General features: G+C 45.1%; 1 protein-coding gene across 3 annotated transcripts; it reads right to left on the bottom strand.

The window, feature by feature from the left end:
• Positions 1-52,213: 52,213 nt before the first annotated feature.
• MAP2K6 (mitogen-activated protein kinase kinase 6) lies at positions 52,214-104,778 on the bottom strand. Of its 3 annotated transcripts, none has more exons than XM_044296794.1 (13): positions 104,390-104,778; positions 93,494-93,559; positions 85,461-85,521; positions 84,114-84,162; positions 81,077-81,190; positions 71,738-71,857; positions 69,789-69,905; positions 69,351-69,402; positions 62,545-62,672; positions 62,163-62,240; positions 57,669-57,808; positions 55,662-55,707; positions 52,214-54,671 (listed from the first exon to the last, which is right to left on the bottom strand). In XM_044296794.1, exons 1-13 carry the CDS (start codon positions 104,412-104,414, stop codon positions 54,594-54,596), a joined length of 1,074 nt encoding a protein of 357 aa, XP_044152729.1. In that variant the 5' UTR covers positions 104,415-104,778; the 3' UTR covers positions 52,214-54,593. The 3 variants fall into 3 exon arrangements, with proteins under 3 accessions (XP_044152729.1, XP_044152731.1, XP_044152732.1); XM_044296796.1 differs by having other exon boundaries at positions 93,494-93,535; XM_044296797.1 differs by lacking the exon at positions 93,494-93,559.
• Between the last annotated feature and the right edge of the window lie 39,401 nt (positions 104,779-144,179).

Here is a 144,179-nt window from a genome sequence, read left to right as displayed (position 1 = left end):
TCTAGATGCCATGATCCTATCAAAGGTGTCAAGACAGCCTATACATCTAAAGTCAACATATGCTTGGGAACCCTTGGCTACACATGTAACCCTTTCTTGGTACTTCAAAATGAGGACTTGCCCACACCGCGCTCAGACCGCATTGGTATCAAAACTTCTCTCTGTCATGAGTAGCCTTTGTCCTAGTAAAACCCTGAGTTATTTTTACGTTGCCTCGGCTCCCATCCTACCAAAGCTGGGTGTGACCTCTTGTCCTCATTCTCTTCCTAATGGAACTCCTACTCAATCTTATATCCATGTCCGATGATTTTCACAATTTTTCAGCAAATAAGAACGTGGTCCATGTTCCTTCTCCATGGAACGAAATGCAGCTTCTTTCCATGAAATGTGGTCCTGTGTGGTTTACTTCACATGTGAAAGGTTCCAACTCTTTGAGAAAATGATCTGTAAAGCAGTGTATAAAACATTTACAGTCCTCAAGAAGTAAGCCACAACGAGTTTATAAAATAATTTGCTCATGAAACACAACATTGACTCAAGGGCTTGAAAGACCGCGTGCTATATACAATCCCCCCCCCCCCCCCCGTCCCCCTCCCTCGTCTTGTCAAACTGTCCCCCTCTCCTGCATATTGTGACTGGAAATATAATTTCATCAAGAGAGAGCGAGAGAAACAAAAAAAGAGCGAACATTTTCCATTTTTACAGTAGAAATTTTATTTTGTGGCGAGAGATGGAAAGTAGAAGATTACTATGTGCAACCATAAGAAAACCTAAGAAGCACAAAGTCGTATGAGGACATTTTAGATGCTAATCTCATAAGATACAAAGGTCACCCACCCAGAAAACAGACTCGTCCTTAAAACAAGAACATTTGTTAGCTAGTTTCCATAACTTGTGGTTATATGACTGCCTGCTCCTGCTGAGATGCCAGGAAGGAAAACAATATTTAAGCGTTTGATGTAATGGAAGGACTTAAATATCCAGAAGAGAAGTCAATAGACAGGGCTGGTTGAAGGCAATGACGAGCAGACAACTGCTGTAGTTTGGCCTTTAAGATCTTTGAACTTTTTCTGCTGGGTGTAGATAATTATAAAACATCTCTAGTCTAAGCTTGCGTCAAATGAAAGGGCTCTGCACAGATCCATTCAGATTTTTCAGCTTAGGCCAACCATGGACCATCAAAGGACAATTAGTTAATCTAGGATAGTGTATTTCCATAAATATCTGCTCTGTGTGACCACCAAAAAAGTCAAGTGAATTAAGTTTAGCCTTTTCTATGCCATTGGGGAGGTATATAGTTCATATAAAAGTTCATTTGGCTCCCGAAATGTGCACCTTCGGTGAACTTTATTATTTTTATGATATGTCTAGGTACTGAAAGTAGGCTGCATTTTGGAACAACCCTATGATATGTAAATTCATAGGATAGATATATAAATAGATAGATAGACAGTTTGTCTTTTAGACAGCACATGCAGGGAGATGAGACATGCAGGGAGATGAGAGATAGATTGAAATGCAGGGAGATTAGAGGCAGACTGAAAATCAGAGGAAATGAGAAGGAGACTGAGAAGCAGTGCCTCAGCATCCACCTTCACATTAGCAGACCCAGGATGAAAAATAACTACAAAATGAAATCTCGTAAAAAACTGGGCCCACCATGCTTGCCGGGGATTCAAGTGCTTGGCCGTATCCAGATAGGTCCAATTTTTGATGGTCCGTAAGCACAGTGACCTGCTACTGAGCCACCTCTAAGAAGAGACGCCACTCCTCGAAGGCCCACTTGATAGACAACAATTCACGGTTGCCAATAACATAGTTTTTCTCGGCGGAGGATAATTTATGGGAGAAAAACGTGCTGGGATTTAGGTTAGTCAGGTAGGACGGCCCATGAGATAGCATGGTACCAACTCCTATCTCAGAGGCCTTCACCTCAATGATAAAAGGTTGAGTAACATCAGGCTGGATGAGCACAGATGCCTGAGTAAAACTACCCTTTAAGATCTCAAAGACAGACAGAGCCCTGGGAGACCAATGGAGATTGGCCCCTTTCCTGGTTAAATCAGCCAACAATTTTTTTAAATACATTTTCTGTAATAATTGACAAAGCCAAGAAACCCTTGAAGGGCCTTGAGAGAAGTTGTCCTGGCCCAATTGACAATGGCACACACTATAGCAGGAAGCATACCGAATTTTTAAGTGAAAGGATGTAACACAAATTTACACTTGCTCAGTTTCGCAAATAGATTATAGTTCCTCAGTTTCTGAAGGTCCTTCCTCACATGCAGGACATGGGATGACCTATCAGGGGAAGACACTGAAATATTGTCTAGATTTACCACAAAATGACTCAGAATCTCCAGAAAGGCGTAATTAACTATGTACGTTCTGAAAAACAGCATTACACAGCCCAAAGGGCATCACTGGGTATTTAAAATGCCATTTCAGAGTGTTGAATGCCATTTTCCATTCATACCCCTTCCTGATTCTAATCAGATTGTAGGCTCCCCTCAAGTCAATCATGGAGAACCACTGGGCCCCGAAAATATGAATGGATAAATCAGGAATAAGAGGAAGGGGGTACTGATTCCGAATGGCAATTTTATTGAGTTTCCTGTAATCAATACAAGGGCGCAAGACCCCATCCTTTTTTCCAACAAAACGCACATGTCCAACTGTTCAATGTTTCAGTACTTTTTCCACAACTTGCTGTTCTCTAACAAAGAGCTTAACGGCAAAATTTACAAAAGGTGTTTGATCCATGAATCGCCCAATAAATTTCCTGGTTCAATTAGAATTGGTATTTAAACATTCCTCCTCATCATGCTGTTCACATTTTGACATCATGAGACCAAGACGACATCTAACAATTCATCAGCAGTACCTCACCATTGCGAGGCTTCAAGCAGGATGTTTTTAAACGGAAGTGGCCACTAAGCTTAGAGAGTCACCAAGTGTCATAAGCAGGTTGCAACAGAAATACAGAAAGACTGCAAGTGTCCCGAAAGGGCATAGAAGTGGATGTCCTCATCCCACACTGATGCCATGCGGAACCGGATGACGAATGCCACATAACTCCAGGCACATTTAAGGGAGGTGAGAGGCACCCAAGTGTCACGTCAGACCATTCAAAACCATTTACATCAACGTGGTCTGTGTGCTAGAGAACCTGCAAGGGTACCTGACCGCACCACCAGGCACAGGCATCATCGTCTTGCATGAGCCAGGGAGCATCTACGCTGGAAGAGGGACCAGTGGGCCTTAGTGCTGTTCACTGGTGAAAGTCGATTCACGCTGAGCAGAAATGATGGCCGCCAACGATGTTGGAGACATCGAGGAGAGCGCTGTGCATCAGCCACTGTTGTCACCAGGTGAGCCTTTGGTGGTGGTGGTGGTACAGTGTGGGCAGGTGTGTCTAGTCAATACAGAACTACCCTAAACTTTGTGAATAGTACAGTGACAAGTCCATACTACTTGAAGAACATCATTAATCCAGTCATTGTGCCTCTGCATGAACAACACAGGTCTAATTTCATCTTCATGGACGACAATGCCCCAGCTCATTGAGGTCACATCATTAGGGAACAGCTGCTGGACCTCAAATGGAGTGGCCTGCACTTTCTGAAGACCTGAATACCATTGAAAACCTATGGGATTAGCTGAGTTGCCGTCAGGGGTGCACCACCAATGAGGCCAGGTGACGCCTCAGGCAGCACCAGGTAGGGGCAAGATGGGGGCAGCGGAAGGGCCATAGGCAATGAGCGCTTTCATTGTGGCAAAAGGGTTAGGTTAAGAAATTGGCTTTGGGGGGGGGGCCCCGTTTCAGTTTTCGCCTCAGGCATCAGAATGGCTAGGTGCACCCCTGGTAACTGTGTAGAGGCTCGTAACTCTGTACCCCAGCACCTCAATGACCTAAGGGCCGCCCTTTAGGAAGAGTGGGATGCCATGCCTCAGCAGACAATAAGTCGACTTGTGAACAGCAAGAGACGTCGTTGTCAAGCTGTAATTGATTCTCAAGACCACATGACAAGTTATTGAGACACTGACATTTTTGTGGGGGTGTACCCACCACTGGGGTTGGCTTTTGTTTCAATAAATTGTTTGAGATGAGGAAATCGCCATTGCCGCTTCTTACGTTTTCCATCAATTTTAAACTTAAACTTTTTACGTTTTCCATAAATTTTACCCGCAAGCCAAATATCCCAAACTTTTTCTGAGTAGTGTATGTGTCATACGGTATATGTATTAGTATACAGCATTATTTTTCTGTTCACTCTTTATCCACAGAGTGAGGCAGATTGCACCACTATTTTCTGGTATATTTTTAGGTTAGGGCTTTAGAGGCACATTGAGTAATTTAAAATGACAAATTCCTCAATACGGCATACACCTTGTTGATCAAATTCATTTGCACTGGCCTTGCAGATTTAAAGGGATTTTCGACTTTATATATATTGGAAACCTATCCTTCAGATACCAGAACCTGGCAGCTCCATGGATCAGCTGTTTTCCGCAGCTGCTGTACTAAAAAGAAAACAGTGAACAGAGGTGAGAGCAGGGGAAGCACTTGTAGTGAATGAGCTGAGATTCATTCACTTGATCTGGAGCTAAGCTGCAGGACCCGCCTGGCATGGCCTCTAAACAGTAGACAGAGCTTTCCGCATTCGGCTGCTGTTCTTGCCACCAGCGGCTGCCTCAAGCAGCTCATCAGCTGATCGGTAGGTGTACCGGGTTTCAGTACCCAAGAGATATGGTATTGTTAACCTACTCCAGAGCTACATCCTGTATTATACTCCAGAGCTGCACTCACTATTCTGCTGGTGGAGTCACTGTGTACATTACATTACTTATCCTGTACTGATCCTGAGTTACATCCTGTATTATTCTCCAGAGCTGCACTCACTATTCTGCTGGTGCAGTCACTGTGTAAATACATTACATTACTTATCCTGTACTGATCCTGAGTTACATCCTGTATTATACTCCAGAGCTGCACTCACTATTCTGCTGGTGGAGTCACTGTGTACGTACATTACTTATCCTGTACTGATCCTGAGTTACATCCTGTATTATACTCCAGAGCTGCACTCACTATTCTGCTGGTACAGTCACTGTGTAAATACATTACATTACTTATCCTGTACTGATCCTGAGTTACATCCTGTATTATACTCCAGAGCTGCACTCACTATTCTGCTGGTGGAGTCACTGTGTACGTACATTACTTATCCTGTACTGATCCTGAGTTACATCCTGTATTATACTCCAGAGCTGCACTCACTATTCTGCTGGTGCAGTCACTGTGTAAATACATTACATTACTTATCCTGTACTGATCCTGAGTAACATCCTGTATTATACTCCAGAGCTGCACTCACTATTCTGCTGGTGGAGTCACTGTGTACATACATTACTATCCTGTACTAATCCTGAGTTACATCCTGTATTATACTCCAGAGCTGCACTCACTATTCTGCTGGTAGAGTCACTGTGTACATACATTACATTACTTATCCTGTACTGATCCTGAGTTACATCCTGTATTATACTCCAGAGCAGCACTCACTATTCTGCTGGTGGAGTCACTGTGTACATACATTACTTATCCTGTACTGATCCTGAGTTCCATCCTGTATTATACCCCAGAGCTGCACTCACTATTCTGCTGGTGCAGTCACTGTGTACATACATTAATTATCATGTACTGATCCTGAGTTACATCCTGTATTATACGCCGGAGCTGCACTCACTATTCTGCTGGTGCAGTCACTGTGTACATACATTACATTACTTATCCTGTACTGATCCTGAGTTACATCCTGTATTATACTCCAGAGCTGCACTCACTATTCTGCTGGTGCAGTCACTGTGTACATACATTATATTACTTATCCTGTACTGATCCTGAGTTACATCCTGTATTATACTCCAGAGCTGCACTCACTATTCTGCTGGTGGAGTCACTGTGTACATACATTACATTACTTATCCTGTACTGATCCTGAGTTACATCCTGTATTATATCCCAGAGCTGCACTCACTATTCTGCTGGTGCAGTCACTGTGTACATACATTACATTACTTATCCTGTACTGATCCTGAGTTACATCATGTATTATACTCCATAGCTGCACTCACTATTCTGCTGGTGCAGTCACTGTGTACATACATTACTTATTCTGTACTGATCCTGAGTTACATCCTGTATTATACTGCAGAGCTGCACTCACTATCCTGCTGGTGCAGTCACTGTGTACATACATTACATTACTTATCCTGTACTGATCCTGAGTTACATCCTGTATTATACTCCAGAGCTGCACTCACTATTCTGCTGGTGCAGTCACTGTGTACATACATTACATTACTTATCCTGTACTGATCCTGAGTTACATCCTGTATTATACTCCAGAGCTGCACTCACTATTCTGCTGGTGCAGTCACTGTGTACATACATTACTTATCCTGTACTGATCCTGAATTACATCCTGTATTATACTCCAGAGCTGCACTCACTATTCTGCTGGTGCAGTCACTGTGTACATACATTACATTACTTATGCTGTACTGATCCTGGGTTACATCCTGTATTATACTCCAGAGCTGCACTCACTATTCTGCTGGTGCAGTCACTGTGTACATACATTACATTACTTATCCTGTACTGATCCTGAGTTACATCCTGTATTATACTCCAGAGCTGCACTCACTATTCTGCTGGTGCAGTCACTGTGTACATACATTACTTATCCTGTACTGATCCTGAGTTACATCCTGTATTATACTCCAGAGCTGCACTCACTATTCTGATGGTAATGTAGCCAATGTGCACAGTTTTGCCTTTCTGTAGATACACAATGGTTTCCCAGGTGTTAGCAGCACTCCATCATATATATGATCACAATATAACACTGACGTTTGGAGCATTCAGAAGATTGTATTTTCCCTTCCCAGACACCTCAGAATTTCCCTTTTTCAACTTTTCATCATTTACAGGGCAAAATCGTAAAAAAAAGGGAACATTCAGGACAGTTGTAATGTTTTTGAAGGGAAGTGGCTCATTTCATAACCGGAGCTGCAATGTCGTATTTTCAGGAAAGTCACGTGACTGGCGGTTTCATAACAGCATGTGATGGGATTGCAGATTTAATGAAAGCAAGAAGTGATAGAGCGGGAGAGAGACAGTCCCAGCTCATAGCCAAGATTACACTGGGAAAGTGTAGAGGAAATCTTACAAGGAAATTGTCGCCCTGGAGTAGCCTCGTGCCACTGACGGGACACACAGCGTCAGATCCGGTGGTCCGGGGGAAGATTGCCCCCATTACTGCTCCATGTAAATTAGGGCTGATGTTGCCATGACCATATAAAACCCTGAGGGCACAGATAATACAGGAGGGTTTAGATTGATTCTGATTGAGGTGTGTATTAGGGGGTTCTGCAGCAGCTGAGGTGTGTATTATTATGTTCTGCAGCAGCTGAGGTGTGTATAATGAGGTTCTGCAGCAGCTGAACTATGTATTACAAGGTTCTGCAGCAGCTAAATTGTAAAAAATTAGGTTCTGCAGCAGCTGAGCTGTGTATTACGAGGTTCTGCAGCTGCTGAGTGTGTATTATGGGGTTCTGCAGCAGCTGAGCTGTGTATTACGAGGTTCTGCAGCTGCTGAGTGTGTATTATGGGGTTCTGCAGCAGCTGAGGTGTGTATTACAAGGTTCTGCAGCAGCTGAGGTGTGTATTAAGAGGTTCTGCAGCAGCTGAACTATGTATTACAAGGTTCTGCAGCAGCTGAATTGTGAATAATGAGGTTCTGCAGCAGCTGAGGTGTGTATTATGAGTCCATCTATATGTGTTCTGCTTTTCATTAATTCAATTGCATAGAAACTGCTAAAAAGTTTGTTAAAAAAAAGTTTCCATTTTTCGTGGAGGCAAAAAACATATCAACCACAGTGGAAAAAAAACAGCGACACCCGTGGACACCACTCGGATCCAGACCGGTCTCAGTTTCTGCCTCCAGAAAACCTGTGAATACAGCTTTAGACTGCAAGCCTTCAAGCATGGCTTCAAGCATTTTTGTTGCCTTCTCAGACAGCTGATCGTCGGTGGTCCCATTTGTCAGACCCCCACCGATCAGATACTCATGATCTATCCTGAGCATAGGAATCTCAGAAAACCCCTTTAAAGGGTATGGCCCTTCTTGCTCTTTGGTGACACATCCTGGGACCCGCATTGATCTCTAGATTGGGGCCCCCAAAACGAAGTAGAACACGGCTGTGAAAAATGGCCGTGTGACGGCCGTCTAAGTAACGGCGTCACACGGCCATTTTTAGCACCAGTGAAGGTCTATGGGGGTATTTACATGGCCGTTCTTTTAACGGCCGGATGGACCCTATTGAAATCAATGGGACCGTTTTTAATGGCCGATTGACAGGAGTGCACTCATCTAACGGCTGTTAAAAACGGGTACACAGGCCATTTAGGGGTTAAAAAAAACTCACCTCATCCACTTGCTTGCGGAGTGGCAGTCTCTTCTCTCTTCATTGAGCAGGACCTGCCGAAGGACATGCGATCTACATAGTGACGTAACCACGTGGGAGCGCGCAGTGACGTCCTCGCTCACCTTCCGCAGGTCCTGTTCTGTATAGAGAGAGGAGACTGCTGCAGCGTGAGCAAGTGGATAAGGTGAGGGGGTTTTTTTTCCGTTTTTTGGGGGCTGCGGGACTCTATGGTGGCATTATATAAACCATGGGGGACATTATAAAGCTGGGGGCCCTAAAAAAAAAAAAAACACACACTATGGGGGACATTATTTAAGATGGGGCCCTACATTGGGGGCATTATTAAAGCTAGGGGCGGTTAAAAAAAATTATATACACTGTGGGGGACATTTATTTAGCTGGGGGACTACATGGGGGACATTATTTTAGCTGGGGGCCTACCAACCTATGGGTGTTCTCAGAAGGGTGGGTCTAGAAATAACTGCCAATCAAAATCATCCCTATTTCATGTCCGTTTTTAAGGGACATGAAAAACTGATCCAAAACGGATGCAAAATGGCCATGAAAAACTGACAGACGTTTTTTTTCACTGTCATGTGCAAGTTTTCGGACTGATGGCGGCCACAGTGCTGTGATAATTCCGTCATGGTATCAATGGCACCTGGCAGACTCCATTAGCTTATAATGGGGTCCGATGATGTTTTTCATTTTGCTGCAGACATTAGAGCTGTGGGCTGCACCATTTTTCCCTGAAATGCGTTGGAGACGCCTCCGACCAAAGATCATCTTTATAAATACAATGGATACAATGTACAAGTCCTATGTATCTGTTATGTTACTCTGTGTGTTATTTCTACATTATATATATGGGTGTTTAGTGTTTCTACTTTTTACTCTAACTGCCCCCTACTGGTAACACAGGAAACTGCATTTAGCCGTCTGTCCCAGTACTAACACATGCAGGCTTTATATCCGCAGTGTTTTTTATGTTACCTTATGTCTTGAATAGCTTAGTGTCCAGGCTTAGGACTCAGGACTCAAGCACATGAACGTATATTCTTTCCGTGTCCATTCCGGAACCATTCATTTCAATGGGTCCTGCGAAAAAAATGGAAGTTACTCCGTGTGCATTCCTTTTCCGTATGTCCATTCTGCAAAAGTATAGAACATGTCCTATTACAAACAAGGATAGGACTGTTCTATTAGGGGCCAGCTGTTCTGTTTTTGCGGACCGAAAAATACATACAGTCGTGTGCATGAGCCCTTATGGTCAATGCCTATTCCATTAGGGTTGTCAACCAGCTTTCCTAGCATCCAGAGAATTGAATAAGTGAGAATCAGATTTTCGAAGACAATAATACATGACAATACCTTTCTAATAAAGCTAGAACCTGCCCTGCACCTCACATGGATCCAGAGATCTCCCCATTCATTGCTCCAATTGTCCTGCTAGCAGCTGGCAGCTCAGGGGCGTGTCCTTTTTGATGCAGCTCTCTTCCTGTAACTGCCACAGCTTCTAACAGAATATATGGCTGATGGCACTTGAAGTTTTAAACTGAGCGCGTTCAACCAGATCAATGGATATAATACATTTTTTATTACATGCAATTACAAAAGTATTCAGATCCAGGAGCTGGTTTTGAATATGTTTATGTTACGCTCGTGTGTCAGAGGAAAACACCACACCGAGCATAGGAGATAAGGGGATACCGGAATAAGGCCTGGAAAATAGGGAAGGAAGATGGACACCTCCTAGAGAAAATCCTAACTCCAGTCCTGACAGACTACCAGTATGAACAGGCCCCGAAGGTAGGCAGGCTCATACACCGGATACCTAGAATCCTATCTCACCCTATAGGACCCTGGAACTAATGTCAGGACTGAGTCTACCTGTTCCTCCAAAGGGAAGGACGAACAGGAGTTTCCCTCAGGCCTAATGACAAACAGCGAAAGGCATCACACACATATATATATAAACAGAATACAAAAGGGAAAGGAAATACTTTTCTTTAATGGAGCTTTGGTAGCACCAGGAACTCAGCCGAGAACCAAACACAAGCTAACCCCAAGTCCAACAGAAGCTTTAAACCTCATAGCATAGGGAAAGAAACAACAATAAATAGAGAAGGTTAAATTACCACAATAGTCACACCTGGGGAAAGGAGGCGTGGAAAGCACTAGAAACAACACAGACGTCATTTGATCCAAAAGAAAAACATGTCAAATCAAACCACGTGTTGCCAGTCTCACAGATCTCTTGCCACCTGTCGCTGGAACGTCCGTGACAGTTTTGAGACACAACCCATTGGCAAATTGGAGATGTGGGGGTTGACACTTACACCACAGTCCAGGGTGGGTCAAGCTCTTCTGGTACCAAAGGCAAAAGTTTTACAATGGTAGCTCCCCATAGCTGAAGTTCTTCATGACCACTGTCAGATGGACCATCATTCATTTAATTGCCTCTTCACCACTAATCCCTATTCATGATCCCCATCCGGTCCATACACAAGCTGGTTGGACTAACGGGCATATATACCATAGAGATAAACCGTGTGGATGTTATAGGGCCCTTGGAAAGAGGGGACCAAGCCCAGGTTGATCCTGACTTCTTTACTACTAGGTGCCAAGTCCAGGTCCAGTCAAGGTCCAATGGGAAATGGATTGAATGGAGGGGAAAACTGACACCGAACCCTTGAGTGGGAACCATAAGCGGGGGCACTGTTTGATCTTTGCCGTAGGACCCCCTCTTCCATGTACGTCAATAGCTAAACATCCTACTACATTGAAGTTACCGGTAACATAAGAAACCAACGTATCTGACCCCGTCCTTTGCTGGAAAATGTAACGCCCGTCATTCAGGGATGATTTGGCTTAAATTTACACAAGAAAGGGAGGAAAACCACACACAGTTTTCGCGTGACAGTTATTCCTCCTGGGTCCCCCTTATTTTCCATTGCATAAACTTCTTAGCACGGCCCCCACCCCAAAACAGAAAAAAAAAAAGAGACCAGAACACCTGCAGACAGCCGCGTGGAAGGTTCCATGACCTGGTGAACTTCTCTTGACGTTTTAATGTGGTGTGTTAGACCCAGACGGAGGGTGAGAGGGAGGGGTGCAGCTCACACCAGGCCCCAGGAATCTGGGAGAGTAGAGGGGGTGCGGGCAGGAAGGAGAACTTAAAAATTGTTCTGGATTCCATTCGCTCTGTAGTTATGTAAGTCACACACCAGGATTTCTGCAGCAACGTGTAGATAGAAGTTTATGCATGTGCACGGTAAGACACATTACCAATAAGAATGAGGTAAATGAATATACAAGACAGGGAAGTTAAGGGACATTCCACCTGAAATCTTTCCTCCCAGTGAGTAGGGTAGTGAGGGATCTGGGCAGTGCACCCTCTGAGCTGGGTGACCCAAAAGAGCATCCGATAAATACAACACACAGCGTCCAGATAAACTATTTTCCTAGAAGTCCTATGGCAACACAGCTTTGTAAGTCCCCTTCATGACTGTGCTGCCTGCGGACTACAGGAGATAAAAATTTCAGGTAACTAAATTTACCTTATATAAAGATAAATATTGCATACAAGACCCAGAAACATTATTATGTACTATGCCCTGCATACAACCTCCAGATAAACCTTTATACTGTACACAGATGGATATTACACACAATGCCTAAGTTATTCTTTACAGGGTCCAGATAAATATTGAATTCAGCATCCAGATAAATGATAGCATTCAGCCAATCATTTCATACAGAGCCCAGATAATTCATTATATACAGATAAATATTGCATGCAGTGTCCATATAAATTATACTATACAGTGTTCAGATAAATACTGCACACCTCATCCAGATAAATCATTATATACAGATAGACACTGCATGCAGCATTCAGATAAGTCATTATATTCCAGTTATATACCGCATACAGAGCCCAGATAAATTATTTTTCTGAACCCAGATAATACAATGTCCAGATAAATCATTATATAAAGATAACTTGTGTAGTATTCCCAATAGCGCTATACTTCCCTCCTCACTACAAAAATGCGGTATCGCAGCAGGACCGCAACGTAACTGCCGCACTATTGTAGTATAAGACTAAGATAACAGTGATACCGCGCTCTAACTCTATAGACATGGGCTGCAATAGCTAATACCCTCACCCCCTAGTTAGAGAGCACCCCACGGACTAAGTGAAATCTGAGTTACCTTGTGGGTGAGCTTCACTTAACACGGGGTCCTCCGTTTACGAGGGGTATTCCTGGGGTACTGCAGGCACAGGTGGGGTGCTATAGAACATAGAGTCGCGCCCCGGCTCTTAAAGGGCTTCTGTCACCCCACTAAAGTCATTTTTTATTTTTTTGGCTAGTTACATTCCTTATACTGCGATATATGAGAATATAATCTTGTCACTTACTTTCATTCGGCCGTTTCTTAAGAAAACAAAGTTTTATAATATTCAAATCAGGTCTCTACCAGCAAGTAGGGCGTCTACTTGCTGGTAGCCGCCGCAAAAAACCGCCCCCTCGTCGTGTTGATTGACAGGGCCAGCCGTGATCTCCTCCTCCGGCCGGCCCTGTCAGCATTTTAAAAATCGCGCGCCTCTGTTCATTCGGCGAAGGCGCTCTGAGATGAGGAGGCTCGTCTCCTCAGAACTCCCTCAGTGCGCCTGCGCCGATGACGTCTTCTCTTTCTGGCGCACCCCGGCAGAGATCCAAGTGTCCGCTTGGTATAATTTTTATTTGGTGAGTTTTGGGATCACACATTGTGTTGTGCACCTCAGCACGTGTTACTGCTTGGGGACGGCCACACGGTCAGATACATCATACATTATACTGGGTGTTGTGGCTTGCTGGAATCTGTCTCTTGGGAAATGCTTGTTGTTGTAGTCCACAGGGCATGCTGAAGAGATGGGATAATCCTTTAAAGGGGTATTCCCATTTCAGGCTTTCCTAATATTTCCAGGAACAAGATTTGAAATCTTGAGACTAGAGATGAGCGAATTTCATAACGGAAATGGGACGGATCAGTTTTGAAGCCCATAGACTTCTATTATGACGGAATGAATAGCGGAATGCCTCTAAAGTCGTTCCGTTATGCATTCCGTCATAGAACTGCGTTATGGTCCGTGGTAACGGAATCCATAACGCAATTCACCTTTTACCAACAAACGAAGTGTGAACGAATCTCTACTTGAGACCATTCCTGGAACTCTGGGCAGTTGGCAGCTAGAGATAAAATAGCTGAAAATACCAAAAACATTTCTTAATCTGCCACTTCCACTTTTAAATTGCTGGGTTTTGGCGTCTATCAAGACTCACCGAGTGTGGAAAAAATCTGAATTAAACTGTGTGTCTGAAAATGCATCAAAGTTGTTCTTGGAAGTGTTGAGCAAGCGATTATTATTATTAGCAGTTCTGTCCAACCTCACCCTAGAAATAAAACCTAAGAAAGTAGGGAAATAATATAAGGATAAACCTGCACACTTAGCAATAAATAATAATCGTAGTAATGACAATCACAGGGGAAAAAATCGTAATAAAAAAAATTCATGCTAAAATGTTTTCTATAAATATAAAATAATACATAGATGAATAATAATAGTGATAAGAAAATTGAGAATGAAGACATATTAAAAGACGAGTAATGATTAGGCTACATTCATCTATGTTCGTCACTCCTATTAGAGGAGAAGAACAGTGAAAATAACGGAAGTGGTGGAGGTGGTGCATAACTGAAATGACTGGAGCTGTACTGTAATGGGGTCCATTTGGTTTCTGTTCAGGTGTCAGCTTTTTTTAATGGAAAAAGTTCTGTATGGAGGACTTTCTTGTCTACGCTTTTTGGCACAATCTGCAACGGAGGTCCTGAACAAAGCCTCCAGATGTGAATAAGTCCTAACAAAAAAATTGTAATAAAAAGTAATTGTGATAAAAGAGTGCAGTCATAAAAAAAAATTAAAATAAAGAATAAATAATATGAATAATAATAGTCATAATAAAATGTAAAAATAATGGACCATGGAAAAAGTAATAAAATATATAATGATAAAATATAAAAGTAAAGCTACTAATAATAATCAGTAAAATCAATAATAGACAAAAAAACAACAATAATAATAATAATAATCAATGAGCTTGTAATAATAAGACTAATAGTAATAATAAAGTATATCAATTGTTAATAGACACATCATTGAGAAATATGTAAGTCGTTCACAATCATGTTCACTTATTTGTTGTATGTTTTTTTTAAGTGAAATAACAAAAAATATATGAAAAATATATATATAATGAACAGAAGCTGAGGTGGATCAGACAGGAAATTAACGCCCAGCCAATCACAAGCTGAGGTGGATCACACAGAAAATGAACACTTGGCCAATCACTGGCTGAGGAGGATCACACAGGAAATGAACACTTGGCCAATCACTGGCTGAGGAGGATCACACAGGAAATGAACACTTGGCCAATCACTGGCTGAGGAGGATCACACAGAAAATGAACACTCAGCCAATCACAGGCCTGGGTGGATCACACAGGAAATAAACACTCTGCCAATCACTGGCTGAGGAGGATGACACAGGAAATGAACACTTGGCCAATCACTGGCTAAGGTAGAGCACACAGGAAATGAACACTCGGCCAATCACTGGCTGAGGAGGATCACACAGGAAATGAACACTCGGACAATCATTGGCTGAGGAGGATCACACAGGAAATGAACACTTGGCCAATCACTGGCTGAGGAGGATCACACAGGAAATGAACACTTGGCCAATCACTGGCTGAGGAGGATCACACAGGAAATGAACACGCAGCCAATCACAGGCCTGAGTGCATCACACAGGAAATGAGCACTCAGCCAATCACAAGCCGAGGTGGATCACACAGGAAATGAACACTCAGCCAATCACAGGCCTGGGTGGATCACAGTTACATATAGTGTAGAGGTCAGTCACTATATGATGCACCTTGCACAGGGTAGACGCGGTACGAGAGGCATACACCTGCAGATCACGCCGTTCTTGGCTCGCGCTCCCATCTTATTCTTAGCGCTAAAACATCGGAAATAACAAATATGTCAAAGTTTCCTGGAGGAAATGCTGCTCAGTACTGACAGGAATTTATATAAAATCTGACCTCCACATCGCTTACCAATCCTCCATGCTGAACTGTAATTAATCCGTAGTAAATAGACAGATGCAGCAGAGCTGGGTTTGTTAAAAGCAGTAGGACAGACTGGTATCCTTGGGGTGAAGAAGAAACAATTGACAAATACAGTTTGACTACAGTTGTAGCAGAGGCGAGCTTGTGATTTATAGGTTTTCCATCAGTGCTCAATGAGTGCCAACCCCATCAGAATTAAGAAAGCCTTTTTATTATTGCTTGCATGGGCAGAGGGCCTATCTATACACTGCCAGGTACTGCAATATTCAAGTCACTGAGCTGCAGTACCAGAATCGGGCACGCTCAGTACAAGGCTGTGCTGGTCCATGCAGGTCCCAAGGGCATTTTGCACCAAAGCTTTACTCTCGACCCACTGAATTCAATGGTCCACCTCTGAAATGGCTATATTTTTAGAGAGAAAAGGAGAGAAGCGGTTCACTAAGCAAGATGACTGATTCAGAAGCTGCTGATTTCGTAGGAACGGTCACAACACTTTCCTAGAAGTCGAACTAAGATCGCTGCTGCCGTTCTACCACTCTGCGCAATGACCTGATCTTAAGAGAAAGGTTGAAAATCAAAGAAAAATTGGGTTGATCAGGGGCGTCACTTTCCAGTAAGGTCAAATCAGTCACAGATATATACGTTTTTTTATTTAAAGTTACAGATGTATAGGCATCAATGCGTTTTGAGCCTATTTGACATCATATGAAAAAATGTTAAAAATCAAGGGAAAACTAGGGAGAGAGAAGAGGCAATGCTGTCAGACAAAATCAGTTATAGCTGAGTCAAAGTTTTATCTGAGGTTTCAGATGTGGGGCGTCAACGCGTTTTGGGGCTGTCTGATATCACAAGAGATTTTTATTTAATTTATTTATTTTTATGCACTCATATATTAGGAAAATTTAAGGAAATGGGGAGAAAGTGAATCAGTCATTGGTGAATGTGATTTACAGATTTTATTTCAAGTGATATCAACGCATTTCAGGAGCAGACCGATCCCTTCTTTAGGATCAAAGATGCCACCATTCTCTAAAAACCTCCTATACCCTCACAAGGCATATAGCAAAGCAAATAACTCTTATATGATCACAGAAAACCACTCATAAACACTTGAAGCAGACCACAAACTCAGCTCTGCTACCTTAGTATCCTAAATATGGCAAGGAGGGGGGGGGGGGCAGGGGGTGTTGTTGAGAAGGAAATTCCTGTTTTCTCCCTGTGGAGTTTCCCAGGTGTTTCTGCCCTGAGCTTCCGGCAGTTTCCTCCTTTGCATCTTGACCCGGCTTCCTGAACTGTATGTGTGAAAAAATGTTTGCTGCCAGAAATTCGAGGCCTAAGCCGAGCAAACGTCAACAACAAGGGCACAGAGAGAAAAAAAAACAATCCAAAAACATTAAGAGTCTTTCTAAAATAAAAAATAAATACATAAAAATTTCCATTCATTGACTGTAAGCCGAGATGGTGACACTATTATATAATATATCTGAAAGTTGCAGAACTTTTCCCTACACAAGGGTTGAGCTTTATTTACACTCCTTTAAGGCAGGGGATCCATAGCTGGGTCCTATCTTGGTGGTTGGGGGACCCCTTTGATTGCCAAACCTTTCCATGTCAAAAAGTCATGAAATATAGCTAGGATATGCCATCGCTTTATGATCGGTGGGACCCCCTCCCGATTTAATGCTACATCTCCTTCACAGTCTTTCCCTGCACAGCCAGGTGGTCCGAGGGCCACTTTCCAAGGAAAAACAGTGGCACTGGTTGAGTCCCTTCAGGGGTCTCACCTATCATACAGCAATTGAGTGCTTGTTGGGGGGAGATCCAGCTCCCGATTCTTGTGAGAAAGCTTTGGGAAAGCCGAGTTCATCCAGGATATTAGGATCTCTACCTTGGACTGTTCTGAACGTGAGGGGTAACAAAATGATTTTCCAAGTAAGTCGTACAGAGCGGGAAATGGTGATTTGATGTTCCCGGTCATGAAGTACCCATGTTTCCTGTAAATAGTGAGGTTATCTGCTTGCAGTCCAGTTGTCACTAAGGTCACGTCTCATGCGTGCAGAATGACACACAAAAATACTTGCCGCATTTCCCATAGACATCTGTGCATTAGCACAACAGAATCTTGTCTTGCCTAATGTGGAACATTTTTAGTTTTGACTATGGGACCCGCACCTACACGAGAACGGAGTGGGGAAGGTGGTGGCCAGAAGACACCAAGCAATGCCCCCGTAGTGGTGAATCGGAGCGCACCGCGCTTGCGCGGCCACGGCTTCCATTTATTTCTGACGGAAGTAGCTGAGCCAGCGCACACCTAATTTCGGAGGCCCCATAGAACTGAATGGAGGGCGACTGCGCATGCGCAGTGTACCCTGCACAACTTTCGTGGCTCCGTTCTCAGTGTAATATGCAATAGGCCCCCATTGTCTGAGAAGGGAAAACCCCTTTAATGAAAGTACATATAGATCTGATTGGCCAGCTAAGGTGACTACAAAGAGGGTAAATCGAGTGTTGGACTGACAAACCTGAGGACCAGGCTCTGATATCATATTGGGCCCCAAAGGTCCAGGAGAACATTGAGTTTCCTTTGGAGCCAATCGCTTGCCACTAGGATCTATTTATTTTCATCAAAGCCTGTTAGACTTTAATGATGATATAGGGGTTGGGCCCCAAAAATTATTTCCTCTGGTGGGCCCATGGAACCTCAGTCTGACACTGGGTAAAGCTATGTCCCTCCAAAAACCGCCTGTCTACAAGAAGGTCACTGGTACATTTTTTTTAAATCATTATTTCTCTTTATTATATTTCACAAGAAAAAGTATAGAAACATAGAAACATAGAATGTGTCGGCAGATAAGAACCATTTGGCCCATCTAGTCTGCCCAATATACTGAATACTATGAATAGTCCCTGGCCCTATCTTATATGAAGGATGGCCTTATGCCTATCCCATGCCTGCTTAAACTCCTTCACTGTATTTGCAGCTGCCACTTCTGCAGGAAGGCTATTCCATGCATCCACTACTCTCTCAGTAAAGTAATACTTCCTGATATTACTTTTAAACCTTTGCCCCTCTAATTTAAAACTATGTCCTCTTGTAGCAGTTTTTCTTCTTTTAAATATTCTCTCCTCTTTTACCGAGTTGATTCCCTTTATGTATTTAAAAGTTTCTATCATATCCCCTCTGTCTCTTCTTTCTTCCAAGCTATACATATTAAGGTCTTTTAACCTTTCCTGGTAAGTTTTATCCTGCAATCCATGTACTAGTTTAGTAGCTCTTCTCTGAACCCTCTCCAGAGTATCTATATCCTTCTGGAGATATGGCCTCCAGTACTGCGCACAATACTCCAAGTGAGGTCTCACCAGTGTTCTGTACAGCGGCATAAGCACTTCACTCTTTCTACTGGTAATGCCTCTCCCTATACATCCAAGCATTCTGCTGGCATTTCCTGCTGCTTTATTACATTGTCTTCCCACCTTTAAGTCTTCTGAAATAATTACTCCTAAATCCCTTTCCTCAGATACTGAGGTCAGGACTGTGTCAAATATTCTATATTCTGCCCTTGGGTTTTTACGCCCCAGGTGCATTATCTTGCACTTATGCACATTAAATTTCAGTTGCCAGAGTTCTGACCATTCTTCTAGTTTTCCTAAATCCTTTTCCATTTGGCGTTTCCCTCCAGGAACATCAACCCTGTTACATATCTTTGTGTCAACAGCAAAAAGACAAACCTTACCATCGAGGCCTTTTGCAATATCACTTATGAAGATATTAAACAAAATTGGTCCCAGTACAGATCCCTGTGGAATCCCACTGGTAACATGACCTTGTTTTGAATGTTCTCCATTGACTACAACCCTCTGCTGTCTGTCCCTCAGCCACTGCCTAATCCACTCAACAATATGGGAGTCCATGCTCAATGACTGCAGTTTATTGATAAGTCTTCTATGTGGGACAGTGTCAAAAGCCTTACTAAAATCTAGATATGCGATGTCTACTGCACCTCCGCCATCTATTATTTTAGTCACCCAGTCAAAAAAATCTATAAGATTTGTTTGACATGATCTCCCTGAAGTAAACCCATGTTGTTTTTCATCTTGCAATACATGGGATTTTAGATGTTCCACAATCCTATCCTTTAATAGGGTTTCCATTAATTTGCCTACTATTGATGTCAGACTCACTGGTCTATAGTTGCTCGATTCCTCCCTACTACCTTTCTTGTGAATGGGCACGACATTTGCCAATTTCCAATCTTCCGGGACGACTCCTGTTACTAATGATTGGTTAAATAAATCTGTTAACGGTTTTGCCAGCTCACCACTAAGCTCTTTTAATAATTTTGGGTGTATCTCATCAGGCCCCTGTGACTTATTTGTCTTCACTTTAGACAGCAAACTTAAAACATCTTCCTCTTCCCGTAGTATAAATACATCTTCCCGTAGTATAAATCCTACGGGAAAAAAATAAATAAATAAATAAAAAAAGTAGACATATTAGGTATCGCCACGTCCATAACAACCTGCTCTATAAAAATACCCCATGACCTAACCCCTCAGATGAACACCGCAAAAAAAAAACACGGTGCCAAAACAGCTATTTTTTGTTAACTTGCCTCACAAAAAGTGTAATATAGAGGAACTAAAAATTATATGTACCCTAAAATAGTACCAAAAAAAAATGGCACCTAATCCTGTAGTTTCCAAAATGGGATTGTTTTGGGAGTTTCTACTCTAGGGGTGCATCAGGGGGTCTTTAAATAGCAGCTTAAAATTATCCCAGTGAAATCTGCCTTCCAAAAACCATATGGCGTTTCTTTCCTTCTGCGCCCTACCGTGTGCCCGTACAGCAATTTATGACCACATATGGGGTGTTTATGTACAGAATCAGGGCAATAAATATTGAGTTTTGTTTGGCTGTTAACCCTTGCTTTGTTAGTGGAATATTTTTTATTAAAATGGAAAATCTGCCCAAAAAGTTAAATTATGAAATGTCATCTCCATTTTCCATTTATTCTTAAGGAACACCTAAATGGTTAACAAAGTTTGTAAAAATCAGTTTTTAATACCTTGAGGGGTGTAGTTTCTAAAATGGGGTCATTTTGAGTGGTTTCTATTATGTAAGCCCCACAAAGTGACTTCAGACCTGAACTGGTCCTTATAAAGTGGTTTTGGAAATTTTCTGAAAAATTAAAAGATTTGCTTCTAAATTTATAAGCCTTCTAATGTCCCCAAAAACTAAAATGACATCACAAAATGATCCAAACATGGAGTAGACATATGGGGAATGTAAAAGAATAACTATTTTTGGAGTTATTACTATCTATTATAAAAGTAGAGAAATTGAAATTTGGAAATTTGCTAATTTTTCGCTTTTTGGGGTAAATTAGGTATTTTTTTATAAATAAAAATGATTTTTTTTTACTCAGTTTTAGCAGTGTCATGAAGTACAATATGTGATGAGAAAACATTCTCAGAATGGCTAGGATAAGTAAAAGCGTTTTAAAGTTATCACCACATAAAGTGACACATGTCAGATTTGCTAAAAATGGCCTGGTCCTTAAAGGGGTTGTCTCATCTCCCTATTTTCAGGCTGCCTCGCTGCTCTCAGGACCTCTCCTCCTTGCTTGGTGGGGGCGGAGCTGAAATCTGAGCTACAAAGCACAGCAGGCCTGGTAGGATGGAAGTAACCCCTCTCCTTGCTTAAGTCTGTCGAAGGCCGGGGCCGGGAGTGAATGCGCATGCGCAAGTCTTAGTGCGCGCTCGCTCCCCTGAAACCCGGCCACTGCAGCAGCTTAAGCATTGATATTTGTGCGTCTGCGCGGCCACCTCTCTGAACGTTACAGTGGTGGCCGAAACCCCTACAAACGAGCATGCAATTTGGGGGTATAATAATGCTAATTACCGGAGTCACAGACATATTTGAAAATTGATGTATATTGAAGATACCTTCACTGGACAACAAGTAAGTGATTTACAGTGGATTCATGAGGTGAGACAACCCCTGTAAGGTGAAAAATGTCTGGGTCCTTAAGGTGTTAAAATAATACCTAAAAAACAAAATAAGTAAAATAAAATAAATAAATATACTGCTATATAAACAATATAAGAAAAAAATTATAAAAAAATATGGGTGATCTTGTAACATTGGCTGCTGTGCGCCGCTGTTCACTGCTTACCGCTGCGGTCCCAGGCGCCGTGTTCAGCAGTGTTCTGCTCCACAGTTTCCTTTCAGCCCTGACCACAGCCTGTTTGTTGCTTCTTTCCCGCCGCATTTCCTTACAGGCTGGCGCTCATCACTTCCTATGGTTTATGGGTTGGATCATGTGACCTCTCCAACCAATCCTAGCCCTCCTGCATATATATAAGTGGCTCAGCCCCCTTCCCAGATGCCTCAGTGTCAAGGTCCTTGTGTCCTGCTAAGGTTCCTGATATCAGCAGGTGTTCCTGACTCGTACTTGTATTCCTGGACTCCACCTGTTTGATCCCTGCCTGCTTGCCTTGACTCTCCTGTTGCCGACCCGGATTGACTGACTTGTACCTGTGCCGCCTGCCCTGACCTATTGACTGTCTGACTTCACCTCTGCCTCATCCTTTGGTCCTGCCCTGTTGCTCCTGGTTACGACTCAGCCTGCTGACAACGCCTGTGCCTCTGGTACCTTTCTCAGGTACCTCCTGGTCTGCCTGGACCAGCTGTTTTATATGCTAATCCACCTCAAGTGGTAGCGACCTGGTGTTCCCCTCGGGAAAGTCTATCCCCACCATCAGGGGTACTGTGAAGATCGAGGGGTTCACTTACACAACGCCCTTAGAGGAGGTAGGACACGTGGCACAGTGGGTTCACACCCGCTGGTTCGTGACAGATCTGTGCTAGGGAAGATCCATCATGCCCAAATACCCAGACTGGTGCTTAGATGGAAGGTATTATGACCACATAGTTCAAAGCACACATGAATGTTAGACATATCAGGTACCTGCTGGAAGTCTCCAGGTGGCAGGACATGGAAGTGATCCAGCACAATATGTGACACAATAAGATATAAAAGGTCTCCAGTAGGGAAAAGCATGAATAAAAGATCATGTTCTGTGCATGATAACATCGCTCACCTTTGCATATACATGTGCTACTGGTGGGGCTGGGAATAATCCCAGAAACAAACAGGCCTGCAGAATATACTGATAGATACACGGATGAGCTCCTCGAGCCCCAGTATACTGCCATATATGTATAAACGTAAATGATCCCATTTAGGTGTAGAACATATGGAATGGTAGCATCAAGTACTTACCTGTCAGAAGCATCTACGGTCCAGTGGTGGGGCGGTGTGTGCCTCTGGGTGCAGCTTTTAAAATGGCTGAAAGAAGGGTGCCACAGCATGTCTAAATTGAATAGTAATCACAATTTAGGCCATTGGGGTGTAGGAGATCAAGTCTAGAAATCCATTCCATGTCACATCTCTTCAGATCTTCAGAACTGCTACTATGTTGCCCCCTCGTCTTGGGGGATCACCCAATGAAAAACATGGAATTTGATTTGGTGAACTCTGTTCCCTTTTTTTTTATAAAGTGGGCTATAATTGGCCTATCAGTCTTGGAACTGTAAATTTGGGTTTCATTCTTGAATCTTAGATGTGGTCTTCTTCACATATCTAAGGCTAAAGGGAAATTCACAAGTAAAAGGGCCCCTGATATTAGTCTCTAACTTGTTCTGGATTTTTTTTAAATAAAAACATCAATTCTACATTTACAATACCCCAATCATGGGAGTGTGCCTGGTTGCTGGATGCTTAGGATGGTTGTCTGCACCTGTTGTCTACAGGGACCTATGTCAGCCAATAGTAGGACATCACTTCCTCTCTCTGTGGTACAAGCTCTTTATAGGTTGATGGATGTCCTTTTTGTAGTATCTGTCCCTCTTTGTGTAATTTGATAGTGAGGCACTGCCTGGTTCTTCACCAAATGTGTCTACAGGACATTTCTGAGATAACCTCTGATAAGGAATTTTCTGGTCACATCTTGGTACCTTTCTGGGCACTTGTCTTCATCCAAAACAATTCTTTTACTCTTATTTATTGTGAGATGGGCAAAGAGTTAATGAGGCCTGGGACATGACATCTGTTATGAAAAGGAATAGTTTTTGTCACTAGGTTTAGTATACAAGTCGAATGATAGTCCATCAGGTGTTACCTCTGCTAGCACATCTAGGAGAGCAATCTGAATGTTGCTTGGATCCAGTGAAACGTGATGGAAGGTAGTCATGAGTTGAGATAACTATGGAATTCAATAAGTGATTCTGGAGAGCCCCACCAGATGAGAAACACATCATCTATGTAACACAACCATTATTTTTACATCTGAGGCAGGTTCTATCTTCTTCTAGGGACTTACAAGTGTGTCTAGAACTCTACCTGGAGTCTGATAGACAATTCCCAATACTATAAGACTTCCACTGGGTTTTATAAGTTTCTCATCAACCTTTGGTAAGATGTATATAACTGGAAACCATGAGGCTGGAAACCCAACCAACTTAGCTGAGATCAGTTATAGTGTGGAGAGCAAGCCCCAATTGTGGAATAAGATGAATGGGTACCATAGTGTCGCCCAATTTAGGCCTTGTAATCACCCATGTTTTGTATAACATTACCCGACCCCAAAGTCTTCCAGCTTCACAGGAAACTCTTAGCATGGTTTTATTGGAATCCAGGGCCCTAGTTCTTGTTTGCTAAGGTTAACCTGGCCTCTGAGTATGATATGTTCAGAAGTTTTCCAAGTCCTCCATGCAAGGAACCATTATAGTCCAAGAAGTCCTTTCTTCTTCCATAAGGACATTGAAGGAAAGTCATCAGAAGAATGCCCATGTTCTGGTCTAGTTCAAATAGTTCAGTGCGGGTGGATAGACAGAAGGAGAGTCCTTTATTCAGAACCATGTTGAACTGGGGATCCTTGGGCCCACCAGAGGAAATTATTCTTGGGCCGCAACTTCTATATTATGAATGAAGACTTTTAAAGAAGTTGAATCAAAGAAATAGACCCTTGTGGCAACTGATTATCTCCAAAGGCAGCTCCAAATGGGGTTTCTTCACTTGCACCTTTGGGACCTATTATTGCATCAGAGTCTGGGTTCACCAGAGGATCCTCTGGTACTCTGAAGGGCTAGTCCAACCCTGTTGAGATCTAAGATAGAGATGTATTGGAAATATTTATTACCAGATTATGTTCCATTGAGTTTGAGATCTGGTGTTTTTGTTTAGCAAGAAGCTGGGGGGAAGCCACGGCCGCCATGTAATACTATATTTCCCCTGCAGTTGCCACTGTAGGATAAATGTAGCAGTACATAGCAACCACTCAAATGCCCCTACAAAGCTGCCCTCTATTCTGGTTTATTGAAAGTTGACTTAAGTGGTATATATAAAACGCATATATATACCTAAAAGGACACAAAAAGCAGATAACTTAAGGAGACAACCCCTTTAAACAGTATATACACCTTTGCCACCAAATATATGTTATCAAGAAAGAGGTGACAGATGGAATGAAGTATGACTGTAGGATCAGACTACACAGTGCGTGTAGTCTGTTACCATGGAGGCACATAGCTAAGCATAAGAGCTGTATAAACCAGATGAAATGAGATTTTTTAATCAAGACTAATTATGAGTGCTTCAGTTTTTATTTTATATGCATTGCAGCTTAACAAATTATAGCATAAATAAGGTTTATATACAAAATGAACTCCCACGTCCCCATCTTTGAAACACTAATCCTCTGTCACTCCCATTCTTCTTAGGTCCCTCTGGTTTCTACTCCCTGGTTCCTGTTAATGCACAGGAACTTTCTGCACAGCCAATCACTGGCCACAGTGGTGACCCGCCTCATCCAGCCATTGGCTGAGCGTTCATTTCCTGTGTGTTGAGTGGAACCAGGAAGCAAAAAAAACGGGAAGAATTGAAATGGGAGCGGTGAAGGATTGGTGAGTATCACTTCTGTTTTTTGTTTTACATGCTATTCTGATCCTTTAAAAAGAAAAAAAATTATGGTCGGACAACCCGACCAATTTGGAGCAATGAAAAAGGCATCTACAGGATGTTCATAGCATTTCAGTATTTCGGTTTGGCAAGTGTTCATGTTCATGGCCTCCTAAACTTCCATTTGGAGCTCCATTCAAAATCATGGCTCATGCTAATTATAGTCTGATTGGCAAAGGGGTATCATATGGGCTCTATGTCACCACAACTAGATGGCTCCTCTTGGCTAATCAAGCTAGGAAAATCTGCAATAACCATACAGCAAGATGTTTTTAGAACTTACTTGTTCTTTTAGGCATTTTTATTCTATTTTACTATTCACCCTTGACTTATAAATCAGCGACCAAAACGATCCGTAAACAGGTGACTCTTCTGTGGAATCTTCTTTTCCACTGTTGTTTGGTTGTGTTGATTGGTGTTTCCTTTTTTAACTTAAATTTGGAAACCACAGAAAACAGAGCAGGGGCGATGTGTAGTTACAGCTTTGGGAGAAGGGGGGGGGGGCGCTGTGGAAGGAGCTTGGAAGTGTTTTGGTTCTCTGAGGTGTGAAAGGAAACAATCTGACGTCTTCAGGCAGGAAGAAAACATAGGTTTGGCCCTGGTTGTGCCTCCCAGGGAGGTCGTTTGAGAAAGCTTGACAGAGAATTAAAAATAGCATTGAAAGACCTGCTCAGAGGATGTCCGGAATGAGAGCAATACGACAAATCATTACTGGGCAAGATTTGTTAAGTTACGCAGTTCTAAATACCAGACAAGGAAACCAAACCTCCACTGGATATCCACCTCTGAAGACCACATAGAATTAGAGACTGATTGCATTACATTACAAAACAGATTACTTTGTATTATTTATACTCTAATTATCGTAAATTACATGATACTCCAGAGCTGAACTCACTATTCTGCTGGTGGAGTCACTGTGTACATACATCACATTTCTTATCCTGTACTGATCCTGATTTATATCCTATATTATACTCCAGAGCTGCACTCATTATTCTGCTGGTGGAGTCACTGTGTACATACATTACATTACTTATCCTGTACTAATCCTGAGTTACATCCTGTATTATATTCCAGAGCTGCACTCACTATTCTGCTGGTGCAGTCACTGTCTACATACATTACATTACTTATCTTGTACTGATCCTGCGTTACATCCTGTATTATACTCCAGAGCTGCACTCACTATTCTGCTGGTGCAGTCACTGTCTACATACATTACATTACTTATCCTGTACTGATCCTGCGTTACATCCTGTATTATACTCCAGAGCTGCACTCACTATTCTGCTGGTGCCGTCACTGTGTACATACATTACATTACTTATCCTGTACTGATCCTGAGTTACATCCTGTATTATACTCCAGATCTGCCCTCACTATTCTGCTGGTGCAGTCACTGTGTACATACATTACATTACTTATCCTGTACTGATCCTGAGTTACATCCTGTATTATACTCCAGAGCTGCACTCACTATTCTGCTGGTGGAGTCACTGTGTACATACATTACATTACTTATCCTGTACTGATCCTGAGTTACATCCTGTATTATACTCCAGAGCTGCACTCACTATTCTGCTGGTGCAGTCACTGTGTATATACATTACATTACTTATCCTGTACTGATCCTGAGTTACATCCTGTATTATACTCCAGAGCTGCACTCACTATTCTGCTGGTGCAGTCACTGTGTACATACATTACTTATCCTGTACTGATCCTGAGTTACATCCTGTATTATACCCCAGAGCTGCACTCACTATTTTGCTGGTGCAGTCACTGTGTACATACATTACATTACTTATCCTGTACTGATCCTGAGTTACATCCTGTCTCATACTCCAGAGCTGCACTCACTATTCTGCTGGTGCAGTCACTGTGTACATACATTACATTACTTATCCTGTACTGATCCTGAGTTACATCCTGTATTATACTCCAGAGCTGCACTCACTATTCTGCTGGTGCAGTCACTGTGTACATACATTACATTACTTATCCTGTACTGATCCTGAGTTACATCATGTATTATTCTCCAGAGCTGCACTCACTATTCTGCTGGTGCAGTCACTGTGTACATACATTACATTACTTATCCTGTACTGATCCTGAGTTACATCATGTATTATTCTCCAGAGCTGCACTCACTATTCTGCTGGTGCAGTCACTGTGTACATACATTACATTACTTATCCTGTACTAATCCTGAGTTACATCCTGTATTATATTCCAGAGCTGCACTCACTATTCTGCTGGTGCAGTCACTGTCTACATACATTACATTACTTATCTTGTACTGATCCTGAGTTACATCCTGTATTATACTCCAGAGCTGCACTCACTATTCTGCTGGTGCAGTCACTGTCTACATACATTACATTACTTATCCTGTACTGATCCTGCGTTACATCCTGTATTATACTCCAGAGCTGCACTCACTATTCTGCTGGTGCCGTCACTGTGTACATACATTACATTACTTATCCTGTACTGATCCTGAGTTACATCCTGTATTATACTCCAGATCTGCCCTCACTATTCTGCTGGTGCAGTCACTGTGTACATACATTACATTACTTATCCTGTACTGATCCTGAGTTACATCCTGTATTATACTCCAGAGCTGCACTCACTATTCTGCTGGTGGAGTCACTGTGTACATACATTACATTACTTATCCTGTACTGATCCTGAGTTACATCCTGTATTATACTCCAGAGCTGCACTCACTATTCTGCTGGTGCAGTCACTGTGTATATACATTACATTACTTATCCTGTACTGATCCTGAGTTACATCCTGTATTATACTCCAGAGCTGCACTCACTATTCTGCTGGTGCAGTCACTGTGTACATACATTACTTATCCTGTACTGATCCTGAGTTACATCCTGTATTATACCCCAGAGCTGCACTCACTATTTTGCTGGTGCAGTCACTGTGTACATACATTACATTACTTATCCTGTACTGATCCTGAGTTACATCCTGTATTATACTCCAGAGCTGCACTCACTATTCTGCTGGTGCAGTCACTGTGTACATACATTACATTACTTATCCTGTACTGATCCTGAGTTACATCATGTATTATTCTCCAGAGCTGCACTCACTATTCTGCTGGTGCAGTCACTGTGTACATACATTACATTACTTATCCTGTACTGATCCTGAGTTACATCCTGTATTATACTCCAGATCTGCCCTCACTATTCTGCTGGTGCAGTCACTGTGTACATACATTACATTACTTATCCTGTACTGATCCTGAGTTACATCCTGTATTATACTCCAGAGCTGCACTCACTATTCTGCTGGTGCAGTCACTGTGTATATACATTACATTACTTATCCTGTACTGATCCTGAGTTACATCCTGTATTATACTCCAGAGCTGCACTCACTATTCTGCTGGTGCAGTCACTGTGTACATACATTACTTATCCTGTACTGATCCTGAGTTACATCCTGTATTATACCCCAGAGCTGCACTCACTATTTTGCTGGTGCAGTCACTGTGTACATACATTACATTACTTATCCTGTACTGATCCTGAGTTACATCCTGTATTATACCCCAGAGCTGCACTCACTATTCTGCTGATGCAGTCACTGTGTACATACATTACATTACTTATCCTGTACTGATCCTGAGTTACATCCTGTATTATACTCCAGAGCTGCACTCACTATTCTGCTGGTGCAGTCACTGTGTACATACATTACATTACTTATCCTGTACTGATCCTGAGTTACATCATGTATTATTCTCCAGAGCTGCACTCACTATTCTGCTGGTGCAGTCACTGTGTACATACATTACATTACTTATCCTGTACTGATCCTGAGTTACATCCTGTATTATACTCCAGAGCTGCACTCACTATTCTGCTGGTGCAGTCACTGTGTACATACATTACATTACTTATCCTGTACTGATCCTGAGTTACATCCTGTATTATACTCCAGAGCTGCACTCACTATTCTGCTGGTGGAGTCACTGTGTATATACATTACATTACTTATCCTGTACTGATCCTGAGTTACATTCTGTATTATACTCCAGAGCTGCACTCACTATTCTGCTGGTGCAGTCACTGTGTACATACATTACATTACTTATCATGTACTGATCCTGAGTTACATCCTGTATTATACTCCAGAGCTGCACTCACTATTCTGCTGGTGGAGTCACTGTGTACATACATTACTTATCCTGTACTGATCCTGAGTTACATCCTGTATTATACTCCAGAGCTGCGCTCAGTGTTCCGCTGGTGGAGTCACTGTGTACATACAATACATTACTTATCATGTACTGATCTTGAGTTACATTCTGTATTATACTCCAGAGCTGCACTCACTATTCTGCTGGTGGAGTCACTGTGTACATACATTACATTAATTATCATGTACTGATCTTGAGTTACATCCTGTATTATACTCCAGAGCTGCACTCACTATTCTGCTGGTGGAGTCACTGTGTATATACATTACATTAATTATCATGTACTGATCTTGAGTTACATCCTGTATTATACTCCAGAGCTGCACTCACTATTCTGCTGGTGCAGTTACTCTGTACATACATTACATTACTTATCCTGTACTGATCCTGAGTTACATCCTGTATTATACTCCAGAGCTGCACTCACTATTCTGCTGGTGGAGTCACTGTGTACATACATTACATTAATTATCATGTACTGATCTTGAGTTACATCCTGTATTATACTCCAGAGCTGCACTCACTATTCTGCTGGTGCAGTCACTGTGTACATACATTACATTACTTATCCTGTACTGATCCTGAGTTACATCCTGTATTATACTCCAGAGCTGCACTCACTATTCTGCTGGTGGAGTCACTGTGTATATACATTACATTAATTATCATGTACTGATCTTGAGTTACATCCTGTATTATACTCCAGAGCTACATTCACAATTATGTAGGGAAATTACATTTTTATCAGAGTTTCCCTGTAATGTATGTGTAATTTCTAATTCTTTACAACCATTAGGAGACTGGATGATGAGGAGTGAAGACATGAAGAACATGTCCAGCTGTCCTCCATCCTTGCTTTCAACTTCTGCTCCTTCAGGCACAGTCAGTCTTGTGCTCCATAGAGATCAACTGTTTGTCTCTTTTTTGTAATCCTGTGGAAATATGGATCATAGGGCAGACAGAAAAGACTGTGTGGGAGGCAGAAGGAACTTAGAGGGATGTAGGGCACAGGCGCCATAGCCAGAGGCTTAGTCCTGCCAGTTGGCCAGAGATGGTCCCCATGCGAAACCTACCAGTCAGAGGAAATCCTTGCCACTGATTCCCAAACTATGTGTCTCTTAGTTGGATTAGAAGAGTTGGTGGCGATAATGTTACCACTGACTGAATTCCTGACAAGTCATATGGATGTACAGTATTAAATATATTCCAGACGTGATCTGCGGCCAAAATATATTCAACCATCAGTAATTGTCTTTGCATTTAAAGCAGATGTGAAAACGGGCCTCTTACATGCTTTGTATACAGGGTGCAGTGCAAAAATGATGTCAGAACTATCATAGGCACTTCTGACCAAGGCACATGGTATACAGTCTTGGGTTAGGTGTATGGTTGACCACCTGTTATGGTCATACTTCACCCTGTTTCAATGCTCTGCGTAGACACATAATGCTAAAATTCAGACTTCCTGCTGTCACCACTAGAGGGAGCTTACGACATCCAGTGCTATTTATACTGAGTTCTGTGAATAAGCTCCTCCTAGTGGTGACAGCAGGAAGAAAAACATATTTTTTTTACTTTGTATCCCCACACAGGATTTGGAACTCTGTGTTGCAAAAATGGAGCTCTGACTAATAGAAAGTTATATTAAGAAATTAGCCGTGTACAGAATTTTGGACCTCTATACCCTAACAGTAAGCAGAGATCTTAAAAATGGCAAACAAAGAAGCAGAATTTTAAATTATTCACTGATCAAACTCTATTTATAGACTGGACAATTCCTTTAAGGAGGAGCTGTCAACTCTCTTGACATGTTTGTTTTAGTAACTAGTAACAACCCTTCTGAAGCATCCTTATGACTGTATTCTTTTATTATTCCATTATTTTATTATTCCTACTAGAAGTTTAGGAATGAAGGTCCAGTTGGTGTTACCAGTTGGGGGTGTGTCACTGTATGACACTATCCAATCAGTATTGCCGGTGCAAGGACACACCCCCAACGGGTAACACCTGGCTGGACCTTTATTTCTGACTGCTAGTAATTCATTCATACACTTCTAGCAGGAATAACAGAGGAATGGAACAACATAAAGTCGTAAGAACCCAAGCTGCAGAATTGTTAACATGTGGGGAATGCAAATAGTTAAAAAAAAAAAACATGTCAGGACAGGTGATGGGTCTGCATGATGACATAATAATGCACACTAGGGGGTGCACAAACTATCGCAGAGGACAAGAACTTTATGGAGTGTGATTGGCCATGTATCATACTACTTACAGTACATCTAATAAAGTTTGACATCATCATACTCTGTCACTAGTGACATCACTGTCACTTTCAAGTGGAGCTCAGTAATTTCATCGCCCCCACCGAACCCTATGTGTATAGAGAATAGGGTGGAAACGTGGACAGGCTGCTCTGCACCCTATACAGGTTTGGATCGGCCGGGGGCTCAGCGGTCCGACCTCCACCGATCAGATACCATGCCCTATCCTGTGGATGGGGGATTAGTTGCTGCAATGGGACAACCCCTTTAAAAAGGTTCCTTGTGGAATACAATCTGTTGGTTGAAAACTACAACTCCTATCAGGTTATGCATGTTTGCAGCTGTTAGGGTATGCTGGAGGTTATAGTTGAAACAAACAGGGGGTTATATGGACCTGCCCGCCCGTGGTTCAGTCCGAGCCTGTAAGGATGTTCTAAGGAGACCTCTGAGCTGCACTAGTATCTGACCAGATTATACGGGGGACACTTACGTTCTCTGTTTACAAAGTTATTATATAGTTATGAAGAATACGGCCCCAGCTTTTCCCTTTGGTGGCGTAGACATGGTTAATGATGAGAATAATCCGCCTTTAAGCAGCAGGAAAACTTGGGATGTAGAAGCTTAGAGTGTCTTCCTCACAGGATATCCAGCCTCGGCCAGTAGCCAAACACCCCCGTTAGATATGACCTCTATTCCATATGAGGGAACAATGCACATCATCTCTGAGAGACTTAACACCTCTCGAGCCCACTCCTAATATCTGCCATCTCAGGCGCTATGGCAATAACAGGTGTGCGGCGGAGACAGCGAGATAGACAGTCGGCCTCCAGGGAGCGGAAGGCAGAGGTGGATGGAGCATCACCATCACTGAGTGGGCTTCACCTATTGCACATGGGTAGAAGGCACTTAATCTGTGTCTGTCTGCTCGGAAGAGCCTGTCTTCATACCAGACACCATTTGCAAAAGCTTTGGCCTTACTACAAGGATACATTTTTATGTTCATGGTGTCTTCTTGCTCAAGAGTCTGGACGATAAGTCTCGGCTCATAGAGATTTACCACCAACGTGCCAAGACACTCTGAAGTTCCCGTCAAATATTTCTACTGCTTCCATTGCGATCAGTCTGTGTGATAATATGGTAGCCACGGCATAGTCGGAGGCCTAGCACTGGTGTTAATGTCTCTTCTATTACCTCTGGCCAGCGGGGTCACCAGATATTTGGTGCATTCTCTTTTCTGCATGCGCCCAATTTATCTATGGTCAGTAGACTGCAGAGGTCCATAGGCCAGCTAAGGATTTCATTATCAGGAGTAGTGAGAATATGAAGTTTTATTCTGCCAGATTCTGCTTCCACAAGTGCCCAGGTGGCAAAGCTTCGCTGCAGACTGCTCTCTGCATTGAGCATCTTCACAGCCCCTCCGCTCTGCTCTGAGTGGAGCAAAGCAGAGGGACAGGGATGTGAGGTGGCTTAATGCAGAAAGTGCTTCATAGTGAAGCTCCACCTGGACACTTGCAGAAGCAGAAACTAGCAGAATAAACCTTTATATTGTCACCACTACTGATGAGAAAAGCTTCACAAAAAATAAGTTTCTGCTGCTCTCCAGAGGACCTACCTAGTGCTGTCAGCAGTTTAGCATGGTCAAAACCGCTGACAGACTCCCTCTAAATACAGTAGGTTCTCCAGTCAAAGAACCGTGATCAGAGAGGCTTGTGAAAAATATGGCTGTTATTATACAGCACTGTTTGTGTGATGTTTACTCTCATTAATCCCTAAAGCTTCTCTTCTACAGCCCATGAAGGACCGCAATGCCCACCTGAATGGACCTGAACAATCCTATAGACCACGTAGACCATTGTGTAGATGTCTAGAACCTGGAGACCAAAAGTTTCATGGACTGAATAAGAACAAACAACCTCAAGAAGAGTGCAAATGTGCAGATGTCCATCAGCTCTGTCAGGGTACATCCTGAGGGGAGTCCTACTTTTGGTGTAGGAAACTCTTCAATGCTCAGTTGGTCAGATCTTCGAAACTGTAAACCTAAAGGCCTTCAGTGTGGAAAAGATAAGTTCTCATTCCAATATGTCGAGAATAAAATAACATGAGCATTCTCTAAAAAAATTAAATAAAGCAGCAAATTCAAAAATATTAGCTAAAATGTGAAGGAGAATACAGTATGAAACTATGGGACAATACCTGAGTAATACAATATGGTTCAGGCGGTAGAGATGACTCATAATGCAAGCTCCGTCAGAACATATCAATGATTATTTGAAATGGAGAACACATTAGGGAATTTTCTTACAGATTACAGAAAACTTTCAACTCCTGGCTGTTTGCTGACGACTTACTGATTAAGACCGCCAGGTCATGTTAGGAGAACGCTGTCCACCATACGTGTATGAACATAAGAACAGGACCATACTAGGTCAATAAAAGGAGTACAGGGTGGGGTGAGACAGAACATGAACACAAAATATGGATAGGATTTTATGGGGTTGCCTGACCAGTTAACATTGTTAGAAAATTCTCAAAATGTAATAAAGTAATAAAATAAGTAATATCTTTCTGCTCACTCACTGTTCCTGTTTTAGAGATTCACAGTGCCCCACCAGTCTCTACTTCACAATGCCTCTCAACACTCAATCATTAGCCACATTGGTGACCCATCTCAGCCAGTGATTGTTTTAGCTGTGATTTCCTTTGTGTCTAGAGAGACCAGTTTCGGAAGCGGAATGGTGGGGCATCAGTACGTTAAGACTTATTAATTTACACCATTCTGAAATTTAATTGACCAGACAAATGTTACATCTTCTCATTGCTGCTCATTCACCAAACGGCATATAATGACCGGACAAAAAGTTGACACTCCAAATATGGACAGTAGTCTGGGTGGAGAGATATGTTGTCCGCCCCATTAAGGGCTTGGGGGCATTCAAACACCCACATTTTTGGTACCTGAAAGCCTTATGACTTTATGTCAAGTGGGGCCACCTAAACAATGGTGGACCACTGCAGCTGCAGGTGATTGAAACCTAGCTCAGAGAGCTGGACACCGCCTAACTATTCAGGATGTTTGGCATTCCACTACATTTGTCCACTGGTTTCTTCTGTTCTGTTTGCCATTACCCCAGTCACCACTCCAGCTATGCTACATAAAGCTCTGCAACATCAGTCATGCCACTGCTTCAGCTCCGCTACTACCAGCTTTGACAGATCGGTCCTATCATTACCCCAGTTACACTTCATCAAGCTCTGCTACATTGCTCCTACCACTACACCAGGTCCATTCCTCCAGTCTGCTAAATCGATCCTGCTACTACTCCAGCCCTATCACATCTAGCTCTGCCACATTGGTCTTTCCTCTACTCCAGTTACACCACATCCAGCTTGGTTACATCAGTCCTGCCACTCCTCCAGCTCTACTACATCCAGTTCTGCTTCTTCTCAGCCTCAGCTTTGCTACAGCACCGCCTCAACACTGCATCACCACTGCATCAACTCTACTTCACCGCAGCATTGACCCTGATACATGAAACATCAATCCAGTATTTCTTTTTACTCTACTGGATCAAGTCTGCTACATCTGTCAGCACCAACTGTCTGTGAGTCTCAAGGCCTACTAGCCTGGACAAGAGGATCGCCCTAACCAGGTGAGACATAACAGCTCGGGTGAGTCCTCCACGAATCCACAACAGAAGTCAAAGAGTCAGCCTTAGATTACTGCCGTGGAAATACTTTTGGATATGTGAACGAAAGCCTAAAAGGTGCCCATAACATTAGATGAAATTCAACAAACCCACTGATTTCAGCTGACTAGTATGAATGTTTCCCAACCCTCCATTGATAGCCTATGACGGGGAATAGGATTCATTTATTGGATTTCAACATGTCTGCTACGAAGGTGACCAAAGCTATACATACCGTTCTTCCCATGGGAATATACATGCACACTTAGCTTGGTTGATAGAGGAGTGGAGAGGAACAGCTGTAAACCAAAGGATGACTACCTTGATGCCTCAGTGTTACTGGAGAGCACAGGAACTCATGAGCACATTGTGAAGACTTCACCAAACAGCTCTCCATATCTCAGCTCCCTGGACCTCGAAGAACCCGAAGGCTTGTCGAAAAGTTGAATCTTGACTCATAGGGAGTCACTTCCAAGAGGGAACACTGGCGAGATGGTTCTCTTTCTTGAGATACACCTCTTTGCATATTGTTTTCCATTGGAGCATTGATAATAAGTCTCCATACCATGGAGTACTTCAAGTAAGTCTCCATATAAGATTGGTCTCTTTAAGGAGATTCAGCACCCTGCCTAAGTGCGCTAACTCCAGATTTCCAGGGTTTTGATTGAATTTAGGTTTCATCGTTATGGTACTTGGATTGTCAAAATGGATGGCCACAAGAGCTTTATTATCTTGAACTTCTAATCACATTGCATAACATAAAAAGCTCATAAACGTAAGATGTTCTAATTTTCTATTCCGTAATCATCGCCACATAAATCCTACAACAGCCTGGCTGGACAAAAGCTTTCATCTGTAATCTCGTTTCTATAGATTTTAGTTTCTTTTAACTGTACTAAAAAAAAGCAATTCTGCCCAAATTCCTCTAAGTCCATTTAAGAATTAAGAAGAAGCCCTTGCAGGTAATTATCTGTTTACTATGGAGCGTGAGGACCATAGACAGAACTTCTTAAGAAACCCACAAAATGCCTAAAGATAAATCCGGCTCCATTCTTTCTACCTGATATAACATTTGCAGCAGCATTGATGACAGATTTGAATTACACTGACCAGAGTATGAAGCCTGGAGGTCAGCCACCATACAGATGGCAAAATGTCACTGTAACGGGCCCTTATAACCCAAATGAGTAGCTCCGTACTGTCCCAAGATCATGCCATTCGGACATCCAGAACCATGCGATCCTAATGTCCCCTTTTTCTCAGAGAAGACACCACACACCTCTGGTTCATGTGAACTCAGAACATAAATGGATTTATTGAGGTAAAACAACAGTTTTCATATCCCCCTCCCCAACCACAACAGTTTCGAATCCCCCCTCTCTCATGGCAGGTCACGTGAAATGATCACATTCCATTGCCCATATAAGGATTTACAGGTAAACAACCTTAAGTACAGCTGTTAATCTGTTGTTGCCGGGCAGAGTCTCCACAGGGGATGGTGGACACAGTTACAGCCCTCATTCTGCATAGGGGAAGAGATGATAGGATTTCTGCACAGTACATGACGCACAACCATGGCACTTGCTCTCCTGATGTAACAATACTCCCCCCCCTTTGTCTAAAGGACCGGCAGACCCGGCCAGATCCTAACGGGTTGGCTAGGGGCTGTCTGGGAAGATCAGCATTGTTCAGTTCTCGAGCTCCAGTTGCCAGGACAGACCATCAGCATTCCCGTTCTGCTTTCCCGGTCGGTACTGAACCCTGAAGTCATAAGGCTGCAGGGCAAGGCTCCATCTCAAGAGTCGGCCATTGTCCCCAGAGACACTGTGAAGCCATACAAGAGGGTTGTGGTCAGTGAGCACCATGAAGGACTGCCCATACAGATAAGGCTGGAACTTTTTGAGGGGCCCAGACCAGAGCCAGACACTCCTTCTCCACGGCTGCATATCCTACCTCCCGAGGTAACAGCTTGTGGCTAATGTACATCACCAGGTGCTCACAGCCATCGTCCCCCACTTGGCTTAGTACTGCTCCAAGTTCAAGAGCAGAGGCATCTGTGTGAACACAAAACCATTTGATGGGGTCAGATGCAGTCAGTATGGGTGCAGTAACAAGAGCGTGTTTGAGTCTGTGGAAGGCAGCTTCACACTCCGGAGACCAAGGGACTTGTTTAGGCAGATTTTTCTTTGTCAGGTCAGTCAGGGGCTTTGCTATGGAGCTGTACTCGGGAAAAAATTTGCGTTAATAGCCAGCGGTACCCAGGAACGCTAAGACCTGGGTCTTGGTGCGGGGGGTGGGCCATCGGGCAACTGCCTCTATCTTTGCCGGCTCTGGACGCTGGTACCCACTACCCACTTTGTGCCCAAGATATGGGACTTCCGCTACCCCAATTACACATTTGTCAGGTGAGCCCCGCTGCCTGCACGCAGTCCAATACAATACCCAAGTGGTCCAAGTGGTCCTCCCAGATATTGCTGTAGATAGCAATGTAGTCCAGGTATGCGCAGGCATACTCCTGGAGGCCATCTAGGAGCCTATCTATCATCCGCTGGAACGTTTCTGGTGCGTTCTTCATCCCAAACAGCATTACCTTAAACTGTAACAGGCCAAAGGGGGTGACAAACGCCAACTTCAGAATAGTCTCTGGGTCCAGACGAATCTGCCAGTACCTCTTGCAGAGATCTAAGGTGGTGAGGAACTTTCCCCGGGCAATGCGGTCTAACAACTCATCGATAAGGGGCATGGGGTAGGTATCAGTCATGGTCCGGTCATTGAGTCTCGCAAAAACGGGTAGTTTCATCGGTATGAGGACTACCGGAGAAGCCCAGGGGCTCCTAGATGTCTCGATGATCCCTAAATCGAGCATCTTTCTAATCTCTTGCCTCATCCCTGCTCTAACGGTCTCTGGTGCCCTATAAGCGGCTTGCTTGAGGGGAGGCTGCCCTGGGGTTTCTACATTGTGCATGGCTAGATCTGTGACTCCTGGGATCATCGAGAACAGGTCCCTACGTCGGGCTATTACTTCTCTGATCTGCCTCTACCGGATATCCCCTAACTGCTTGGATATCTCTATTCCTACTCGGGGTCCCTCTTGTCTGGGGATTTCGGGAAGTGGTAGCTGCTTAGTGTCGTCAGCTTCAGGGGCAGGATGGCAGCTACCCTCTCCTTGTATGCCTTTAACATGTTCACATGAAAGGTTCATTGAATCCTCTCATCTGAACACTTGGCCAGGAGGTACATGATGTCGCAGAGCTGCTTCACCACCCGATAAGGTCCTTGCCATTGGGCTTGGAGCTTATCCGTCCTTACCAGTTTTAGTGCCAGCACTTTCTGCCCTACTGCTAGGATACGGCTCAGAGAGGCAGTTAGCTCCGTCAGCCGATCCCTGAGATTGAGGACATACTGATGTAGTGGGTTCCCTTCCTCCTCCCTGTCTCCCTCCCAGTGGTCTTGAACCAAATCTAAGGGTCCTCTAACTCTTCTCCTGTACAAAAGCTCGAAGGGAGAAAACCCAGTAGACTCCTGCAGCACCTCCCTGTAAGCGAACAGAAGGTGGGGCAGGAACCTCTCCCAGTCCTGGTACTGCAGTGCGAATGTCCGAAGCATTTGCACCAGGGTCCCATTGAAGCGCTCGCAGAGACCATTGGTCTGGGGGTGATAGGGGGATGTATGCAGACTGTGGATCTTACACAGATCCCAGACCTGCCGGGTCAGTTCAGCACAGAACTGAGACCCATTGTCGGAAAACACCTCTCGGCGAAAACCCACCCTGGAGAAAACATTACATCGTTCACTGATTTGGCAGTGATATTATTTAATGGGACAGCCTCGGGGTACCTAGTAGCAAAGTCTACAACTGTGAGGATGAACGTTTTCCCGGTGGGGCTGGGCTTAGCAAGGGACCCGATAATATCGGCTGCTATGCAGCTAAAGGGCTCCTCGATAACGGGTAAGGGGTGCAGGCATCACAAGTTCGCAGGTACATTTTCAAATCCTCGGATAGCCCGGGCCAATAAAAGTTCTGAGTCAGGCAATCCCTAGTACGGTTTATTCAGAGGTGGCCATCCAGGGGAATGTCATGGCTAACTCGCATGAGGTCAATTCGGTACTGCTGGGCCACGACCAGATGCTTCTTAGGTATCTTAGTGGGCTTGGTGCTCTCTGTAAGCTGGTATAACAACCCCTGACGTCATATAATTTTACCATCGCTTGGCTTTGCCGGCTCAGCCCTAGCACGTTCTCGATACCCTGCTAGGGTTGGATCAGCAAGCGTGGCTTTCCGAAACTCTGCTGAGGTGGCCCACAGCCTATCGGGCGGGTCAGGACCGCTATCTGGGGCACTACTTAGGGACTCGTCAGGGTTGCACTTAGGGGCAGTCTCACTCACTGGTTCTTCTCCTTGAGTGCCCCTCTGATCCTCTGGCTCTGCTGGCGTGTTACCACCGTACATGTCTCTGGGGTTACGGTATCCTTCTGATAGTGAGAAGTTAAGTAGCCTAAATCATTGGCCAGAAGCACTTGAGCTGGTAACTCCCATCGGCTCCCATTGCCCCAATCCATTTTAACTTGGGCAAGGGGAATCTGATGTACGTTGCCTCCGGCCACTCGGACAGCTATGAATTTGGACAACTGTCCAGCAGGGGGGACCAGGTGGGGGCTTAGCAAGGGTGATAATAGCCCCTCTATTTCGTAGCCCCTCATATTTCTTGCCATTGAACCACACATCCTGCCGGTGGTGTTCCCTGTTATCTCCAGAGGCAGCTCGGACTGGGTCCACCTCATGCAGGGTTCCAAAGTCCTCCTCGGTTTCTAGGCAGAGAACTGGAGGTTGGGCAGAAGGAGGGTTGTTCTTGGGACCCCAGGTGTTGGTGCAGTGTAGCTGGATATGCCCCGCTTGCCCGCAATGGAAACAGGTTTGCAGGTCTGGACTGGTTGGTCTTGCTAGCACAACTCTGTTCTCAGTAGACGGTGCCCGGTAAGGGTTTCGGGAAGCTGAGAGAGAGTAGGATGGTCTGGCAGCTGTGGGAGCAAGGGTTGCTGGACTGGGTCGGGGCTGGAACGGGGTTCGGGTTGGAGTAGGCGCATTCAGTACTTGCCTATTATTGTCAAGGTGCCAGTTGCATCAGGATTCCAGATACTCGACCCCAAGAACTGCTGGTTCGTCTGCAGTTTTGGGTTTATGGTCTTTTGCCCACTCGGTGACCGCAGGGGAGCGAACTCATAAAATTGCTCCAGCAGTACTAACTGGATAATGTCCGAAACAGTCTCTGCCCCGTTGCCCAAGATCCAGCCTTCCGCAGACCGCTTTATACAGTGGGTCCACTCCACCAAGGACTGCTGTACCTTCCTTCTGAGGCTACGGAATTTCACTCGGTGAGCCTCAGGGGTTTTTCCATAGCGGGCGAGCAGCCGCTCCTTTACTCGTTCATAGTCCTGGCAGTCCTCAGCAGGCATGCTCTCATAGGCAATCCGTGCTTGGCCGGTAAGCTTACTTACTAGCACAGGGACCCACTCATCCGGCTCCAGACATAAGTTCCCACACTGCCGCTCAAATACCTCAAGAAAATCGTCAATGTCTTCCGATTCCTCTTTAAATGCTTGGAATGCCCCATAGGGTAGCTTGTTCCCCCCTATCCTCAGGGCCGGGGCTACTGCTTCCTGCTGGGTCCAGCACCTGGTTCACCTGCTCGACCATGGCGTGATCTTCATAAAGGGCAAGTCGCCACTCCACCTGCTTATTTGTGTCCCATATGACAGGACTCTCAACTCGGACCGCTCCTTGTTGCTGGTCTAACTCACACAACTCCTTGATCATCACGGCTTTGGTCTTATTACCAGACGTCCTTCCTCGAGTCTCCAGCAGATATTTCAGGGTCTCCCTCTTTAGAGTCTCATAGTAACGCTCATTACAAAGGGGGGTCCCAGTTGGTGGTTTGAACGTCACCCTAGTGGGGGGATCGATCCCACCGCTGCCACCAAATTGTAACGGGGCCCTTATAACCCAAATGAGTAGCTCCGTACTGTCCCAAGATCATGCCATTTGGACATCCAGAACCATGCGATCCTAATGTCCCCTTTTTCTCAGAGAAGACACCACACACCTCTAGTTCATGTGAACTCAGAACATAAACAGATTTATTGAGGTAAAACTACAGTTTTCATATCCCCCTCCCCAAGATGTGAGGGATAACAACAGTTTCGAATCCTCCCTCTCTCATGGCAGGTCACATGACATTATCACATTCCATTTCCCTTATAAGGCTTTACAGGTAAACAACCTTAAGTACAGCTGTTAATCTGTTGTTGCCGGGCAGAGTCTCCACAGGGGATGGTGGACACAGTTACAGCCCTCATTCTGCATAGGGGAAGAGATGATAGGATTTCTGCACAGTTCATGACACACAACCATGGAACTCGCTCTCCTGATGTAACAGTCACCTCTCAAGGTGACCCTGCACACAGACCACTCAAGGGATTTTCTGGGGAATTCTTCAGGTCAACAAACCATTTACCATGTGGACAATTTACACAATATGTGTCGAAAGCCCTTCTAACATGTTGGTATGTTAAACAATAGAGGTTCCCAACTTTGAGTGATGCTTAGGAGTCGCATTCAACGTAAAAATGGGGAATAAAAACGGGTAAACAAGAAGTAAAAAAAACATTTGCTGATGCATTTCATTGTGAAATTTCATATGGTATTGCACCATCCACATTGACTCTTGGTATGAGGGCTAGAACGTATGTGCAATAATGTCAGTTGCATGAGCATATGGTCATAAGGCAGGAGTCCTATGGCATGCCATAGCGGTGCACCACTATCCAACTTTTGGAGAGACAGTTTCACAGGCATACAGTTAGGAAGGAGCAAGATCCAAAGGGGCTAATTTCAATTGCCAGAGATTTATTTTTTGGATATATCTTTTTGCTCTCTTTCTTAATTATCAGGTACTATTTCTCCTTGTGGAGAGCACCACTAGCAAAGGGAGCCTTGCAGTGATCCCTGGAAAAATTATTTGCATATTGGCTCTCATCAATGCCTGACCATTTAAAGGGGTTCTTCACTTTCATTTAACTGATGATCTATCCTCTGGATAGATCATCAGCTTCTGATCGGCGGGGGTCCGACACCCGGGACCCCCGCCGATCAGCTGTTTGAGAAGGCAGCGGCGCTCCAGCAGTGCCGCGGCCTTCTCACTGTTTACCGCCGAGCCGCCCGCCCACTGACGTCACGACTTGTATCAACTAGAGTGGGCGCGGCTAAGCTCTGTTCACTTGAATGGAGCTTAGCCGCGCCGACTCTAGTTGATACAAGTCGTGACGTCAGTGGGCGGGCGGCCCGGCGGTAAACAGGGAGAAGGCCGCGTCACTGCTGGAGCGCCGCTGCCTTCTCAAACAGCTGATCGGCGCAGGTCCCGGGTGTCGGACTCCCGCCGATCAGAAGCTGATGATCTATCCAGAGGATAGATCATCAGTTCAATGAAAGTGAAGAACCCCTTTAACAGGCCTTTCGAGATAACTAAGGCCAAACCAAGAGCCTTCTCTAAAAAGAAAAAGAGACATGTCTCCAGGCAGTTGTTTTGGTGTTCTTAGAGAAAAGCTATTCTGCATATCCTTTTTCCCAGAGAGCATTGTATTGCTTCTAAGATATCCTACACCATTTCTTGCCTTCTCCACAATGAGAAACAGTACCCATTGAGACCTACATCAAAGGCCTCTCACCTAGCAATCTAAGTACCTTACTCAATACTGATGAGGTGAAGACTCTACACTCTACTCCAAATTGGTCGCCTCTTGGAGAAGGCTTTTGGTTTGGCTAATTTCTTTAGTCAAGTTCAGGGGTAGGCAACCTCCAGCTCCCAGCTGTTGTGAAACAAACCATTGTTATTGTTTTGAATAGTTTATGACTAGAAAACTCCAATAAAAATACAATTATAAAAAATAAAAGATCCACATGTTGGTAAAGAATTTAAAAAGTGTTTTCTGTCCCAAGTGGATTTATTGAGATTTATGAGAGGTGACATCACCTTGTCATGGCAACACATTTTGCATGCCAGAATGTCTACATTAAGATGATCTTCTATTACAATTAAAACCAACCTAGTTGAGGGATGGTTCTGGAAAACATTAACCTAATGGTCACAGGATATGTCTCGATTCAAGCTCAATTCAACCGTGTTTGAACATCCTTGTAAACAGGAAAACTGGCAGATCCAAATTATTTTTTTTTAACTACGTTTCATCTTAATATTCGGACGACTGAGGTCGTATCCAAAATGTGTACTCGACTTTGTCTCGTCAAATCTCGGTAGGTTCAGCCAGTTTAGCCATTTAGTTTGATTGTGTTCCAAAATGAGCAGAGGCAGAAAGAGTAACAGACGAGGATCATAGGATTCTTTGAGATATAGGAAATCTAACAATGTATGACAGATAAGTCATGCTCTGGAGAAGGTCTTCAAATATTCCATACAATGACCACATAGGAAGTCCAAACACATTGAAGCATGTACGTCACATAATGACAACAGGTCCAGACACAATATTTTTGGATGCTCTGGAAAGTGATTCATATCATTTCCCTTTATCAGTTAGATCACCGTGAAGCAGCTAGGATGAGATTTTCCAGGTTATTTCAGTTTTTTTGGATGTGGTCAGGGTGATTGATGCTGCCTTCCCACTTCACGCTAATTGTGAGCAAACAAAAACACAATGGAACTCATAGAAATTGGAAAACAATGAAGTCACAACATGTAAGTTTTTATTGAGAACCAAAGGTACCATCACTTCCCACTACATTTATAGATTTCTGATGCCAGGAATATAAAATTAATTGCAAACAGGTTCCAGACAATTGTGTAGAATACTATTCAATTTGGTGGAAAATAACACCCTTGCCAACAGTGACCTTGAGAGCAGGATGCAGATCAAAATATCATGGAAAATGCAAAAAATAAAAAAATACAGCATGTAGGACTGCAATTTCACGGATGATCGGTTGGTCTGACATTCATCGCTGCTCCCAGTCAGCTACCCAAGGTCGTAGATGGAAGGTCTGCTAGCTAGATCCTTTAACTGTATGCAAGTTAACAAACCCAAGATCCCCGTACCAATTTTTTCTTAACGGTTTTTATCCATTGAGGTCCCTTTAGCAAATACCAACATGGAATTCTGACCTTGGTGGACTTTCTTGGTCAACACCTTTTCAAACTTCAGGTTCTCTAGTGCCAAGCTGATTTTGTTTTGGGCCACTTTCCCAAATGGATGCCAACAGTTGGCAAGACTTGAAAGATCTAGTTCTTACACCTAGCTCAAAGAGTAGTGTCCTGATCATTGTACTCTAATCAAAATTGAACAAGAGCTTGCTGGAAGGATGGTTTCATAGGGCCATATTATGGTCACAACACCCATTGCCTCCCGGCATTTGTAGATCACCATAGGTATCGTTCAGTGCAACTCTGGGAGGTCCAAATGTTTCTGTCATAATATGAACACCAAAATGCACATGTTGAACAACCTGGGACTCAAAACGTATTTTACTATAAGGGCCATAGCAGATATCCGAGACTTGCACTCAGACTTCTGCTTCAGATCTGCACGAGGATTAGCCCCACTCTATGAGGCTAAGCCACATCAGGCTGATCTGCTGTCTTTTCCATGCAGAATCCATGCACCTTATTTCAGATAATATTTTTTCAGTGCAGGAATTGTCCATAGCACATTAGCAGGTTGCCGAAATCCCAGTCACATGCATTCGACAGGCTAAAATTTGACGTGAAGTTAGCCTTAGACTATCGACGCCTTCCGATGTGCTGACATGTGAAGTTAGCCTTAGACTACCAATGCCTTACGATATTCTGACATGTGAAGTTGGCCTTAGACTACCGGTGTCTTCCACTGATCTGACATTTTGGCCTTAGTCTACTGATGCCTGCTGATGATCTGACATGTGAAGGTATTAAATTACTATTGTCATCTGATGATCCAACGTGAAGTTGGCCTTAGAATACCGATGCCTTCCAATGATCTGGCATGTAAAGTTAGTGTTAAACTACCATTGTCTTCCGATAATCCAACATGTCAAGTTAGCCTTAGACTACCGATGCCTTCCTATGGCCGGACATGAAGTTAGCCTTAAACTACAACTGTCTTCCAATGGCAGTTAGACTTAGACCAGTGGCATAACTAGAAATAACTGGGCCCCTCAGATGAGGCCTGGAAGTCGCTCCATCTGTTTCCTACAGTGTCACTGCATATAATGTAATTGTATAATACTGTTCAGGGGGCCCTGACAGTAACATCTTTTAGACCTCCTCCTGGGTGGACCCCTTCTGAGTTTGGGCCCCAAAGCAACTGCTTCCCATGCTTCCCCTATAGCTACGTTCCTTCCCTCCGTTCATGCAACCCCCACTACTGCGGCTAGTAAAGATCGCTCTCTCAGACCTGGCCTGGTAACTGCTCCATCCGTTTCCTACACTTCATATACTGTCATTGTATACTACTATTGAGGGGGCCCTGACAAAATCTTTTAGTCCTTCTTCTGAGTGGGCCCCTTCTAAGTCTAGGCCCCTCAGCAGAAGCTTCCCCTATAGCTACGCCCCTGACTTAGACTACCAGTGTATTTCTATGAGCGGACACGTGAAGTTGGCCTTAGAATACCGATGCCTTCTGATCATCTGACGTGCAAAGTTAGTCTTAGACCACTGATGTCTTACGATGATATAATGTGATGTTATCCTCAGACTACCGATATCTTCCAAAGATGTGACAAGTGAACTTAGCCTTAGACTACTAGTACCTACTGACCGGACAGCTGAAGTTGGCCTTAAACTACTACTGTTTTCCGAAGATCTGACGTGATGTGAGCCTCATATCACCGATACCTTCCAATGATCTGACAAGTGAACTTAGCCTTAGACTACCAGTGCCTTCCGATGATCTGACATGTGGTTAGCCTTAGACTACCAGTGCCTTCTGATGATCTGACATGTGGTTAGCCTTAGACTACCAGTGCCATCCGATGATCTGACATGTGGTTAGTCTTAGACTACCAGTGCCATCCGATGATCTGACATGAGGTTAGCCTTAGACTACCAGTGCCATCCGATGATCCGACATGAGGTTAGCCTTAGACTATGACATGTGAAGTTGGCCTTACACTACTACTGTCTTCCCATTATCCGACATGATGTTAGCCTCAGACTAACGATACCTTCCAATGATTTGCCATGTGTATCTACCGGTGTCTCCCGATGATCTGACATGAATGTAGCCATAGACTACAGCGGCCTAGTGAAATCAGCATAAAAGGACAAAATTGCAATTGAGGAAAAGTAAGTGGGAAAAATGTAGTATTTTTGGAGAACCCCTTAAAACAATATAAGAATTAGGTATTTCAGGTAGATTTTCTTTTTAGTGAATTCTTGGTAACGACAACCTGCATGCTTTACAGAAAACAGGTTAGCAGCGGTTTATTTGGCAAACCAGGAACAAAGATATCAAAAGCCAAACCATTGCCAAAAGATCCTGATAAACTGCAGACGTCTGACCAGAAAACCGAAATCCAGACTAGAAAAATAAATATTTACTCATTTAAAGAAGTCTTTGTAGTCATCAGCGAGAAATGTGCAAACACGTGTTTATTTTCTCTGGACAGAGTGGTCGCTGACATTTCTGGTTGCTCACTCTTGTAAAAAGGTAACAAACACATTTTTGAACAGAGCGGAAACTCAGAAAAGTGCCAGAAAAGGGGGCGCTCCACTTACTCACAGACGAGTCAGAACGGCTTCTATAAATACACAGAATGATTGGATCCCATCGTAAGTTACGCGTCCAGATGTATTATCAGTTTTCCGATAAAATCACTGATAAAACAGTAAGATGTTCCGGATAGTCCGGAAATATGCAATAATCAAAAAAAAATTGAACTTTTAGAGAGGACTTACGAAAGGACAACACATCCACCATGACTCGTGGCTACAATCAGTACAGCAACAAGTACCCAGTATTCAATGTATACTAACTAGGCAGGAGGCCTATAAGAAGTACCTTTATTAAAAACTAGGTTTTATATTAAAAGTATTTAAAATAAAGAACAGTCTTATCACATTGGTAATATAAGGAAGAGGGGCAGAAAGGTTACCAGGAGGGTGGGTTCAGGCAGAGCTGGATCACTGTCCCTATTGTGCCCCTACTTGGCCTGGAATGATCTCCCTGTCCAGTTAGTTGGAGCACCCGCCCCGATAGGGGCAATCCCTCTGGACAAGGAATGACCAACCTGTGGCCCTCCAGCTGTTGCAAAACTACAACTCCCGGCATGCCCGGACAGTCTGCAGCTATCAGCCTACAGCAGGGTATGGTGGGAGTTGTAGTTTTACAACAGCTGGAGGGCCGTAGGTTCCCTGCTCTGGACTATCCCAAACCGCTCACTAGGATACCCTACATACACCCTATTGCAGATGTTACCAGCTCAGCATCAAGTGGTAGTACGTACAAGAGGGTATCTAAAAAGAACATTCCAGGGGTATCCTAATAAATGCTTGGGGACAGTCCAGAGGGATCACACTGGTTGGGGTGAAAGCATCGACTAACTGGACGGGGATATCAGTCCAGGCCAAAGAGCGGTGCACCTAGCCTTCCTGCTGCCTGAGGCAAAAACTGAAACAGCACCGCCCCCCCCCCCCACCCCCGCCATGTCAATTTCCCTTCAGCTCATGGCCCTTTGGCTGCCCCCCCCCCCCCTCGATAACCTTTCCTCCCCTTTCTCAAATTACCAAGAGAAATGTGGTAAGACCGTTCTTCAGTTTGATCTGTGGAACTATACCGATTTATGCCACCTTGTCTTTATTAATGAGCATTTATTTTATATACTTTATATTAGAACTTACGAAAGAAAAAACAAATTGAAGTCAGTGGCCACCAGGGATTAGACTGGCCATAGACACCACAGGGAAACTTCCCGGTGGGCCGATGCCCATGGTGCCACCTGGAACTCCTTATGATCTGACGCTCTCTTCCTGACTTGAACTTAACTGTATTATCATCCTAAGGCAACTGGAGCAGGACAGAACGTGGAAGCTGTCCCTGGCCACCACAGAGGGTCGTTTTTTGGGGAGGTATTTTGTGCTGCTGGGACAGTATTTTGTGTTGCACTATGGTATTAGGCTCTTCTGGGGTGGTATAATGTGCTGCACTATGGCATTGCTGACCCTGCCTTCAGCCAATTTGGGTCCCACTACAAAATAGGGACACTTAGTTTTTTCCAGGGCCACTTTAAGTTCCCAGTTGGCCCCTGGTGGCTACCAATAAAACACTTGCTTTCAGAAAATCATCGGGCTGCCTTTAGAAACATTACTTTGGGTTATACTCCATAGAACATTCACCTACTAAGAACTGATCTCAGGGACCTTGTGAGGCCCATTTATTTTCAATATTGCTTGGCTTCCAGCTTGCCAGACCACACTCGTGATTTTTGTGACTTGACGTTTCCTCCATCAAAGGTGGTACAGCAGCAGCGTGGCCACCATGACACATGAGATCTAAATGAGGCTCTCACGTGGTACCAACTACCCAAACCATCAGTCCAGGTGAGTCCTGGATTCCAAACAGCAACTCTGTCATATTTACAGCTCGACTTGTCTTCTCTAGTGCCGATCTATGACAGAAATTGTCCAACGAAGACATGGCTGTCGGCTTGCTGCTCATCTGTATGGTCTTCTTGGAAGAGTAAGAGCACTGAGGCTTGCACAATGCTTCGGCTGTTGCATTTCATTTTCTAATGCTCTGGAATAGGCTATGTCAAGTTTAGAAAAACAATTCCCATGCACCCTAGTAGAAAAATTAATCATCTCTTGACCAGAGTGGAGAGCAGTTACAAAAAAGCGTCTCTCGCTCTGCTGGACCTGTCCTGTCCTGCATCACACAGACAACCCATTGATGTGAATGGACATTGTGTAATACTTCATTTCACCTTTGGTGGCACTGCAGGGAAAGAGAACACTCATTGGAAAGAGACTTTTCAGATACAGCAGGGATTATCCAATGCAGAGAACACTTTTTAGCTACTTTACGAGTACGGATAGGTGGCCGTCACAAAATAGGTAATTCTGTATGATCGGCACTATGCCAATTCTGTGTTGATATTACTTTGATGCCACCAGTATTTGGCTAGGAGTACAATAATGGCACCAATGTACAACTATTCGTCACATCAGAGCAGTCCTTAGGCCTCTTTCACACGAGCATGACAGATTAGGTCCGGATGCGTTCAGTGAAATTCGCACCATTTTGCACGCAAGTTCCGTCAGTTTTGTCTGCAATTGCGTTCAGTTTTTTTCCGCGCGAGTGCAATGCGTTTTGATGCGTTTTGCACGTGTGTGATAAAAAAAAACTGAAGGATGAAAAACATCTAACGCAGAACTAATGCGTGAAAGAAAATGTACACAGACCCATTGAAATGAATGGGTCAGGATTCAGTGTGTGCGCGCGCTGTGTTCACATCACGCATTGCACCTTGTGTGAAAGGGGCCTTAGGCTAGGTCTACACAACGACATTTATCGCGCGACATACATAGGGCACAACTACACTGCGACATGTGTCGCACGACATTGATGTTGCGCGACAATTTTTATAATGATAGACTATGGTGTTGCACTGCAACATGCTGCGGCGCAACAGTCACAGAAAAATTCATTTCGAAAGTCACTCGACAAATGTCGTTGTGTAGACCTAGCCCAGGCATCCTCAAACTGCGGCCCTCCAGCTGTTGTAAAACTACAACTCTCATAATGCCCTGCTGTAGGCTGTTCGGGCATGCTGGGAGTTGTAGTTTTGCTGCAGTTTGAGGATGGCTGACCTAGCCTTAGTGTTGAGAGCTCTGGGTATTTAGGAGGAGAAAGAAGTTGGTCTTGAGGTTATAACCACAGTTGGTTTTGGTGGAACAGGGGTTAGATGTTGACTTCTATACTTTGGGCTCCTGAATGGCAGCTGGATATTACTCTGGTTCTCAAGAGGGAGAGATCTGGCCACCCCTGCTCCATAGTTGTGAATGTAAATGCTTTACACATTAAAAGGGAACCTGTCACACTGAACAAGCAGCACGGTCTGTGGGCAGAGCAGGAGGAGCTGAGCGGACGGATATAGTTCTATAGGAAACAATTCAAGGTAACTTGTTTTCTTATTCATTTCTATCCTGCTCAATTTAGGCGTCAGTGACAGTCTTCTCTTAATAAGGCCTCTTGCACACGACCGTATGTATTTTGCAGACCGCAAAAAAGAGGGATGACATCCGTGTGCATTCCGTATTTTGGGGAACGGAACAGCTGGCCCTAATAGAACAGTCCTATACTTGTCCGTAATGCGGACAATAATAGGACACGTTCTCTTTGCGGAACAGAAATACGGAAACAAAATGCTCTGTTTTTTTGCAGACCCATTGAAATGAATGGTTCCGTATACGGTCTGTAAAAAAAACAGAATGGAAACGGAATGAAAATACATTCGTGTGTAAGAGTACAGAGATAGCTCTTAAAAGGCTTTTCAGAGGATTTACTAGTTTGGATAGGTCATCAGTATTTGATCATCCGGGACCACCGCCAATAAGCTGTTTGAGAAGGCACGGCGGCCCTCTCTCTGCTCACTAAGCGCAGCGCCATACATTGCATAGTGGCCATGCTTGGTATCGTGGGGCTGAGCTGTGCCTAGGCCATGTCACTGATGAAAGGGAAAGCTAAGAGAAGGCCGGAGAATGGGACTGAGCTGCAATACCAAGCACAGCCACTATACTATGTACGGCGCCGTGCCTGGCGAGCAGAGAGAAGGCCGCGGTGATGCTGCAAGCACCGGTGCCTTATCAAACAGCTAACCAGTGGGGGTCCCCCTCCGATCAGATACTGGTCGGTCATAAATAAAAATAATCCCTTTAATGGGTTATACTTGGCTATTTTAAAAGCTCCCACACAGAGACAGCAGCCACGAGATGGGGGATATATAAGTGGGACCTGCACCTATCGGACATGCCATCATTGTTCAGATGGGAACCTTTTAAAGATTTGACTTTGGCAGAACGAGTCACCCACCTAATGGACATCGACGCTCCCCCTAATGGCAGATGTTACGGTAAAAAAAAAAAAAGGATTGAGCATGTCGGAATTCAACATGCCCAGTCCTTTGATCCCGCAGTAGTTTATTCCGTTCTTCCCACTGGCATGCTCCAGCGAGTGCTGTATCCCAGGAATCCAGGCACAAAAAAATAAAAAAATAAAAATAAAATGTAATCCTACAAGATCCCCAAAAAATAATAACAATCCACATACAAATAAAAAATGCGCAAACACTGACTCGGTTTGACATTAAAAAATATAATTGATATGCAAGACATTTCATTGGATTGGAAATAAAAGGTCATTATTTCCTGTTGTGTATATTGTGGGTTTTTTTTCCCCCCGACATGACACAACCCTGCAGTATTCACCATTAGAAGCCCCCATAGAACATGGCCCAACGAAACAAGCCCTTCAGTAATCGAAAACATTACTAGATGTCATGGATACCATGACCCCCCCGGTTACCCCTTGCAATGCATTGTACAGCGCTCAAATGGAGAAGGTTGGAGGGGGGGTAGCCCAAAAAAATTACAATTGACAGAATATTGGAAATGGGTAGAGCAGAGGAAAAAAAATAATACAATAATTGTAACTTCGAAGGGTTTGTCTCACTTCAGCACATGGCATTTATCCTGTAGAGAAAGACAAGACACCTGCTAATGTACTGTAAGCCGTTGCCTCTCCCGACATGTCTGTCGACCCCCCCACATGTAATAAAAATCCGGGAGCATTTATTCTTAGGACTCTGTGATGGGCCATTCCTCCATTATTCCTTCTAGAAGTTATGAAAAAATTGCCAGCAGTTTGCAATGAAGGTCCAGATAGGGGGCTGTCCCCGTACAGTCTGACACGAGCAGTACTGATTGGATGGCTTCAGACTATGCAGGAACGCACCTCCAACTAGTAACGCCCAGCAGGACCTTCACTGTTGGCAGTTCTTTCCTAACTTCTAGTAGGAATAATCAAGCAATGGAACAACAGAGAGTCATAAGAACAGAGGCTCCACAATTATTATTACAGGCTGGATGCAAGCAGGTGCTACAACAGACACGTCAGGAAAGGGGATGGGTCCTACATGTCAGCGAAGGCGATGGGTCTACTTTAATAAAAAGGGCAAATAACAAAAAAAAACAAAAAAAAAAACACACACCTTTATTGGCTTTTATTAGGAACCATAGAATAAAAAAATGAAAAATTTTTTTTTTTTTTTTTTTCAAAAACGTGGCTACTAGGATATAGTCTCACACGGCAGATTTGTTGCAGAAATCTCGGAGACTGAAACGGGTAAGCACGTTGGGTTTTTACAAACCCCGTTCAGTGGTGGTGGCTGTTCTCCGAAATTTTTGCAACCGATTTTCCCGAACTCACCCTTCATGGCGACCCCAATGCATTGCAAGCCCCTCTGTCGGCAGGAGGGCTCTTTCGGTGACACATGGGCCACTTCTATAGATCCTGAGGAGTACGTTGTACAGAGGGCACACTTGCCAACATTTGAATTGGGACGTTTAAAGTCCTGCCCCCTGCCCTGACCGGGGCCACCCATTTTTGGGCAGGATTTACACAAACTCTTCCCTATCCGTCGTCCGCATTCCTGGGATTGCCCCAGCGAAACCGGAAACCGTTCGCATGTAGGAGAGGGTAATTGGTTAGGTCTTTAGTACCAGTCATATGCCCATACAAAAAAATAAACCTGCCCCAATATGATTCCACGGGACAGATTTTCCTCTGAAGTAGTATATATATATATATATATATATATTTATAGGCAAAAATTCATCTTTAAATTATATCCCAAGACTGTCCTCCATTAACTAGGTTTCTGATGACCTCAGACGGCATTATTCTAGTGTATTTTTTAGTACCCGACCCTTATGGAGACCACGTAGTCTTGGTCAGCAGTGACCCCTCTCGCCGCGGCTCGGCCGGCACAAAATCATCATCATGTCAATCTAACTACTTGGCTTTAAAACGAAAAACATTAGATAAAAAAAAAAAAAAAAAAAAAAAGGAATAATAGGAGGAGGACGCTATTCACACAGTCACTCCAGAATCGCTTAAAAAATAAATGTGGGGGCGAAAAAAAAAAAAATATATTTAAATATTAAAACTTAAACAAAAAAAAAAAATTCACCCCTTCACCAGCAAAACCCTATAAATATTTGCCACCGTACTTTACCCAGATCACGCACTCTTCCTCTCAAACACAGACTGAAATCAGAATATAGAACATAAATATTTTTCAAAAAAATAAAAAAAGGGGACAAAAAAAAAAAAAAAAAAAATCTAGTAGCACCTAAAACCAAAAACCTAAATTTCTATAAACCCATACGGCAGCAAATGGGCAAAAGAAAATATATATTTTTTTTTATCCCACTCCGGTAAGACGCATCGGTGAAACTCCTGCACTACCAGTAGGGGGCAGTGGCAGCGCGGGGGTTAGACGTTTGCATGTAAAAGGCCAACAGAAACAATATGGAGTCCAGTAATCCCAGTCCCGTGATGCGTTTCTATGGGTTATTTAAGCAGCCACATTCAGCTGCCCCATGTCCTGTAGGAAGAGAAGTCCGTGCGTAGGATGAGAGGGGGGGGAGGGGGAGGGGGTCGCTCGCGTCCGATTAGTCTCCCAGAATCATTTTCACGAAGGACGCCACATCAGTGTTCATGGATGCGTGCAGAGTAAAGAACGGGTGTTGCTGCGGGGGAGAAAGAGGAAAATATTAAAAACGTAAATATAATATAGTACATAAAACATCTATTCTTAGAAATCTGTGTTGTGCTGTTCCTCTGTTATCCCTCCTGGAAAAGTAAAGTATAAACTTACCATTTTCCTTCTTAATCAAATCTGACCCCTATAGCACTTTCCAATCAGTGCAGACATACCCTGTTAGAGATCAATGGAACCTACTGATTTGTGTGAACAGGTCCCATGCAGATTCAGGTGTCTCCCTGGCAACAGACTGCAAAATCGGCCTGAAATTGGAGGGACCGTCACAGCAGGGGCTGTACTCTAACTATGAAGACACACTGTTCTGCATAGGAGCTGTAGACACATAATGCCCCCGACATTTATGTAGAGCATTAAGCGCCTGCGCAGCGTCCTTTCCATTCACAGCTATAGGACTTCTGAAGACAGCCAAGCTTGCTTAGCAGTGAATGCAGTGGACACTGTGCATGTGCGACCTCCCTAACAATAACCAAAAATAGGTGAGCCAATAGTGGGTTATTTTCAGAAGCCCCATAGCAGTAATTGGAGAAAGCTGCGCATGCGCTGCTTGCTCTCCATTCAAGGCAGGGCCCGATTCTTGAGATATGAGTGGATCCCAGGGGTGTGGCCCGTGCCTATTAGACATTTATGGCATATCCTATTGGTGTGCTATAAATTTTCACATGGGTAAACCCCTTTAAGTGCAACGAGAACCCACAAGTGCAACAACTCCCATTCAGTTCAAACGGAATGACCATGCATCATCAGTCCTTTCGAGCCATATCCTATTGGTGTGCCATACATTTTCACATGGGTAAACCCCTTTAAGTGCAATGAGAACCCACAAGTGCAACAACTCCCATTCAGTTCAAACGGAATGACCATGCATCATTAATGCTTTCAAGGAAAACAAGGAGTCCCGTGTTCTTAAGACCATGATCTGAAGGGAGAGGGCTAATTAGTTGACATCCACATTTACCATAAGCTCTGCGTAGGGTGGACGCTCTTCCGAATTCTTCTTCAAGCTGCAAACAGAACAAAATGTATATAAGACTCGCATCGGGGGGGGAAAAAAAAAAAGAATCCTCTTCTCACATCTACAAACAAGGGGGCTTGAGGGTTTTGCAATCTTTAAAATGTGCTCGGAAACAAGTGCAAAAGTCTTCACCCCCCCCAATGACAGGACACATCAGCAGCTGGACAGCAACAGGGGTCAGTGTCAGAGCCACATCCGGCACAGCGCAGCCTCGGTACCCATCCTTCGTCAGGAGGTTTCCTGCGATTGCTTCCGGCCCAGTGATCTTAGGGAAACTTTCCAGACAGACAATAGCCAAGACACAACCAGTAAAACGGGAGCGCTCACACTAAGAAAAGCAAGGCCTATAGAATTCCTGAAATCTAAAGGGAAACTGCCGGATACACTTTTCCTGCTCCTGCCTGGTGGTAAACACATTGCTCACATTTACGGAACCGCACTATTAATATTACTATGTTTAGATAACGGGTCCCCTAGTCATGCCGACACCACGGCCAATGCTGCACCCACATCTCGGCCCCTCACCTATTAAGAGGTCTGCCATCTATATATGTTTTATTTTATCTTTATTTTTTTATATAAAATTTTAAAAAAAATCTGAATAATAAAGCTCGGAAAGCCTGCCCTCTGCGATCATGTTGGGATGTCAAACAGCAAGTCCCTATCGCTCTGTCTCTGACTGGAGGAACTGGCAGAAGAAAGCAATACATGGGTACACGGCACTAGACATCACTAATGCTTTATTAATCAGATTTTCACAACCGTAGATGGAGGAGCTCCTGGCAGCCACCTGCCCCAAGCTCAGCATACACACACGGACCGGTACTGGTTTCTATTTGCAGACTGGCCTTTCTCAAAGTCAGGCCTCTTTCACACTACCGTTTTTTTTTCTTTCCATTTTGCGGGTCGTTTTTTGCGTTCCGTATACGGAACCATTCATTTCAATGGTTCCACAAAAAAAAAAAAAAAAAAAAAAAAAAAACTGAATGTACTCCGTATGCATTCAGTTTCCGTATTTCCGTTCCGTTGAAAGATAGAACATGTCCTATTATTGCCCGCAAATCATGTTCCGTGGCTCCATTCGAGTCAATGGGTCCGCAACAAAAACACATACGAAAATGCATCCGTATGTCTTCCGTATCCGTTCCGTTTTTGCGGAACCATCTATTGAAAATGTTATGCCCAGCCCAATTTTTTCTATGTAATTACTGTATATGCCATACAGAAAAATGGAACGGAAACAAAAAAACTGAACAACGGATCCGTGAAAAACGGACCGCAAAACACTGAAATAGCCATACGGTAGTGTGAAAGAGGACGCAATGGAAGTGCAAGCTCTGTCGTCAAGAGGACGCTAGCTTGCTGGCCCCCCCAGACAGCAGCTCTGAAGCCACATTCAGTTTGGAACCACCATCTCTGTGGCGCAGCGATAGCAACCCTGACCATATGACTGACAGCATACAGTCTGGGGGGGGGGGTCTCACTAGGATCCATCATGGTAGCTCAATGACCCATTTCGTGGCCCAGGCTGCGAGGGACATCCTCTATGAATATGACTCCTGACCATTTTAAAGGGACCATGCACGATTAAAAAACATGGCTGCTTTCTTCCACAAACAGCACCACCATAGGCTGTGTGTGTGTGTGGTATCACAGCTCTACTAAAGGGAACAAGGATGAGCTGTAATACCTAACACAACCTGTAAACAGGTGGGGCGCCGTTTCTAATCTTGGACAACCCATATATCATGAGATAGTCTAAAATGCTGCACATGACCACTAGAGGGCAACGCTACAAGCATAATTTATTTTGAAAGCATTTAGACCTCCTTTTTAAAGGCTTTGTGGAGGGTACCTATAATGGCCCCTTTGATTACATCACAGGTCCTAAATCTTGGATCTACTCTACCTTCTTATAAGAAGAGAGCAACGACTCCCATCATCACTCACCACTTTGAGGTAAAGTCGACAAAATCCGCTGAAAACTTGCCCGCGGGCAACTGTGGAGATGGTTCCTCCACCACCTGTTTGAGCTGCTGGAAAGGAGTCCCCCAGGAGTCGTACGGAAACCGCAGGATGGCGAGCTCAATCTAAAGAAGAGACAGGAGGAGGACGTCATGGGTAGGAGAAGTGCTATGTGACTTCTTTTTTTGCAGCTGTTGCCTTATGAAACTATATAAACCATACAATAAACCTGGAGGTAAAATTATCACACTCCACAACATAGACTGCGGTCGTGATATAGCAGTGCTGAACGCGTCCGGAAAACAGACAACCGCGTGACTCTGCTGCCACCGTGTGGTGAGAAGCTGTACGCAATGAAATGCATGTGCAATGGTTTCTAAACCCTCCTGCACCAAAGAAGGAGGGAAATATTTTTTGTACATTAAAGCAAAAATACTAAATGCTAACAGAGAATACATCTAAGGTAATTATTGCACTCTATACTCTTACTCCGCATCACGTGCAACCAGAAAAACATAATAACAATGGTATGTTTAGATCATGGGTCCCCTAGTTGTGCCAAATCGTGGCCAACACTGTCCCCACATCTCAGCCCCTCACCTATTAACCACCTCAGCCCCCCTAGCTGAAACACCCTTAAAGGGAGTCTGTCACCACATTTGAGCATATTACCCTAAGTTCACACCTGAGCGTTTTACAGCGCGTTCAAACGCGCTGTAAAACGCTCAACACGTGAAAACCAATGCTTCCCTATGGCCCTGGCTCACACTTGAGCGTTTTACAGCGCGTTTGAACGCGCTGTAAAACGCCCGACGCATAAACAAGTTCTTGAGCTTTTTTTTTTGGGCGTTTGTCGCGCGTTTTGGCCATAGACTCATTGGACAACACTGCAGTCAATCACACAAACGCGCGTTTACTATTGCAAAAACGCGCATAAAAACGCGCGACAAATACGCGCGTAAAACGCTCGTCTCAGAAACGCTCAGGTGTGAACCCAGGGTTAGACAGATCCAATAGCGTTATATGTGCCACCCAGAAGTTAAAAACGGTACCTTTGTTGCATATACCGGAATCTTGTTTCAGCCAAAAATGAACTTTGTAGATTCTGTAAATGCGCCCTCTCAAGTGCCCAGGGCGGCGTCTCAATCTTCCGAGCCCAAGACCGGACCTCCCCAACGGCTCATAACCCCGCCCTCCGTGTGCCTCTGCCCGCCCCTTTTACGCTCCTCCTCTCTCCTTTTCCACTGCGGCTGCGCGGCCAAATTCGTAGCGGGCGCAGTGGAAAAGGAGAGAGGAGGAGAGTAAACGGGCAGAGGCACACGGAGGGCGGGGTTAAACTTCTCGGTGGCACATATAACTCTATTGGATCTGTCTAATATGCTCAAATGTGGTGACAGACTCCCCTTCATGACCAGGCCACTTTTTACACTTCTGCACTACACTACTTTCACCGTTTATCGCTCGGTCATGCAACTTACCACCCAAATGAATTTTACCTCCTTTTCTTCTCACTAATGGAGCTTTCATTTGGTGGTATTTCATTGCTGCTGACATTTTTACTTTTTTTGTTATTAATCGAAATGTGTGCGAAGTAGTTTGAAATCAAAATGTGTAAAAAATGACCGGTGAAATCCGAAAGATGCACTTTGGAATATGTGCCCCTTTGCCCAGCTAGGCTGCAAAAAAGTGTCACACATCTGGTATCGCCGTACTCAGGAGAAGTTGGGCAATGTGTTTTGGGGTGTCATTTTACATATACCCATGCTGGGTGAGAGAAATATCTTGGTCAAATGCCAACTTTGTATAAAAAAAAAAAAAGTGGGAAAAGTTGTCTTTTGCTGAGATATTTCTCTCACCCAGCATGGGTATATGCAAAATGACACCCCAAAACACATTGCCCAACTTCTCCTGAGTACGGCGATACCAGATGTGACACTTTTTTGCAGCCTAGGTGGGCAAAGGGGCACATATTCCAAAGAGCACCTTTCGGATTTCGCAGGCCATTTTTTACAGATTTTGATTTCAAACTACTTCTCACACATTTGGGCCCCTAGAATGCCAGGACAGTATAACTACGCCACAAGTGACCCCATTTTGGAAAGAAGACACCCCAATGTATTCCGTGAGGGGCATGGCGAGTTCCTAGAATTTTTTTTGTCACAAGTTAGTGGAATATGAGACTTTGTAAGAAAAAAAAAAAAAAATCATAATTTTCCGCTAACTTGTGACAAAAAAAAAAAAATTCTAGGAACTCGCCAGGCCCCTCACGGAATACCTTGGGGTGTCTTCTTTCCGAAATGGGGTCACATGTGGGGTATTTATACTGCCCTGGCATTTAGGGGCCCTAAAGCGTGAGAAGAAGTCTGGAATATAAATGTCTAAAAAATGTTACGCATTTGGATTCCATGAGGGGTATGGTGAGTTCATGGGAGATTTTATTTTTTGACACAAGTTAGTGGAATATGAGACTTTGTAAGAGAAAAAAAAAAAAAAAAAAACAACAATTTCCGCTAACTTGGGCCCAAAAAATTTCTGAATGGAGCCTTACAGGGGGGGGTGATCACCCATATAGACTCCCTGATCACCCCCCTGTCATTGATCACCCCCCTGTAAGGCTTCATTCAGACGTCCGTATGATGATTTTTACGGATCCATGGATCGGATCCGCAAAACACATACGGACGTCTGAATGGAGCCTTACAGGGGGGGTGATCAATGACAGGGGGTGATCAGGGAGTGTACATGAGGTGATCACACCCCTGTCATTGATCACCCCCCTGTAAGGCTCCATTCAGACGTCCGTATGTGTTTTGCGGATCCGATCCATGTATCCGTAAAAATCATACGGACGTCTGAATGGAGCCTTACAGGGGAGTGATCAATGACAGGGGGGTGATCAATGACAGGGGGTGATCAGGGGTTCATAAGGGGTTAATAAGTGACAGGGGGGGGGGGGTGTAGTGTAGTGTAGTTTGGTGCTACTTTACACAGCTGCCTGTGTCCTCTGGTGGTCGATCCAAACAAAAGGGACCACCAGAGGACCAGGTAGCAGGTATATTAGACGCTGTTATCAAAACAGCGTCTAATATACCTGTTAGGGGTTAAAAAAAACACGCATCTCCAGCCTGCCAGCGAACGATCGCCGCTGGCAGGCTGGAGATCCACACTCTTACCTTCCGATCCTGTGAACGCGCGCGCCTGTGTGCGCGCGTTCACAGGAAATCTCGCGTCTCGCGAGATGACGCGTATATGCGTGACTGTGCGCAGCGATGCCGCCTCCGGAACGCGATCCTGCGTTAGGCGGTCCGGAGGCGGTTAAAGAGGTCCACTATCTGTATTTTTTATAGAAAATCTGATTACTAATGCTTGGAGTGGTTAATATACCCCGCCCCTCCCTCTAAGCCATTATGTTGGGATGTCGGCCAGCAAGTCCCTTTCATTAAGCTGAACTAAAACTGCCATGGGCAGGAAAGGGACAAGGAGCTCAGGACATCACCCCTGCATTATTAATCAGATTTTCTTAATCCCTGTAAATGGAGCAGCTGCTATGGGGTCCCAATTCTGGTGGTTTGCATATTGCTAGCATATGCCGACTACGGGGTGCGTCTTCGGGAAAGCGGACTGACAAATATTTAACCCCTAGAAAACTTGCACTAGGTTTCAGGCTACAATCTTAAAGGGTTTATCTGGCTATTTAAATTAATGACCTATCCCCAGGTTAGGTCATCAATATCAGATTGGCGGGGGGGTCTGACATCCGGAACACTCGCTGACCAGCTGTTAGAATAGGCTGGTCTTCCGTGAGCGCCATGGCCTCTTTTAAGGCCACCATACATTGGTTACATGGCCTAGTTGCCGCTCAGCCCGATAGAAGTGAATGGGGCTGGGCTGCAATACCAATCACAGCCACTATACAATGTACAGCGCAGTGCTTGGAAAGCTGCGGGAGCCAGCTGCACTCACCAGAACTCCAGTGAGCGCGGTTCCCTCAGACTGCTGATGGGTGACGGTGTCGGGACTCAGACCCCAGCTGATGTGATAATGATGACCTATCCTCGGGATAGGTCATCATTATCAATACTTGGATAACCCCTTTAAATATTAATATTCCGTTTACAACCTGCTCCTAGTATCAGGATGTGTCCCTCCCAGTAAATACATGCTGGACCTGTGTGTCCCGGATGCTGCTGGCTTCACCATTTCTCATCAGCACTGCTTCATTCCTTGTGAAAATAGAAACTAATAGTGTGCGATTTCCCCTGCTCCGAGTGCCGTTCCTTCTCTCTATACTTCTGCAAAGCAACAGATTCTTCCCCCTGCAAACTGTCTTGTCTGTGTTTTCCTCACTATCGAAAGCGTGTGTGATCTACCTTTCTTGGATGCTTTCCCCCCTCTCCACAATATGATCTACCATGTACAACCTCCTGCCCCTCCCTGCTGCCGACATATTCTGATGTTTCAAGTAAATAGCATTCTTACCATAGTAATCCCCAGGCTCCAAATGTCAGACTTGACACTGTATCCTTTCTGATTCAGCTCCGGGTTTATTCTTTCAGGCTGTACAAAGGGAGAGAACGGGTATTTATGAGACGAGGCCATGCAAATAATCAGCATAATCAGTCCCTCTTCTATCAAGGTGAGAAAACCAGAGCGGGGCTGATCTGCTTTTGGGAAAGTTGGGTGACAATATGGTTATCACTACAGCTACCAGAGAGCTAGACGTCCCTTGTAGAAATACCCTTAGGCAGACCGAAAGAGCAACATGAAACAGCGCTGCCATGTCAGTGTGGCTGTGCCTGGTACTACAGCTCAGCCCGACTGAAAGAAATCCCAGTACTGAACCAGTGAGGGCAGCACTTACAGCCATGTACGGTTTGCATCCGGCATCCATGGTTTTGGCTACAGAGTCGACTAAGTATCCGCTGATCCCGAAATCACACATCTTCACCTGACCCTGCTTGTTGATGAGGACATTGGAGGGCTTCACGTCTGCAAAGGGAAGAAAAATTCCGTAACATGAGAGAAGAGCAGAGTTATACACCGCCTCTCTCATGACAACCCTTCCTGGCAGAGCTCCGGCTTGTGAATCCAAACCACTATCAGTCCTCAAGTTCTGTCTGGAGTAGCATTGGATATATGGAAGTATTCACATTAGTGTGGATCCACAGGCTGAACAGGGCCAAGAAGTGTTGTCATGGGGGCATAGGAGAATGGCACAGATGGGTTTCAGGGCTGTAATTTCAAGCATTAACAACACTACTTGTGGTGCACATAGAGGCACAATTTTCTAACATACTTTGCCTTTCTTTCTTGCTGCACTTGCTGTCAGTGAATAGAAAAATGCAAATGAAAGTTTGCATCCAGAATAAAAAATAAATAAAAAAAACGCAGTCCTGAGAAAATATCTAAAACAGATGCTCAGAATAAATCCACAATTACAGTAGGCCAGATGATTGCTAACAAAGTGTTCATAGGAGTGCTCATTAGTGATGATCTGGCAGTGTAATACTGATTACCCGATCGTTTATTGGGCAATGGCAATTTTTAGGCACGCTCAAAAATCATTTGCCGGCAGGAGGTCGTATTGTCTAACCACGGTCTGCTGCCGGCAAATAACGATTCAGTATGGGAACGAGCGATATCTCCTCTTCATACTGTGGAGGAGATCTCTGCATGTAATAGCAGCGGTCGCCTCTGCTGACGGGAAGGAACGCTGCCTTCCCGACATTCATTTGCCACATTTGCTGGTGCAATACCACCCATAGAAAAATAAATAAAAAATGGCTGCGCCACACCTATCCATGGATTAGTACTGCATAGAGGCTCCACTGAAATATTTGTCGATGTATCCATATGAGGGGTTTTTATTTTATTTTTTTTGCGACACCATTTTAGGGTACATATAACATTGACTTTTATTACCTTTTTTGGGGTAGTAATGAAAAAGAATAACAATTCTGCTATTGTTTTCTGCACTTCAAATTTACGAAGTTCACTGTGTGGCATAACTAGTGCGTTACCGTCATTGTATAGGTCAGTATGATTACGGCAATGCCAAATATGTATAGTTTTATGTGTGCCAGAACTCATTCATTTTGGCGCTGTTGTAGCCGTAGCAGGATTTTTTTATTTTTATTTTTTATTTATTTTTTTGTGGGGCAAAATGTAGTTTTCGTTGGTACCAATTTTTGGGGTACATAGAACTTATTGATAAACATTATTCTTTTTGGGGGGGATAGGAAAAAAAAAAACTATTCTGTATTTTTTACATTTTTTTACTGTTCAAGGGGAGGTTTGAATAACACGTTATCTCTATTATACAGGTTGTGGCTGAGTGATATTATATGAGTACATGGGTGTGTGTTTTAAGCACTTTTAGAAAAAAAAATATAAATACAACAACTTTTGTGTTTTTTTTTTTACTTAACTTTAAAAAAAAAAAAAATGAAAAATGTATCTCACTTGGGAACATGGCTTTTATAATGTAGTGATAAACCGTGTATACAAACGCATTACAGTCTATTAGGGTGTGACTGTGGCACGGTCTAATAGACATACAGTCACGGGGGGGCCTTTCTTAGACGCGCGGCTGCCGTGGGCGATGCTGGCAGAGGGAGCCTTCTCCGGCTGTCTAGATGCTGCAGTCGCCATTGACTGCAGCATCTAGGGAGTCAGGCATCAGTGGATTCTCCGCTGCCAGCAGTTACAGCAGGAGCCTGGCTTCAGTCAGTGCCAGGTTTCCGCTGTGATTTGGAGCGCTATATCGGTTCAAGATTAATGATATGGGCAGCACAAACTAGACGCGGAACGCCGATACGGCGCTCCGGACCAAATAAAGTCTCATGTGTAGAAATACATATGAGGTGCAGGTGAGAAATTACTCCGGATTGGAATTGGACCAAACCCGACTTCCCCATGTCTCGCTTTTTAATTTTGTACATATTGACATGCCATCATCAAAGGGGCATTCCGGCTGTTAAAAGTTGTTACCTATCCACAGGATAGGAGATAACTATTAGATCAGTAGGGGTCCTACCACTGGGGCCCTCATCGATCATGAGAATGGGAGCCCCGTGCCCACTGCAGCCTTCCTGAAAAGAACGGAGCGGCCGGTCGCACATGCGTGCCCCTGTTCCAATCATTTCTATAGGAGTTCCAGAGAGAGTACATTGCTCACCCATCTCCAGAATTCCCATAGAAATGAATGGAGCGGCTACACACCTGTGCGATTGGCCGCTCTGTCCTTTTCAGGGGGGCTGCAGAGGCTACGGGGACCCAGTTCTCGTGATCGGAGGAGGGACAACACCGCCCCCCGATCTAATACCGGAATACCTCTTTAACGTCCACACAGGAGACCTGGCGTAAGATTCAGCAAAAGACACAGTTAAAGGGGTTGTCCACTTTCTGGTCACTTCTGACCATTGTGTAACATAACTCTATGGTACTTACTAATATAGCCTTTGTTAATATTCGATGCAGTTTGTTCATGAGCCATGCCTCCTCGTTAGGCAAATCTGTGTTGTTCACATAGAGGTCCAGTCCATGGCCGATGATTAAGGGTCATGTGACCAGACAACACTCAGTGCACTTGCACTGGACTTCAAAAAGCGCAAGTGAAATTGACAAATACAGTGTATTTGAATGGAGGAGGCGAAGTGATCAGCAGCCATTTTAAGGACGGGACCTCCGTGTGGACAGCACAAAAGACTTGGCCAACAATGAGCATACTCTATAAAATATAGAAATTGGTGCAGATCAACAAAGGCTATATTACTAGAGTATTATACACATTCATCAACGGTGGCCAGAAAGTGTCCAACCCCTTAAAGTCCCACAGACCTTTTACAAGTTACACTTCTAGGCAATCCAGCTTTCCATGATGGCCCCCACCCCCATCCTTTATACCTGGTTCATCACCAAGAACACGCGCCCACTTCCTGATGAGTGGGGACTCAGTGTTTCACCAGGATCTTAGCCTTCTCCAAGATATAAGGGGCAAGTCACATACACTGTACGATAAATTATCGCACCTGCTCCACTGGATCGGTGGCACGGCTCCATGTCTTTCCTGGGTTGGACATCTTCTGGATCGCTCAAACTCCCTCAAAACATTTCCATCAGATATATGGAAATGGATCTACAAGCTTCCCACAAATCATACATTTCACCTATCAGAGATGGCCATCTACCCCTCAGACTCTTGTCTCCGATGTGGTTCTCCACGAGTGGATTCTGCTCATTGTCTTTGGTCTCGTGAAGTCATTCTGCCTTTCTGGCCAAGGGTCCACAACGTTAGGCCTCTAGCACACGAACGTTGTGCATCCGTTCCGTGAGGCGGCCGGGACGGATCGAGACCCATTCAACTTGAATGGGTCTGTGATCCATCCACACCGCAAAAAAAAAAAAAAAAAAAATAGAACAAGGACAGAAACACAATAGAAGCACTCCGTAGAGCTTCCGATCCGTGCTTCCGTTCCGCATCTCCGTGATTGCAGACCCACTCAAGTGAACGGGTCCACATCCGTGATGCGGAGTGCACATGGGCTGGTGCCCGCCTTACCTAAACACACTTAAACAACTTTGTACCTTTCACCTGTGCCCTTAGGAGTTTGTTTGGCTGGGTGTAGGGAGGCCCTGTCCCCCTTCTATCCCCCACCCCAGGAAGCATTTTAAATCATTTGTGAGAACCAAAAAGTTTTTTCAAATATGGAAAAGTTTGATAGTCATTTTTCAGGGCCACATTCAGAATAAAGTCGAAATATATCACTTCAAGTACACTACCTGGTACCAGGCACCAGCTACCTGGACTCATGGGCTCTCCCCCCTTTTCCCTGAGGTGTTGGATCACTGTTCCCGAGTGTTGTCCAGTTACCCGCACCATCTTCTTCTCAAGACCTTGTACCGTCACATTGACATCACTTTCATCCACATCCTAATTTTTACCTCCTTCAACATCTGTCTTTCCCAAGAAAGATTACTTCATATAGGCTAATGGAACCCCAGACGAAGGCGGCAGCTGAAACGCGTGTCCATTCCCTTGGACAACTCATGTATTATGGGTCAGTATATTACTTCATTATGAAGACGGCTGATTTTATTTTTTTATTATTTCACTTCCCTTTTGGGGATTTATTCTACTTTGGCATTTTGCACTTTAAGGCCTTGTTCACGCGTCAGTTACTGTGAGCCAAAACCAGGTGCGGGTCAAAAACACAGACCTGTTGCAGATCTTTTCATTATACCTCATTTCGGCGTAGCCTCCACTCCTGGTTTTGGAAATAACTAATCAAATAACTTAAGCGTGAACAAGGCCTAACCCTTTTGGCATAAGGTTTGTTTGTTTTTTTGCATTTTTTACCCATGTCTATTTATGTATTGATATTAGATACACTATTTGTGATATGCATGTATTGGTCTGCATTTTTCAGGGGGGATGTTGTCCTATCTTTCACAGTGAGACTTTTTACTTATGGTTTTTAATGATATCATCTCAATATATAATTTTTTTATGCTTCAGACGTATGCGCTTTCCCTTAGTAGGGTTTTTGTCGTTATGCGCGTCTTGTCCTGGTTTCCACTCGTCTACTTTATTGACATTGATTGAAAGGCCGCTGTGCTTTCTGGACCGCTGTTTTCATGGATAATCAATTATGGCTAATGGGTTGGAGCCTGGGACTGGTAACCTACTTTTTTTTTTTTTTTTTTTTTATGTTCCTGTTTGGAACCAATTTTTGGAAAACTTGAATAAGAAATACGCACAAGACTTTTTAAAGGAGTAATGTCGCCTGCACAGACATCAATGACACTTGTACATGCATTATTGCGCCCTCTGGTGGTCACATGTGCCATTATCATGGGGCGCTTCGGGACCTCCAATTGAGCATCTAAGGCAGGGGTGGCCAACCTGTGGCTCTTGAGCCACATGCGGCTCTTTGCTTCTTCAAGTGCGGCTCTAGCTGTGGAGTCAGGAAGCAGTCAGGTCGCTCACTCTCCACCCCAGGCTCAGATCTCTTTTCCTGATCGGGCACAGTTACTACTTTGCAGCTCCGCTATGTCCTGATGGATGCAGTGTGAGAACATAGTACGTGGAGACACGGACTATGACCTGATGTTGTGCTCATCAGGTCACAGTGTAGAGCGTGTCAGACCTGCAGAGTGGCAGGAGCCCAGTGCCTGATCAGGAGAGGGAAGACATTTTTTTTTAAATGATCTGAGCATGGGGGGGGGGGGTCAGATCTGAGAAGGTAGAACATCTGAGCATGGGGGGGGGGGGGGGGGGGAGAGATCTGAGCCCTGAGGGTCTGACTCTGGGAGTCTGATTTGTGTTGTCAGATCCGAGCATTGGGGGTCTTATTTTGAGGTGTGATGAGGTTTGGGGATCTTATTTTAGGTTATATGAGGATTGGGGATCCGATTTAGAAGTCTGATGAAAATATACCGTATTTTTCGCCCCATAAGACGCACTTTTTCTTCCCCCAAAACGGGGGAGAAATGCCCCTGCGTCTTATGGGGCGAATGCTTGCCGTTTTACATCGCAAGCTGCGATGTAGATGCGAGCGGGGACTCAGGGAGGGAGAGCTGGGGCCGGCAATAGCGGCGGGGCGGTGCAGTCAGTGTAGTATCCCCGCCCCGCCGCTCCGGTATAGTAATATAAGATGTCAATCATTTATTGGTTATTAAACATGCCCCCTCAGTCGTATTACTACCTTATATCCTAATCGCATCTGTAGAATTCATGCAGGCCGGGCGGGCAGCAGCAAGTCTTGTCATGTGCCTGCGCCGCCTACTTTATGAATGAAGCAGGCGGCGCAGGGAAGTGACGTCACGGAGGGACGCGCCGGCCGCCCGCCTGGCCTGCATGAATTCTACAGATGCGATTTCATCCACAGATCCCCCTGTAACAGTGTCCGTCATCCACAGATCCCCCTGTAACAGTGTCCGTCATCCACAGATCCCCCTGTAACAGTGTCCGTCATCCACAGATCCCCCTGTAACAGTGTCCGTCATCCACAGATCCCCCTGTAACAGTGTCCGTCATCCACAGATCCCCCTGTAACAGTGTCCGTCATCCACAGATCCCCCCCGTAACAGTGTCCGTCATCCACAGATCCCCCCCGTAACAGTGTCCGTCATCCACAGATCCCCCCCGTAACAGTGTCCGTCATCCACAGATCCCCAGTAAGTGCGCCATCCACAGACCACCATTAGTTCCAAACACACAGCACACCTTTTTGGTTAAAAATATATTTTTTCTCATTTTTCCTCCCCAAAAACCCAGGTGCGTCTTATGGGCCGGTGCGTCTTATAGGGCGAAAAATACGGTATATGTTTTATTTTTTCTCTGCTAATGAAAAATAAGAAAAAAATATTTTTATCAGACCTTCGATCAGATTTTTTTTGTTGTTAAAACCTAGGTGCATCTTGTAGGGCGAAAAATACGGTGACTCGTGTGTAAATGTATAGCTCGTGGCTCCTGGTAGTCATACGTTGTTTTTTTGGGCTCTTTGTGTCTGTAAGGTTGGCTACCCCTGATCTAAGGGGTTAACTTGCGTTGATCTGAGTTCCACTTTATTGATGTCTTCTCTTAGATGAAATCTGCGGATTGTGTGCGCAGCCATGAACACGACATACTTGGACACCACACGTACAAGCGCCAGGGTCACTTACCTCTATGGATCACGGAGAGTTTACTATGTAGATGTTCTAATGCTCTAACAATCTGCCGGAACAAACAGAAGAGAAGAAAATAAATCAGAGCAGTTCCCTTTAAATGAGGGCACACATAGTAAGCGCCCCCAGGTGGGCATCATAGGTGACATGCAACACCTCTCACTCCTGGTCATTCAGAAGCACCAAGATGGCTCATGTTTGTGGGGAAGCTATAGGATCAGGGGTTTTCACATCCAAGGTTCCTATAGGTTCCTCTGCTAGGTAAGAGGAGAGTAATATCAAAGGGCAATGAAAAAAATGACATGCCATCACACACAGTGCCAGGGGTGGTAGATTCAAGGATCTGGGCCAAGGATCTTTCCAAAACCAAAGCTCTTGTATAAAGGAGGCAAGCTACAAGGCCCATGCCTGTGGACATAGCATCTAGCCACTTACAGAAACTGCTATCTTGCCAAGGATATCCTCCGGGATTGTCAGGCCTTTGTCGATCACGTACTTGTAGAATTTGTCCAGTGATGTGTCCATGAGCTCCATGCAGATCCAAACGTCTCCCTGTACGTAAAGGAAAAGGAATGAAAAAGCTAAAAAAATCCAACAGGACAGGTACAAGGAAAGATACTGCACGCACAGTGTACTCTGCTGTGGAATAAGGTGGTGCTCAACAGATCAGTCATGTCAAGAAGAACACCGAGCTGAAGGCATCTCCACCTTGGACAATTCCTACCTCTTAGAAGAGTCCCTTAAGGCCTCTTGCACACGACTATGTATTTTGCAGTCCACAAAAAATACGGATAACGTCCGTCTGCATTCCGCATTTTGCGGAACGGAACAGCTGGCCCTTAAAAGAACAGTCCTATCCTTGTCCGTATGTGGACAATAATAGGACATGTTCTATTTTTTGCGGAACGGAAATACAGACATACGGAAACAGAATGCACACGGAGTAACTTCCGTTTTTTCTTTTTTTTTTGGTGGACCCATTGAAATTAATGGTTCTGTATACGGTCTGCATAAAAAACGGAACGGACACGGAAAGAAAATACGTTTGTGTGCATGAGGCCTAACAATGAGATGATCACAGGAACTCCAGCGATCACCTGTGATCGGTGGACATACCTGGTAGTTAGTGATCAGTTTCCCTGCAGCGCCACCACAGGGGGAATGAAGCATTACACAGTGTACATTCATATCAATAGAGTGTCTGTGTAATGCAGGATAGGACAGGTCCTCCACAGCTAGAAACACTCTTTGTATCCTCCAGATCATGAGACTCTCCAAGGATCACAAACAAAGTGCCCCCTCCTCAGTTGGGCCAGGATCCCATAACAGTGTGAATAAAGGCAGTATTATATTAGTTATATTCTTGTACATAGGAGCAGTATTATAGTAGTTATATTCTTGTACATAGGAGGCAGTGTTATAGTAGTTATATTCTTGTACATAGGAGGCAGTATTATAGTAGTTATATTCTTGTATATAGGAGGCAGTATTATAGTAGTTATATTCTTGTACATAGGAGGCAGTATTATAGTAGTTATATTCTTGCACATAGGAGCAGTATTATAGTAGTTATATTCTTGTACATAGGAGCAGTATTATAGTAGTTATATTCTTGTACATAGGAGCAGTATTATAGTAGTTATATTCTTCTACATAGGAGCAGTATTCTAGTAGTTATATTCTTCTACATAGGAGCAGTATTATAGTAGGTATATTCTTGTACATAAGAGGCAGTATTATAGTAGTTATATTCTTGTACATAGGAGGCAGTATTATAGTAGTTATATTCTTGTACATAGGAGCAGTATTATAGTAGTTATATTCTTGCACATAGGAGCAGTATTATAGTAGTTATATTCTTGCACATAGGAGCAGTATTATAGTAGTTATATTCTTGCACATAGGAGCAGTATTATAGTAGTTATATTCTTGTACATAGGAGCAGTATTATAGTAGTTATATTCTTCTACATAGGAGCAGTATTCTAGTAGTTATATTCTTCTACATAGGAGCAGTATTATAGTAGGTATATTCTTGTACATAAGAGGCAGTATTATAGTAGTTATATTCTTGTACATAGGAGGCAGTATTATAGTAGTTATATTCTTGTACATAGGAGCAGTATTATAGTAGTTATATTCTTGTACATAGGAGCAGTATTATATTAGTTATATTCTTGTACATAGGAACAGTATTATAGTAGTTATATTCTTGTACATAGGAGCAGTATTATAGTAGTTATACTCTTGTACATAGGAGCAGTATTATAGTAGTTATATTCTTGTACATAGGAGCAGTATTATAGTAGTTCTACAACTCAACAACAACCACTAAATCATTTATTTCCCACTCACAGTGAGAGGTAATGAAATTCAAAGAAATACCTCTCTAAATAATGCTCCATAAAATGTGACGGTGAAATCGCAGTCCACAGTGCGCATCGATATATCAAGGTCCATCAGAAGTCTTTTTTGTTCCTGGCTGTTCACAGTCGCCCTGATGCGCTGCAGAGGATAGAAAAAAGCTTGATCAGAAAAGTTTAAACAGTCATATCACCTAATGTACAGGGACAGTGAATGTGTAATAGAATATACCTTAACCGCTTGCCGCCACGCTAACGCCGAAAGGCGTCATCGCGGCGGCTCTCCCAGGTCACACTAACGCCAATAGGCGTCATCTCGCGAGACGCGAGATTTCCTGTGAACGCGCGCACACAGGCGCGCGCGCTCACAGGAACGGAAGGTAAGCGAGTGGATCTCCAGCATGCCAGCGGCGATCGTTCGCTGGCAGGCTGGAGATCCGAATTTTTTAACCCCTAACAGGTATATTAGACGCTGTTTTCATAACAGCGTCTAATATACCTCCTACCTGGTCCTCTGGTGGTCCCTTTTGTTAGGATCGACCACCAGAGGACTCAGGTAGGTCAGTACAGTCGCACCAAACACCACACTACACTACACCCCCCCCCCCCGTCACTTATTAACCCCTTATAAACCCCTGATCACCCATGATCACCCCATATAAACTCCCTGATCACCCCCCTGTCATTGATCACCGCCCTGTCATTGATCACCCCCCTGTCAGGCTCCGTTCAGACGTCCGTATGATTTTTACGGATCCACGGATACATGGATCGGATCCGCAAAAAGCATACGGACGTCTGAATGGAGCCTTACAGGGGGGTGATCAATGACAGGCGGGTGATCACCCATATACACTCCCTGATCACCCCCTGTCATTGATCACCCCCCTGTCATTGATCACTCCCCTGTAAGGCTCCATTCAGACGTCCGCATGATTTTTACGGATCCATGGATACATGGATCGGATCCGCAAAACACATGCGGACGTCTGAATGGAGCCTTACAGGGGGTGATCAATGACAGGCGGGTGATCACCCATATACACTCCCTGATCACCCCCCTGTCATTGATCACCCCCCTGTAAGGCTCCATTCAGACATCAGCATGCGTTTTGTGGATCCGATCCATGTATCCATGGATCCGTAAAAAATCATGCGGATGTCTGAATGGAGCCTTACAGGGGGGGTGATCAGTGACAGGGGGGTGATTACCCTGATCACCCCCTGTCATTGATAACCCCCCTGTAAGGCTCCATTCAGACGTCCGCATGCGTTTTGTGGATCCGATCCATGTATCCATGGATCCGTAAAAAATCATGCGGATGTCTGAATGGAGCCTTACAGGGGGGGTGATCAGTGACAGGGGGGTGATCACCCTGATTACCCTGATCACCCCCTGTCATTGATAACCCCCCTGTAAGGCTCCATTCAGACGTCCGCATGCGTTCTGTGGATCCGATCCATGTATCCATGGATCCGTAAAAAATCATGCGGATGTCTGAATGGAGCCTTACAGGGGGGGTGATCAGTGACAGGGGGGTGATCACCCTGATCACCCCCTGTCATTGATAACCCCCCTGTAAGGCTCCATTCAGACATCCGCATGCGTTCTGTGGATCCGATACATGTATCCATGGATCCGTAAAAAATCATGCGGATGTCTGAATGGAGCCTTACAGGGGGGGTGATCAGTGACAGGGGGGTGATCACCCTGATTACCCTGATCACCCCCTGTCATTGATAACCCCCCTGTAAGGCTCCATTCAGACGTCCGCATGCGTTTTGTGGATCCGATCCATGTATCCATGGATCCGTAAAAAATCATGCGGATGTCTGAATGGAGCCTTACAGGGGGGGTGATCAGTGACAGGGGGGTGATTACCCTGATCACCCCCTGTCATTGATAACCCCCCTGTAAGGCTCCATTCAGACGTCCGCATGCGGTCTGTGGATCCGATACATGTATCCATGGATCCGTAAAAAATCATGCGGATGTCTGAATGGAGCCTTACAGGGGGGGTGATCAATGACAGGGGGGTGATCAGGGAGTCTATATGGGTGATCACCCCCCTGTCATTGATCACCCCCCTGTCATTGATCACCCCCCCCCCGGTAAGGCTCCATTCAGACATTTTTTTTGGCACAAGTTAGCGGAAATTTTTTGTTTGTTTTTGTTTTTGTTTTTTCTTACTAAGTCTCATATTCTACTAACTTGTGTCAAAAAATAAAATCTCACATGGACGCACCATACCCCTCACGGAATCCAAATGCGTAAACATTTTTAGACATTTATATTCCAGACTTCTTCTCACGCTTTAGGGCCCCTAAAAAGCCAGGGCAGTATAAATACCCCACATGTGACCCCATTTCGGAAAGAAGACACCCCAAGGTATTCCGTGAGGGGCATGGCGAGTTCCTAGAATTTTTTATTTTTTGTCACAAGTTAGCGGAAAATGATGATTTTTCTTTTTTTTTCTTTTTTCCTTACAAAGTCTCATATTCCACTAACTTGCGACAAAAAATAAAAAATTCTAGGAACTCGCCATGCCCCTCACGGAATACCTTGGGGTGTCTTCTTTCCAAAATGGGGTCACTTGTGGCGTAGTTATACTGCCCTGGCAATTTAGGGGCCCAAATGTGTGAGAAGAACTTTGCAATCAAAATGTGTAAAAAATGCCCTGCAAAATCCGAAAGGTGCACTTTGGAATATGTGCCCCTTTGCCCACCTTGGCAGCAAAAAAGTGTGACACATCTGGTATCGCCGTACTCAGGAGAAGTTGGGGAATGTGTTTTGGGGTGTCATTTTACATATACCCATGCTGGGTGAGAAAAATATCTTGGTCAAATGCCAACTTTGTATAAAAAAATGGGAAAAGTTGTCTTTTGCCAAGATATTTCTCTCACCCAGCATGGGTATATGTAAAATGACACCCCAAAACACATTCCCCAACTTCTCCTGAGTACGGCGATACCAGATGTGTCACACTTTTTTGATGCCAAGGTGGGCAAAGGGGCACATATTCCAAAGTGCACCTTTTGGATTTCACCGGTCATTTTTTTACAGATTTTGATTGCAAAGTACTTCTCACACATTTGGGCCCCTAAATTGCCAGGGCAGTATAACTACGCCACAAGTGATGCAATTTTGGAAAGAAGACACCCCAAGGTATTCCGTGAGGGGCATGGCGAGTTCCTAGAATTTTTTATTTTTTGTCGCAAGTTAGTGGAATATGAGACTTTGTAAGGAAAAAAGAGAAAAAAAAAAAAATCATCATTTTCCGCTAACTTGTGACAAAAAATAAAAAATTCTAGGAACTCGCCATGCCCCTCACGGAATACCTTGGGGTGTCTTCTTTCCAAAATGGGGTCACTTGTGGCGTAGTTATACTGCCCTGGCAATTTAGGGGCCCAAATGTGTGAGAAGTACCTTGCAATCAAAATGTGTAAAAAATGGCCTGCAAAATCTGAAAGGTGCACTTTGGAATATGTGCCCCTTTGCCCACCTTGGCAGCAAAAAAGTGTGACACATCTGGTATCGCCGTACTCAGGAGAAGTTGGGGAATGTGTTTTGGGGTGTCATTTTACATATACCCATGCTGGGTGAGAGAAATATCTTGGCAAAAGACAACTTTTCCAATTTTTTTATACAAAGTTGGCATTTGACCAAGATATTTTTCTCACCCAGCATGGGTATATGTAAAATGACACCCCAAAACACATTCCCCAACTTCTCCTGAGTACGGCGATACCAGATGTGTCACACTTTTTTGCTGCCAAGGTGGGCAAAGGGGCACATATTCCAAAGTGCACCTTTTGGATTTCACCGGTCATTTTTTACACATTTTGATTGCAAAGTTCTTCTCACACATATGGGCCCCTAAATTGCCAGGGCAGTATAACTACCCCACAAGTGACCCCATTTTGGAAAGAAGACACCCCAAGGTATTCCGTGAGGGGCATGGCAAGTTTTTAGAATTTTTTATTTTTTGTCGCAAGTTAGTGGAATATGAGACTTTGTAAGAAAAAATAAAAAAAATAAAATCATCATCATTTTCCGCTAACTTGTGACAAAAAATAAAAAGTTCTATGAACTCACTATGCCCATCAGCGAATACCTTAGGGTGTCTACTTTCCGAAATGGGGTCATTTGTGGGGGTTTTCTACTGTTTGGGCATTGTAGAACCTCAGGAATCATGACAGGTGCTCAGAAAATCAGAGCTGTTTCAAAAAGCGGAAATTCACATTTTTGTACCATAGTTTGTAAATGCTATAACTTTTACCCAAACCATTTTTTTTTTGCCCAAACATTTTTTTTTAATCAAAGACATGTAGAACAATAAATTTGGCGAAAAATGTATATATGGATGTCGTTTTTTTTGCAAAATTTTACAGCTGAAAGTGAAAAATGTCATTTTTTTGCCAAAAAATCGTTAAATTTCGATTAATAACAAAAAAAGTAAAAATGTCAGCGGCAATGAAATACCACCAAATGAAAGCTCTATTAGTGAGAAGAAAAGGAGGTAAAATTCATTTGGGTGGTAAGTTGCATGACCGAGCAATAAACCGCTAAAGTTGTGGAGTGCCGATTTGTAAAAAAGGGCCTGGTCACTAGGGGGGTATAAACCTGTGGTCCTTAAGTGGTTAAAGGGAACCTGTCACCGGGATTTTGTGTATAGAGCTGGGGACATGGGTTGCTAGATGGCCACTAGCACATCCGCAATACCCAGTCCCCATAGCTCTGTGTGCTTTTATTGTATTAAAAAACTGATTTGATACATATGCAAATTAACCTGAGATGAGTCTAGCGTGAAGGAGCCCCGCATCCTCAAAATCTCCTCCTTGCTCCCCGACGTCATAAAGCTAGAGCGCCGTAATCTCGCGATGCACGAGCTAGCACATGCGCAGTTCGTTCCCTGAGGCTGATGCTAGCACAGGGAAGGAATTCTATGATAACACTGCACATGCGCTAGCTAGCACATCGCGAGATTCCCGCTCTCTAGCTTTCTGACGTCGGGGAGCAAGGAGGAGATTCTGAGGATGCGGGGCTCCTTCACGCTAGACTCATCTCACGTACAGGACTCATCTCAGGTTAATTTGCATATGTATCAAATCGTTTTTTGTTTTTTTTTACACAATAAAAGCACACAGAGCTATGGGGACTGGGTATTGTGGATGTGCTAGCGGCCATCTAGCAACTCATGTCCTCAGCTCTAAAATCCCAGTGACAGGTTCCCTTTAATATAGTTTACATATAAACTCTATCCCCTCCTAGCCGCAGCGCCCCTTCATGTGCAATTTGATACCAAAACTCTGAGTTTGCCGTGTCCCTATATATCTGACCTGCTGACTGCTTACTGCAGAACCCCCTCTATTGTCCCAGGGCTAACCAGGGACACACTGGGAACACTGGAGGGCCTCGGTGGTAATGTGTCCCCAGGTGGCACCTGACACCCAAGACCAATAAATGGCTGCAACAGCACACGTGAAGACAAAAAGAACATCACACTTCCAGGCGACCAGAAACTTCAGTGATGGGACTCAGCACTGGAACTGAACGCTAGTGAACAAGTGTCCACTGGTGTTTAATGTGCACGTCAACCTTCTGATGTGGTCGCACATGCTCAGTTCCAACTTCTACCGTTAGACGCTGTGGCCACACAGCACAGTTATTTCATGTGACAACTTGCCTTTTGCAGGAAAAATCTTAATTCATGCTACATTTTAATGACTTTATTCATTTTTGGCATTTTTTTATTTTTTTGGGGGGTTTTTGCTTTGATGGCATTTACCATCAGAATAAATAAGACAGTATTTCCATAGGATGGACTAAAGTTTCTCACGGGCACCTGTTAGCTGGATCAACCATATTCCACAAGGCATGCTGCCTGGAAGGGTTGATCCTGCCGAGTAAAACTGATACTTGTGTCTTATGGAACTAGAGCGTGCCGTTCTTTGCATATTCTTTATACAAATACAGGCTACAGGGCACAAAGCAGAGTGGCCCTAACCAAAGAGCTGAGGAGCCCTAAACTCTGCCCCTCTTCACTGGCGTTAGAATAAAAGTCTTTTTTCCTCTGGAATGCCTTAATTGATTTTCACAAGATCGGTATACTTTTAGTAAGCAGGATCAACCCTATCAGGCAGTATATCTGGTTTGATAGGGTAGATCCTTCTGTCCAGTGCCTTTTAAAGAAACCCATGTATTCTGTCCCGCAGCTCTTGCTACTAAATTAACCAACTCACAATATTCTGGAATTGCTACTTTACTCTTCAGGACCCTGCTATTTTTCACCTTAGGCCTCTTTCACACGGGCGTCATGTTTGCGGGTGCGTCGCGGGAACATGCGTTTTGCACGCGCCTGAGAAAAATCGACATGTTTGGTACCCAGATTGTATTATTTTCCTTTATAACATGGTTATAACGGAAAATAATAGCATTCTGAAAACAGAATGCATAGTACAATAGCGCTGGAGGGGTTAAAATAAATTTAACTCACCTTAATCCACTTGTTCACGCAGCCCGGCTTCTCTTCTTTCTTCAGGACCTGGGTAAAGGACCTTTGATGACATCACTGCGCTCATCACATGATCCATCACCATGGTGATGGATCATGTGATGGACCATGTGATGAGCACAGTGACATCACCACAGGTCCTTTTCCTACTGCACAGCAAAGATGAAGACAGAAGAGATGCCGGCTGCGCGAACAAGTGGATTAAGGTGAGTTAAATTATATTTATTTATTTTTTTAACCCTTCCAGCACTATTATACTAAGCATTCTGTATTCAGAATGCTATTATTTTCCCTTATAACCATGTTATAAGGGGAAATAATAATGATCGGGTCCCCATCCCGATCGTCTCCTAGCAACTGTGCGTGAAAATCGCACCGCATCCGCACTTGCTTGCGGATGCTTGCGATTTTTTACGCAGCCCCATTCACTTCTATGGGGCCTGCGTTGCGTGAAAAACGCACAAAGAGGAGCATGCTGCGATTTTCACGCAACGCACAAGTGATGCGTGAAAATCACCGCTCGTGTGCACAGCCCCATAGAAATGAATGGGTCGGTATTCAGTGCGGGTGCAATGCGTTCACGTCACGCATTGCACCCGCGCGGAAATCTCGCCCGTGTGAAAGGGGCCTAAGGACCAGGCGGTTTATGTGGTAATAACTTTGGAACACTTTTACTTATCCACGTTATTCTGAGACTGTTTTCTCGTGTCACATTGTATTTCATGATACGTCATAAATTTCTGTAAATATTTTTCATTTTTTAAAAATACCAAATTTACAAAAAAATTAAAAAAATGTGCAACTTTCCAAATTTCAATTTCTCTGCTTTTAAAACTGATAGTGATACCTCATATAATTGTTATTACTTTACATTCCCCATATGTCTACTCCATGTCTGGATCATTTTGGGAATGACATTTTATTTTTTGGGGACGTTCAAAGTCTTAGGCCCCTTTCACACGGGCGAGTATTCCGCGCGGATGCGATGCGTGAGTTGAACGCATTGCACCCGCACTGAATACCGACCCATTCATTTCTATGGGGCTGTTCACATGAGCGGTGATTTTCACGCATCACTTATGCGTTGCGTGAAAATCGCAGCAAGCTCTATTTTGTGCGTTGCGGTGCGATAATCCACGCAACGCAGGCCCCATAGAAGTGAATGGGGTTGCGTGAAAATCGCAAGCATCCGCAAGCAAGTGCGGATGCGGTGCAATTTTCACGCACGGTTGCTAGGAGACGATCGGGATGGAGACCCGATCATTATTATTTTCCCTTATAACATTGTTATAAAGGGGAAATAATAGCATTCTGAATACAGATCGCATAGTACAATAGCACTGGAGGGGTTAAAAAAATAATTTAACTCCCCTTAATCCACTTGCTCGCGTAGCCCGGCATCTCCTTCTGTCTTCATCTGAGCTTTGTGCAGTAACACGGACCTTTGGTGACGTCACAGTCATCACATGATCCATCACCATGGTGATGGAACATGTGACGTCTTCACAGGTCCTGTTCATGTAATTAATGCTCACCCCAGGTCCTGTTCAGCAAAGGAGCCAGAAGGAGATGCCGGGCTACGCGACCAAGTGGATTAAGGGGAGTTAAATTATTTTTTATTTTTTTAACCCTTCCAGCGCAATTTTACTATGCATTCTGTATTCAGAATGCTATTATTTTCCATTATAACCATGTTATAAGGGAAAATAATACAATCTACAGAACATCGATCCCAAGCCCGAACTTCTGTGAAGAAGTTCAGGTTTGGGTACCAAACATGCGCGATTTTTCTCACGCGAGTGCAAAACGCATGACAATGTTTTGCACTCGCGCGGAAAAATCGCGGGTGTTCCCGCAACGCACCCGCACATTTTCCCGCAACGCCCGTGTGAAAGGGGCCTTAGAAGCAAATCTTGAAATTTTTCAGCTAATTTTGAAAACTTACTTTTTCAGGACCAGTTCAGGTCTGAAGTCACTTTGTGAGGCTTACATAATAGAAACCACCCAAAAATGACCCCATTTTAGAAACTACACCCCTCAAGGTATTCAAAACTGATTTTACAAACCTTTAGGTGTTCCACAAGAAGTAAAGGAAAATGTAGATGAAATTTCAGAATTTCACTTTTTTGGCAGATTTTCCATTTTAATCAATTTTTTTCCACTAACAAAGCAAGGGTTAACAGCCAAAGAAAACTCAATATTTAAGGCCCTGATTCTGTAGTTTTTCTGTACAGAAACACCCCATATGTGGCCGTAAACTGCTGTACGGGCACACGGCAGGGCGCAGTTTTACATAATAAAGGATTTTTGAAAAATAATACATTTTTAGTGTCTCCATATTCTGAAAGCCATAGTATTTAATAATTTTTGGGCGACTGTCTTATGTAGGGGCTCAATTTTTGCGGGATGAGATGACGGTTTGATTGGTACTAATTTTAGGGTGCATATGACATAAGGGCTGGATCTCACAGGCTTCCGTAGAAGGCGAGCTCCAATGCGTATAAAAGGCATCAGGCTGCCTTCTCTGCCATCGGGTCCCCGCCTCTGCAGCGCGGGGACCCGAATGGGAAGCGGAGAGCAATCGTACCCTCCACGAACAGCTTTGACTGCAGCATACACGGGGTTAATACGCCGGCATCTCTGTATTCACTGATGCCGGCGTGTGCAGCAGAGGCCGGGCTGTCAGTGACTGCCAGGTCCGTGCCGCTGATCGGCCGGGCGACCAATCAGCCCGTTGAACATGTACGGCGCTGGTCCTCCACGGGTTAAGCAATTCCCTAATGTAAGTAATCATTTCAAGGACATTTATTTTTTATTTTTTTATTAAATCATAAAATGCCTCTTACCTTTACTGCCATTATCAGATCACTAGGTACATGGCGCATCTTCTCCACAACTCCGTAGGCTCCCCGGCCCAGCTCTTCGATGGGTAATAAGTCATCTGCTTTCACCTCGTAGTTCTAGGGACAAGACCAGAGGGCGTTATAATAACCGTCTGCCCGTTATACAATGCCATGACTACAGACACAGCGCCGCAGTCACCGTGCCGGCCAAGCAGCAGGCCCGCAGCGCTGGTGTGATTATATAGCCTGGACGGATGCCAAGGGGTCATTCCCATTCGGGTGGCACCTCCTTCCCTTGCAGGCCAGCTGAGAATGTGCTGCGTAATTAAAAAGCTCTTGGCACGCGGCGTCATCGCTTGCAGCTCCTGGAATGGCCTTCATTAACTGCTTAGAGCAGAGCCAGGAGAAAGCGGCGGGCTCGTGCGGTGCCAGGGCAAACGCTTCCTCATATACCAGTCGCGCTGATAGTATAACGCGGTCAGGCTTCTTATGGCACCATGCAGACGGAGTAAGGGGGGGGGGGGGGTCGGGTGGTGGAAGGGGCGCTGAGGATTGGCAGCTTCAGGGATAAAGGCTCTACCGGGAACACAATGTACCATTCTTACGTCCTGGGCATAACTGAAGTGACAGGTACACGGAATCAGACTTAAAATAAAGAACAGCTCATTCACCACCAACTTTGAGAAGTTTCCAACGGGCACGGCCGCCTGCACACTCAGCAGGTTTCCTTCAGTCGACAGGATTAGGAGCGAGCAGCGGGCAAGTTTTTACCGGTTACAGGCCCCTTATTATGTGGAGAAGGTCTGCTCTGAAGCTAGCTTAAAGGGCATCTGTACCTATGACACTGGCACATGTGCGCTTGGCAGCTGAAGGCAACTGTGTTGGTCCCATGTTCATAGGTGTCCACATTGCTTAGAAAAATGAAGTTTGAATATATGCAAATGAGCCTCTAGGAGCAACGGGGGCGTTACCATTACACCTAGAGGCTCTGCTCTCTCTGCAACTGCCGTGCACTCTCCACCTTGATTGACAGGTCCAGGTGTGATCACGTTTTGACTGCCTGGTGGAGCAGTTGCAGAGAGCTGGGCCTCTAGGTGTAATGGTAACGCCCCCGTTGCTCCTAGAGCCTCATTTGCATATATTAAATAATCTTTTTCTCAGCAATGCGGACACATATGAACATGGGACCGACACAGATGTCTTCAGCCGCTTGGTGAGCCCCCTCAGCTATTTTCGGAAGTCCCATAGCTGTGAATGGAGAGCGCACAGTGCAAACGCTACAGCCGGCGCATAGTGAACAGATGGGTCAGCCGGCATACGTGGCTGCTCCCTGTTCCGGAAAGAGAAGAGTGTCCCAGATGTGGGACCATATGACATTTATCCTCACCACAAGCCATCACTTCCTAAGGGCTCATACACACGCACTCACTATTCTGTAATTTACAGTCCACAAAAAAACGGATCCGCAAAGAGAACACTACTATCCTTGTCCGTAATGCGGACAATAATTGGACATGTTCTATTCTTTTGTGGAACGGACTTACAGAGTAACTTCCTTTTCTTTTTTTTTTTTGTGGACCCATTGAAATGAACAGTTCCGCATACAGTCAGCAAAAAAAAAAAAAATTGGACGGACACGGAAAGAACATACGTTTGTGTACATGAGCCCTAAGACATTACCAACCTTTTACTCACTGCTCTGCACATGAAATACTCTGCAACTTTCTACCTGAAAGATCTCTGCTTGCTGTCAAGGAAGGGGCAGACCTGGGTTAACACTCAAAAGGTTAAAGGGGTTGTCCAGCCTTTTTTTTTTTAAAGGGTATTCCCATTTGGGACACTGATGTCACAAGGATAAGCCTTCAATGTCATATAGGAATGGGTCCCAGATGTGGGACCTGCACCCATCTCCAGAATGGGCCCCCAAAGTGAACGGACTCAGCACAGACAAGAGGAAGGCCTGCGCCTCGTCATATATTAATCTCCCCCTATGTGTATACACCTATCAATATATATAGTGCTCCAAACACACCGCCCCCTCACTGAAGACATGCTACTGAGGAGGACTAGTGATCTCAGCAAACACATCCATCGGCAAGAACCATGATACAGTTTATACACAGAAATAACACATAAGCTTGTTAATACATTACTTATCCTGAGTTACATCCTGTATTATACTGCAGAGCTGCACTCACTATTCTGCTGGTGCAGTCACTGTGTACATACATTACATTACTTATCCTGTACTGATCCTGCGTTACATCCTGTATTATACTCCAGAGCTGCACTCACTATTCTGCTGGTGCAGTCACTGTGTACATACATTACATTACTTATCCTGTACTGATCCTGAGTTACATCCTGTATTATACCCCAGAGCTGCACTCACTATTCTGCTGGTGCAGTCACTGTGTACATACATTACATTACTTATCCTGTACTGATCCTGAGTTACATCCTGTATTATACTCCAGAGCTGCACTCACTATTCTGCTGGTGGAGTCACTGTGTACATACATTACTTATCCTGTACTGATCCTGAGTTCCATCCTGTATTATACTCCAGAGCTGCACTCACTATTCTGCTGGTGCAGTCACTGTGTACATACATTACTTATCCTGTACTGATCCTGAGTTCCATCCTGTATTATACTCCAGAGCTGCACTCACTATTCTGCTGGTGCAGTCACTGTGTACATACATTACATTACTTATCCTGTACTGATCCTGAGTTACATCCTGTATTATACTCCAGAGCTGCACTCACTATTCTGCTGGTGGAGTCACTGTGTACATACATTACTTATCCTGTACTGATCCTGAGTTCCATCCTGTATTATACTCCAGAGCTGCACTCACTATTCTGCTGGTGCAGTCACTGTGTACATACATTACATTACTTATCCTGTACTGATCCTGAGTTACATCCTGTATTATACTCCAGAGCTGCACTCACTATTCTGCTGGTGCAGTCACTGTGTACATGCATTACTTTTCATGTCTGTACAATCTGTCTGCAGCAGATAACTCATCATACCTTATCGTCAATCAGGATGTACGCTTTCGAATCCAAATCACGAGGAGGTCTGAGAATAAGGAAGAGAGGAGAGCGTTATATACTGGTACATGGAGGCGCTGGTCCAATACAATCCTCCCCTATACTATCCATACAGGTCAGTGATTGGCAACTTGCTGGGAAACTACAACTCCTATCATCTCCTAACAGCCTGTGGCTGAATGCAGCTACATTTCCTTGATTTTAATGGAGCAGGACTCCCAATCTTTTATAAAGGGACTGGGCTGAGGGTGGCGTCGAGCAGCAAGACCTTGGGAACTGTCCCCTATTGGGGCCCCTGAAGAGACCCCTATGATCCCCACTGATCACAAGAATGAGGATCCCGCATAGACAGTGCTCCATCTGCCGCTGCTTTCATACTGGGGTGTGAGACCCCCCATTCTAGTGATCGGTGCGAGGTCCCGGGTTTCGGCCCCCCACCAATTTAGATGCCCCTATCTTGGCACAAACCCTTTAAGCAATTTGCTCTACTGGTCAATGTATGAATCGGTCCAGGAAGGGACAGCAAGCAAGCAGTGGAGGAACGTGCAAAACAGTAGCCTGAACTGACAAGCGCGTGCCAGCAGGGGGCAGCAGCGAGGCACGGACAATACAACAGGGCCTATTCTATCAGCGGCCGCTCAGCTCCATTCAGTGTGCAGATGGAATCTCAGGAATGTAACAGCTGGGGATTTTTCCTGCAGCCAGTCAAGTGTGATGTCAGCTCTGTGGCACCTCCGATATCCCTAGGAAGTCCCTGTGGTCGTCTCACGTGGTAGATAACCGGGGGCCTTGACCGGTGCTCCGCAAAGTACATTTTGCATTCTTATGGCACATTCCTCTGTTATGCCTTCCGGAAATGCACTAATACACTGGGACAAGCCGCCTTCAATAAAGGGTACCCCGGAAATCACAAGTCATCCAGGAAGAAGAGGGGTCCAGAGTCAACCATTTGCATGGAGCCACAGTTGGACCCCCCTATCCACTTGCTATTAATGGAATACCCCCGTCAATGGTTACGCCTCATCATACACTGCCAGGTGGAATAACAGAGGAACATCGCAATGCATTCTAAGGAAAGATGCTTCAGCGTTATTATCGGCTAAAACGGATTACTGGAGCGAGTGAGGACAGCCGACAGGTCCGTTTTAAAGGGGTTTTCCAACCACGAACACAATGAGTTCCACGGTGGGTTAAGTTCGGGACCCTCATCTATTACACAAAGCGGGAAACATCACCCCTTGGCCCGGAGAGCCCGGCTCGTCCATGCATTACATGAAACATCCAACAGATATCAATAGAAAGGGTGTAAAGAAAAAGCGGACTTACGTGGGCGGAGTGGGGTGCGTATCCATGGGCATCGGGATTTTGGGCAACTTTTTCTTCTTCCCTAAATGTGAAGAAAAAAAGAAAAAAAAAAATGGGTTAACAAGGCATACAAAATCAGAAGACGGACATGTGTACAGAGCGGGCAAATAAAAGAGGCACAGCACATGGGACGACGGCGTACAGGACAGGCCCGGCCTTGCGTCATCATCCCACATTGCTGAATGCTGGGTCATGTGTGGGAGAGGTCTGACTACGAAACATGACGAGAGAGGAGCAGCGAGGACGTTGCGACACCATTACTCATCGCTCCTGACGTGACCTGGCCTCGTTCCACACATACGGAGCACGGCGAGGGCGGCACAGCCTGTACACGAGGCCTCGCAAGTTAAAGGGCTGCACAGGACTAAAACATGGCCGCCGTTTGCTAAAAACAGCGCCATACCTGTCCCTAGGCTCTGCCTTGCTGAAGTGAATGCAAGCGAGGTGCAATACCACAACCAACCTGTGGACATGTGTGGCGCTGTATCGGGGGGAAGTTGAAGAAAGCAGCCATATTTTCGTGTCAATAACCCCTCCTCTGCTACATGTGAGGGACTCCACTTATGTAGCATTTTATTTTATATATGGTATATATAGATATATATATATATTTTTTTATATTTTTTTTACAGTGCAGTGAATATCACAGGGAAACAGTCAACAAGCTGCTGTTGACGGATCCAACAGCCTATGTATGTTTCTCTATTTAGTGCAGTTCTGCGAAGGATGGGTTCACACTTTTTTTGAGGTGTCTTATTGCATTTTTTTGTCCCATTCTGAGCATTTAAAAAAAAAAATAATAATTATACAAACTGGACCCCACCTGAAGCGATTATGGAGTTTTCTCCAAACGAAAGGGTCCGGTTGGTGGAACCTTTACACTACAAAGACCAGGGGTGTCTGCTGAGAGGCGGCCATGTACGTGGCAGTAGTGAGCATGCTCCGCTAGTGGGCATGCACATGCCCACCTCTCCACAGACGAGGTAAACAACTGTAGTCAAGATCAGATATTTACGGCAATAGGATAGGATTTCAGTCCTTTGGGAAATATTTTTTGGACATCCAACTGCATCGTTCATTATCTTAAAGGGATCGTAGTTAGAAAACCTAAAAAAATCAAAGGCGTTTTTGCAAGAATTTTTTTATGGATGGCCGACCCTCTGGATAGGTCATTAATATCAGATCGGTGGGGATTCGGCACATGGCACCCCCGCCAATCAGCCGTTTGAAAACGTTGTGGTGCTCCGGTCTCTTCCTAGGCCAGTGATGTCACATCATGGCCTAAGCGCCAATCGGTCCCATTCAAGTGAATGGGCCTGGGCTGCAATACCAATCCACAGCCACTATACAATGGACGGCGCTGTGCGACACACGGGTCCTCCTGCGGTCTGATATCAATGATCTGTATCCCGAAGATAGGTGATCAGTATCAGAATTTCAGAAAAACCCTTTAATCCATAGATCTAAATAGAAAAATAAAAATTCTCTCGCAGAAGCACCTGTTGACCGGTGGCGAATACATTGCGGATTTTAGTGCCAGTATTTTTACCTCTCATGCACAGACTGTAGAGAAAGAATTAATAATTAAAATAAAAATCAGCAGAAGAAATTGATTGGCGGTGTAAGGTGGAAATCAACGGCAAAATAAGCGACAAATCCGAATTTGTTCTGCGTAATCTGAAAATCCACAGTAGAATGTACATTATATAGGGGGAGGACGACGAAGAGCACTAGTCACGGGGAAGAGGCAGCAGCTGTCACCCCGAAGGTATCCAAAATACAGGCGGTACCAACAAACTCCAGCGCTGCCAGTGACCGTATATGAAAGGTGCACCTTCCCCAGGCAACAAATATGACCAGGCAGGATGGCGGTACCTGCAACACAACCTCCAACAGCGGGTCAGCTCGCCTGCACTTGGGCTGCATCAGGGGAGCTCCAATACCGGCCAAGACCCTGCAGTGGGTTAAAGACCGGGCGGCCTGCGGGTTCCCATTCATTCAAATACCCAGCAGGATGTAACTCAGGATCAGTACAGGATAAGTAATGTATGTACACAGTGACTCCACCAGCAGAATAGTGAGTGCAGCTCTGGAGTATAATACAGGATGTAACTCAGGATCAGTACAGGATAAGTAATGTAATGTATGTACACAGTGACTGCACCAGCAGAATAGTGAGTGCAGCTCTGGAGTATAATACAGGATGTGACTCAGGATCAGTACAGGATAAGTAATGTATGTACAAAGTGACTGCACCAGCAGAATAGTGAGTGCAGCTCTGGGGTATAATACAGGATGTAACTCAGGATTAGTACAGGATAAGTAATGTAATGTATGTACACAGTGACTGCACCAGCAGAATAGTGAGTGCAGCTCTGGAGTATAACACAGGATGTAACTCAGGATCAGTACAGGATAAGTAATGTAATGTATGTACACAGTGACTGCACCAGCAGAATAGTGAGTGCAGCTCTGGAGTATAATACAGGATGTAACTCAGGATCAGTACAGGATAAGTAATGTAATGTATGTACACAGTGACTGCACCAGCAGAATAGTGAGTGCAGCTCTGGAGTTTAATACAGGATATAACTCAGGATCAGTACAGGATAAGTAATGTATGTACACAGTGACTGCACCAGCAGAATAGTGAGTGCAGCTCTGGAGTATAATACAGGATGTAACTCAGGATCAGTACAGGATAAGTAATGTATTGTATGTACACAGTGACTGCACCAGCAGAATAGCGAGTGCAGCTCTGGAGTATAATACAGGATGTAACTCAGGATCAGTACAGGATAAGTAATGTAATGTATATACACTGTGACTCCACTAGCAGAATAGTGAGTGCAGCTCTGGAGTATAATACAGGATGTAACTCAGGATCAGTACAGGATAAGTAATGTATTGTATGTACACAGTGACTGCACCAGCAGAATAGCGAGTGCAGCTCTGGAGTATAATACAGGATGTAACTCAGGATCAGTACAGGATAAGTAATGTAATGTATATACACAGTGACTCCACTAGCAGAATAGTGAGTGCAGCTCTGGAATATAATACAGGATGTAACTCAGGATCAGTACAGGATAAGTAATGTATTGTATGTACACAGTGACTGCACCAGCAGAATAGCGAGTGCAGCTCTGGAGTATAATACAGGATGTAACTCAGGATCAGTACAGGATAAGTAATGTAATGTATGTACACAGTGACTCCACCAGCAGAATAGTGAGTGCAGCTCCGGCGTATAATACAGGATGGAACTAAGGATCAGTACAGGATAAGTAATGTAATGTATGTACACAGTGACTGCACCAGCAGAATAGTGAGTGCAGCTCTGGAGTATAATACAGGATGTAACTCAGGATCAGTACAGGATAAGTAATGTAATGTATGTACACAGTGACTGCACCAGCAGAATAGTGAGTGCAGCTCTGGAGTATAATACAGGATGTAACTCAGGATCAGTACAGGATAAGTAATGTAATGTATGTACACAGTGACTGCACCAGCAGAATAGTGAGTGCAGCTCTGGAGTTTAATACAGGATATAACTCAGGATCAGTACAGGATAAGTAATGTATGTACACAGTGACTGCACCAGCAGAATAGTGAGTGCAGCTCTGGAGTATAATACAGGATGTAACTCAGGATCAGTACAGGATAAGTAATGTATTGTATGTACACAGTGACTGCACCAGCAGAATAGCGAGTGCAGCTCTGGAGTATAATACAGGATGTAACTCAGGATCAGTACAGGATAAGTAATGTAATGTATATACACTGTGACTCCACTAGCAGAATAGTGAGTGCAGCTCTGGAGTATAATACAGGATGTAACTCAGGATCAGTACAGGATAAGTAATGTATTGTATGTACACAGTGACTGCACCAGCAGAATAGCGAGTGCAGCTCTGGAGTATAATACAGGATGTAACTCAGGATCAGTACAGGATAAGTAATGTAATGTATATACACAGTGACTCCACTAGCAGAATAGTGAGTGCAGCTCTGGAATATAATACAGGATGTAACTCAGGATCAGTACAGGATAAGTAATGTATTGTATGTACACAGTGACTGCACCAGCAGAATAGCGAGTGCAGCTCTGGAGTATAATACAGGATGTAACTCAGGATCAGTACAGGATAAGTAATGTAATGTATGTACACAGTGACTCCACCAGCAGAATAGTGAGTGCAGCTCCGGCGTATAATACAGGATGGAACTAAGGATCAGTACAGGATAAGTAATGTAATGTATGTACACAGTGACTGCACCAGCAGAATAGCGGGTGCAGCTCTGGAGTATAATACAGGATAAGTAATTTTATGTATTTACAAAGTTACTAAACTTTCATTAATTCTGTACGTAAACTATGAAATGATGTTCAACATGGTGGACATTCACTTTAAAGATGACCAGTCCCCTCTCCTGACAAGTCTGTTTTAGGAACTACTTGCTCCCCCATGCAATAACAATTCTGGAGCATCTATTCTTTGGACTCTTTAACCACTTAAGGACCACAGGTTTATACCCCCCCAGTGACCAGGCCCTTTTTTACAAATCGGCACTCCACAACTTTAGCGGTTTATTGCTCGGTCATGCAACTTACCACCCAAATTAATTTTACCTCCTTTTCTTCTCACTAATAGAGCTTTCATTTGGTGGTATTTCATTGCTGCTGACATTTTTACTTTTTTTGTTATTAATCGAAATTTAACGATTTTTTAGCAAAAAAACGACATTTTTCACTTTCAGTTGTAAAATTTAGCAAAAAAAACGACATCCATATATAAATTTTTCGCCAAATTTATTGTTCTACATGTCTTTGATTAAAAAAGAAAATGTTTGGGTAAAAAAAAAAATGGTTTGGGTAAAAGTTATAGCGTTTACAAACTATGGTACAAAAATGTGAATTTCCGCTTTTTGAAGCAGCTCTGACTTTCTGAGCACCTGTCATGTTTCCTGAGGTTCTACAATGCCCAAACAGTAGAAAACCCCCACAAATGACCCCATTTCGGAAAGTAGACACCCTAAGGTATTCGCTGATGGGCATAGTGAGTTCATAGAACTTTTTATTTTTTGTCACAAGTTAGCGGAAAATGATGATTTTTTTTTATTTTTATTTTTTTTCTTACAAAAGTCTCATATTCCACTAACTTGTGACAAAAAATAAAAACTTCCATGAACTCACTATGCCCATCACGAAATACCTTGGGGTGTCTTCTTTCCAAAATAGGGTCACTTGTGGGGTAGTTATACTGCCCTGGCATTCTAGGGCCCCTAATGTGTGGTTAGTAGTTTGAAATCAAAATGTGTAAAAAATGGCCTGTGAAATCCGAAAGGTGCTCTTTGGAATGTGGGCCCCTTTGCCCACCTAGGCGGCAAAAAAGTGTCACACATCTGGTATCGCCGTACTCGGGAGAAGTTGGGGAATGTGTTTTGGGGTGTCATTTTACATATACCCATGCTGGGTGAGAGAAATATCTTGGCAAAAGACAACTTTTCCCATTTTTTTATACAAAGTTGGCATTTGACCAAGATATTTATCTCACCCAGCATGGGTATATGTAAAATGACACCCCAAAACACATTCCCCAACTTCTCCCGAGTACGGCGATACCAGATGTGTGACACTTTTTTGCAGCCTAGATGCGCAAAGGTGCCCAAATTCCTTTTAGGGGGGCATTTTTAGACATTTGGATCCCAGACTTCTTCTCACACTTTCGGGCCCCTAAAAAGCCAGGGCAGTATAAATACCCCACATGTGACCCCACTTTGGAAAGAAGACACCCCAAGGTATTCAATGAGGGGCCTGGCGAGTTCATAGAATTATTTTTTTTTTTGCATAAGTTAGCGGAAATTTTATTTTTTTTGTTTTTTTCTCACAAAGTCTCACTTTCCGCTAACTTAGGACAAAAATTTCAATCTTTCATGGACTCAATATGCCCCTCAGCAAATACCTTGGGGTGTCTTCTTTCCGAAATGGGGTCACATGTGGGGTATTTATACTGCCCTGGCTTTTTAGGGGCCCTAAAGCGTGAGAAGAAGTCTGGAATATAAATGTCTAAAAATGTTTACGCATTTGGATTCCGTGAGGGGTATGGTGAGTTCATGGGAGATTTTATTTTTTGACACAAGTTAGTGGAATATGAGACTTTGTAAGAAGAAAAAAATATATATATATTTCCGCTAACTTGGGCCAAAAAAAATTCTGAATGGAGCCTTACCAGGGGGGGGGGGGGTGATCAATGACAGGGGGGCGATCAATGACAGGGGGGTGATCAGGGAGTGTATATGGGGTGATCACCCCCCTGTCACTGATCACCCCTCTGTCATTGATCACCCCTCTGTCATTGATCACCCCTCTGAAAGGCTCCATTCAGACGTCCATATGTTTTTTACGGATCCACGGATACATAGATCGGAACCGCAAAACACATACGGACGTCTGAATGGAGCCTTACATGGTGGTAATCAATGACAGGGGGGTGATCAGGGAGTGTATATGGGGTGATCACCCCCCTGTCATTGATCACCCCCCTGTAAGGCTCCATTCAGACGTCCGTATGCGTTTTGCGGATCCGATCCATGGATGCGTGGATCCGTAAAACACATGCAGACGTCTGAATGGAGCCTTACAGGGGGGTGATCATCCCATATAGACTCCCTGATCACCCCCCTGTAAGGCTCCATTCAGACGTCCGTATGCGTTTTACGGATCCGATCCATGGATGCGTGGATCCGTAAAACACATACGGGCGTCTGAATGGAGCCTTACAGGGGGGTGATCAATGACAGGGGGGTGATCAGGAAGTCTATATGGGGTGATCACCCCCCTGTCACTGATCACCCCCCTGTAAGGCTCCATTCAGACGTCCGTATGTGTTTTGCGGATCCGATCCATGTATCAGTGGATCCGTAAAAATCATACGGACGTCTGAATGGAGCCTTACAGGGGGGGGGGGGGATCAATGACAGGGGGGTGATCAATGACAGGGGGGTGATCAGGGAGTGTATATGCGTGATCACCCCCTTGTCATTCATCACCCCCCTGTAAGGCTCCATTCAGACGTCCGTATGCGTTTTGCGGAACCGATCCATGTATCCGTGGATCCGTAAAAATCATACGGACCTCTGAATGGAGCCTTACAGGGGGGTGATCAATGACAGGGGGGTGATCAGGGAGTCTATATGGGCTGATCAGTGGTTTATAAAGGGTTAATAAGTGACAGGGGGGAGTGTAGTGTAGTGGTGTTTGGTGCTACTTTACAGAGCTGCCTGTGTCCTCTGGTGGTCGATCCAAACAAAAGGGACCACCAGAGGACCAGGTAGCAGGTATATTAGACGCTGTTATCAAAACAGCGTCTAATATACCTGTTAGGGGTTAAAAAAATCACATCTCCAGCCTGCCAGCGAGCGATCGCCGCTGGCATGCTGGAGATCCACTCGCTTACCTTCCGTTCCTGTGAGCGTGCGCGCGTTCACAGGAAATCTCGGCTCACGCGAGATGACGCCTATTGGCGTTAGCGTAGCCTGGGAGCGCCGCAGAGATGACGCCTTTCGGCGTTAGCGTAGCGCTAAGTGGTTAAATTATGACGTGCCTCTATTATTCCACTAGAAGTTTCAAATGAATTGCTAGCAGTCTGCAATGTAGGTCCAGCTGGGTCGTTGGATGCATGTCCCTGCACAGTATGACACTGGCAATATCGATTAGCAATCTGTGCAGGGACACCCCCAGGTGGACCCTATTGCAAACGGCTTGTAAATCATTCAACTTCTAGCAGGAATAACAGAGGAACGGAACAACATAGAATCACAAGAATAGATGCTCCAGAATTGTTAGTACATGGGGAAAGCATGAGGTTGAGAGGACGGGTCCTCTTTAAGAAGGATGATGATAATGGACATGGAGGAAGCAGCTCTAGTCTGCCGTACGACAAGCGTGCTCATGCACACGACACAGACAATTCACCAGACGGACTCACCAATGCCTTTACTTGTGGGGGGCTTCTTCACGTACCCAGGAGCTGTGTGACAAATCAAAGGAACACCTACAAATGAAAAGGGTTCAACTCTATTTCAAAAAATGCTGTAACCAAACCAGCAAAACCAGACAACTATGAAACACAATGAAGTACTTCGCCAACGTCTTTACCGTAAGAAGCTTCCTTCACCCTGAAAGCGTCAGCCTCACCATCCGCACCTTTTCCTTCCGTGCAGTACCACTTACTACCAGACTCAAAACGCATAAGCACTAATGCAATTGCGCCCCCACTATGTAATTTAGAATAGATTTCAATTGAGATGCCTTCACGTATATGTGCCACAGCCCTGGAAATTACCGTAGATTGCGAGCTCCAGAGCAGACATGTAGGGGCGCAAATGAGCTATCTATACCACGCTACGGTATATGCCAATGCTATGTCATTAATAAACTAAGCTATAAAGACTTTTTTTTGGGGAAGAGGAAACTTTTCGACAACCTTTAAAGGGGTTGTCCAGGATTAGAAAAACACGGCTGCTTTTTCTCAAAAACAGCACCACCCCGTCCACTCCAGTGGAGCCGTGGTGCAAAGCCAGACGCAAGCCATGGGCAAGGGTGGTGCTGTTTTTGCAAGAAAGCAGCCATGTTTTTATAATCCTGGACAACCCCTTTAAGATCAATCCTACAGCTAGACGTGCCTCCGGATCAAGCTACTAGGCAAAACTGAAAGTGCATGTCCACCGTTAACTCTTCAGATAGATTATATCGATTTATCTGAGTTTTAAGTCAGTTCGTAAATACACTGCATTACTTTTCTTGTACTGATCCCAAGCTACACTTCAGAGCTGAATTCACAATTCTGCCGGTTGCTTTTGAAAATCGTAATTCAGCGGAAGAGTTTATTTTTACGGTACGGTGCCTAGTGTACAATGAAGTTTACCAGCGTAAGCTTTGTGCAAAGGAAGATGTCAGCTCTGAAGCCAGCAGAAATATGAATGCTCTGCTGGAATGTAATACAGACTGTCAGTAGGAGATGTCATTTAAAAGGTGTTTTCCGAGCATCGGGATAGGGCATCAGTATCAGAGCGATGGAGGTCAGACTCCTGGTACCCACAACCATCAGCGGTTTGAAGGGGCCGCGGCTTCTTCCTAGACGTTACGTTCATCAGTCACATGGCCTAGGCGCAGCTCAGTCCCATTCAAGTGAATGGGCCTGGCCTGCAATACCAAGCACAGCCTGTATCCAATAAACGGCGCTGTGCTTGGTAACCTGAGAGGAGGCTGCAGCGCTCTCTTCAAACAGCTGATCGTCGGGGACCCTAGGTGTCAGACCCCCACCGAGCAAATGCAGAAATAAGACAACTGTGATAATCACTCTAGGGCCAGAGCAGTCATCTTTATTCTCTTTCTAGAACCATGGCCGGACATAGCCTCAACGGCGCCGCTTATCCTCGGTCAACTACAGAACCATAGGGAAACACCATTCACCGCATGCTGCGGTTTGCTTTCCGTCCTGGGATGCGGAGCAAGACGTCATGACCTCCAATGTAAGTCAATGGGGACGGATACGTTTTTCTCCGACACAAAAAACGGATCCGTCCCTCATTAACTTTCAATGGAGTTCATGACGGATCCGCCTTGGGTATGTTAAAGATAATACAACAGGATCCGTTCATAACGGATGCGTTTTTGATGAACCCTGCCGGCTCCAGCAAAAACGCTAGTGTGAAAGTAGCCTTAGCTAGAACCAAGCTGTTAGGTCACATGTCTGACAACAGGCAGGGCTAAACTGCTGTCTGTTTCCCAGGACAACCAACAGAATTCTGATGTTTGCGAAAGGAGAAAATTGATGCGTACAAAGAAAGGTCAAGTTTTAGGGGGTGTTGCCCGTAAAATAAAAGGCTACATCCTGTAGCCACGCTAATCCGGGACGGCGCAAAGTCGAGTGACAACCATCATGGGCACGGTAACGGCAGCAGTGACTGGCGGCCACAAGGACACAGAGAAGCCAAGAGTGTCCGAAAAGACATAATCCTAAGAATATCTGCGCGGCCGACCCCCCGAAATATAAGTGGGCAGAAATCCATCTGTTAACCGCCTCACTGCCAAGGACATAACGTATTAAGACAGGAAATCAATGAAAGGTAATAGAAATCAGGTTTTGATTTCCTGGTGATTGAGAACATCCCCTGCTTGGTCACAACGACACCAGTGACACAAGGAATCCTAGTGAAAAACGTACTGGTATTCCACTGGCATAAAGACCTGTTTACTATATTAGAGTGGAAAGCACCTCTGTCAGATCTTCGATGGCAAGGGTCCTGTTACAGGGGGTTACTACAGCCCCAAAACGAGTGCCGATCGACAAGTTGATCAGCGCTCGTTTAGATTGCCTGTTCACAAGGCCCAATGCAAAAGTAAACGGGGAATGAATGATCGTTAGGATCATTCATCTATCGTTCCCCATTCATTGTTTGAACATGGCCATTACACCTCCAGGACCCCCGACACTGAACCTGGGGCCCCTTTTCCTGTTTACAGGCACAGTGCATACTCAGCAACTTGGCAATTGGTAAACCCGGGACAAATAGGCCACGCCCAGGGAATGTCCCCAAACGGTGCGGGCTTACGCAAACCCCACCAGCCTGAATTTGCAGGGACAGTCCCTACAAATTTTTGGACTGTTGACAACTATGACCGTTGCTCGTCCGTACACAAGGCTGTAGGCATCACAGTCACTTCTGGGAGGTTATGCCCCCACTGATGGGCTACCCCAAATGTCCACTGAAAAATAAAAAAATTAAAAGCCAGACACAAATCTAACCTGAGATCTGCGAGAACAAAGAAAAGACGTGCAACAAACTGGACGCCTTCTGAGATTCCTTTACAGGTATTGTCCCTTGAATGGGTCGTCTCTATTAAAATGCATGGACCAAACATAGGTTAGGGGGCGTACCAAAAACGTAAGCATCTCCCAAGACATGAGCGGCCTAGCTCTAATCAGTGCCTGAAGAGCCTTTAAAGGAACAAAGAAAAGAAATAAACTTGTGAACCCCGTATAGACTGCACACAGTAGCGTGCACCGGCAGCGTGTTATCAGGAGCACTGTGTGGGAGGGCTAATCAATGTCTTATCACACACTTCCTGCCATAAGTCAGTGGACTACTCAGTGCCCTGACACGCCTGACTAATATACCTTGTATATATACAAGGGGAACATTCAAATTATTAAAAAATATATACATCAGTAATCGACTCCAATTTGTAAATCTGTCCATTACAGTCCTCAGCAATTCAAGGGGGTTAGAGATAGAGAGAGAGATATATATATATATATATATATAAAATTCTGCTTGTTGTCAGTGAATAGAGACGCTAATGTTTTTAAAACCCTCTACAATCACAACTGCATGGTTCAGTACAGTGGGAGTTCTCCAGGCTTTTAATATTGCTGCTGCTATGTCTATGGCAAAGCAACAGCGAGCAGGAAGAGATACGGGAGACGGCGCGTGCACACACCGCACGCAGTCTTCCTTCATACAGCTGATCGGTGGGGGTGTCGGACCTTCGCCGATCTGATATCGATGACCTATTCTGAGGACAGGTAATCAATATTAAAAGCCCGGAGAACCCCTTTAATCAGAACTGGCGATAAGGAGACTGGTTGCTATGGGCAACTAAACCAGATTGGAGAATAAAAGAAGCAAAGGAGCTCTGAAAAATGAAAGCTGGGATCTGATTGGTTCAGTTGCCCATAGCAACCAATCAGATTCCAGCTCTCATTTTTCAGAGCTCCTTTGCTTCCTTTATTCTCCAATCTGATTGGTTTAGTTACCCATAGCAACCAGTCTCCTTATTGCCAGTTCTGATTAAAGGGGTTCTCCGGGATTTGATTATAGGGAGTCTCGACTCCCGGCACCCCCGCCGATCAGCTGTTTGAAGAGAAGGCCACACTCCTTACGAGCGCTGCCTTCTCTTCTCCGTTTACCTGCAATTGCAGCGGCGAGCAGCCCAATTACAACTACGCCGTCCCATTCACATACTTACCAACGTTTGACTTGGTAATATTAGGGCATATAAGCCCTGCCCCTGGAAACACCCGATCCCGTCCGAGAACACTCACTTTCAGCTCGAGACAGCGCAAATTAGCCGGGACTGTCTCTGAAAATCAGAAGAGACAGCTGGCCACTATGCATTCACTTCAATGGGACAGCTATTTCCTATTCACTTGAATACCTGCTCGCATTTCAATAGAAGTGAAAGGGGCGGCGTAGTCGTAATCACACCCGCTGACCGCTGCAATGTCAAGTGAAGAGAAGGCATCGCCCGTAAGAGCCCATCATTTACGGGGTTTGTCCATGATTTTGCTGACCTATCTGATCAGCTGATTTGGCAGGCGTCTGGCATCTTGCACATCGTCGCCAATCAGGTGTTTCATTATAGCTTTGGCGCCGGAATGACCGCTTGGTGGACAGAGTTGGTAACTGCAGCGATGCTTCCATGGACAGAGCTGTGTAGTCACCAGTGCTGCAGTTACCAGCTCCGTCCACCACACAATGGATGGAGCTGTGTTGTTCCAGCGCCAAATCTATAACGAAACACCCGATTGGCGGGGAGGTTCAGGGTGTCAGACCCCCCTCCCCCAATCTGATATCGGTGGCCTATCCTGAAGCTAGGTCCTTAATATCAAAATCCTGGATGACCCCTTTAAGCTCCTGGATATAAACAAGAATATTTCCACTACGGGACAGCAAGCAGAGATCTTTTGAAATACATTAGAAAAGGTGCAAAAGTTTTCACTACAAACTACAGAGGAGTTTGGAATATACCAATATACCTGCCCTTTAGAGAATGCAGTGGGAAATTGGGGTGTGAAGCCCAAGCCCTGAGCCTAGGGGGCTATGGCCGAACCCCCCCATTTGCCGCAGGACTAGCCGACCATATCATATGTGTGGGGGTGGCCCATTTCTCCCCCAGGGCAGTTTGATTTCAGCATGCCTGATCCTTTTATTCTTAGGGAAGATAAGCCGCCACCAGAGTTATCTGGCAGCAGCTTTAGGCTACTTTCACACTCGCTTTTGGTGCGGATCAGTCTTGTATCTGCACAGACGGATCCGCACCAATAATGCAAACGCTTGTATCCATTCATAACGGATCCGTTTGCGTTATTCATAAACAAAAGTCTAAGTTAAAACGGATCCGTCTTGACTTACATTGAAAGTCAAAGGGGGACTGATCCGTTTTCAATTGCACCATATTGTGTCAATAAAAAACGGATCCGTCCCCATTGACTTACATTGCGAGTCAAGACGGATCCGTTTGGCTCCGCATCGTCAGGCGGACACCAAAAAGCTGCAAGCTGCGTTTTAGTGACTGTCTAAAAAACAGAACGGAGACCAAACGCAGCTAAATTGATGCATTCTGAACGGATCCTTATTCCTTATCCATTCAGAATGCATTGGGGCTGAACGGATCCGTTTTGGGCCGCTTGCGAGAGCCCTGAAACGGATCTCACAGGCGGACCCAGAAACGCCAGTGTGAAAGTAGCCTAACCCCCTTTTCCCTAATACGCACACATGCATGCTAGGCCTACACTTGACTTTCTCAAGAAGTAGCACAGAAAAAAAAACGTTCACATTGTAATATATTGGCAGCAGCTGCAACGGACCTCAAATAAGAGGTTACTCTTCTCATCATGTCTGCGTTTTCATTTTCAGTTTTTACACTACATTGCCCGACGGTGGGGAACTTCCACAAAACCCCCCAAATCAGTCTGGAATCTACTTTCTAGTAAAGAGGATCTTAACGTTAAAACTTGGGCTTAAAGGGGGGGGGGTGTTCTCCCTACTTGTTAGAAGGGTCCTTCGACAATAACACTGATCACCAAGCGATACGCTGTAATCTGTTGCCCCTGTAATGCAGGACCGGTTGGGTGTTTTGTAGTCCGCAAAAACACCGATACCGGCTGTGTGTATTCCGTATTTTGCAGAACAACGGCTGGCCCCTAATAGAACAGTTCTATCCTTGCCTGTAATGCAGACAATAATAGGACATGATCTACTTTTTTGTGGAACGGACATGGAATGCATTTCCATTTTTTGTGGCCCCACATATGGGCCGCAAAAAATAAATACATTTGCGTGCATGAGCCCTATTACTGTGTAGACCACTTTTACCAAAACTGCTCTGACCCAAGGCATGGACTCCACAAGATCCGGCACAAAGATGTGCCACATGGAGCATCCACTAAACAGATGGCTCGTCTTCTTCCCATAGTGCCACCCGGTGCCATCTCTTCACCAGGTAAGTGACACAGACCTATGCAGCTGTCCATATGATGTAGAAGAAAACCTGATCCATCAGGCCTGGCTTCCTTCTTCCCGTTAGGACAGCTGCCCATGGCCACGGCTGCCCTGCTCTCCCCTGTGGTCAAGTCTAGAGCTTCTGCGATTCCACTGCGTTTATCCTGCATGTTCCTCTCTTTGCTCCAGCCCTCCACCCGCCCTGCCTGTGTGCTCCTATACTTCCAGTTTAAGTTCTGTTGGTGTTTAAGTTTAACCCTGTCCGTCTGCCTTGTTAGTGTTCCTGTCCTGCTGTGTCTCCACTCCACCAGTGTGCAGTCCGGATCTAGTAACCTCAATTTAAGCCTTAGTTCAGACTGCTCTGGCAGTTTTGCCAACTACACTCGCACTATCCCAAGACGTAGCGATACGGTTGCTTCCCTGCAGCGAAGGGAAGATCCCTGTGCAGGGTTTTAAGGAGGAATACCAGGGAAGCACCGGAATAACATCCTTAGGGTTAGTTTGCACAGTGGGTCCACACTCACTGATCCATCACTCTATGGTCCAGTTCTGCTGCTCACGTGTCCACTGTAAGCTCTTTAGTGGTGGACAGAGATTCCGTGGATCCACAGCCGCAAACATAGCAAGCCATGATGTCCTGTGCCCTGACACCTTAGTATCATGGACAGCAGGGACTTTTTCAGCAGTTTGCTCTACAGTAGCTCTTCTGTAAGATTGGACAAGGCTGGGTAGCCTTCACTCCCTACGCCCATAAATAAACCTTGGGTGTCCATGATCTCATTAAGGGTTCACAAGTTGTCCTTCCTTGGACCCAATTGGTAGGTACTAACCACTACATACCAGAAACACCGGTATGCATTGTATCCTCTGACCAGGTCCTTCTTCTGCATTGCAGGAACGGTCTGTGGTCCCTTCTGCTGGGACAGACTGACTTTTTGGCTGGAAACGAATATTTGCTGAAGGCAATCTTCTACTCGTGCCGGTTCGGCAAATTTTACGCAGTACGTGATTCCTACTTTGAAGGGGCTGTCCCAAAATGTAAACACATTTCATATTCGCAGGACAGGGGATAAGACTCTGATCAGTGGGGGTCTGACCACTGGGACCTGTACCGGTCACGAGAACGTAGAGGTGGTTGAACATTTATCTGTATGGAGCTGGCAGAATACAGCATTTCTGTGATCGGTGGGGGTCCCAGATGACGGACCTCCAACAATCAGACACTTATCTGCTATCTTGCGGTGAAAGGTAATTGCGGACAAGAATAGGCAGTTCTATGGGGGGTGCCGGCCGGGTGTATTGCGTATCCTCAATACACCACAGACGTGTGAATGGACCCTAAGTGAGCACTTCTCCTTTGCCGAGATAATCCATCCCACCTCACAGGTGTGGCAGATCAAAGTGCTAATTAGACAGCATGAATATTGCACAGGTGTGCCTTAGACTGCCCACAATAAAATGCCACTCTGAAATGTGCACTGTTTTGCCTTACTGGGGGAAGGGTCAGAAAATCAGTCAGTATCTGGTGTGGCCACCATTTGCCTTACACATAGCAACACATCTCTGTCGCGTAGAGTTGATCAGGTGGTTTATTGTGGCCTGTGGAATGTTGGTCCACTCCTCTTCAATAGCTGTGAAGTTGCAGAATATTGGCAGGAACTGGAACACAATGTTGTATCCTCCGATCCAGAGCATCCCAAACATGCTCAATGGGTGACATGTCCGGTGAGTATGCTGGCCATGCAAGAACTGGGATGTTTTCAGCTTCTTGTACAGATCCTTGCAATATGGGGCCGTGCATTATCATGCTGCAACATGAGGTGATGGTCGTGGATGAATGGCACAACAATGGGCCTCAGGATCTCGTCACGGTATCAAAACGGGTTCAAAATGCCATCAATAAAATGCACCTGTGTTCCTTGTCCATAACATACGCCTGCCCATACAATAACCCCACCGCCACCATGGGCCACTCGACCCACAACGTTGAGGTCAGACAGTGTGTGTGGCGTTGTGTGGGTGAGCGGTTTTCTCACCCACATGACTCCACACACGCTGTCTGCAATCTGCCCTGAACAGTGAAAACTGGGACTCATCTGTGAAAAGAACGCCTCTCCAACGTTCCAGACGCCATCGTATGTGAGCATTTGCCCACTCAAGTAGGTTACGACTACGAACTGCAGTCAGGTCCAGACCCGATGAGGACGACGGGCAGATGAGCTTCCCTGAAACGGTTTCTGACAGTTTGTGCAGAAATTCTTTGGTTATGCAAACAGATTGTTGCTGCAGCTGTCCGGTGGCTGGTCTCAGACAATCATGGAGGTGAACATGCTGGATGTGGAGGTCCTGGGCTGGGGTGGTTACACGTGGTCTGCGGTTGTGAGGCCAGTTGGATGTACTGCCAAATTCTCTGAAATGCCTTAGGAGACGCTTATGGTAGAGAAATGAACATTCATTGCACGGGCAACAGCTCAGGTAGACATTCCTGCAGTCAGCATGCCAATTGCACGCTCCCTCAGACGTTGCGACATCTGTGGCATTGTGCTGTGTGATCAAACTGCACATTTCAGAGTGGTCTTTCATTGTGGGAAGTCTAAGGCACACCTGTGCAATATTCATGCTGTCTAATCAGCACCTTGATATGCCACACCTGTGAGGTGGGATGGATTATCTCGGCAAAGGAGAAGTGCTCACTAACACAGATTTAGACAGATTTGAGAGTAATGGGTCTTTTGTGTATGTAGAAAATGTTTCAGATCTTTGAGTTCAGCTCATGTCAAATGGGAACAAAACCAAAAGTGTTGTGTTTATATTGTTCAGTGCATTTTGCGGTCCACAAAAAAAGGGATGACATCCGTGTTACATCTGTTTTTTGGGGGGGATCCATTGTAATGATGCCTGTCCTTGTCCGCAAAACGGACAAGAATAGGACATGAAATATATATATTTTTTTTTTGCAGAACAGACTTGCGGACTTACGGATACAGAATGCACACGGAGTTATTTCAGTTTTTTGCTGCCCCGTTAAAATCTTTCGCATGGGGGCCGCAAAAAAATAAAAAAAACACACGGAACCCACTCAGACAAAAAATACTTTCATGTGCATGAGCGATAAGGGTCCATTCACACGTCGGTATGTGTTTTGCAGATCCGCAAAACACGGACACTGGCCATGTGCGTTCCGCATTTTGCGGACCGCACATCGCCGAAACTCTCATACAAAATGCCTTTTCTTGTCAACAATTGCAGACAAGAATAGGACATGTTCTATCCGCAAATGCGGACAGCACATTCCGGCCCCATTGAATATGAACAGATCCGCATCTGTTCCGTAAAATTGCGGAACGGATGCGGACGTGTGAATAGACCCTAAAAGATAGGAAAATACAGACCACGTACCCACTGAAGTCAATAGGTCTGCAAAAAAAAAAAAAAAAAAATTAAATAAATGCGGACGGCATACAAACCATATCCGTATTTTGCAGATCCTCTGTTTGCGGACCGCTAAATGGCTACGGTTGTGTGCATGGGGTCTTATAGTCAGTACAATACTGAGATAGAAGATAGATCATTTAGACCTTAGATTGTGAGCCCCAATGGGGACAGTTGGATGCTAATGTCTGTAATATAGTGGCGCTATATAAGTGCATAAAATAAATAATAATAAACTACAGCTATTAAAAAATAATAATAATAAAGATATATAAAATTTCCACAGGAACAAAAAAAAACTCAACATTTACCATTTTATTTAACTATCTCCTTCCCGACTCCTTTCAAGAGAAGTTAATATCCCGTATTTCTACTCCCCCCTGAACCATTCATCCAAAAATAACCCTAGAAAACCACTTGACGGATCCCATCAGCAGTCGTCCAAGACTCCTAAAGAATCCGCAAACAGATTTCACATGTAATCTTCCCCCCCCTAATAAGCGCCCCCTACCCCCCTCCCAGGATTTTTATTTTTTTTTCCAATGTGTCATCTCATTGGCCTCCACCGCTGAGGCCCGAGGGGCCGGGCTGCTAAAATAGCCTTTCATAAAAGACGGTTTTTAAATAGCTGGGTGCATAGGAGCAGCGCAGCGCCAATCAATACCCCGGGCTGACTGTGCAGAAGAAGAAAAAGAGGGCGACGAGCCAGGTACTGTATGGGGGGGCGGCGTCGCCAAAGTGCTCCAAGTCGCCAAACAAATGCAGCAAAGCAAAAGTCAATACAATAAAAGTGAAATAAATATATATATATGCAAAAAAATAAAATAAAAAAATGCTACTTTTTTATGGTTAATGCAATGGTAAAAAAAAGGTGCAGATTAATGTAAAGCAACTGTGCAAAAACTATTTTTTGTAATTTTTTTTTAAGTGCATGCAGCTTTTAACCCCTTGCACGGTGGGAAGGTGCAGCTCTGCACTAGGAGTGGTGATCTCCAGACATGCTGCAGAAAGGGCAGCCAGCAAACAGGAAATGCAACTGCACCAGGGAAGGCTCCAACTTGCTAATGCACTGGCCCCCCGCTGCCTGGGCCCCTGCACCCCCATATGCACACGGGGGGGCTTGCATTGGCATCGTGCAGACTCCCCAGGGCTCGATCACTTACCTCCTCCTTTCCCCGGCTGAGACATTCTCCCCTTCGCTGTGGATGGGAGGGAAGAAGGGGGGGGTGGGGTGCACAAAAGACTTTGCCTCTCCTCTCTGCTCTCTAGTTTTCCAACAAAGATGCAAACTGCAGGCTCCGGCTCTTCCTGCAGGGCTGCTGCTGGGCTGCAGGGCGGCTTGCACAGGCTGTTCCTGGATCTGCACAGTTAAGCACTCCCCCCCTCCTCCTCTTTATTTGGCTAAGTGCACACTGCACGTCCGTCCTCTTCGCTGCGGGGGAAAAAAAAAAAAACCGGAGCAGGTTTCCAGCTCTTGCAGTTGCAGCCGAGATCCCGGGCTCTGCACCTACATGATGGGCCAAGGGCTGCCAGCTGAAAAGCTCCAAACTTGGAATCGGTGGGGGGAAGGCAGAGCGCATGCGCGGTTTCTGGCTGCACTCGCGGGGCATGACGGGACGTGTAGTTTCAGGGTGAGGCGCGGGAGGAGGAACGCCCTCTCGCGCTTCCGACGCGGTTTCCTGAGAACCCGGTGACTAAAGGGCTGCGGGGTTTCTACGGGAATGGACGTGTCCGTCAAAAAGTAATGGCCCCGGCCGTCAAAATCGTTTCAGAAGCGATAGCGAGATTGCGAAGACCGCCAGTTGTACATCATGTCTATACACTTCATGAAGTGTCCCTCTAAGAGCCTGACCTAGCTGTTGCTGGGAAAGTTGGGTCATTGACAGCAGGTTGTGGCTATGGTGACAGCTGCTTCTGGGTTGTCACCCAGCTTTCCTAGTGCCCAGAAAAGAAGACCCCCCCCCCCCCCCATAAGGTGGTATAGGGCAGCTTATCCATTTATTTAGGACAGGCCCCCAAAACGATGTCACCTGAAGCCGCATGAGCCCCTTCACCATCACACCTCAGAATGACTGACTACAGACCCCCATAGACCCTCAGACTTGCTAAAGAAATATGGGCGTCAGGAGACCCTAAACTGATGAGGACCCCGGACCAGACCCCTCAGTCAGGGTGGAGAACCTGGAAATATAGACTCCATAATAGAGACTGCCGACCAGATCCCCTTTATACAGACGGCAGATCAGCAGCCCCCTCCTTTATACAGACCCCCCTCCTTTATACAGACAGCACCCCCTCCTTTATACAGACAGCACCCCCTCCTTTATACAGACCCCCCCTCCCCCTTTATACAGACAGCAGCCCCCTCCTTTATACAGACCCCCCCCCCTCCTTTATACAGACAGCAGCACCCTCCTTTATACAGACAGCACCCCCTCCTTTATACAGACAGCACCCCCTCCTTTATACAGACAGCACCCCCTCCTTTATACAGACAGTACCCCTCCTTTATACAGACAGCACCCCCTCCTTTATACAGACAGTAGCACCCTCCTTTATACAGACCCCCCCCCCCCCCTCCTTTATACAGACAGCAGCACCCTCCTTTATACAGACAGCACCCCCTCCTTTATACAGACAGCACCCCCTCCTTTATACAGACAGCACCCCCTCCTTTATACAGACAGTACCCCTCCTTTATACAGACAGCACCCCCTCCTTTATACAGACAGTAGCACCCTCCTTTATACAGACAGCAGCCCCCTCCTTTATACAGACCCCCTTTATACAGACAGCAGCACCCTCCTTTATACAGACCCCCCCCCCCTTTATACAGACAGCACACCCTCCTTTATACAGACAGCAGCACCCTCCTTTATACAGATCCCCCCTTTATACAGACAGCAGCCCCTCCTTTATACAGATCCCCCCTTTATACAGACAGCAGCCCCCTCCTTTATACAGATCCCCCTTTATACAGACAGCAGCCCCTCCTTTATACAGATCCCCCCTTTATACAGACAGCAGCCCCCTCCTTTATACAGATCCCCCTTTATACAGACAGCAGCCCCTCCTTTATACAGATCCCCCCTTTATACAGACAGCAGCCCCCTCCTTTATACAGACCTCCCCTTTATACAGACAGTAGCACCCTCCTTTATACAGATCCCCCCTTTATACAGACAGCAGCCCCCTCCTTTATACAGATCCCCCCTTTATACAGACAGCAGCCCCCTCCTTTATACAGACCCCCCTTTATACAGACAGCAGCCCCCTCCTTTATACAGACTCCCCCCCTTTATACAGACCCCCCCCTTTATACAGCCCCCCCCCCCTTTATACAGACCCTCCCCCTTTATACAGACCCCCCCCCCTTTATACAGACAGCAGCCCCCTCTTTTATACAGACTCCCCCCCCCTTTATACAGACAGCAGCCCCCTCCTTTATACAGATCCCCCCTCTTTATACAGACAGCAGCCCCCTCCTTTATACAGATGGCTGGCAGATCAGTAGCCCCCTCCTTTATACAGATGGCAGATCAGCAGACCCCTCCTTTATACAGATCCCCCCTCTATACAGACAGCAGCCCCCTCCTTTATACAGACTCCCCCCCCCCCTTTATACAGACCCTCCCCCTTTATACAGACAGCAGCCCCCTCCTTTATACAGATGGCAGATCAGCAGCCCCCTCCTATATACAGATGGCAGATCAGCAGCCCCCTCCTTTATACAGATCCCCTCTCTTTATACAGACAGCAGCCCCTCCTTTATACAGACCCCCCTTTATACAGACAGCAGCCCCCTCTATACAGATCCCCCCTCCTTTATACAGACAGCAGCCCCCTCCTTTATACAGACAGCAGCCCCCCTCCTTTATACAGACAGCACCCCCTCCTTTATACAGACAGCAGCCCCCCTCCTTTATACAGACAGCAGCCCCCTCCTTTATACAGATGGCAGATCAGCAGCCCCCTCCTTTATACAGACTCCAGACCAGACGCCTTACATAAGACCCTCACTTTATACAGTCCACAAAACGTCCCCAGATGAGACTTCTCCCACCCTTTATGCAGACCCTAGATCACACTGCCCACACTATATGTAGACCCCAGACTAGGACAGAGTTCTCCTTTATACAGACCACCGATAATCTAATGAAGGCCCCACACCAAACCCCCTAAATCGAGATAGACCACCCAAAAAAAAAATAGACTTCAGACCAGATCCCCTTTAGATCAGCACACCCACTATCCTCTAGTCCAGGGATCAGCAACCTTCGGCACTCCAGCTGTGGTGAAACTACAACTCCCAGCATGCAATCCTCCTTGGCTGTTCTCAGGACTCCCAGAGAAGTGAATGGAGCATGCTGGGAGTCGTAGTTTGACAACAGCTGGAGTGCCGCAGGTTGCTGATCCTGCTTTATACAGACCCTATACTGACCACCCTATATGCGGACCCCGGATCAGACTGCCCACTATATACAGTAGATAGACGCCAGTTCAGGAATAACACCGCCTCCTCCATGTTACACGGCCTCCAGGCCTCCCACCCCGTTATAAGGGCCGCAGACCAGCCGAATCCTTCCTGCAGACCCCTCACTCCCGGCCTCAGACAGGCTCCATGAGATTGGCCCGCTCTTCTCGGATTCCAGCAGATCTTCACTTTTACCAGAAATTGCCTAGGTGTAGCTGACAGACGTCACCATCTGAATGAGGCCTAAGAAACTGCCGCATAAAATGAGGGAGTAATGATGTGCAAGGGGGGTCAGCTGGCCGCCATAAGTATTGATGGTACATTGCTAATGCCAAAACCCACCCAAAAGCAAGGGGGCAGTGTGACTCCTCTTCCCAATACACTGCTCTCAGCAATCATGGTGCACTCATACACCAGGTGCCCTTTACTGGGGATGTCTATCCAGGGGACACGACGTGCCTTGTGTTCTCCCGCAGTGCAGTGGCTTCTTTAGGCGTGCGTGTTTTTTTTTGCACGCGGAAATAGTGTATGAGATTACACAAATTTCATGTATTTCACTCTTCAGATTTTTTTTTTTCATGCGGAAATTGACCTGCTTGGCGGTTTTCTAATTAAATAGCATGTCAATTATGTTTGCGGTTTTAGCCGCGGATTTCACCCTTTTCAATGGAAAGGTGAGATCGGCGGCAAAACCGCACCAAAAACCGCGGTTAGACATTGCGGATATGCACATGATAGAAATTTGTGTGGATCTTATGTGTGTTCACCCGCACCTGTGTGCAGGTAACCTTAAAGGGGTTTGGCCACATCAGCAAATAGCATTTATTATGCAGGGAAAGTTTCCATGGTTACGACCACCCTGCAGTCCAGCAGCAGTGGACGTGCTTGCACACTACAGAAAAAAGCACCAGCTGACGTGTGCTCCCACGGCCCCGGCCACCAGAGAGACTGGCATTTTTTCTTATAGTGTGCAAGCACGACCACCACCTGATGGATTACAGGGTGGTCGTAACCCCTGGTTACTAACAGTGAATCATGTGATGGAAAAATTAACCAACCCAGCAAAGGAGGCAATATGGACAATCACAATACATTAGTAAGTGCCTTGTATTCACTTTCTCTACACGGTAAATGGATGCGGATAGCACACATGTAACATTTGTGTGCTGTCCACATTTTTTTGCGGCCCCATAGAAATGAATGGGTCCGCATTTTATCCGTAAAAAATGCAAACCGAAAATACGTTTGTGTGCATGAGGCTTAAGTGTATATACATATGTACATAGCTCTCAGTCACTGATAGTTGACCAGGGGCGGTCTTAAAGGGGTTGTCTCAAAAAGTGGCATTTGTCATGTAGAGAAAGTTAATACGAGGCACTTACTAATGTATTGTGATTGTCCATATTGCTTCCTTCGCTGCCTGGATTCATTTTGATATCACGTTATACACTGCTCATTTCCATGGTTGCGACCACTCTGTAATCCATCAGTGGTGGTCGTGCTTGCACACTATAAGAAAAAATGTCAGGTCCTCTGGTGGCCGGAACCGTGGGAGCTCACGTAAGCTGGTACTTTTTTCTATACAGTAGTGTACAAGCAGGTCCACCGCTGCTGGACCGCAGGGTGGTCGTAACCATGGAAACTTTCTCTGCATAATAAATGCTATTTGCTGAAGTGACAAAACCCCTTTAAGTTGCCCTTGCCACCAGCTGCTCTGTATATAGCTGGTTCTGATACTCTGCACTGGGACTACGTGGCAGTGATGTCACCTGTTGTGGCTCTGGTTCTTTGCTTGGCTCTCCAGGATCCGGTTCTGGGCTACACACCAGGTCTTTGCACACAAGTGCACACACTGGAGCAGTATTTCCTGCCCACCTCCTGTCTTGGACATATTTCACATAGTCCTCCAAACTATAGGGTAACCTGCAAAAATGAAGCGGTTGTGATTGCTGTACCTGAGAATGGTTGTCCTCGGGATCCTTCTCTCCTTCTCCAGTGTGGAACACTTCTACCATCAGCTCTCAAAGCATAAGGGTCTCGTCAAGCTTGGTGACCTTCTTAGAAATCTCTGTCCATCCCGGGTTTTTGGCCAAAGCTATTCCTTCTGTTTGTTACACTGGTTCTGTCAGAAAGATGGCTCCTCTCGGTCATCGACTGTTGCCGACTGGCAAAGCGGGCAACACTTCATGGCCAGCCAGGACAGCTAGTGGTCTGAAGGAGAGGTCCTCTTACGTAACCTGCTCTGCTCAGTAATTCTAGAAGTACCTTATGCATCTGGCACTTCTTTAGGGTTCTCTACCTGTTGGACCTTTTGATCCTGGACATGCCTCCAGTACTTGGGTCCCAACTCATGAGTCGTAAGCCCATCTTATTCTCATATTACAATCATCTCAAGTACTACTGAAACGTTAGAGTCCATCACACTCTCCACCACTTCGGGCACCAGATTGAACTGTCCAGTTGCCACAATGGATGACATTAGGGAGACTCATCCCCGCCTGCCATTGGCTTTTCCCCCCGACACCAGATGTTTTCACCCGTGCATGGGGAGAAAAAGCAGCAGCGGTGCGTGGACCCAGGTAAGTATATTCCCTGTGAGGGGCCCAACATATAGGAGGGGGACAGTTTATAGCCTTGGATAACCCCTTTAAATCTTTCTTTACTGAAGAGGATGCTCAAAGGGTTATTCCCATCCTAGCGATATGACCCCAATGTCTGATAGGTGTGGGTCCCACCTCTAGGACCTGCACCTTTCTCTAGAACGAAGTCTACATAGTGCCGAAGGGCACACTGTGCACGCGCGACCACCCGCGCCGAAAATAGCCGGGCAGCGCGCTCAGATTTTTTCGGAAGACCCATGAATGAGAAGTGCGACCACCGCTCCATTCCCTACTATGGGGCTTACAGAAATAGCTGAGGCACTCACATGTCAATGAATTAAGGGTGCGGTGCGCAGCACTTTGCCGGTTCCCTGAGGTGGGACCCGCACCTATCAGACATGGAGGCATATCCTAGCGATACCCCCTTAAAAAGGTGACTTGCATGTACTGTATATGTAGCCCAGTCATTGTGTGGCTCACAGCGGCAATCAGGATAATATAATGGTTGAGCACCCTCCGCTCTCAGCTGTCACTCTTGTCTCTGCACGCACCACTTGTCTGTTCCCAGGGTGGGACTTACCTGTGTTCTCTGTGTACACTCCTGGTCAGCTGTTCCAGTATCCGACTCCGTCTGCCGATACTCAGCGTCGGGTCCACTAAGCCATAACGTCTGTGCTCGTGGCTCCAGCTCTCCATTCTGGCTGCTCCACACCGAGTCTCTGCACACAGGTGCACACGCTGGAGCAGTATGACTCGCCAGCTTCCTAACTACACTATATCTCCTTCCCTAGCCATCCTGACCGGGGTTGTGGAGCTTTCTGCTGGAGTTAACAGCAGTGTCCCTGTGTATTACGTACCGAGACCAAAATGGTTGCAGTCCCCAACGCGTCTCTAGGTTGAGAGCAGGATGGAGGCGCAGCACGTTACCGGCCTCCTTCATTCTAGAGAATACCCATTCAATCACGTGATTATTATTTACACACAGACGGCCATAGACAGTATCATTTTGTCAGTGGACGTCACCGATTTTGATTCCGACTCTCCCCGATTTGATTATTTCAACCTATAAGGGAAAATGGGGGCTTCCATGCCCGTGCCTCCGTTCCTCAGAATATAGAATGTGTCCTATCGTTTGCCATATGTTGCGAATTCAAGTCAATGTGTCTGCACCACGATGTGGCGTTCACACGGCCAGCGCTGTGTTTTGCAGACCAGCTATTTGCGGTCCACAGCATGGGCACGCCAGCCATAAAGCCATGTGAATGGTGCCTAACGAAGCTAGAACCAGCCCTGAACCAGAAGTCTCCCTCCCATTTATAGATTCTCTTCAGGCTGGCACCTCGGGGGTGTGTCCTTTCTGCTGCACCTCATGGGCGTGTCCTTTCTGCTACAGCTCCCTCCATTTGGCTTTCACAGCTTTTAACAACAGATACGACTGCTGGCAGTTGAAAGGTGGGAATGAGCATCGGAGTCTACCTCAGTAGGTGGACATGCACATTACTGGAGTCTCCTGATATGGACGGGACATTTCCTATAAAAATGCAGGAGAATAGAGTTGTAGTCCTCATAGCCGGTACTCCTGGAAGGAAAAATCAAGTGTTTCCAGATCCAGTATCCACTGTGCTGTACTCCACAGCCATAGATACTAAGGACATCGGTCACCACAAGGATGTCTACCAACGTCAATTACTACGTTGTGGGCAAGCAGCCATTATACGGGTTAGCACCACTTTGGCGTCCTTCTTGCAAGCCCCTTGGGGTACGTGAGTAAGAATCCGTGTGCAGTCAGTGCATTATATATTCAATTACTCACCGAGGATTCCTGAGGAACATTCACACTATGCTAAAACATTTATGGTGGATGAAATCAATGGAAAGGGGTTGTCCAGGTTAGAAAACCCATTAACTTACACCCCATTAGGGAATCCTGAGTTAATAGAGGGGGACGGGTCCTCTGCTCAGGACCTTCATCTATTACAGTGCAGCAGCAAAATGCATCCCTCGCTCTTAGGGCTCCTGCACACAAACGTATTTTCTTTCCGTGTCCATTCTGGTTTTTTTGGCGTACCGTATGCGGAACCATTCATTTCAATGGGTCTGCAAAAAAAGCGAAAGTTACACCATGTGTATTCCGTTTCCATATGTCTGTATTTCTGTTCCGCATAAAAATAGAATATGTCCTATTATTGTCCGCATTACGGACAAGGATAGGACTGTTCAATGAAGGGCCATCTGTTCCGTTCCGCAAAATACGGAATGCACACGGATATCATCCGTATTTATTGCGGATCCGTTTTTTGCAGACCGCAAAATACATTCAGTCGTGTGCATGAGCCCTTAGGAGGACTCAGCACTTGCATTGAAGCATGGGGAGCAGACATAGCTAAGGATCTCCACTCACAAGGTGTAGGTAGTGATGAATGGATTATGGAAGGTTTATGAATGTTACCCCTTACTAATTTTTACTATGGAGCCCTATAATTATCTCTGTTGTGTCCATCACTGCACTGTGACATCACTGAGTACATTATTCTGTACTGTGACATCACTGTGTACATTATCCTGTACTGTGACATCACTGTGTACATTATCCTGTACTGTGACATCACTGTGTACATTATCCTGTACTGTGACATCACTGAGTACATTATTCTGTACTGTGACATCACTGTGTACATTATCCTGTACTGTGACATCACTGTGTACATTATCCCTGTACTGTGACATCACTGTGTACATTATCCTGTACTGTGACATCACTGTGTACATTATCCCTATACTGTGACATCACTGTGTACATTATCCCTGTACTGTGACATCACTGTGTACATTATCCCTGTACTGTGACATCACTGTGTACATTATCCCTGTACTGTGACATCACTGTGTACATTACCCTGTACTGTGACATCACTGTGTACATTATCCCTGTACTGTGACATCACTGTGTACATTATCCTGTACTGTGACATCACTGTGTACATTATCCCTATACTGTGACATCACTGTGTACATTATCCTGTACTGTGTCATCACTGTGTACATTATCCTGCACTGTGACATCACTGTGTACATTATCCCTGTACTGTGACATCACTGTGTACATTATCCTGTACTGTGACATCACTATGTACATTATCCTGCACTGTGACATCACTGTGTACATTATCCCTATACTGTGACATCACTGTGTACATTATCCTGTACTGTGTCATCACTGTGTACATTATCCTGCACTGTGACATCACTGTGTACATTATCCTGTACTGTGACATCACTGTGTACATTATCCTGTACTGTGACATCACTGTGTACGTTACCCTGTACTGTGACATCACTGTGTACATTACCCTGTACTGTGACATCACTGTGTACATTATCCTGTACTGTGACATCATTGTGTACATTATCCTGTACTATGACATCACTGTGTACATTATCCTGTACTGTGACATCACTGTGTACGTTATCCTGTACTGTGACATCACTGTGTACATTATCCCTGTACTGTGACATCACTGTGTACATTACCCTGTACTGTGACATCACTGTGTACATTATCCTGTGCTGTGACATCACTGTGTACATTATCCTGCGCTGTGACATCACTGTGTACGTTATCCTGTGCTGTGACATCACTGTGTACATTATCCTGCGCTGTGACATCACTGTGTACGTTATCCTGTGCTGTGACATCACTGTGTACATTATCTCTGTACTGTGACACCATGTGTACATTACCCCTGTACTGTGACATCACTGTGTACGTTATCCTGTACTGTGACATCACTGTGTACGTTATCCCTGTACTGTGACATCACTGTGTACATTACCCTGTACTGTGACATCACTGTGTACATTACCCTGTACTGTGACATCACTGTGTACGTTATCCTGTACTGTGACATCACTGTGTACATTATCCTGTACTGTGACATCACTGTGTATTATAATAGTCATAAGATTTTTATGTTCTGAGCCGGCTGCTCAATATGGTTCTCGTTAAGTCGGCCCCCGTGGCCATACTTGTTATGAACCCGCAATCAGGCAAATGGAGCCGTCTCCAATTCTCTGCACAGCCAGTAGCTACAGCAACTCTGTGCAAGGAAAACATCGAAGGGCAGCATTTTACTACCATGGGGGTTGTACACTGCTAAAGGGTTAAAAATGTGCTTTTATGGGGTATATGCATTTATTTTATTTACTGCCTGAAGGGAGTTACTAGTTAACCCACAAAACAAGAGATTTTCATTATAATCGATGAATGAAAAAGCTACTACATTTTTTTTTTAACACTTTTTATTAGTTTTACAAAGGATGTACATAGTAAACAATATTGAGTAACATTCACAGTGTGACATATACATGGTTTCCTTATACAATACCCTTAACCTTCAATCCCCCCTCCCCTCCATTCTCAGCACCTGAGGTCACTTGGATTTTTGTATATGTGTGTTGATTTTATACTTTAAATTGTAAAGTTTATATTTGTTATAATTTGTATTGTATTTTTGTATATTTTATATATTACGTCTTGTCTTATATTGGTCTTGTCTCTTATCTGGGTAGTAGTTATTTAGTTAGTTATCCCCAGAGACCCGGACAGAATCCCTTTGCGATACCATGTGGGGTCACAGAACGGTGACACAATGGCTTGTATTTCATCATTAAAGAGAAAAGCTTCAATAAAACCTTGCCATTTAATGAAAAATTATGTGGACATCTTTGTTTTTCTCTGTTCCACTTCTACCATTTCCAATCGCAAGCAATGTTTCACCTGCTGGACTACTTCAATCATTGTTGGACGTTTTGGGTTTAGCCAGTTCGCCAGCAAACATCTCAAGTATTAATAGTTTGGAGGTCTTGTCAGGAATCATGACCCTGAATATAGGTGACTCTCTGTGGGAATGGAGATGATGAGGAGACATGAGAGGAGGGTGAGGTGTGGATAACGAGCAGCAGCACTTGTATGCCGTCTTCATTACCACAGTCTGTCCTGTCCTTCCTCTCTGTACTTCATGTCTCCTCATGAACTAAATTCCCCAGAGATTCAGCTAACATTCTTATCATTTGTATTTAGGATCATTGTCACAGACGTTCCTGCAACAGGTGGCAGGAGATCGGTGAGACTAGCAACACGTGGTTTGATCTGACATGTTTTCCGTTTGGATCAAATGACGTCTGTGTTGTTTCTTGTGCTTGCCACACCTTCTTTCTCCAGGTGTGACTATTGGGGTAATTTTACCTTCTCTATTTATAGTTGCTTCTCCCACAATGCTGTGCGGTTTATAGCTTCTGTTTGAACTTTTGGATAGATTGTGGTTGGATCTCGGCTGAAGTTAAGTCTTTCCTTTCCCTTTTGTATTTTGTTTGGGTTCTGTGTGTTGCATTTTCCTACTGTTTATATTAGGCCTGTTGAAGACTCCTGTTTATCCTTCCTTTTGGAGGAACAGGTAGTCTTCTCCCTGCCATTAATACCAGGCTCCTATAGGGCTTGATAGGATTCTAGGTATTCCTGCGTATGAACTCACCTATCTTTGGGGTCTGTTCATACTGGTAGTCAGAATTTTGGCTAGGGCTTTCACTAGGAGGTGTCCATTTTCCTTCCCTAGTTCTCAGGCCTGATTCCTTGTCCCCCCCCCCCCCCCCCCCCCTCCTATGCTCGGTGTGGTGTTTCCCTCCCACACCGAAGTGTGACAATCATAATCCCTGACAAGTAGAGTGTCACTGCCAGACATCTGAGAAGCTCTGACAGACGTTCTTCAGAACCTCCTGCTTGAGGTTCTTTTGTTTTGCTTTTGTTTTCTCATCTCGTTAGCCTCTCTCAGCTGTCATGTAGTTGCACTGATTGCATCCCTTTAAATCCCCTCCCATACTGCATCACTTTGCGGTTTATATAACTTTCTGGAGTGTGTGCATGCTAGAAGCTGTTACTGCTGCATCGACAAGATAAGTCTGTTTTCTTTATTTCTGTTTGCCTGTGGGCTTGATCCTAGGTGACCCGGACTCCCTCGGTATTAAGTGTAGGGAGACGGTAGTCGTGTCGCCTCACTATTATAGGGTGTTCAGGTGTCATACAGTCAAGGAACGAGGGTAGGCAATTTTCTACCATTGAGATTTTTGCATAGGCTGAGCAGTAAGGGAGAGAGCTAGGGCTGTTACAGGGCTTACCCTATTGTTCCTTAGTTTTGGATCAAGTCAGTCGGATCTTCATTTGTGTCTTCTAGTTTTCTGTAACACCATCCGTGACATAGAGAGGAGGATGAGGCAGCTCTTTACCTCAGTGTTGCATGCTTCCCAAGTTGCCCTCTTTTTCACCCAAGTCTCTCTGTCCCTCTTTTTGACCTGGGGAATTAATGCATAAATGTCCATTAATAAATGTACTAAATTGTTCCTTACTAAAGTGTCGGTATGGTTTCTACCTGAATATCAGACCATAACTTCATTATTTTGTGCAATTTCTACCTTAAAATATCTATAATCCGATGATTTATCTGCTTATATTTAAATAGATATTGAAGCGCAAGAAGAAAATAGTCCCAGGGGCTCCACATGCTGTAAAAAAAAATAAAGGAACTTATACTCGGCTAACTGATCCCCTGCTACCGCAGTTGTGACGGGGGTCAATGATTATGCTTTGGGCGGAGTTAGAGGCGTGGCCTAGCATGAAAAAAATTGCCTCGATGTATACCAGCATATATTGTCCCTCTGTGATTTTCAAAAGTTTGGAGGTATGGTGTTGTAAAGTAGCTTGTCCTCATGTGTGATCAGGACAGGTTTTGTGTGAACTAATGGGACAGCGGCCATTTTGTTTCCTCTGATGATTCTTTCCCAGACAAAACGAGCCATTATAAATAATGAAAGGTATTTGTGAATATATTTATAATAAAATAAAATTTAAGTATTTTCATTTTTTTAATTCCCAGAGAACCCCTGAATCAGTCATTCTGTTGAGATTCAGATGTATAGTCTCTTAGTTTTCCTCTTAATATTCCTACTATCCTATAATAGAGTAGGAAAGTAGACTTGTCAATCCCCGGCCTACTCCTGAACTCTTCAAATGTGTAGTGTCTCTTGTCATCCATACTCCAAAAGCCAGCTACAGTTTTTGGTCCATTGCATTGTAAGGTGTTCCCTGTACCTGGCAGTACCAGTGTGAAGCCAAAGAGGTGCATTACCACTTCTGCACCCCTCCACTATCTCCTGTGGTTAACCACATGTATTAATTTCCAGGTCCTGCAAAATGTGAATTCATATTTCTTATTTTGCAACTGTACATTGTGTATTATGCCTGGTTCACCAGCAGGTGGCAGCATAAATCGCAGAGCTACAGTTATATAGAGTGGAACCTTTTTTCCATTCTGTGGTGTGGTGGGCGTGTCCCACTTGCTGCAGGATGGGAGGAGTGTAGTTAGATTGAGTTAAAGGGACTCTGTCACCACTTTCTAACCCCCACTTTTTTAACTATCGTTTTATTCATGGTGCCCTTCTGATTACAGTTGTCATCTTATATGTTAGATCTGCGGTGCCGTTTAGGTAAAAAATCGATTTATATCACCTGTCAATCAGCTAGATAAGATGCCCAGGGCGTTCCTCTCCTCTTGAATCTGCCGCCTGCCGCCGCCGCCGTTGGTGCCCAGCTCCTCCCCCGGTCTCGTCAGCGCTGCTTCAAACAACACAGATCCGCCTCCGGCTCTCCCTCAATGCCCCCTCCTTTTTTTCGGAAATCTCGCGTGTGCGCACAGGCCTGCGCCCGTGCGTACGCATCCTTTTCTCGCGCATGCGCATAACGCGAACTTAGAGCGATGATGCCGAAAGGATGCGTACGCACGGGCGAGATTTCCGAAAAAAAGGAGGGGGCATTGAGGGAGAGCCGGAGGCGGATCTGTGTTGTTTGAAGCAGCGCTGACGAGACCGGGGGAGGAGCTGGGCACCAACGGCGGCGGCGGCAGGCGGCAGATTCAAGAGGAGAGGAACGCCCTGGGCACCTTATCTAGCTGATTGACAGGTGATATAAATCGATTTTTTACCTAAACGGCACCGCAGATCTAACATATAAGATGACAACTGTAATCAGAAGGGCACCATGAATAAAACGATAGTTAAAAAAGTGGGGGTTAGAAAGTGGTGACAGAGTCCCTTTAAGCTTACCCCCTGCTAGAGGACGGAAGCAGGAGCCCGTCCCTGCTGGACGAGCCCTGTCTAGGCCAGCTAGCGCACCCTCAGTTCAGGTGGAGTCGGAAGCCTCTGAAACCAGGAGTAAAGTTTTCCCTGGACAAAGCTAGAGACAGACCAGACCACAGAAAGTTAAGTAGAGCATAAAGAGGAAACTGAGTTTCATAGCCAGCCTGTTAGCACAGCAGCGCAAGAGAGCAACTCATGTAGCAGAGAGGAGTTTGCCTGCCACAGTTAATGCTAAAGTCTACTGAAACCAAGATACAGCCTGTAAACCGTTTGGAGGAACATTTATGCAAATTAAAACTGTTATCAACTTCATCACAAGGTCTGGACTCCGTTATTTCTTCAATCCCTCAATTATTTGCTCTGCTTCGGACGACAACGCCTTGGTTTTAGCACATCCAGATAGGAGCACTGTGACAACGTGCACAACACATAAAGGGACATTTAGCTCACCCTACACCACTCTGGCATTCCTACACCTGGATACCATCTACCACCACATCACTAAAAGGGGCCCAGTGCCCTTGTTGCTTCACTGCAATTGGCGTCACGACAAACACTTGCTTTAAGGGATATTTAGAGCATTGCCAAGACAGGCCGTATTTTTTCCGTACCGCCTTCCATGTAGCATATGTATCTTTAACCCGTTCAAGCGACACCCGGTTTCGACCAAATCCGGAGCCCCATTTTGGAATAACTTGTGGTAATAACTTTGGAACGATTTTACTTATCCAAGCCATTCTGAGATTGTTTTCTCGTGACACATTGTACTTCATGTTAGTGGTGAATTTGAGTTGATAGGTTTTACCTTTATGTATAGATTTTTTATTTTTTTATTTGCTATTTTCTAAATTAGAATTTATCAGCTTTTAAGACAGATGGTGATACTTCATAAAATAGTTATTACTTTACATTCCCCATATGTCTACTTTATGTTTGCATTATTTTGTAAATGTCATTTTATTTTTTCAGGAAATTAGAAGGCTTAAAAGCAAATTTAAAAATTTTTAAGGACCAGTTCATTTATTGAGTCGCTTTGTAGGACTTAATTAGTAGAAACCACCCATAAATAACCCTATTTTAGAAACTACTACCCTCAAGGTATTCAAAACTAGTTTTACAAACTTTGTTAACCCTTTAGGTGTTCCACAGGAATTAAAGGAAAATGGAGGAGAAATTTAAAAATTTATTTTACACAGTAAAATCAAACCTCAATATTTATTGCCCTGATTTTGCAGTTTACAGAAACACCCCATATGTGGTTGTAACCTGCTGTATGGGCACACGGCAGTGCTCAGAAAGAAAGGAGCGCCATATCGGATGGCAGATTTTGCTGGAATGGTTTTTATGTGTCATGTCACATTTGAAGAGACCCTGAGGTACTTCTAGAAAGAAACGCCCCAAAATTGACTCCATTTTAGAAACTACACCCCTCAAGGATTAAATATAGTGGTGAAGTGAATGCTTTGACCCAACAAGCGTTTCATAGAATTTAGAAACACATGGCTGTGAAAATGAAAAAGTAACTTTGCTTTAGCCCTACATTTTTTATTTTCACAAGGGCTAACAGGAGAAAATGCACCCCACAATTTGTTATGCATTTTTTTCCGGAATACGGCAACACCTTGTACGTAGTCGTAGTAAAACGCTGTTTGGGGGCATGGCAGCATTCAGGAGGGGAGGAGCGGCATCGGGATTCTTACATGTGTAGCAATGTGAACATTGAAGTGTTTTCCCCAGGCTCCGGTCCGGGACTTAGGGCATGCTCATGTCCAGGGATCCTATTTAATCCTGCTACTTGTTCTTGGGTGTGTCTCACTCTGGAGAGTGTGCAGACAGAGGCCTGGTGAGGCTCTGTCAGTGTGGTCTCAGATAGGCCAGGCTGAGGGGCCACGAGGCTATGCAATAGCCTGGACCTTGGGGGACTTGCACACAGAAGGCTGGAGTGGCTCTGTGTGGTCTGAGCCAGAAGGGCTGAGAGACCACGATTCCCCAAGAGACCCTGGTGTGGGAGCAGCCTGGAGGCTGCTGGAGGTTGGGCTGGGAAAGCCGCATCTCATCACGGGTGTGAACTGTGCTACGCTTTAGGTGAGTCAGGGAAACCTATGTGTTTAGTTAGGGCCCAGACGGGCAAGGTATTTTATTTTGTGTGTTTTTGCTTTATGCCGTGTGCCACAATAAAGCACAGTTTGGCCCCTAAATCCTGGTGTCTGTGAAGAAGTGTGTGTTTGCAACCCCTGGAAAAGAGCTAATCCCCTACACATGTAATTTACTAAAATTGTTTTAGGGGCGATAACATTTTTACTTTTTCACCAATGTAGCTGTGTGGGGGCTTGTTTTTTGCAGGATGGGCAGTACAGGGAGTGCAGAATTATTATTATTATTATTTTTGAGGATTAATTTTATTATTGAACAACAACCATGTTCTCAATGAACCCAAAAAACTAATTAATATCAAAGCTGAATATTTTTGGAAGTAGTTTTTAGTTTGTTTTTAGTTTTAGCAATTTTAGGGGGATATCTGTGTGTGCAGGTGACTATTACTGTGCATAATTATTAGGCAACTTAACAAAAAACAAATATATACCCATTTCAATTATTTATTTTTACCAGTGAAACCAATATAACATCTCAACATTCACAAATATACATTTCTGACATTCAAAAACAAAACAAAAACAAATCAGTGACCAATATAGCCACCTTTCTTTGCAAGGACACTCAAAAGCCTGCCATCCATGGATTCTGTCAGTGTTTTAATCTGTTCACCATCAACATTGCGTGCAGCAGCAACCACAGCCTCCCAGACACTGTTCAGAGAGGTGGACTGTTTTCCCTCCTTGTAAATCTCACATTTGATGATGGACCACAGGTTCTCAATGGGGTTCAGATCAGGTGAACAAGGAGGCCATGTCATTAGATTTTCTTCTTTTATACCCTTTCTTGCCAGCCACGCTGTGGAGTACTTGGACGCGTGTGATGGAGCATTGTCCTGCATGAAAATCATGTTTTTCTTACCTTGCAGACTTCTTCCTGTACCACTGCTTGAAGAAGGTGTCTTCCAGAAACTGGCAGTAGGACTGGGAGTTGAGCTTGACTCCATCCTCAACCCGAAAAGGCCCCACAAGCTCATCTTTGATGATACCAGCCCAAACCAGTACTCCACCTCCACCTTGCTGGCGTCTGAGTCGGACTGGAGCTCTCTGCCCTTTACCAATCCAGCCATCTGGCCCATCAAGACTCACTCTCATTTCATCAGTCCATAAAACCTTAGAAAAATCTGTCTTGAGATATTTCTTGGCCCAGTCTTGACGTTTCAGCTTGTGTGTCTTGTTCAGTGGTGGTCGTCTTTCAGCCTTTCTTACCTTGGCCATGTCTCTGAGTATTGCACACCTTGTGCTTTTGGGCACTCCAGTGATGTTGCAGCTCTGAAATATGGCCAAACTGGTGGCAAGTGGCATCTTGGCAGCTGCACGCTTGACTTTTCTCAGTTCATCGGCAGTTATTTTGCGCCTTGGTTTTTCCACACGCTTCTTGCGACCCTGTTGACTATTTTGAATGAAACGCTTGATTGTTCGATGATCACGCTTCAGAAGCTTTGCAATTTTAAGAGTGCTGCATCCCTCTGCAAGATATCTCACTATTTTTGCCTTTTCTGAGCCTGTCAAGTCCTTCTTTTGACCCATTTTGCCAAAGGAAAGGAAGTTGCCTAATAATTATGCACACCTGATATAGGGTGTTGATGTCATTAGACCACACCCCTTCTCATTACAGAGATGCACATCACCTAATATGCTTAATTGGTAGTAGGCTTTCGAGCCTATACAGCTTGGAGTAAGACAACATGCATAAAGAGGATGATGTGGTCAAAATACTCATTTGCCTAATAATTCTGCACGTAGTGTACTAACATCAATGATTTTATTTTATTTTTTACCAATGTAGCTGTGTGGGGGCTTGTTTTTTGTGGGACGGGCTTCAGTTTTTATTGGTATCAATTTGGGGTACATAAGTCTTTTTTGATCACTTTCTATAAGATTTTTTTGTGGAGGTGCATTAGGTAAAAAAGGCAATTGTGTCCATTTTATGTTCCTCTTGCGGTAAATATGATATGATAATTTTATTCTGTGGGTTGCATCTTTTGCATATTTTGCATCGTCATATACTAAAGTACATATGTTTTTGCATTGCTGCTTCCCAAGACCCATAACTGTTTTATTTTTCTTTCTATGGAGTTGTGTGAGGGCTTGATTTTTGCGGGACGACTTGTATTTTTCACTGGAATAATTTTTGAGTAAATTACGCTTTTTGATCGCTTGTTATTACGTTCTTTTCGGTGGCACCTAAGAATAAATGAGCAATTCTGTCTTTTTATTTTTTATTTTTTTTATTTTCAGTTCTGGAATGTATTGGATAACACTGGCAGCATTATGTCAGTGTCATCTAATACATTCCAGAACTGTAAGGCCCCTTTCACACGGGCGAGTTTTCCGCACGGGTGCAATGCGTGAGGTGAACGCATTGCACCCGCAGTGAATCCGGACCCATTCACTTCAATGGGGCTGTTTAGATGAGCGGTGATTTTCACGCATCACTTGTGCGTTGCGTGAAAATCGCAGCATGTTCTATATTCCGCGTTTTTCACACAACGCAGGCCCCATAGAAATGAATGGGTCTGCGTGAAAATCGCAAGCAAGAGCTGATGCGGTGCGATTTTCACACATGGTGGCTAGGAGATGATGTTAGTTAATTGATAAAAGTCAATTCACTGTATTATTTTCCCTTTATAACACGGTTATAAGGGAAAATAATAGCATTCTGAATACAGAATGCTTACTAAAATGTGGCTTGAGGGGTTAAAAAAATAATAAAAATAACTCACCTTATCCAATTGATTGCGCAGCCGGCATCGTCTTCTTGCTTCTTCAATCAGGACCTGCAAAAGGACCTTTGACGTAATCGCGCTCACCACGTGGTGACGTCAGCGCAGGTCCTTCTGAAGGAAGATAGAAGACCACGTGGTGAGCGCGATTACATCATCAAAGGTCCTGAAATAAGAAGAAAGAAGACGATGCCGGCTGCGCATTCAATTGGATGAGGCGAGTTAATTATTTTATTATTTTTAACCCCCTCAATCCACATTTTGCTATGCATTCTGTATTCAGAATGCTATTATTTTCCCTTATAACCATGTTATAAGGGAAAATAATAAAATGAATAGAACACCTAACCCAAACCCGAACTTGAGCGAAGAAATCCGGGTTGGGGTCTGAGTACCACATTCAGTTTCTTCTCATGTGCGTGCAAAACGCATTGCACTCGCGCGGAAAAAAAACTGAACATCGGAACGCAATCGCAGTCAAAACTGACTGCAATTGCGTGCCTACTTGCGCGGATTTCCTGCATCCGGAGCAAATCCGGGACGCCCGTGTGTTGCGGACTCGCAGCGTGACAAACGCTTGTCTGCAAGGGGCCTTAGAGTATAATGTGGGTAGGTAGTTCCGAAAAGGTCCCTGCAATCCCAGATGGTCTAGGACACCCATCAACCATCCCCACCTTACATTATCAAATGCTTTTTCTGCATTCATACTAAGTATGCCCGGTCTAGGGTGGGCCGTCGGTTTCGCTTGTATGGTATCCAGTACTGCCAGTAGTTACTACTTGTTAAAGTCGCTCAGAAACCCCAGCATGTGTGGACTAAAAAAATAGTAATTTCTGGTGCAGAGTTCAGCAACCTCCGGCGCTCCAGCCGTTCTGAAACTACAGCTTTTACTTCTAAGGGGGTTACCAGAATAGGTGAGCAAGTGTGCATGCTGGGAGTTGTAGTTTCACAGCAGCTGGAGTGCTGTCGGTTTCTGAACCCTGCGCTAGCGACCGGATTGATTTTGAAAATATTTTTTAACTATTCAATGCATGCCTATGGACAGTGATTTTTTTGGGGTGAGGGATAAGCGGTGTATCCCTACTCATACGCGGTTGCTCTGCCCACCTCCAGCGCTTTAGGCTGCAGATCTGATGGTTCACACAAGCACTACCACTTATATTCTAATACAGTGGAGCCTCAGTAAGGAGTCAGGGCCTCCGTCTGGAAGTACTAATCTGCAGCAGACCTCCTCAGGCACTGAGCTGTTTTCTTTTCGCTGCCATAATGCTTTATGGTCCTGAAAATTGCTTTAAAGGGAAGTGATTGTTATTTTAAAGGGGCTATGCTAGGTCTTTAAAACTACCATATGTGAAGGCGGCATAGGAATGTATTTTCCCATCTATTCCATGCTGCCCTCAGGTGAGGTGGTAAAGGAGAACCGTCAGAGCTGCTTTAAATCACCTTTAGGCCTCTTTCACACAGGTGTTGCGGGTGACGTGCGGGAAAAGATGCGGATGCGTTGCGGGATTTTTTCCCCGTGAGTGCAAAGCGTTTTAATGCATTTTGCACGCGCGTGAGAAAAATTGGCATAGTTGGTACCCATACCCGAACCCAGGTTTGGGATCGGTTTTCTGTAGATTTTATTATTTTCCCTTATAACATGGCTATAAGGGAAAATAATAGCATTCTGAATACAGAATGCTTAGTAAAATGTCCATTGAGGGGTTAAAAATAATAAACAAATTTAACTCGCCCCATCCACTTGGTCATGTAGTGGATCTCCTCTTCTTTCTTCAGGACCTTTGATGACGTCACTGCGCTCATCACATGGTCCATCACTATGGTGATGGATCATGTGATGAGGGCAGCGACGTCATCAAAAGTCCTTTAGCCAGGTCCTGAAGAAATAAGAGGAGATCCGCTACGCGACCAAGTGGACTAAGGTGAGTTAAATTTGTTTATTATTTTTTAACCCCCCCATCCCTATTTTACTAAGCATTCTGTATTAAGAATGCTATTATTTTCCCTTATAAGCTTGTTATAAGGGAAAATAATAAAGATCGGGTCCCCATCCCGATTGTCACTTAGCAACCATGCGTGAAAATCACACCGCCTTAGGCCTCTTTCACACGGGCGAGTTTTCCGCGCGGGTGCAATGCGTTAGGTGAACGCATTGCACCCGCACTGAATCCGGACCCATTCATTTCTATGGGGCTGTGCACATGAGCTTTGATTTTCACACATCACTTGTGCGTTGCGTGAAAATCGCAGCATGCTGTATTTTGTGTGTTTTTCACGCAATGCAGGCCCCATAGAAGTGAATGGGGCTGCGTGAAAATCGCAAGCATCTGCAAGCAAGTGCGGATGCGGTGTGATTTTCACGCACGGTTGCTAGGAGAGGATCGGGATGGAGACCCGATCATTATTATTTTCCCTTATAACATGGTTATAAGGGAAAATAATAGTATTCTGAATACAGAATGCATAGTACAATAGCGCTGGAGGGGTTAAAAAAAAATAACTCGCCTTAATCCACTTGTTCGCGCAGCCGGCTTTTCTTCTGTCTTCTTCTTTGATGACCTGGGAGGAAAAGGACCTTTGCTGACATGGTGATGGACCATGTGATGAGCACGGTGATGTCACCAAAGTTCCTTTTCCTCCCAGGTCATCAAAGAAGAAGACAGAAGAGAAGCCGGCTGCGCAAACAAGTGGATGAGGTGAGTTAATTTTTTATTTATTTTTTAACCCCTCCAGCGCTATTGTACTATGCATTCTGTATTAAGAATGCTATTATTTTCCCTTATAACCATGTTATAAGGGAAAATAATAAAATCTACACAACATCTAGCCCAAACCTGACCTTCTGTAAAGAAGTCCAGGTTCGGGTCTGGGTACCAAACATGCCGATTTTTCTCACACGCATGCAAAACGCATTAAAACGCTTTGCACTTGCGCGGAAAAATTGTGCATTTTCCCGCGACGCACCCGCATCTTGTCCGGCCCTCACATGTGACACCCGTGTGAAAGAGGCCTTAATGTTTTATTTCTTTACTAATCTTGTTTGCTTTTTGGTTATAACAGCAAAGGTGCGACCATGCTGCTGTTTGTACAGTTACCCGAGCGTGCACAGTATGGAGCAGTGCATCAGTGGTGCAGCGTAGTACCTTATGGAGAGCAGTGCAACAGTAGTGCAGCCCATTATTTTATGGAGAGCAGTGCAACAGTAGTGCAGCCCAGTATTTTATAGAGAGCAGTGCATCAGTGGTGCAGCGTAGTACTGTATGGAGAGAAGTGCAACAGTAGTGCAGCCCTGTATTTTATAGAGAGCAGTGCATCAGTGGTGCAACGTAGTACTGTATGGAGAGCAGTGCAACAGTAGTGCAGCCCAGTATTTTATAGAGAGCAGTGCATCAGTGGTGCAGCGTAGTACTGTATGGAGAGCAGTGCAACAGTAGTGCAGCCCAGTATTTTATAGAGAGCAGTGCATCAGTGGTGCAGCGTAGTACTGTATGGAGAGCAGTGCAACAGTAGTGCAGCCCAGTATTTTATAGAGAGCAGTGCATCAGTGGTGCAGCGTAGTACTGTATGGAGAGCAGTGCATCAGTAGTGCAGCACAGTATTTTATGGAGAGCAGTGCATCAGTAGTGCAGCACAGTATTTTATGGAGAGCAGTGCAACAGTAGTGCAGTCCAGTATTTTATAGAGAGCAGTGCATCAGTGGTGCAGCGTAGTACTGTATGGAGAGCAGTGCAACAGTAGTGCAGCCCTGTATTTTATAGAGAGCAGTGCATCAGTGGTGCAGCGTAGTACTGTATGGAGAGCAGTGCAACAGTAGTGCAGCCCAGTATTTTATAGAGAGCAGTGCATCAGTGGTGCAGCGTAGTACTGTATGGAGAGCAGTGCAACAGTAGTGCAGCCCTGTATTTTATAGAGAGCAGTGCATCAGTGGTGCAGCGTAGTACTGTATGGAGAGCAGTGCAACAGTAGTGCAGCCCAGTATTTTATAGAGAGCAGTGCATCAGTGGTGCAGCGTAGTACTGTATGGAGAGCAGTGCCTCGGTAGTGCAGCAAACCAAGAATTGTACACAGAACAGAGCATCAGTAGTGCAGCACAGTTTTTTATAGAGAGCAGAGTATTAGTAGTGCAGCACAGTATTGTATAGAGAGCAGTACATCAGTAGTGCAGCACGGTATTCTAAGGAGAGCAGTACATCAGTAGTGCAGCACAGTATTCTATGGAGAGCAGTACATCAGTAGTGCAGCACGGTATTCTATGGAGAGCAGTACATCAGTAGTGCAGCACGGTATTCTATGGAGAGCAGTACATCAGTAGTGCAGCACGGTATTCTATGGAGAGCAGTGCCTCAGTAGTGCAGCATGGTATTGTACAGAGAGCAGAGCATCAGTAGTGCAGCACGGTATTCTTTGGAGAGCAGTGCCTCAGTAGTGCAGCACGGTATTGTACAGAGAGCAGAGCATCAGTAGTGCAGCACGGTATTCTATGGAGAGCAGTGCCTCAGTAGTGCAGCATGGATTTGTACAGAGAGCAAAGCATCAGTAGTGCAGCACGGTATTCTATGGAGAGCAGTGCCTCAGTAGTGCAGCATGGATTTGTACAGAGAGCAGAGCATCAGTAGTGCAGCACGGTATTCTATGGAGAGCAGTGCCTCAGTAGTGCAGCATGGATTTGTACAGAGAGCAGAGCCTCAGTAGTGCAGCACGGTATTCTATGGAGAGTAGTGCCTCAGTAGTGCAGCATGGATTTGTACAGAGAGCAGTGCCTCAGTAGTGCAGCACGGTATTCTATGGAGAGCAGTGCCTCAGTAGTGCAGCATGGTATTGTACAGAGAGCAGAGCATCAGTAGTGCAGCACGGTATTCTATGGAGAGTAGTGCCTCAGTAGTGCAGCATGGTATTGTACAGAGAGCAGAGCATCAGTAGTGCAGCACAGTATTCTATGGAGAGCAGTGCCTCAGTAGTGCAGAACAGTATTCTATGGAGAGCAGTGCCTCAGTAGTGCAGCATGGATTTGTACAGAGAGCAGAGCCTCAGTAGTGCAGCACGGTATTCTATGGAGAGCAGTGCCTCAGTAGTGCAGAACAGTATTCTATGGAGAGCAGTGCCTCAGTAGTGCAGCACGGTATTCTATGGAGAGCAGTGCCTCAGTAGTGCAGCATGGATTTGTACAGAGAGCAGAGCCTCAGTAGTGCAGCACGGTATTCTATGGAGAGCAGTGCCTCAGTAGTGCAGAACAGTATTCTATGGAGAGCAGTGCCTCAGTAGTGCAGAACAGTATTCTATGGAGAGCAGTGCCTCAGTAGTGCAGCACAGTATTCTATGGAGAGCAGTGCCTCAGTAGTGCAGCACAGTATTGTACAGAGAGCAGTACATCAGTAGTGCAGCACGGTATTCTATGGAGAGCAGTACATCAGTAGTGCAGCACGGTATTCTATGGAGAGCAGTGCCTCAGTAGTGCAGAACAGTATTCTATGGAGAGCAGTGCCTCAGTAGTGCAGCACGGTATTCTATGGAGAGCAGTGCCACAGTAGTGCAGCATGGATTTGTACAGAGAGCAGAGCCTCAGTAGTGCAGCATGGTATTCTATGGAGAGCAGTGCCTCAGTAGTGCAGAACAGTATTCTATGGAGAGCAGTGCCTCAGTAGTGCAGCATGGATTTGAACAGAGAGCAGAGCCTCAGTAGTGCAGCACGGTATTCTATGGAGAGCAGTGCCTCAGTAGTGCAGCACGGTATTCTATGGAGAGCAGTGCCTCAGTAGTGCAGCATGGATTTGTACAGAGAGCAGAGCCTCAGTAGTGCAGCACGGTATTCTATGGAGAGCAGTGCCTCAGTAGTGCAGAACAGTATTCTATGGAGAGCAGTGCCTCAGTAGTGCAGCACGGTATTCTATGGAGAGCAGTGCCTCAGTAGTGCAGCATGGATTTGTACAGAGAGCAGAGCCTCAGTAGTGCAGCACGGTATTCTATGGAGAGCAGTGCCTCAGTAGTGCAGAACAGTATTCTATGGAGAGCAGTGCCTCAGTAGTGCAGCACGGTATTCTATGGAGAGCAGTGCCTCAGTAGTGCAGCACGGTATTCTATGGAGAGCAGTGCCTCAGTAGTGCAGCACAGTATTGTACAGAGAGCAGTACATCAGTAGTGCAGCACGGTATTCTATGGAGAGCAGTACATCAGTAGTGCAGCACGGTATTCTATGGAGAGCAGTGCCTCAGTAGTGCAGCACGGTATTCTATGGAGAGCAGTGCCTCAGTAGTGCAGCACGGTATTCTATGGAGAGCAGTGCCTCAGTAGTGCAGCACGGTATTCTATGGAGAGCAGTGCCTCAGTAGTGCAGCACGGTATTCTATGGAGAGCAGTGCCTCAGTAGTGCAGCACGGTATTCTATGGAGAGCAGTGCCTCAGTAGTGCAGCATGGAGTTGTACAGAGAGCAGAGCCTCAGTAGTGCAGCACGGTATTCTATGGAGAGCAGTGTCTCAGTAGTGCAGAACAGTATTCTATGGAGAGCAGTGCCTCAGTAGTGCAGCACGGTATTCTATGGAGAGCAGTGCCTCAGTAGTGCAGCATGGATTTGTACGGAGAGCAGAGCCTCAGTAGTGCAGCACGGTATTCTATGGAGAGCAGTGCCTCAGTAGTGCAGAACAGTATTCTATGGAGAGCAGTGCCTCAGTAGTGCAGCACGGTATTCTATGGAGAGCAGTGCCTCAGTAGTGCAGCACAGTATTGTACAGAGAGCAGTACATCAGTAGTGCAGCACGGTATTCTATGGAGAGCAGTGCCTCAGTAGTGCAGCACGGTATTCTATGGAGAGCAGTGCCTTAGTAGTGCCGAACAGTATTCTATGGAGAGCAGTGCCTCAGTAGTGCAGCACGGTATTCTATGGAGAGCAGTGCCTCAGTAGTGCAGCACAGTATTGTACAGAGAGCAGTACATCAGTAGTGCAGCACGGTATTCTATGGAGAGCAGTGCATCAGTAGTGCAGCATGGATTTGTACAGAGAGCAGAGCCTCAGTAGTGCAGCACGGTATTCTATGGAGAGCAGTGCCTCAGTAATGCAGAACAGTATTCTATGGAGAGCAGTGCCTCAGTAGTGCAGCACGGTATTCTATGGAGAGCAGTGCCTCAGTAGTGCAGCACAGTATTGCACAGAGAGCAGTACATCAGTAGTGCAGCACAGTATTCTATGGAGAGCAGTACATCAGTAGTGCAGCACGGTATTCTATGGAGAGCAGTGCCTCAGTAGTGCAGCATGGATTTGTACAGAGAGCAGAGCCTCAGTAGTGCAGCACGGTATTCTATGGAGAGCAGTGCCTCAGTAGTGCAGAACAGTATTATATGGAGAGCAGTGCCTCAGTAGTGCAGCACGGTATTCTATGGAGAGCAGTGCCTCAGTAGTGCAGCATAGATTTGTACAGAGAGCAGAGCCTCAGTAGTGCAGCACGGTATTCTATGGAGAGCAGTGCCTCAGTAGTGCAGAACAGTATTCTATGGAGAGCAGTGCCTCAGTAGTGCAGCACGGTATTCTATGGAGAGCAGTGCCTCAGTAGTGCAGCACGGTATTCTATGGAGAGCAGTGAGTACATCAGTAGTGCAGCACGGTATTCTATGGAGAGCAGTGCCTCAGTAGTGCAGCACGGTATTCTATGGAGAGCAGTGCCTCAGTAGTGCAGCATGGATTTGTACAGAGAGCAGAGCCTCAGTAGTGCAGCACGGTATTCTATGGAGAGCAGTGCCTCAGTAGTGCAGAACAGTATTCTATGGAGAGCAGTGCCTCAGTAGTGCAGCACGGTATTCTATGGAGAGCAGTGCCTCAGTAGTGCAGCATGGATTTGTACAGAGAGCAGAGCCTCAGTAGTGCAGCACGGTATTCTATGGAGAGCAGTGCCTCAGTAGTGCAGAACAGTATTCTATGGAGAGCAGTGCCTCAGTAGTGCAGCACGGTATTCTATGGAGAGCAGTGCCTCAGTAGTGCAGCACGGTATTCTATGGAGAGCAGTGCCTCAGTAGTGCAGCACAGTATTGTACAGAGAGCAGTACATCAGTAGTGCAGCACGGTATTCTATGGAGAGCAGTACATCAGTAGTGCAGCACGGTATTCTATGGAGAGCAGTGCCTCAGTAGTGCAGCACGGTATTCTATGGAGAGCAGTGCCTCAGTAGTGCAGCACGGTATTCTATGGAGAGCAGTGCCTCAGTAGTGCAGCACGGTATTCTATGGAGAGCAGTGCCTCAGTAGTGCAGCACGGTATTCTATGGAGAGCAGTGCCTCAGTAGTGCAGCACGGTATTCTATGGAGAGCAGTGCCTCAGTAGTGCAGCATGGATTTGTACAGAGAGCAGAGCCTCAGTAGTGCAGCACGGTATTCTATGGAGAGCAGTGTCTCAGTAGTGCAGAACAGTATTCTATGGAGAGCAGTGCCTCAGTAGTGCAGCACGGTATTCTATGGAGAGCAGTGCCTCAGTAGTGCAGCATGGATTTGTACGGAGAGCAGAGCCTCAGTAGTGCAGCACGGTATTCTATGGAGAGCAGTGCCTCAGTAGTGCAGAACAGTATTCTATGGAGAGCAGTGCCTCAGTAGTGCAGCACGGTATTCTATGGAGAGCAGTGCCTCAGTAGTGCAGCACAGTATTGTACAGAGAGCAGTACATCAGTAGTGCAGCACGGTATTCTATGGAGAGCAGTGCCTCAGTAGTGCAGCACGGTATTCTATGGAGAGCAGTGCCTTAGTAGTGCCGAACAGTATTCTATGGAGAGCAGTGCCTCAGTAGTGCAGCACGGTATTCTATGGAGAGCAGTGCCTCAGTAGTGCAGCACAGTATTGTACAGAGAGCAGTACATCAGTAGTGCAGCACGGTATTCTATGGAGAGCAGTGCCTCAGTAGTGCAGCATGGATTTGTACAGAGAGCAGAGCCTCAGTAGTGCAGCACGGTATTCTATGGAGAGCAGTGCCTCAGTAATGCAGAACAGTATTCTATGGAGAGCAGTGCCTCAGTAGTGCAGCACGGTATTCTATGGAGAGCAGTGCCTCAGTAGTGCAGCACAGTATTGCACAGAGAGCAGTACATCAGTAGTGCAGCACAGTATTCTATGGAGAGCAGTACATCAGTAGTGCAGCACGGTATTCTATGGAGAGCAGTGCCTCAGTAGTGCAGCATGGTATTCTATGGAGAGCAGTGCCTCAGTAGTGCAGCATGGATTTGTACAGAGAGCAGAGCCTCAGTAGTGCAGCACGGTATTCTATGGAGAGCAGTGCCTCAGTAGTGCAGAACAGTATTATATGGAGAGCAGTGCCTCAGTAGTGCAGCACGGTATTCTATGGAGAGCAGTGCCTCAGTAGTGCAGCATGGATTTGTACAGAGAGCAGAGCCTCAGTAGTGCAGCACGGTATTCTATGGAGAGCAGTGCCTCAGTAGTGCAGAACAGTATTCTATGGAGAGCAGTGCCTCAGTAGTGCAGCACGGTATTCTATGGAGAGCAGTGCCTCAGTAGTGCAGCACGGTATTCTATGGAGAGCAGTGCCTCAGTAGTGCAGCACGGTATTCTATGGAGAGCAGTACATCAGTAGTGCAGCACGGTATTCTATGGAGAGCAGTGCCTCAGTAGTGCAGCACGGTATTCTATGGAGAGCAGTGCCTCAGTAGTGCAGCATGGATTTGTACAGAGAGCAGAGCCTCAGTAGTGCAGCATGGTATTCTATGGAGAGCAGTGCCTCAGTAGTGCAGAACAGTATTCTATGGAGAGCAGTGCCTCAGTAGTGCAGCACGGTATTCTATGGAGAGCAGTGCCTCAGTAGTGCAGCATGGATTTGTACAGAGAGCAGAGCCTCAGTAGTGCAGCACGGTATTCTATGGAGAGCAGTGCCTCAGTAGTGCAGCACGGTATTCTATGGAGAGCAGTGCCTCAGTAGTGCAGCATGGATTTGTACAGAGAGCAGAGCCTCAGTAGTGCAGCACGGTATTCTATGGAGAGCAGTGCCTCAGTAGTGCAGAACAGTATTCTATGGAGAGCAGTGCCTCAGTAGTGCAGCACGGTATTCTATGGAGAGCAGTGCCTCAGTAGTGCAGCATGGATTTGTACAGAGAGCAGAGCCTCAGTAGTGCAGCACAGTATTCTATGGAGAGCAGTGCCTCAGTAGTGCAGAACAGTATTCTATGGAGAGCAGTGCCTCAGTAGTGCAGCACAGTATTCTATGGAGAGCAGTGCCTCAGTAGTGCAGCACAGTATTGTACAGAGAGCAGTACATCAGTAGTGCAGCACGGTATTCTATGGAGAGCAGTACATCAGTAGTGCAGCACGGTATTCTATGGAGAGCAGTGCCTCAGTAGTGCAGCACAGTATTCTATGGAGAGCAGTGCCTCAGTAGTGCAGCACAGTATTCTATGGAGAGCAGTGCCTCAGTAGTGCAGAACAGTATTCTATGGAGAGCAGTGCCTCAGTAGTGCAGCACGGTATTCTATGGAGAGCAGTGCCTCAGTAGTGCAGCATGGATTTGTACAGAGAGCAGAGCCTCAGTAGTGCAGCACGGTATTCTATGGAGAGCAGTGCCTCAGTAGTGCAGCACGGTATTCTATGGAGAGCAGTGCCTCAGTAGTGCAGCATGGATTTGTACAGAGAGCAGAGCCTCAGTAGTGCAGCACGGTATTCTATGGAGAGCAGTGCCTCAGTAGTGCAGAACAGTATTCTATGGAGAGCAGTGCCTCAGTAGTGCAGCACAGTATTCTATGGAGAGCAGTGCCTCAGTAATGCAGCACAGTATTGTACAGAGAGCAGTACATCAGTAGTGCAGCACAGTATTCTATGGAGAGCAGTACATCAGTAGTGCAGCACGGTATTCTATGGAGAGCAGTGCCTCAGTAGTGCAGAACAGTATTCTATGGAGAGCAGTGCCTCAGTAGTGCAGCACGGTATTCTATGGAGAGCAGTGCCACAGTAGTGCAGCATGGATTTGTACAGAGAGCAGAGCCTCAGTAGTGCAGCATGGTATTCTATGGAGAGCAGTGCCTCAGTAGTGCAGAACAGTATTCTATGGAGAGCAGTGCCTCAGTAGTGCAGCATGGATTTGTACAGAGAGCAGAGCCTCAGTAGTGCAGCACGGTATTCTATGGAGAGCAGTGCCTCAGTAGTGCAGCACGGTATTCTATGGAGAGCAGTGCCTCAGTAGTGCAGCATGGATTTGTACAGAGAGCAGAGCCTCAGTAGTGCAGCACGGTATTCTATGGAGAGCAGTGCCTCAGTAGTGCAGAACAGTATTCTATGGAGAGCAGTGCCTCAGTAGTGCAGCACGGTATTCTATGGAGAGCAGTGCCTCAGTAGTGCAGCACGGTATTCTATGGAGAGCAGTGCCTCAGTAGTGCAGCACAGTATTGTACAGAGAGCAGTACATCAGTAGTGCAGCACGGTATTCTATGGAGAGCAGTACATCAGTAGTGCAGCACGGTATTCTATGGAGAGCAGTGCCTCAGTAGTGCAGCACGGTATTCTATGGAGAGCAGTGCCTCAGTAGTGCAGCACGGTATTCTATGGAGAGCAGTGCCTCAGTAGTGCAGCACGGTATTCTATGGAGAGCAGTGCCTCAGTAGTGCAGCACGGTATTCTATGGAGAGCAGTGCCTCAGTAGTGCAGCACGGTATTCTATGGAGAGCAGTGCCTCAGTAGTGCAGCATGGATTTGTACAGAGAGCAGAGCCTCAGTAGTGCAGCACGGTATTCTATGGAGAGCAGTGTCTCAGTAGTGCAGAACAGTATTCTATGGAGAGCAGTGCCTCAGTAGTGCAGCACGGTATTCTATGGAGAGCAGTGCCTCAGTAGTGCAGCATGGATTTGTACGGAGAGCAGAGCCTCAGTAGTGCAGCACGGTATTCTATGGAGAGCAGTGCCTCAGTAGTGCAGAACAGTATTCTATGGAGAGCAGTGCCTCAGTAGTGCAGCACGGTATTCTATGGAGAGCAGTGCCTCAGTAGTGCAGCACAGTATTGTACAGAGAGCAGTACATCAGTAGTGCAGCACGGTATTCTATGGAGAGCAGTGCCTCAGTAGTGCAGCACGGTATTCTATGGAGAGCAGTGCCTTAGTAGTGCCGAACAGTATTCTATGGAGAGCAGTGCCTCAGTAGTGCAGCACGGTATTCTATGGAGAGCAGTGCCTCAGTAGTGCAGCACAGTATTGTACAGAGAGCAGTACATCAGTAGTGCAGCACGGTATTCTATGGAGAGCAGTGCCTCAGTAGTGCAGCATGGATTTGTACAGAGAGCAGAGCCTCAGTAGTGCAGCACGGTATTCTATGGAGAGCAGTGCCTCAGTAGTGCAGAACAGTATTCTATGGAGAGCAGTGCCTCAGTAGTGCAGCACGGTATTCTATGGAGAGCAGTGCCTCAGTAGTGCAGCACAGTATTGCACAGAGAGCAGTACATCAGTAGTGCAGCACAGTATTCTATGGAGAGCAGTACATCAGTAGTGCAGCACGGTATTCTATGGAGAGCAGTGCCTCAGTAGTGCAGCATGGTATTCTATGGAGAGCAGTGCCTCAGTAGTGCAGCATGGATTTGTACAGAGAACAGAGCCTCAGTAGTGCAGCACGGTATTCTATGGAGAGCAGTGCCTCAGTAGTGCAGAACAGTATTATATGGAGAGCAGTGCCTCAGTAGTGCAGCACGGTATTCTATGGAGAGCAGTGCCTCAGTAGTGCAGCATGGATTTGTACAGAGAGCAGAGCCTCAGTAGTGCAGCACGGTATTCTATGGAGAGCAGTGCCTCAGTAGTGCAGAACAGTATTCTATGGAGAGCAGTGCCTCAGTAGTGCAGCACGGTATTCTATGGAGAGCAGTGCCTCAGTAGTGCAGCACGGTATTCTATGGAGAGCAGTACATCAGTAGTGCAGCACGGTATTCTATGGAGAGCAGTGCCTCAGTAGTGCAGCACGGTATTCTATGGAGAGCAGTGCCTCAGTAGTGCAGCATGGATTTGTACAGAGAGCAGAGCCTCAGTAGTGCAGCATGGTATTCTATGGAGAGCAGTGCCTCAGTAGTGCAGAACAGTATTCTATGGAGAGCAGTGCCTCAGTAGTGCAGCACGGTATTCTATGGAGAGCAGTGCCTCAGTAGTGCAGCATGGATTTGTACAGAGAGCAGAGCCTCAGTAGTGCAGCACGGTATTCTATGGAGAGCAGTGCCTCAGTAGTGCAGCACGGTATTCTATGGAGAGCAGTGCCTCAGTAGTGCAGCATGGATTTGTACAGAGAGCAGAGCCTCAGTAGTGCAGCACGGTATTCTATGGAGAGCAGTGCCTCAGTAGTGCAGAACAGTATTCTATGGAGAGCAGTGCCTCAGTAGTGCAGCACAGTATTCTATGGAGAGCAGTGCCTCAGTAGTGCAGCACAGTATTGTACAGAGAGCAGTACATCAGTAGTGCAGCACGGTATTCTATGGAGAGCAGTACATCAGTAGTGCAGCACGGTATTCTATGGAGAGCAGTGCCTCAGTAGTGCAGCACAGTATTCTATGGAGAGCAGTGCCTCAGTAGTGCAGCACAGTATTCTATGGAGAGCAGTGCCTCAGTAGTGCAGAACAGTATTCTATGGAGAGCAGTGCCTCAGTAGTGCAGCACGGTATTCTATGGAGAGCAGTGCCTCAGTAGTGCAGAAGGGATTTGTAAGGAGAGCAGAGCCTCAGTAGTGCAGCACGGGATTCTATGGAGAGCAGTGCCTCAGTAGTGCAGCACGGTATTCTATGGAGAGCAGTGCCTCAGTAGTGCAGCATGGATTTGTACAGAGAGCAGAGCCTCAGTAGTGCAGCACGGTATTCTATGGAGAGCAGTGCCTCAGTAGTGCAGAACAGTATTCTATGGAGAGCAGTGCCTCAGTAGTGCAGCATGGATTTGTACAGAGAGCAGAGCCTCAGTAGTGCAGCACGGTATTCTATGGAGAGCAGTGCCTCAGTAGTGCAGAACAGTATTCTATGGAGAGCAGTGCCTCAGTAGTGCAGCACGGTATTCTATGGAGAGCAGTGCCTCAGTAGTGCAGCACAGTATTGTACGGAGAGCAGTACATCCGTAGTGCAGCACGGTATTCTATGGAGAGCAGTGCCTCAGTAGTGCAGCACAGTATTGTACGGAGAGCAGTACATCAGTAGTGCAGCACGGTATTCTATGGAGAGCAGTGCCTCAGTAGTGCAGAACAGTATTCTATGGAGAGCAGTGCCTCAGTAGTGCAGCATGGTATTCTATGGAGAGCAGTACATCAGTAGTGCAGCACGGTATTCTATGGAGAGCAGTGCCTCAGTAGTGCAGCACGGTATTCTATGGAGAGCAGTGCCTCAGTAGTGCAGCACGGTATTCTATCGAGAGCAGTGCCTCAGTAGTGCAGCATGGATTTGTACAGAGAGCAGAGCCTCAGTAGTGCAGAACAGTATTCTATGGAGAGCAGTGCCTCAGTAGTGCAGCACGGTATTCTATGGAGAGCAGTGCCTCAGTAGTGCAGCATGGATTTGTACAGAGAGCAGAGCCTCAGTAGTGCAGCACGGTATTCTATGGAGAGCAGTGCCTCAGTAGTGCAGCACGGTATTCTATGGAGAGCAGTGCCTCAGTAGTGCAGCATGGATTTGTACAGAGAGCAGAGCCTCAGTAGTGCAGCACGGTATTCTATGGAGAGCAGTGCCTCAGTAGTGCAGAACAGTATTCTATGGAGAGCAGTGCCTCAGTAGTTCAGCACGGTATTCTATGGAGAGCAGTGCCTCAGTAGTGCAGCATGGATTTGTACAGAGAGCAGAGCCTCAGTAGTGCAGCACGGTATTCTATGGAGAGCAGTGCCTCAGTAGTGCAGAACAGTATTCTATGGAGAGCAGTGCCTCAGTAGTGCAGCACGATATTCTATGGAGAGCAGTGCCTCAGTAGTGCAGCATGGATTTGTACAGAGAGCAGAGCCTCAGTAGTGCAGCACGGTATTCTATGGAGAGCAGTGCCTCAGTAGTGCAGAACAGTATTCTATGGAGAGCAGTGCCTCAGTAGTGCAGCACGGTATTCTATGGAGAGCAGTGCCTCAGTAGTGCAGCATGGTATTGTACAGAGAGCAGAGCCTCAGTAGTGCAGCACGGTATTCTATGGAGAGCAGTGCCTCAGTAGTGCAGCACAGTATTGTATAGAGAGCAGAGCATCAGTAGTGCAGCATGGATTTGTACAGAGAGCAGAGCCTCAGTAGTGCAGCACGGTATTCTATGGATAGCAGTGCCTCAGTAGTGCAGCATGGAATTGTACAGAGAGCAGAGCCTCAGTAGTGCAGCACGGTATTCTATGGAGAGCAGTGCCTCAGTAGTGCAGCACAGTATTGTACAGAGAGCAGAGCATCAGTAGTGCAGCATGGATTTGTACAGAGAGCAGAGCCTCAGTAGTGCAGCACGGTATTCTATGGAGAGCAGTGCCTCAGTAGTGCAGAACAGTATTCTATGGAGAGCAGTGCCTCAGTAGTGCAGCACGATATTCTATGGAGAGCAGTGCCTCAGTAGTGCAGCATGGATTTGTACAGAGAGCAGAGCCTCAGTAGTGCAGCACGGTATTCTATGGAGAGCAGTGCCTCAGTAGTGCAGAACAGTATTCTATGGAGAGCAGTGCCTCAGTAGTGCAGCACGGTATTCTATGGAGAGCAGTGCCTCAGTAGTGCAGCATGGTATTGTACAGAGAGCAGAGCCTCAGTAGTGCAGCACGGTATTCTATGGAGAGCAGTGCCTCAGTAGTGCAGCACAGTATTGTATAGAGAGCAGAGCATCAGTAGTGCAGCATGGATTTGTACAGAGAGCAGAGCCTCAGTAGTGCAGCACGTTATTCTATGGAGAGCAGTGCCTCAGTAGTGCAGCATGGATTTGTACAGAGAGCAGAGCCTCAGTAGTGCAGCACGGTATTCTATGGAGAGCAGTGCCTCAGTAGTGCAGCACAGTATTGTACAGAGAGCAGAGCATCAGTAGTGCAGCATGGATTTGTACAGAGAGCAGAGCCTCAGTAGTGCAGCACGGTATTCTATGGAGAGCAGTGCCTCAGTAGTGCAGCATGGTATTGTACAGAGAGCAGTGCCTCAGTAGTGCAGCACGGTATTCTATGGAGAGCAGTGCCTCAGTAGTGCAGCACGGTATTGTACAGAGAGCAGAGCATCAGTAGTGCAGCACGGTATTCTATGGAGAGCAGTGCCTCAGTAGTGCAGCACGGTATTGTACAGAGAGCAGAGCATCAGTAGTGCAGCACAGTATTCTATGGAGAGCAGTGCCTCAGTAGTGCAGCACAGTATTGTACAGAGAGCAGAGCATCAGTAGTGCAGCATGGATTTGTACAGAGAGCAGAGCCTCAGTAGTGCAGCACGGTATTCTATGGAGAGCAGTACATCAGTAGTGCAGCTTGGTATTCTATGGAGAGCAGTGCCTCAGTAGTGCAGCACGGTATTCTATGGAGAGCAGTGCCTCAGTAGTGCAGCATGGTATTGTACAGAGAGCAGAGCATCAGTAGTGCAGCACGGTATTCTATGGAGAGCAGTGCCTCAGTAGTGCAGCACGGTATTGTACAGAGAGCAGAGCATCAGTAGTGCAGCACGGTATTCTATGGAGAGCAGTGCCTCAGTAGTGCAGCACGGTATTGTACAGAGAGCAGAGCATCAGTAGTGCAGCACGGTATTCTATGGAGAGCAGTGCCTCAGTAGTGCAGCACGGTATTGTACAGAGAGCAGAGCATCAGTAGTGCAACAAGTTCTATTTTTTGGCGGTGCGGAGGAATGGACAGAAACACCAGGAAAGCATGCCGTAGTGCTTCTGTGGGGTTCCGATCCGTGCTTCCGTTCCGAATGGGTCCGCATCCGTGATGCAGAGTGCACATGGGCCGGTGCCCGTGTATTGTGGACCCTCTGTATGCGGGCCGCAATACGGCCACGGGCACACAACGTTCGTGTGCAAGAGGCCTAATGGTGATGCCCCTAACTGGGCAGCGAAGGGAGGCGCCCCTCTGATATTAGATGCCATAATTGCTTGACATGCAAGTTCCTAATTCTTACACAGAGGTTCACACTTACCGATATTTGTAAAGTCTAAATCAAGACATTTAAAGGCTTTGTACACCTTTGGGGCAATTTTTTTAAAGGATTGCATTTTACTCATTTTGAGCTAAAACTCCTTTTCTCAAATGGCCTGTATTAAACATATTTAGCTGTTCTGTCACAAAGGGTTAACTGTTTGTCTAGCTGTGTGAATCCTACTTTCACTTTGTGCTGTGTCATCCAATAAGGCCTCCTGCACACAACCGTTTTTTCCCCCGTTTACTGGCCGTTTTTTGCGTTCCGTATACGGTCCGTATACGGAACCATTCATTTCAATGGTTCCGCAAAAAAAAAATGAATGTACTCCGTATGCATTCCTTTTCGGTATTTCCGTTTTTCTGTTCCGTTTAGGCCTAGTTCACACAACCGTATGGCTTTTATTGTTTTTTGCGGTCCGTTTTTCACGGATCCGTTGTTCCGTTTTTGAGTTCCGCTGTGTTTCCGTTTTTCCGTTCCGTTTTTCCGTATGCCATGTACAGTATACAGTAATTACATAGAAAAAATTGGGCTGGGCATAACATTTTTAATAGATGGTTCAGAAAAAACGGAACGGAAACGGAAGACATACGGATGCATTTCTGTATGTGTTCCGTTTTTTTTGCGGACTCATTGACTTTAATGGAGCCACAACCCGTGATTTACGGCCAAATATAGGACAAGCTCTATCTTTCAACGGAACAGAAATACGGAAACGGAATGCATACGGAACACATTCAGTTTTTTTTGCGGAACCATTGAAATGAATGGTTCCGTATATGGACCGTATACGGACCACAAAAAAACGGCCCGTACACTCGCAAAAAAAACGTTAGTGTGAACTAGGCCTTAGGCCTCATGCACACGACCGTTGTGTGCATCCGCGGCCGTTGTGCCGTTTTCCGTTTTTTTTCACGGACCCATTGACTTTCAATGGGTCCGTGGAAAAATCTGAAAATGCACCGTTTGGCAGCCGCATCCGTGATCCGTGTTTCCTGGCCGTGAAAAAAATAGGACCTGTCCTATTTTTTTCACGGCCAACGGTTCACGGACCCATTCAAGTCAATGGGTCCGTGAAAAATCACGGATGCACACAAGATTGTCATCCGTGTCCGTGATCCGTGTCCGTGATCCGTGTCCGTTTTTTCCTATCATTTCAATGGTAAACTTGACTTAGATTTTTTTTTCATTTTTCATGTCCGTGGATCCTCCAAAAAACAAGGAAGACCCACGGATGAAAAAACGGTCACGGATCACGGACCTACGGACCCCGTTTTTGCGGACCGTGAAAATAAACTGTCGTGTGCATGAGGCCTTTGTGTTTATAAGGTGAGAGATAAGGAGCCTTCAGCTGAGCTGCCTGACGGAACAGAGTGAACACAGACAGCAGGCTACTAGAGAATCTCAAATCTGTACAGAGAAAAAGACCAATTGAAAGACCAATTGAAAATTTTCATAAATTGAAAAAATTTATTTTTTTAGGTCAAATTGAGTACAATGTAATAATAAAGTGTCCCCAAAGCTGTACATAGCCTTTAAGCCAAACCTCTGGGAACACCCCCAAAGGCCCATAAATGCCCCATATCTTTTTGTGACCCAGTTATAGGGATATCTGGCAAGTATTACTAAAGTTTTAATTATAATATAACCATTTAACCTCTCCTGCCCTACACAGTAAAAAAAAAAATAGTAAACATTTTTTTTAATAAATATATTTTAAAAATATATTAAAAAAATTTAATTCTAATAAAATAAATTGAATTAATTAAAAAAGAACAAACAAATTTCCCTCCATGAAAAAATAAGTGATGTAAACAAAAAAAAATTGAGAAATTTGTGATGATCCCGTCTCCCCCAAAAACAAAATAAAAGTGGATCAAAAACTTGTATGTAGCCCAAAATGTTGCCACAAAAAAACACAGCTCGTCATGCAGAAAACAAACAAAAAACAAGCCCTCACACAGCTATGTCAACCGGAAAATAAAATACATTTTGTGGTGTCAGAATAAGATGACACAAAGCAAATTTTAGCTTTTTTGTTTAAAGGTTTTCAATTTCTTAACAGTAGTAACCACTTCCAGCCCGGGCCGTTTCCCCCCTTCCTGACCAGGCCTAATTTTGCAAATCTGACAAGTCACTTTATGTGGTAATAACTTTGGTAATTGTAATAAGGCTTTTACTCATCCAAGCCATTCCAGGATTGTTTTCTCATGTTTCTCATGACACATTGTACATCATGTTAATGGTAAATTTGAGTCAATAACTTTTACCTTTATTTATAAAAAAAATCTAAAAGTTAATGAAAATTTGAAAAAATTCACTGTTTTCTAAATTTGAATCTCTCTGCTTTTAAGACCTAATACTCATAAAATACTCATTATTTAACATTCACCATATGTCTACTTTATGTTGGCATCTTTTTAGTGTTTGTTATTTTATTTTTTTAGGACTTTAGAAGGTTTAGAATTTTAGAAGCAATTTTTAATTTTTTTTTTAAAATTTCAAAAATTAACTTTTTTAAGGACCAGTTCAGTTCTGAAGTCACTTTGAGGAGCTCACATAATAGAAACTTTTGGAAGGGAAGGAGCGACATCTGGATTTTCTAACATGGAATTTTCTGTCATGGTTTTTTAGTGCGACAGCTTTTAAATGTTTTTGTTGACTAAGCTGCGTGGGGGCTTATTTTGTACAGGACAAGCTGTCGTTTTTATTGGCACCATTTTTGGGTACATTTGGCTTTCTGGTAGCTTTTTATCTCATTTTTTGGGAGGTGAAGTCACCAAAAAAGCAGTTTGGTGTCATTTTTCATTATTATTTTTTTTTTTACACCGTTCACTTGATGGGGTAGATCATGTGATATTTTTATATATCCGGTCGTAACGGACGCAACAATACCAAATATGTCTAGTTTTATTTTATTTTTACGTTTTACACAACAAGAACATTTTTAGTAAAAAAAAAATCATGTTTTGTGTTGCCTTTTTCTTAGAGCCATATTTTTCCTATGGTCTTGTAGAGGGCTTGTTTTTTGCGGGATGAGGTGACGTTTTTACTACCATTTTGGGCTACATATGACTTTTTGATATGTTTTTTTGGTAATTGATGTGATTAAAAAAAGCTGTTCATTTGATGACGTAGATCAGGCTACTTTCACACTTGCGGCAGGACGGATCCGACAGGCTGTTCACCCTGTCGGATCCGTCCTTCCGCTATTTCGCCGGACCGCCTTTCCGTCCCCATTGACTATAATGGGGACGGGGGCGGAGCTCCGGTGCAGCACGGCGAAAGCCACCGGACTAAAAAGTCGGACATGCAGGACTTTTTAGTCCGGCAGCTTTCGCCGTGCTGCGCCGGAGCTGCGCCCCCGTCCCCATTATAGTCAATAGGGACGGAGCGGCGGTCCGGCGGCACAGCGAAATATTGTCAGGACGGATCTGACATGGTGAACAGCCTTTCGGATCCGTCCTGCTGCAAGTGTGAAAGTAGCCTCATGTGATATTTTTGTAGAGCCAGTTGTTACGGACGTGGCATTACCAAATATGTCTGTTTTGTTTGTTTGTTTTGTTTTACACAGTACACCAAAAATATTACTCCACACATATAATATAAATTCATGACTTCCGGTTCCGGCGCGCACATGGAGAGACGCGTGTAAGGAGCTCTCCGTTTGACCGGCCCGACCACCTTGAGAACCGCCGTACTTCGGGGCCGGAAGGTACCCATAGATTCCCCTAGAGTTGTAGGGGTCACTTATGGAGAAGTTCGTGGTCAGAGGCGGTTC

This window comes from Bufo gargarizans, chromosome 6 (assembly GCF_014858855.1).
Source record: "Bufo gargarizans isolate SCDJY-AF-19 chromosome 6, ASM1485885v1, whole genome shotgun sequence".
Lineage (NCBI taxonomy): Eukaryota > Metazoa > Chordata > Amphibia > Anura > Bufonidae > Bufo > Bufo gargarizans.
The sequence above is the reverse complement of the archived record's forward strand: the minus strand, read 5'-3'. Positions and strand labels throughout refer to the sequence as shown.

Coding starts and splice junctions, on each gene's coding strand:
- MAP2K6 (XM_044296794.1), bottom strand. CDS start 104,414: ATGTCTCAGCCGGGGAAAGGAGGAG. Junction 93,560..104,389: donor TCAGCCGGGGAAAGGAGGAG/GTAAGTGATCGA, acceptor TTTCATTTGTAG/GTGTTCCTTTGATTTGTCAC. Junction 54,672..55,661: donor CACCCTACGCAGAGCTTATG/GTAAATGTGGAT, acceptor TCTCCCCCGCAG/CAACACCCGTTCTTTACTCT.